Source organism: Phodopus roborovskii, unplaced genomic scaffold (assembly GCF_943737965.1).
Source record: "Phodopus roborovskii unplaced genomic scaffold, PHOROB, whole genome shotgun sequence".
Classification (NCBI taxonomy): domain Eukaryota; kingdom Metazoa; phylum Chordata; class Mammalia; order Rodentia; family Cricetidae; genus Phodopus; species Phodopus roborovskii.
The window spans coordinates 219691-349389 of NW_026127061.1; the positions used below are offsets into that span (position 1 = coordinate 219691).

A 129699-nucleotide genomic window follows, 5' to 3' on the forward strand; every position below is an offset into this window, starting at 1 on the left:
GTGAACTCTGCATATCTACCCCAGGGTACATTGTGGAACATTGATATACCATATTTGTTAAGCATATCATGTTACCTACAATTCTTCTTCATGGAAACTACCACTTCAAAGGAGAAATGTTGTTTAATTCCTGCTACTGAAATGTGCAGTGAATGGTAAGCACTGATATCCTTTGATTCATATACATATGTGGTTTTGATCATATTATCCCAGAAGCTCCATGTCAGACTAATAAGTCCTAGTCATCATTCAAACTAGCAACAACTTTATCCATAGTTCCAAGGCTGAAATATCCACTCTCAAATGCAATCCAGCCCTTTTCCCAACAAACCTTGTAGGTAAAAGTGTTCCTCCTTCTCATTCTGCCTTTGTCTTTTATTTATAACATTGTTTAATCTTCAAAATCAATTATACTAACTTTACAGAAGTAGGTTCTTACTCAAGATGTAGGCAAGTGGTGTATGTGGCCCAGGAGATCTGCTCTGTTTTAAGGTCTACATTTGAACTCTGATCTTTTCCATGTCTGCTTAGAGGTAGGCTCATAATCATTTTGGTCAATGCTCTAACATGATGAAGGAAGTACCTCTCCTATGTAGAATATGGAGTCTTTGAGAGGACATAGGTAAATCACAAACATTTCATTCTTCAAGTGCATTAGCTATGATCAGGATAATCCCAAACAGTCTGAATGAGAACAGGACCAAGGTTAGTTTCAGATACAGGAATATTATTTAGTAAGCTTGTTAAGTCTCTGTGCTCATACCTGTGATCACTACAGATTTGAAAGCACACATAAGGCTCAGGAAATATTGTGGCGTATGTGTCATGAAGATCTGACTGTTTGAGTCAGGGACATTAGACACAGAGAATGGAAGGCAAAAGTCATTTATAAAAACAGAGGTCAAAGACACATTTAAGTTGTATGACATCTCTGTACATTAGCCTTTGGATTTTACTTCAAGGCATAAATTGAAAAGGGAGAAGAGACTTGATAAGAATGCCAAATCTTTGAAAATGCAGTATGTTTGCTCAACTCTGAATAACCACAGTGATAGAACTTGTATGGTGACACTTTGGGCCATATTTCATTTGCAAACTAGTCACTATGTCTATAGATGCGAGTGCATGTGTATGAAGGCCATACTTTTTTTTTATTATTTTATTTAATTTTATATAACAAAGTCCAATTAAATGAAAACAAACATTTATACACAATATTTGGGAATTTGGGTGTCATTCTTTCCAAGCTACTTCCTGCTGGTAAGGGGGTGCTGTCTTGGGGGGATTCAAAGAAGATTCAGATATCCTGGCTGTAGTCTGTAGGGCTGTTTTGTCCAGCTGTTTTGAATGTAGGATTAGCTTATACTCTGTTTCAGGCGGTCTGGCGTGATCAAACCTCATTAGTCTGGAAGGAATCCACATCTTTTCATTTTCTGTGGAAATAAAAATAGAAATCCTTTTCCCCAGTAACTTGTCCTTCAACTTAAATTTTGGAGTCAAAGCATTTTTTTTAATTTAATTTATTGTTTTACATGTCAATCCCAGTTCCCTCTCCCTCCCTCCCTCCTTCCCTCCCTTTTACCCTCTCTGCCCTCTCACTTGCACTCTAAACACCCTCCCCTCCCATCCCCCCACCCCAATTCCATGTGTAGGGGAATGCCATCCAGTTGGGGTCATGTAGATCTGACAGGTCCTGTGAAGTAGGGACTAGGGCTTCTCTCCTGTGTCTAGGTTAAGGCAGTTATCCCTCCATGGGGGATATGTTCCCAAAGTCCTTTTGTGAACCAGGGATACATACTGGCTCCACTGTCTGAGGTCCCTTAGACTGGAAAGCCATACTTTTTAAAGACAGGTTATCTTACTGAGGACTGTGTGCATCCTTTAGGCAAGACCTGCTGGCCAGGGAGATCCAGGGATTTCTGACCTCATTTCATCAACACTGAACGTGTGTCACCATTCTTGATTTTTCTTTTTTCTTATGGGTACTGTGGGTTGAACTCAGATCCTCATGCATGTATGACAAGATCTTAACAAATTGAGCTCTCTCATAAGTCCCAAACTGCTGTTAGCAGATTTTTTTTCCCAGTCAGAAGGAATCTCTTTTTGGGGTGTTGTCTCCCTAAAAGTGGATGTCCTAAGAACAAGGGTTTATTTTTGGAGCAAAGTGCCCTTGCAAATAAGAGAAGGCCTGTCCACATGCCACCTAGACTACCCCCTTGGTAGCTGACTTTGTCCTACTCCTAACAGGGACAATGGAGAAAGACTTCATGGGGGCCCTCTGGCTTGGCGACCTTAGCCATTGGAAAGAGAAAATGTCAGGAAGTTTCTTATCATGCTGGGGCGCTATTATGAGCACGTGGCAAAGACAGACCCATCCCTACAGGGACCCAGGGCATGGCCACGCCCCCTCGCCACCGGCCCCGCCCTCCACCCTGCTGGCATCCGGCTTCAGATGAGTCCAGAGTTGAGGTTTCCTCAGAGGCAGCACATCCACTTCCTGGCCGCGTCAGTTGGAGTCAGGGTTCTGAAGCTGTTAAGTGGACCACATGTGCAGTATGGGAGACCAGCGACTGGCAGCGAGCAGGCCTACCCGCCTCAGCTTTTCCTGGTCTCTGCCAACTCTTCCTGCATTGGCTTCCACAGAGGTGCTTGATGGTTTCGCCCCCTTCTTCCTTGTCATTGATGCTTTTCTCATCAGTGCCCAGAACCCAAACCGGGGTAGCCCAGGTGGTGCGGTGTCAGAGGCAGAGGCAGCTAGGCTGGCTTCCAGGGCTGCTGCGGTTCTGCTGCGAGGACTGTGCAGACTGGCAGGATGCCTTTGTGTGGGCAGGCAGCCTGAGCCTTGTCGCCACCCAGGAATTCACCATGCACATCTTCTCCTTTCTGCTGCTGCCTAATGGGCTGTGGGCCTCAGCCCTGCTGAGAGTGCCTTTTCTACCCCGCTGTGGACTCAGCTCAGCATCTGCCTCTGTGTTTTGCCCATGGTGGCTGGAGATCCTCATGAGCAAGTAGGGTTGGTTCCTGCAGGAGCTGCATGTGGAGTTCACCTTGGAGAATGACCTGAGCAGAGGCAGCATCTTGGGCGATGGCTGTGGTGGAGGAGGCGCTGACAATGCCACTGGAGGTGAGGAAGGTGAGGTGATGTATCTCTTTTCTCGCTGGCTGGAAGTGCTGTGCATCTACTTGGAGCTGATCTTATGCTTGCTGCTCATCATCCGGAACAACAGATAGGCTTGCCTGGAGACCACGAGGGTGTCTCATTTCCCCTGCCTGGGGAAAATTCCATGGGATAAACCAGTAGGTCTCAAAGTGGTTTCTGTAGATGCAACTATAGGTTCTGACATGGCTATTTCCTGAGACAAGTGATGATTGGGGGACTTGACCTGACATTTATCAGACACCATTCCAGGCTCCTCCCAGGCAGGGTTCATTCATCCATTCTTGGCAGTGAGGTAGAGCAATGTCATAGCTAGGGACCAGCTGATTTATTCTGAAATCAACTAGACCTGCAAAGGTGCTGTAGGTGAAGAGCAAATGTGAGTCCAGTAAGAACCATTTCTCACAGTTCTTTTGGGTGGACATAAAACATGTATACAAAGTAGTAGTATACCACATTTTGTCTCCAATTCTCTTTTTCGCTGTCACTCTTACCACGTAATCTTCTGTGCTAACATACTTGTGAGGCCACATGTGTCTGCCCTTCTGGGTCTGCTAATCACTTCTCTGTTCACAACTGTCAGTCATCTGTGATTGTCAGGTTTTCCTTACAGAATAGTGTGTGTGTGTGGAAGCCCTGATTTAGTCCCCAACAACACTTAAATTGGCAATGGTAGCACACCTGTTCTTTAATACTTGGAAGAGGCAGAAGGATCCAAGTTTAAGGTCACCTTGGCTGTTTATTTAGTCAGACCCTCCAAGGGGAAGACAGCTGTGGAGTTTCTAGATGGTGTGTGTTGATGCCTGGAAAGAGTCAAGCCCATCACTCCTAGGGTTGTTTTTGAAAGAGCAGCTTTCTTCATGGGCTCAAACTGCATTATTTTAAGTCAATATAAAAGACAGGAAGGGTTTAAATCCCAACCCTGAAGCCCTGTCAGTTGTTTTGACCACTCCTCCTCCCCCACAGGACAAGCTGCAGACCTGTGTTTTTCCGTTGCAGGGAAATGTTTCTACAGACCCAGTGCAAATAGATAAATCATGAACTTGAAGTAAGGGTAAAGCACCCAACCCAGATCATTGATACTCTCTTTTAGTTCGATATTTTTTTTTTTTTTTAGTCTTTGGTAGGGATGGTGTCCTTCACCTAGATCCTAATTGAATACATAGAGACTTATTGTTCCTTATGAACACCTGGACTTAACTCAGCTTTTATCTAGTCAGCTTTTCTAAATTAAATTATCCCATTTCTCTTTAATTATGCTTAACCTCTGGGCCTTTTTCCTTTTTTTATTCTATTGCCTTTCTTTCCTTCTTACTCCTTGGCTGTCCACTGGTATCCTCCTCCTATTCCCTTGTCGTACCTTGGTCTTTTTTTGGTTTCTTCTCCTATTTATTCTCTCCACATGCCAGCTCTGCCTATCCTTTCTCCTGCCTAGCTATTGTCCTGTTCAGCTCTTTATTAAACCAATCAGGTGTTTTAGACGGGCAAAGTAACACAGTTTTACAGAGTTAATCAAATGCAACATAAAAGAGTGAAACACATATAAAATATTCCACATTGTTCTTTTCTAGACACTCTATCCTTATCCTCTAACTCTCCTGGCGTTAAGGTCTGTGGAATCTCCTCATAACTCCTGTTTGAAAAATAATGTTTCACCACACTTAGTCCCTCAGTAAGCACAATTATAAGTTGCCAGAAAACATTGTTGGAAGCTTTCTGCTTCAGATTTTATGGTAGCCACTTTCATATGAATAGAGTTGGCCACAGCCACCTGTGCATGTGTTTGTATCAGCCCTGTGGTGGATGCATGCTTAATTGCTTATCTTCTTTGTCTTGAAGTTTGTGGCAGCAGTGTCTGAAGATATGACAGCAAGCTTTGATCCCAGTGAGCCATCATTATATTCAATGAATGTGTGGTTGCCCTTGGACTTCTTACCATTTTCTCATTTCTTGGGAGAGTCTACTGATCAGTAAGTAAACACTCATAGTAAGTGAATGGTCATTCTAGAATTTTTGTTTTTGTTTTTTAAATGTATTTCCTTTTATTTGTATGCTGTTTTGCTTGTATGTATGTGTGTGTTTCACGTGTTCCTGGTACACAGATGTGACTACTGGGCCATTGTGGAATGCCCTGGTAGGGGAGTTACTGATGATGTGAGCTATAATGTGGATGATGTAATTTGAATCATGGTCCTCTGCAAGAATAACAGGTGCTCTTAACCACAGAGACACTTCTTTCAAACCATCACTAAGTGTTTATACTGAACGACTCATTGGAGAGACTTGTTGTTTAAGGGAAAGGAGTTAGGTTATAGTGTTCTGGGTTACTCATGGTAATATGTAGTTACTAGAAACTGAAGATGGATAGAAATATAGTGTGTAAGGAATTTTTAAAGGATTTCCTTATAGAGATACTATATTTTAGCACTAAAACCCCACCCATTTTATTTTCCCTTTTTCTTCTTTCTTTTATTTGTGGTGGATGTCTGTGTTTGTTTTTAACAGTATTAAAAAGCCAGCAGGCATATCTACCTCTCAACTCAAATAATATAACACTATAACACTACTTCCACTCTTCTACATACAAAATTGTTTAATTGCTTATTCCTATGCTGTTTTTTTTTGTTTGATTTGTTTTGTTTTGTTTTGTTTTGTTTGAGGGAATCATAACATGTCCTTTTCTTTCTGAGACTTCGTTTTTTGTTTTTGTTTTAGATGTTTCCCCTTGTACTTCTTACTGACATTTGTTCATGGTTTTCTAGTTCCTTCCAGAATACTTTCTACTGGTGTTGCCCTACCTTATCTTTAATTTATATACATCCCACTGTATCTTGTCTTTTTCATTTTTTCTTCCAATTTTCTGTCTCTGTTTTCTAGGTGGCATGAGTGTTCTTGTTTGCTTCCGTTGATTGCTTTACCCTATCCCCACTGCTCTCAAGGGTGGATTTACCCCTCCTTCATTGAGAGCTGAAGCTTAAAGAAGAAAAGGGCTCATGGGATTTTTTTTTAGAGTCAGTTGGGATCTAGAGCCCCGTGATATTTTGTTATGAACATTTTGTTCACCAGTCTGGTTCCAGAGTTAAATCTGCCCTAGATTACACACAGAGGCCATATTAGATATAAAGCTTTTGACCTATTATTAGTCTTTCTTATTGGATAGTTCTGTCTTAAATATTAACCCATTTCTATTAATCTAAGTGTTTCAACGTGGACTTATCTTACTGGAAAGAGGGTCCTGACCTTTTCTCTCAAGTCTTTATATCTTGAATACCTAACTACATCTCCCAGAATCCTCCTTTCCGATTTGCACCTATCTTGCTTTCCTATTTCCTATTGGTTAGTGAATTAGTTATTCACTAACCAATAAGAGATACATATTTACAGAATGACATCTCCCATCAATATTTCATAGACTTTCATTTTGTTTATTAACCATAGAAGAATTAATAATGGGGGCTCCTTAAAATACTTTGATTTAGGGCCAAATATATGTTGTCTCTAGAATGAGACTGTTTCAGAGACTTAAATATGATAACACACAGTGTAAATCTTGAATAGGAGATCTTACTATGTAGCATTATCCATAGTAATGTATATGTTTTTGGGTAATTCATTTACAATACAGCCATAAGAAATTTGGTATATAAAAGCTGGAAGTAAAAGTCAAATAGATTTACTTGATGGTATATTTCTGTTAATGTAATTTTGTTAAAAATTTCTTTCCGATTCAAAGCTGACTTTATTGGAACAGGTAGTATTTTTTTTATTTTATATCTTGTGGTTGTATATACTTTAAAAACTTATAACACTTGTGTCATAATAATAATAATCTTTCTTTTGATTTCTCAGTAAGAGAGAAAAGACTGGCTCTTGAACTTTCAAGGCAAATCAAAGAGAAATGGGATCTAATTGAGAAAGTAAGCCTTGCTCAAGAGCAGGTAAAATGTGTTTGAAAATACCATCCACCACTGTGTGGAACTTATGGGTTATTTTGTGCTGTAAGAGCTTTGTTTCAGAGAAGTGTTCTATTGCTCCTCACCTTCATCACTTACCCATTTTCTTTGCAGCCCCCCTGGTGATATGTAGTGCTTTTCTTCTCTGAGTAACAAGTTGGAGCACCTTGATTTGATTGTTGTTCATTTATATATTCTGAAATGGCCTTTTAAGTCTGTTTCACCCCAAAAGATGACTTTATTTTTATTGTGTGTGTATATTTATGTCTCTGTGTGTGCATGTACCAAGAAGGTGTGGTGATCATAAGATGTGGAGGAGTCGTTTTTGTCCTTTTACAAGGTGGGTCTCTGGCATTGAATTCAAGTTATCAGTCTAGTCAGAAAGCTCTTTAATTACTGACACAACTCACTGGCTCATTTCCATCATAATCTTTTTTTCTTTATGCCATTAGACGAGGGCTTTTGCTTTTTAATATTTTATATCTTATATGTAAAATTTTGTTAGAAATATGGATTGCAAATATCTTCTACTCTGTGGCTTACATTTCTGTTTTGTTTTGTATCTCAGAAGATAAAGGTTTCAAATTTTAATTTTAATGTATTGTGAAGTATCATGAAATATTTTTGCTTATCAAGATGTAAAGGTACTTTTACTTGTTATCATGTAGAGACTATTTACTGTTTTCATTTGGGCAGTGTATTAGATTGCTACTGCTGCTGTGCCAAAATAGTACATTAGCAGCAGTAGTGAATTTCTTTACAGTTCTGGGAATGAGTCCATGGAGAATTAGGCAGGCTTAGCTTCTTCTGTGGCCTGTCCCTTGACTTGTTGTTAGTGCTGACTGCTTGTTGTGTCTCACTCAGTCCCAATGCTTTTATTGTAGGGTATCAGTAATATTAGGTAAGGGGCATCTTAACTACCACATTTATGCTCGTTATTTCGAAGGGCTTTGTCTCCAAATAGCACAAATTCTGAGATTTAAGAAACAGGATTTCTCTGTTTAGCCCTGGGTGTCCTGGAGCTCACACTGTACACCAGGCTGGTCTCAACCTCACGTATTTTATCTTCTTTACTCATTTTATTTGTCACAGGATGTAAATATCTTATATCCAGTCACCACACATTACTCTCTTGAAAGACTGGAGAAGCCATTAAACTTTTCAGTGAATAATAGATGACTCACTTCTTTTGATATGATTTAGTCACTCTTGCTGCTAGAGTTTTCATTTCCAGCAGACTTGGGACAACATTGTTTGTTACAAGGGTAAAGTTGTACAAAATGTTGCTCAGGCTTGTGGTTGTGGCTTTTTTGTGGAACTGGCTTTGATCAGCATGGTGTTTAGATTGCAAAAGTAAGCTCAAAAAATCCAAGAGAAGTTTACATATGTGGAAATAGATTCTGTTTGTCTTTTTGGTATCTATTTAGATACAATTTGAGATAAAAATTTGTATTTTCACTCACATGTTGCCTTTTTAACTTGACAAGTTGTTAATAGAAGCACAGAGTTTGGAGGTTAAAATAAGTATAATTGAAAAGCTAAGGAGAAGATTGTTATTGAAAATAGGTTTTCTCAAAATTAATTATTTTAGAGAAATATGAAATGGTATATCTGGATCTTAAACCATACAGAAAAAATCAGAGCAAACAAAAACAGTTACAGTTCATGTTATTAACTTTTTTAGGGATGCAAAATAAGCTTATCAGAATCTATAGATTTATAGAAAGAAATCCTTCATTCTCCACACCTAAGAATGCACTGAAAAAACCATTCCTTTTTTGACATAGGTTGCTCCATGAAAGAGACATAGAACTCTCACAAATTTGAGCATAGTAGGACACAAGTAAGTTGTGACCATATTTTTTTTTTTTGTTACCATGGTAGTACGCATTAAATAAAACTAGACCTGAGGTTTACATTGTAAATAGTGGCATGGTGTTAAATGTTTAATCCCTTTCTATGGACCATTCCCTTTCTACACACTCCACTGTGGCTAGTTTTCAGGCAGTAACATGATCTCACTGAATGGAGAGTTTAGGAGAGATGGATAATTAACAATTCTCCTGTTTCAGAGGACAAAATGATTCGTGTTAGCAGATAGATTATGATGTGATGAAGTGCCTCGATACTGTTTCAGATGGAAGGTTTGTAAACATTAAGTCGTGAGCCTGTTTAGTAAGTAGAATCAGCCTGTTCTTACCAATGATAAAATAGAAAACAAATCATGCCCCTTTGATTTATGTTTCAGTACAATGTGGAAGTTCTGTCATCCTCTGTATTCAGTAGGAAGTCTGTGTCTTATGATTTAGTATGCCCTTGTAGAATCCAGAAGGAGTTTAGACTCCATATACATTCTTTAATTTTTCTCTATTTGGACATAAAAGTTTTATTGGAATGCAAATGTATTAATTCCTTCAGGGGTAGTCTTTGTCATGGTTGCTGATGGGAGACTGAAATATATTTTTTATAGAAGTTGCTGGCAACTGCCAGACCTGCTGTCATTTTAATATTAGAGAAATTAACAAATGTATAAAGTGTTTATGAATTTGTTTAATTATACTCAACTGACTTTGACCCAAACTAAAAACTCCTATGTCTGGCTTGTAAAAGTTAGCTTTCTATTTTAGGCAACCTATAAAATAGAGAAAGAGAAAAATCCAAACTCGAGGATGAAATATTCCTTATAGAGAAGAAACTAGAAGAAGGGAGAGCTCAGCATTATAAATGAGATGAATTCGTGAGTCTTGTGTATTCCCCGAGAATTATGGATCTTACATATTAATATGATATTGATTAAAATATTACATGTAAGCCAGCCATAGTGGAGCAAACCTGTGTTGACAGCACTTGGGTGGAGGATACAAGAGTTCCTAGCTGTTCTTGTCTGCACAGGGAGGGGACACACTATCTTCAAATTATAAATAAATGAAATTAATAAATAAAACTAAAAAACAACCAGACAAACAATAAATGTAATCAGAGAAAAATTACACCAAACAAGAAATTACTGTATGTAAAAATAGAATGTAGGCCAGACATTGCTTGCAAACACTTTCAATCCCAGCACTCAGGAGGCAGAGGCAGACAGATCTCTGTGAGTTTGAGGCCAGCCTTGTCTATGGAGCTAATTCTAGAACAGGTCCTAAAGCAATACATAAGCACCCTGTTTTGAACCCTCACCCACAAAAAATAAAAATGTAAAGTAGAAGGCCATGAGAACAAAAATTTCTACATCTGATATTATTACCTATGTTTGCTTGTATGTTGCTTTGCTTATTGTTTTCGAGACAAACAGCCCTTGAAAATCACTGTGTAGACCATGCTGGCCTGGAACTCAAAGAGGTCCACCATCCTCTGCCTGGTGTTTGCATGTTCCCCCACTTCTCCTAAAATTTTTACTTTTTAGATGTTATGAATATAAGTTGTGTTTGCATATTCGTGTTTTCTTATTATTTCCATTTGTTGAGACAGTCTAAGAATATAGCCCTGTCTCTATAACTGTATAACTGTATAATTGAGTCGCAAACTCCTGACCTTCCTGCCTGTGATTCCTAAGTGCTGGGATTACAAGTGTGTTCCCCAACGCTTTTACATGGAAAATTTCCATATTTACTGTACAAGTAGCCATATATACCATGACTTCAATTATCATAGTGAAGGATATATACTTATATATACACATATATAATACACACACATATATTATATACATATATTTACTTAGAATATTTATAAATGTTTTACTCTAAATTCTTGTATAAGAAAACTCTTGATGTGTGTAAGATTATTAAAATATGAATTAGTAGGTTCATGTTGAACCTGAAAAGTGCTATGATACATTGAATTTGTGTAGAAATACTATTATTACATAATTTGTAAAATCCTTGTACACATAAGGAAAGAAATCTGACAAGGCCTCTTTGCTGGCCTCTCACTTTTATTAATAATAAATTAACAATGTACTAACTAATGCATGTTTTCTTGGAGCAAAAGGGCCTCATTAAATACTTACTGACTGATACTGTCATTTCAGATGAGTGATATTTCAAAAGCAAAACAATCTCTAGAAAATGAATCAAAAGTCTATCAAATCACAACTAGCTGAAATAAGTTAAGTTGAATTTCTTAAATCGGTCTGTTACTTTTGAAGAACATTTAGGTTTTTATATTATTATTAGGTATATTAGTGAGAGTTTTCTAAAGGAATAGAACTTAGAGGATGGCAGCCAAATATATATATATATCCTATCTTTCTAAAGGGAATTTATTAGAGTGATTGTCAGGCTGCATTCTGGTTATTCCGGCAATGAAAGTCTAACAACAGAGATTCTAAGAATCCAGTATTTGCTCAGTGTATGAGGCTAGATGTCTCATCTGATACTCAGTATACACAGCAATTTCAAAGAAGTAGGCTATAATGCCAGTGGGAGTGAGGACAAGCAAGCTTCCTACTTCCATGTCCTTTAGATAATCTGCTGCCATAAGGTGTAGCCCCAAATATAGGCAGATCTCCCCACCTCAAAAGGTCCAGATTAAAAGTGAGTCTTCCCTTTTGAAAAGATTTAATTTAGAAAATTTTCAAACAGCTTCCTTGGGATTTAGTTAGACAACCAAGAATAGCCATCATATTAGGTGAAAAAAATATTACATTAAGATTTGAAATATAGCAGATATTAAATATACATTTAATTATAACTGAGTAACTTTGAATGAAATTCATTTTCACCTGAATATATTTAAACTAGGACTGTATCTGAGCTCTCTTTAAGTTGTGTTAACATGTAATGATAGTAAATATAGTTGCTTCCTGAAGTATGAAGTTTAGCGCAGGAGACAGAGTAAGTAGTGTGGGATCTTTCTGGAATATCTACTCCTGAACTAGTGAGCATGAAAGAGAGTTGTCACCAGTGTACTGTCTGCATGACACTTCCAGAAAGCCTCAATTCTGGTTCCGGTTTCTTTTCTAAAATCACAAAGTGGGCAGGGAAGCAAGCTAGAGTTTTCTGAAGTGTACATGGCAGTAGCAGGTTGCTAAGGGCAACAACCCATTGTTTCAGCTACTTCTCCAGGTTATTCCCTTCCTGGTAGCAAATGAAGCCATGCATAGAAAATAGGCAGTACAGGCAGTGTTTTAAGTAAGTCACTAAATAAACCAATATGTTGGTATTTAGTAATTGTTCTTTTCTATTTCAATAGTTAACAAAAATGTCTGCATACTACATGGAAGGTTCAATAATTTGCTCAAGTCATGTTGCAAATGAGTGTTGTATAAAATTAGTGTTGATACTTCCTCTGCTGTTAATAGTGGAATGTTTTGGCCTTAGATTAAATTTCATGTTCTTTATTGGAGACACAAACAGGAGGTTTTCTGTTAACTTGTTATAAACTGTGTATTTCTCTGACTTAAGCCAATATTTGAAATCAATGAAAAAACAACTTAAGGGAGTAATAAGAGATACCTTGAATGAAAATTCTCAAATTCTGGAAAACCTGCAGCAGTTTTGTAGTATACAGATGCTCTCTGTTTGATCTGAATATAGCCTCTCAAGATCTGGGCAACACATGACTTTCATTGTTGTCTTGTAATGTTCTGTGAAATAGTACAAATCACTAGGTGGGTTTGGGTGGTGTACATAATCCTTGCATTTTGGCAGGCTGAGGAAGTAAAAAGGCAAATTTAAGGCCAGTGTGGGCTATATAAGCAGAACTTGTCTCCAAAAAGCACATAGGCTGAGTCTATGGCTTACAGGTAAGAACACAGGCTGCTCTCCTAGAGAACTTGGGTTTGATTCACACAGCAACTGAGTGATGGCTCACAACCATTCTTAACTTCAATTTCAAGGGATCTGAAGCCCAATTCTATCTTTCCAGAGATAGCGTTTCGTAGTAGCAATGGAGCCAGTCCTAGAACTCACTCTATTGACCAGGATGGTCTGGAGCTGACAGAGGTCCACCTCTCACTGCCACTGGAGTTCTGGGTTAAAGGCCTGTGGCCCCACCTCCTGTTTTATGTTTATTTTACAAAGTGCCTGTTTTGATATGCCCTAACTGTACTTGTGTTTGAGTATGCAACAGGCAGAGTGTTACTACCATGCTTAAAGATTTCTATTGAGCTCTATGGAGTACTTAACATGGGGAATAATCAGCTCCTACACTGGTGTGGAAAACTTAGCTTATTCCCAGGTTTTCTGAAATGTCATGGACTACTTTCCTCACTGCCTGACACTCCCACGAATAGAACTGTGAATGATGCAGCTTTACTGACTGCTGATTGTCATTTTGTTTCAGACAGCAACTTTGCCCACCTCTGGTCATTCTGAATGCAAAGCAGCTGACTCTGGCATGACTCCTCCACTGGTTGCACAGGTTAGAGGCCCTAGAGTCCCTAAAGTACCTGCCTTTCCAGGGAATTCAAGAGGCCAGATCACACCACCTCCTCCAGGAAACATCTGTGGAGGTCCTGGATAGTATGTCCCACCATGGGATTTTGGAGGCCCATAGTTTCCTCCAATGCCAGGTAGGCATTGTTTAAAAAGTCCATGTGTGTGTCAATATTTATCTGTGCTTTCCTTCAAGTTTGTTTCCTGTTACTGAGATAAACACTGGCTAGTACCATATTGAGAGGGAAAGAGTTGTGGTGGCTAACAGATTACAGTCCAGCAACAAATGAAGTCAAGGCTTCACCTGGATACACCTTAGTGTATTTTGAAATTGTAATTTGCTGTGATAGGCCAGAAGATCAGTAAATTAACAAGCAGATTTTTTTTTTTTTAGTTGTTGTTGTTGTGGTGGTCTTGTTTTATTCTCCCCAAGGCAGGGTTTCCCTATAGCTTTAGATCCTAGTATAAGTGTTTGGAAAACAGAATTGGGGCTGGAACTAGTGGGTTAAGACGTGTATGGTACAGGGTTCAACTTCCACTGTCTTCTACCCATATCTTGGAACAGGGGGTAATGTGTACCATCCAATGGACTTTCCATCTGACCTTCCCCCCAGAACCCAGGTTTTCCTGACTCCCATACGCTAAAGAAGAAAAGAGCTCTCTCCAGATGTGATTCCCCCTTTCCAACAACCTACACCTGAACCTCTAGCCTGCACTGGGACCTCCTGAAACACAAGGAGATTTGGTACTTTCCGCGGCAGTCATTTCTTCTCGTTTTCATTTTTAGCAGCTGTGGTTCCTTATGTGATTCTGTTATTGTTGAAATAGAAGCTTAATGTGATTATATTTTCAGGATAGTAGTTTGTAAAGACAAATGATTTATATATGGATCTTATGAGTAAATTATTTCTATATATGTTATTATGGATAGTAGCTTTTACTTTTCTTATCAGCACATCCATAATCTTTGTAGTTTTATTCGTGTAATCTTATAATTGTGGATATCTTAAACTGCTGTGTCTTTAGGCTAGAAATGTGTGAAAAACATCTTGTGGTAGACAAGTGTAAAGTTGACTGTATGTGTAATCAAATACATTTTAATTGAATTAAAGACTTGTTTGCCATTGATTACAATTAAACATTCCAATGTCCTTTAAACTTGGTTCCATAAATTAGTCATTTTACTTTTTATAAAATAGGACCTGGAGTTAGTGGTTATCAAGTGTGCAGTACAGGATTATCTCTTCCCACTTTACTTCACCGTCTCTTTGAACAGGGAGAAATGTGTATGCACCAAGGGGCTTTCCATCTCATTTTCCTCCAAGAGCTGGGTTCTTTCCCTCACTCTTTAATCCTCAAGAAAATCTATGGGGATATTTTCGAACAAGAGAGTTCATTGGCCCACCAATGCCAAGTAGGCTATTTTAGAGGTACTTGTATGTGTCAATGTTTGCCTGTGCTTTCCATCAAGTTTGGTTCCTGTTACTGTGCTAAACTCTGGCCACAACTAACTTGAGGGGATGTTTGTATGGCTCAAGTTACAGTTCAGCAACAAAGGAAGTCAAGGATTCACCTTGTTTCTTCTTAAGGAATTTTGAATTTTTACTGCATTTAATAGGTCAGAAAATCAGTGAATTTACCAGAGCATGTTGTTTTTGGTTTTGCTTTTCCCACGTTAGGCTTTCTCTATGGATTTTGAGCCTGTCCTTGAACTCAATCTGTAGACGAGGTCAGTATGCTTACCTGTCAAGTTAGGACAAGCACAGGTGAATCTGATGGTGAAGTTCTCATTGATCCTACGTAGTTAAGAAGTGTACTTTTCAATGTCAAGATTTCTTTTGGAGTGGAAATACTGTAGTGTGAGTGTTTGGATATCAGAATAGGGTCTTGACCTAGAGGATGAAAAAGTGTACAGTATTTGGTTTCAGCATGCACTATCCTTTACCATGTCTTCAAACAGGGAGAAATGAATATGAACCTTACCTTCCTCCAAGAGCTGAGTTCTTCCTCCCACCCCCATATCCTCCAGAAAACCTCTACAGAGATCCAAGACATTGTTTTCCACCATGCAATTTAGCTAACCCACCATTTCAACCATTTCCAGGTAGGATATTTTAAAGTTCATGTATGTGTCAACATTTATCTGTGCTTTTCTTCAAGTTTGGTTACTGTTACTGTGAGAATCACTGGCCAGAACCAATGTGAGGAGGAAAGGGTTTATATGGCTCACAAATTACAATATAGCAACAAATGAAGTCAAACATTCATCTTGACCCAACTTAGGGAAATTTGAATTATAAATGTAGTGTGATAGGTCTGAAAATCAGTATATTTTCTACCAGATTTTTTATTTTTAATTTTTCCCCGATGCTGAGTTTTTCCATATCTTTGGAGCTTGTCCTAGAACTCACTCTGTAGACTAGGCTTGTCTGGAATGCATAGAGATCTGCATGGCTCTGTTCCAAGTGCTGGGATTAATGGCTTCTGCCACCAATGCCCAGCTTTGATCAGTTTTTAGGTTAAAATTTTGTGTATTTCATTTTGTAGAATTATATAGAGGTCATAATTTAAGGTGGTTACTTATATTTTTGTCTTAAAATTACTGACAAGTGTTTAAGTATGTCCCCTATATAGTAGTTCCCACATGAACATATTTAAAATCTAAGATCATATATAGTTATTTGTTGAATTCCTTGAAATTGCTTCCTATGCTTATATTTTAAAATAAAAGTAATTTATTGATTTTACAGCATACTCTCCCCTTTGCAATCATAAGTTTAACACAGTATATCATGTTTGCAATACTGGACAAGAAGCAGCTCGGTTGTCCTAGGTGGAATTACAGGAAATGTTTCTTATAGGATATCAGGTCGGGATCACTGATCTGAGCATTAACTTTGAGTATTTTACTACATGGAAGAGCTGTTTTACATTCAGTCTCCAGTGTATTGTTATCTGGGTAGCTGCCAAGATAGGACAAACAGACCTGAAAGTATTGGATTTATTCACATAACTTTGCCGCATTAAGTTTTTTTTTTCTGGGAATAAAAATGTATTTGAATCAATGCAGGCATAAAATCCTAGTAGTAATGTAATTATTATATGTAAATTCTATGATGACTTTTGAAAAGACTTTATTATTATTAGGGAAATTATACAGGTCCAGTGAAGAAAATAAGTATATGAAAGCAAACCAACCCAAAAAAACAAAACAAAACAACAAGCTAGCACCTCATTTTTTATAAGTAGAATCATTTCTTTTATTCACTATATTGAGGTGCCATTAAGTATCACTACATGTCTTGGTGACTATATAACCTGGAGAAACTGCAGAACCCAGAAAAAAAATGGACAAGAGTGTGGAAAGCAAGGGAGGGAAATAGCAAGGCAGAGCCACATAGAATTAAACCCTGGTCAGAGTAAAGCATAATACCTCACAGGTCATATGGGGCAAAATTGAAAGTTCGGTCAGGTGAATGGAGGGCAGTAAAGGAGAACAGTAACCATCCAACCATCAACCCCACTTTACAGCAGGTATTATGTAAATCTGTGGTTGGAATTGGTAGAGGCAAGATAGCTCAGAATAAAGTATTTCCTGTACCATCAGGAGGACCAGAGTTTGGACAATAATAAACAACACAAAAGGAAGGAAATAGACCCTATGCAATCACTCATCCCACAACATCCAACAGAAGCAGAGTACCTGGCAGAGGCACTTGCCACAGTGGATAAATGAAAACGGGTCTACACAGTTAAAAAGATAATAATGAAGACATTACCCTCATTGTAATGGACAGAACAGTATTCCTGTAGTGACTGTTAGTAATTCTAAGCACATGTGGCAGGAGCTTTAATTAGCAACAATCCAATTGAATCCAAGATTTCTATATATGGCACACATATAAGGGAGCAGAAATAATCACAACTTACAAGTTCCTTCTCAAGTGGTTGATGGAGGTCACTATGAGTTAGAAATTCACCTTGCTGAAGCTATGACACTCTGGGTATTCATGGGAACTAAATGGCATTTCCTCAAAGCTCTCTAGCTGACTTGGGTATACTCAATATTTGGTAGCCCTGTAAAAATAACCTAGAAAACCTGAGTTAGTGTAGTGATATGAGTTTGAGGACACTCATGATTTATCTTCAAAAGTCAAAAATCCCAAGCCAGGAAATGAAGGACAGTGGTTGTCAGTCATAATGTCAAGTTTCTGGACTTTGACAGCTAATACACAGGCAGTTGAGGAGGCTGGTTTGGGCAGGAAAGGCTACCCACTTCTCATTTGGAAATGCTGATTTTCAGTAGTCTCTAGGCTACTGCAGTAATGATAGCAGGGACAAATGTATTATCCTTCACTGAGCGTCATATTAAACTCCTTAGAAGCATTCTATCAGTTGTTGTTAGCCATAGTACACAAAGCCTGAACTAATACCTTCCATGTTCCTTCTCCCTGCAGTCCTTCTACATTTCTGGGTTCCTGTAAGGTCAGAGGAGAACTTTCTTTCCATATAAACACAGCTTAGTAAACCAACAAACCATGAGTGTGTGCACTATTGTGCATGTGAGTGTTTGACTGTAGAGAGTACAGTACAATGTAAGGTATCATCTTTAAGAATGTCTTCCATGCCTTTTGAGTCAGTGTCTCTTTGGCTTGAAGCTCATCAATTGGGCTAGGCTAACTGACCAGTGAACCCCAAACCTTTATTACAAGAGTACACAAGTATGCCTGGTATTTTTAGCATGGTTCCAGAGATCAAATCACATCCTCCTGCTTAAAAGCCAAGTAATTCTTAGGCAGAACAGTTCTCCCCAGCAAGGAAGACACTGATTTCTAAATATATTAATTTAGCGTGTGTATATTTGTATACATTATAGTGTATATGTGGTAGTGGGAGGGTAACTTGTGCAAATTTCTCATCTCATACTACAATGAAAATATCAGGGATCAAACTAAGGTTTTTAGGACTAAGCAGCAAAGACTTTAAATGCTAGAGCTATTTGATTGTCCCAGGAAACCATTTTTCTTCCTTCTCCTCTGCCTTCTTCCTTTTCTGCTTTGTAAGTTAATTACATTTAGGCATCACTAGCTTTTAAACATTTAAATCTCCCTGGGCCTTAAATTTCTCACCTGTAAAATAAAATTACTCCATTATTACAACAAAGTAACTGTATTTATAGTCTGTAAGCTTTCTCTCACTACTAAGGAAATATTTACTTGTGAAAAATAGGTTCCTTACCAATTTGAACCTATTTCTCTAAATGAAAAATCACACTGACACTGCAAGTGTGGATAAAAATATGTGGTCAGTTTTACAATGGAGTATTACTCAGCTATTAGAGAAAAAAATGACACCAGGAAATTTTCTTGCAATGGGATGAAAAAAAAATCCTAAATAAGGCAACCCAGACCCAGAAGACTAACATGTTATGTACCCACTCATATTGGATATTAGTTTTTAAATAAAGGATAACCATGTACAATCCACAGACCAAGTGCATTTAGATAAAGGGCAGGGATGGCACAAGGATATCCCTGGGAAGATGAACTAGAATAGGTTTTGTGGGTGGATTGGGAGCAGGTTGAGAAAGAGACAGAGGGAAACAGTACAAGGAGCAGAAGTGGAATAGGTGAGTGTTTGGGGATTAGGAGACAATGTGGAAACTTTCATGAGCATGAACCTTGTGCACACTCCTTGGAATGGATTATATGGAGCCTGTACTGGCTATGTTCTGTAGTCAGACTAGGCTCCCAGTAACAGGTCTGAGACACCAACCTAGTCAAAACAAAACAAAACACTAACAACAACAAGAACAACAACAAAAAAGAAAAACCCTGAATACCCACAACCTGTCTTGCCTGTAACATGCACTGGGGTAGTGGTGGGTGGTCCAGAGCTTGTAGGAGTACTGATGATTGTTCAAACTTCAGACCCGAGCCACTAGAGGGAGCACTTCTCCAATCCTGTCTGAATGGCCAGATCCAGATGCTGGAAGGTCAAGAAGGAAATATGGACTAAAGGAGGTGGTGGGAGGGAGGGAGGGAGGGTGGGAGGAATAAGTCAGTGAAATTACTCCTAGTGATATTCTGCTACACACATAGATTGAGGCCTAGTCTAATCATCATCAGACAGGCTTCCTCCAGCACCTGATGGGAGCAGCTAAATATGAGGCAGAGCTCAGGACCCCGGTCCCCTCAAGAAGAAGAGTTGGAGAAAGGATTGTAGGAGCCAGAGAGATGAAGGACACCAAAAGAACACAGCATACAGAATGAACTATTAGGAATCACGGGGGCTCAGAACAGAGACTAAAGTAACCACAGATCCTACAAGGGTCTGTGCTAGGCCCTAGCAATATATGCTGTATTTGTTTACCCTGGGGTTTTTGTTGAACTACTAAAATTTGGAGTAAGGTGTCTCTTACTCTTTTACCTGCTCGTGAAACCGACTTGTTGCTACAGGGTTACCTTGTTATTTCTTGATGTGAGTGTTTATGGGTAGTATAATTGCATCTTGTTATGCTGTGTTCAGTTGATATTGAAAGACCCCCCAGAGACCCCAAGAGTTTGGAGCCTTCAGGGGGAAGGCCCTTGCCCCCAAGAGATGAGACCAGACCACTGGATGCAAGTGCAAGAGGTTGTTTATTGTTTACACAGGTACCTGTGGACGCTTCAGTCTTTCCAGGGGACTGAGTGTTTTGAGGTTAAAACTCAGGCAGTTTATATAGGGTTGGGGTGGCAAGAAGCAGGCTTACAGAAGCAGAAGCATGGTTACAGGGATTTCATTGGGTCATCTAAATGTAGCAGTTGTAGTTAACCAAGGACAGTTGGTCATTCGGGTTGGGCACAAAGAATACAAAGAATTCAGTTATGACTATCTCAGCATACCGGACACTGTCCTGCTGACCTTGCTTTGGTCCAAGCTGCAGACCACAGATATCTGGTTGGTGTTGGATGAGAGCAGCACCTGGTTCTCTCCTGTACTTTTCTCATAACTTGACCTTGGCAAATTAGCAAGAGCAATTTAAACAGGCAATAAGCATAGTGGGGGTCTTTCAATATTACTGGGAGATCTGCTCTTTTCTGAGGGAAACAGAGGCAGTAGATCTATGGGAGAGATAAGCAAAAGGGGACTGGGGGAAGGGGAGAGGTAGAGTCTGTGGTTGGGATATAATGTATGACAGAAGAATAAAGAAAAAGAAAAATGTTTTGACACATAGAAAAGTCATTTAAGTTCTGGGTGGTTGTTCTGGCAGTGTTCTGGTTCTGTGTAAAACCACCTGAGCAGGAACTGTATCATGCAGTCATAGGGTGGGGGCACCTGAAGAGGCTTGTGAGAACCAGCTAGGGAGTCCTCTGAGATGAATTCCAAAATCTGTGTTCCTCACAACCACTCTGGAAAATTTACCTTCTTTGACTCAATCTCCTGACTCACAAAACAGGGGGAACTAAGTGATAGACATGACACACAATTGAGAGAAGCATTAAATGAGGAAGGAGAACAAAAGTGGCCAACAGAATGTGTGCCACAAGATATGGAACAAAGATGAGCATTTAAATATCAATCAACACAGTCTGAAGAGCAGCTGGCCTTCAGTCTAGCCATGGCTAAGTAGGTGGTCTCTTTGGCAGAGTGGCTAGAATTTTGGGTATATCAGTTAGATGACGACACACTTATAGTACACCCTCTCCAGTGTGTGAACATTCTGGTGCTTCATGGTAGCATGAGTAGGTATGCTCCTTCTACCTATATGGAGAGCAACAGAAGTGGCAAGACCCATATTTATTTCTCCTTGCTATTAAAAAGGAACATTAGAAGGTTTGGTAAATGGCTTAGTCTAAGAGCTATACATATAATACATATGAGAACCCGAGTTTAATTTTTAAGAATTTGATAAAAAATCTGATGAGACACTATACATCATGAGGCACAGACTGAACATTTCCTGAGGCTCAATATCTCCTTGTTCTAACTGAAATCAGTCACATCCAAGATCAATGTGAAATGTTCTTAAAAATAACATATAAAGTGGCTGAGGAAGATCTTTAAAGTGAACTTCAGCCCTCCCCTGACACATGTACATACTCCTGTACACACACATAAATATACCGCATTTTAGGGACAGCTTATGAGTTCCTGGGGCTAAAGAGAAGCCAGAGGCCAATATCAGTGATATGAGGTATCGACCCCATCATTGCATAGTGTCACTGTATGAGACACACCCTCCACATGCAGGAATAGCTATTTATCATTTCACCTGGTATTTGTATAACAGAATTTGGGAATACATCTGCCAGATGGACTCCTTGTAAAATTATGTACTAGTGGAATCTCTAGTCACCAGAATCTGGGATTGGGCTTAAAAATCTGCATCCTAATAGAAAGACTCTGTTCCTCAAACCTGGGTGACTCCAGAGGCTGTACAAGTATCAAAATGGTAGCTGCCCTTTCCAGAGTCCACGAGAGATGTGGAAGTTATTATGTCTACATGTAGCAAAGCAAGCCTCAGAAGAGCACGGTACCATATCTTCACTCTTTCTCTACACACGGGTGCTGTGTGGAAAGGGTATGGACAGTACATTCTAGACAGTTTACTGATATCCATTTGGTCCATTTGGTAATAACCTCCCACATCTGTAATTACAGAATACAATGAACTCTGCTGGTATAAATGATAAGTGGGTGCACAGCATCCATCTGATAGAATGACAATTAAAAGGAGGGGGAGAATATGGACACAATCAGATGGAAATGTCCGGAGGAGATTAACTTTCAATTTGGTCTGCAAAACAAGTAGGAAGCAGAATTTCTCAAATACCTAAAGGGAAAAAAAATAGAAGAGGTGTCCATATATATAAACAGACTGACAAGCATGTGCACACACTATGCACACCTGACTATATGTGCTTTGGTGAAATAAATATAGCCTGAAATCTTTCTAATATTTATGATTACTCTATGCACTCATGTGTACCACCATGTGCATATGAATGCTAAAGGTGAACTTGTGAAGTCAGTTTTCATTCCCTGTTTAGATGTGCCTATTCCTGTGAAGTCAGCTATAGCCCAGGTAGGTTCAAAGGTTGAAATTGAAGGAGGTTCATATGGAAAGAGCAGAAGGCTGCAAAGTATGTATAGCCTACTAAAGAGAATGGGGAAATACCTTAGAGTGGAAAAATAAAAGAGTTTTTAATACCAGATTGATCCAATCTCAGATGTGTTTTAGGAATGCATGCTATATGGAGGTTGGAGTAGGAGAAGGCAACTTCAGAGCAATAGAAGGATCATAAGGGTTTATTATCCGGGGGTAATATACCAAAAATTCAAGTTCCGGTGCTCATTCTAGATTCATTAGGTCTGGAGCAGGGTTCAAGATTCTGGAGTTTTCTGTCAGCATTTGCAGGTCATTCTAAACTCCACAGATTATAACTGAAGTAACATTAAAAACAAACTACATCCCAACATCAACACTTCTCCATGTCTCCTTGGCTAGTTTTCTCATGTAGCTCCCAATTAGCTCATTGCCAAGAAACATTTATAGACATCTCTGAGCAACAGTGATCACTGACAGCTGACAGTTTCCTGAGAGTACAAGGATAGAAGATCTTTCTCGATATAAGTAAAGACCTGACTATTTTGAGAGAGCCAAACATGGGAGTTGCTTCCACATCTCTTGTAACATTTGAAACTTAGAAATTCTGTTTCCATACCCACAGCCAAAGTTGTAGTGATGTACTTAAAAACCAACATCAGCTGCAGTGCTGAATTCTAGGACTCCCATCTCCCAACATCAGCATCTCTGAAAGAAACTTTGCAGAAACTGAAAGCTGGTCTGTATAGGTAGTAACACATCAAGGGAAACTTATTTAGTGTGTGATCATAACCTAACTAACATACTTGCCTTATTCCACTTAAAAAGCCACAGAAACCTACTTACAAATCACCTCTGTAAATATAAGTTACTGTGGAAGGACAGAAGCTCAGTGAGGCAGAGGAACATGATCCCAGCCAGATCTACCTACAGGAGAAGAACCCCATCCCATCTTTGCAGTACCTTCCTTTCATCATATCACATCTCAGAAGCAGCTTCAGTTTAGATCCGTGGAACTTAAGGAGACTGTCCACTGGATCATTCCCTGACTACTTGCACACTCTTCAGAATGTCACACTCTGAAATGAAACTCATCTTGGCATCAAGCGTTCTTATTTGTGAACTGGGCTGTTGTAGCGATTTAGTTTACTGAAATATTACTGCCTTAACAACTATTAGATTTTTCAGTGCACTGAGGGAAAAATTACATTAGATCCCACATCGTGTGAAATTAATAATGTTTGAAATTTCAGTAATTGATATAGTTTCAATATATACTTATATATGTATACTTAAAACTGAGCTGTAAACAGAGAGAGCAGTCTGGGAAGAGTTTAAAAGTTAAACAATACAGCAACACAAACAATGCTGTCTAAAAGGACATGTACTCAGCTCAGCTAGTAGAGTACTTATCTAACATGCAGGAAGCTCTAGGAATAATGCACACCCACCACCACGCCTACCAGATATAAATAGTGGTTCATTCCTACAATACCAGAATTGGCGAAGTAGAGGCAGGAAGGCCCAAAGTTCCAGGAAGTCTTGAGTTATATAATAAGTTTGTGGCCAGCCTAGGCTACAAGAGCCCCTGTCACACAAATACCCAAAGAAAGAAATCCACTGCTTACTGTGTACCTTACCTACCAATGGGTAATGGACTGTTGAACTAGATTCAGCATGCTTTCAACCAACACTCAGTTAGGTCTTTGGGATTCTGCTCTAAGGGAGGAATGACAGTTTCTGGACACCTAAGAGTATTTCAGAAGATGATGGCTCACCTGGAGTGGTATGGTGCTTCTAAGATATAGTTCTAGTTCTATTTCAGGCACATAGTCTTTGGTCAGTCTACATCAGAGCTTTCTTTAATCACAAGAGTGAAGAGACCTGACATGGCATGTGATCTATGGACAAGAGTGTAGCCAACAGAGAAAATGCTCTAGTTAAATTGCCTTCAGGAATGTGAACTTTATCTTGTACCCATGTTTAATTTTCTAAATTACAGTGCCAACGGAACAAACAGATTGTGTATCCGTATGCCTGTGATTATGTCTACTTCTGATATGTAACTCACTTTTAAAATTATACTTACCTCTTACTATGAATAAAGATAATTACCTTTACCTGAAGGGAGAGAAGTGGGGGTAGGGGTGGGTACTTTCTCAGGTTCTTGGAGAGCATCAGAAGGGCAGAGACTGCATCTTCTGAAGCAGGACTGTTTCAGGGGTTCTTTACTATTATCTGTATAAGTTGTTCACTGATGAAACACCTGTTTATCATTTATCTTGGGTCTAATGAAGTCATTGATACCCCACATTCACATGGAGGTAGAAAAAAATAAGTTATTCCAATGGTTTGAAATTAAAATCCTATTGAAGAATATAGTTATTGAATTAGTAGGAAAACTAACTCCTTATGACTGGACAGATCATTTCAAAAAGAAGCTGAGAACTGATCTCGGTTAGATTACAGCACACTGACTTAGCCCTGACAGGGAGGTGGGGGAAGTAAACACAGCAAAGTCACAGCACAGAACTACACAGGTGTGTTTGTCATTATGGATTTAATCACAAGAAAGCAACTTTTCTGTCCTGGGGTCATCTGCTGAATGTTATCCAACTTCTCCTTTTTAGTTGTCCCTCAACTCACTTCAAAGGACCACAAATTAAAGGGCAGCCGTGTATGTGAACACCAGACACTGAGTGGTTAAGGGAAAAAACCCTACGTGCCACTTGGTTAATTTCTGGTTGTTTTAAATTTGTTTTCTTTCACAATACATGGAAAGCAAATCTCTCATGTGGCAGTCTGAATTTCTTCATCTCACTGACAAAATGACCCTACTCAGTGGTCACTCACGAAAAGAGTATAACTTCATTCTACTCATGCAAGACATGCAACTAACATAAATGAAAAAACTTCAAATATTTTGATCCTGACATTGAGGCTTTTCTCCAAACTAGTTAGAATATGGTTATATTGACATCCACCCTCCATTACAGGCCCTTACTATTTATATTATGGTTGGTAAGAAATCCAGATATTGAGTATAGCTAAGTGTCTATGTAGGCAATTTACCATCCCAGAGAGTGCAAAAAGGAAAAGAATATCATCCCTAGATAGTACAGTAATAAAACATAGCTGTGAGTGCAGTTCATGTTAAAACACACATGGTTCTTGATCCTTTCTGTAGCATGCTCGTACACACACACACACACACACAGCAAAACAGACAAGGAAAATAGGAAAAATAATTCTATTGTTTCTTCATTTCACTTAAATTTGTTCATTTGACTGATCAAATAAAAATAATAAATCAAATTCTTATGATCTGATTCTTTAGGCCTTGAGATAGCCTTGTGGGTAAAGATGCTTGCTGTCAAAGCTAAAGACCTAAGTTAAGTCTTCTAGACTTACAGAATTCAAAATTAGGAGAGAACAATTCAAATCCTAATTTGGCCTCTGACCTTATGTTTACAATGGCAAGGGTTCACCTGCCCACACAGACACTGACAAATAAATAATTAAAAGTGTAGAAAGAGTTCACTTAATTCTTCAAGACAGTATCTGTCTAAACATTTGCTGTGCTCACAAGTTTTGTATATCAATGAAAGAATTGCAAAGGTGGAGTGTTCCTAGGACTCAGGAGACCATCTAAAAAGAAGAGGATATTCTTGTGTTTATGTGAACATTGAGGTCACATTTGAGAAGTGTTTGTTATATAAGAGACACTATTGTGAAGCAATTTGCAAATATCACGCCCCCCCTCTAAACAATAATCCTGAAGCACACACCAAGGAAATAACAGAATTATGAAGAGTTTTGAAGAATTATTGGAGCTGGATTTGAAAAGTCATATGTGCTTCAATGTGTAGCTCTTGATGTTTGTGGAAACTGATTCAAATAAGATGTTCAAGTGAACACTGAGAAGTGAAAACAATAAAGAAGTTAGTAGTGCAATTCTTGGGATGGAGTAACAGATTGGAGATGGGAATTCAAAGCAGAAAATATGGAGGTCAACAGAGCTTGTATTTTAACGTAAATGAATACTCCCTCGGGGTAATACCAAAAACTACTAATAAAGAATAACCTTTTGTGGTATATATCATCATGTCTCCATCTCCAAACTAAAGGATTATAACAGCTATTGAAAATCTATTAAGAATCAGTCAGGAGTGTTGCAGGCTTTTAATCCCAGCCTTTGAGGCTGAGGTATGCAGATCTCTGAGTCCAAGACCTGCCTGGTGTATAAGAGCAGGTTCCCAGGCAGCCTCATAAAAACGTGTTCCAAGAAACAAACAAAAAAAAATTCTACTAAGAAAACTATGAAAAGGAGTCATCAAGAATGCAACCAGATCCAAATTATAAAGGATCTCAGTCTCTTCTTCACTACCTTGCCAATATGCCATGTTGACATTTTCTGCTTAGTGTATTTGAACAGTGTCACTGCTGGCCTACAGCACACATGCACTGGAGTTTCAGGCTTATTCTGCATGTAAGAAAGCTTAGTTGGGGCCAAAACCCCACACCAGTCAGCTCTGCCCTAAAACCACATGGTCCAAAGTGATAAACTGAATTTGGGCAAGTACAGGTGGTACCTAGTTTTGCAACTTGGTGTGGTTCATTGGGTACAGCAAACACAGGTAGCTCCCAGAACTTCCTTGAGGGCAATTAATACTTATCAGTTGATTCTTCTGTTCAATCACCCTGAAGGTAACTTAGGGAAAAACAAACCAAATTTCTATTGCTTAAAAACTTTAGATGGTCAGTTTTGTTTGTTTGTTTGTTTTTGTTTTTCTTTTCCAACATACTTTGCCAAGTTCCTACATAGTTTTCTTGGAGTAAATTCAAAGCAGTCATTATATGGAAGCACATGGAGCAATGAAATGAGACCTGACCCTGAAAAATAAAAAGACATTTCAGAGCAGTGACTCTCAGGTCCTACATTTGAGATACACAAAAGCATCAGCTTATTTCATGAGGCCTACAAATAGGATGCTAAATAGGGGAGTGCTGAGCAGAATGTCTTCAAGAATTAGCACACACACACACACACTCAGGAATTAGCACACACACACACACACACACACACCACTGCTATTAATTCCGAGTCAAGAAGGGATATTTCTTAGGAGTCAAGTGGTATAACTGGGCTGATCACAGTGAGTTCGAAGTGTGAATGCGTCATCGTCTCTTACGTCAGAGGCCGTTTTCTGACACTGATTATGACAGAGGATGACGTCTCTGCGTAGGAGAGTTTCCGCCTAGCTACTACAGTGTGGCTTTTGGACTGTAGAGGATAGGACAGAGTGTGATAGTAGCTGTAACTTGGGGGCTGAGCTTTCACTCTGGGGCTGTGCCCCAGCCCTCGGAGTGTAGGGCTGTAGCCCCAAACTTGGTGTTTCAGCTTTTAGTGTTCCATAGAAAAGTGTTTTTTTGACTTGATAGGACAGAGTGCGATAGTAGCTGGGGATAGGGGGCTGAGCTTTTACTCCGGGGCTGTGCCCCAGGCCTCGGAGTGTAGGCCTGCAGCCCCACACTGGGTGCTTCAGCTTCTCTTGCTCCAGCTCTCCAGGACTCTGGTGCTGGAGGTCAGAGTGCCAGTGTTGACGCGTCAACTGAGATAAGGAGGTGGAGAGGGCAGTGGTGCCAGCCGGCCCCAGAACCCTTCCCTTTCCCAGTGCCCCCCTGACTGTGCTCTGCTCTGCTGCTGTCCATCTGTCCAGCTGCAAGGCCCCGCATCGTGGGCACAGGGATGGCGGTGCCTCGTACTGCCACCGTGGTGTGCCCATGGAGGATTTTTGAGCTGCTGCCAGTTCTAATTATCTTCATGTTCTGTGAATTTAAAGTAAGTAGTGCCGTGCTCATGAATAAAAATGCTCTATGGAGGTTCTAAATGAAATTAGGATTTTGGTCATTTTCATCATGTTGGCTGTTTGGGGAGAAAATACACAAAATTAATCCACAGTTGAAGTCTATTGCCTATAGAAGTACACATGCAAAACAAGGGAAGGGAGTGATTATTTTTCCTTGGGTTGCTGGGAAAGTCTTTAGACTGAGCAAATAAGTTTCAGTAGATGAGGTGTGAAAACAGCATTGACAGGAGCTCACAGCATAAGTGAGCCAAGGGCCTGATGTGAAATGATGCTTACTGTAGACCAGTGGGTCTCAAGGATTGGTGTGGGGTGTGAGATCCAGCACAGGCTCATCAGTGGTGAGACCCATAGAAAAAATGTATACATATTCCTGATAGTATGAGAATCAAATGTCATGGAAAAAAAACACAGGAAGGAGAATTGATAGGGGTAAGGATAGAGAAGTCGGTCCCAAATGGGGCAAGAAGAAATAAGAGCTAAAATGAGTGTGACTTTCTTGATTAGCTGTAGAGAGGGGTGGGATGTGTGGAGAATCTAGAATAATCCCAAATTCCTGGCTGTGTCAGTTAAGTTACTGAGATGGGGCTTATGGGAAGAGAAGCATATTGTAGATGAGAGATGATTTCAGATCACACACATCTCCCTCAGAATCCACAATTAGGGCCTAGGGAGATGGCTCAGTTCGGAAAGGAAAGTGCTTGCCATGCTCTGGAGTTGGAGCCCTTAAAGCAATGTAAATGCTGGGTGGAGGTGTGAATAGAGGAATCCCAGGTTCACTGGTAATCAGTCTATCTGAGAATGTGTGAGCTCTAGATTGAGTCAGAGAATCTGCCTTAGAAAAATTGAGGTAGAAAAGGAAGACATTACCACAGCAGCCTCTGGCTTTTCACATAAAATACACAGGCACCTAGCAGTTACCAACACTTATTTTTGATAAGGTTGTGGGTGAGGAACATGGAAGGATTTTGCAGACTTGGCTGGGTTTTCTGTGGTTCAGTGGGCTGTGTGGATGTGTGTTGCATTTTGTAAGGGAACAGTTCTATCCCCTTCAGGATGGTGTTAGCTGTGAGTTTTCTATTGGTGCTGTTTGTCAGATTGAGAAAAGTAGTCCTAGTTTGCAGTCTCCTGATGATTAGAAGGTTGATTTTCTTACATATTTTATTACTATCTGTTGAGATCTTCTTTTTCTTCATTTCTTTTACTGTGGATTATGACATTGGTTTTTTTAACTGAACATTACATTCCTCTCTGTGTATATATGGTGTGTGTGTGTGTGTGTGTGTGTGTGTGTGTGTGTGTGTGTGTAAATCCAAAGCCCCAAGAGTCGGTTTTATCCTTCTACCACATTGGTGATGGGGGTCAAACACAGGTCCTGAGGATTGTTGGCAAAGTTTTTACCTGCTGAGCTATCTTCCTGGCCCAATAATATTTAAAATTTTTATTTAGATTTATTTATTATATATAGTGTGTTCTTTCTCCTTATATCCCTGCAGGCCAGAAGAGGGCACCTCATTGCAGATGGTTGTGAGCTACCATGTGGATGCTAGGAACTGAACTCAGAACCTCTTGACAACTAGCTAATGTTTTTAACCATTGTGAGATCTCTCCAGCCCTTGCCCCCACATATTTTTTTACAAAGTCTTTTATGACTATAAATTTTCCTGTTACTCACTGAATTAGTTGTTTTGTGTTGCATTTGATTATTTGAAAAAAAAACCTTTTATGTTCATGGATGTTTTGCTCTTGCATGTATGTTCATGTGTCACATGTTTGCTGTGCTTAAAGAAACCTGGAAATGGAGTCATAGATAGTGGTGAGCCACCAAGTGGATCCTGGGAACCAAACATGGGTCATTTATCTACAAGAATGACAAATGCTCTTAACTGCTGAGCTCTCTCTGCAGCTCTTCCTGTTTTTTTTGATAACTAATTTTAACCCGTTGTAATCAGAGAAGATGCTTCTTGACATGGGAATTTTTTAATTGAATTTTTACTATTTTAAACTATTTGTATGTGTGTGTATGTGCTTGTAAGCTTCAGCTGCCCAAAGAAGCAGCAAGAGGGCATCAGATCTCACAGAGCTGGAGTCATGGGCAGGCACTTAGGGACTTCTTGACATGGATTCTGGGAACTGAAGTCTGCTCCTCTGCAAGAGCAGCAAATGTTTTCAGCTGCTGAGCCATTTCTCTGGGCTTGGCCCTGTGATTTGATTATTTAAAGAAACAAAACAAAAAACAAACAAAGAAACCATTGAGGTGTGTTTTAGCTTAGTGCCTGGATTTTTTCTGAAGAATCTTCCATGTACATTTGAGAGTGGAATGTATTTTCTGCTATTATTGCATAGTATTTTGCTAGTATGATAGTCTAACTTATTTGTAGTGTTTTTACCTTGTTCTCTTTTCATGCTGACTCACTGAAAGTGAGATCTAAAAATAACTACTGTTGATGAACGGTTTGTTTTATCCTTACTTCAACAGATTTTACTTCATTTTTGTGGTTCTCTTGCATAAAATCCTACAACTTAAAGACTGAGCTAGCCTTTTCCATCACATCTTTGTGTCTAGTAACAGTTTTAGTCTTAGACTTTTTTATCTGCTATCAGAGGAGTCAATCTACTTGTTTATGATCAGTTAGTATTGGGGCCTGGTGATAAAGACTAGAATAACCCACTGAGGGAAGATGGATTCAGGAAGAGGTAATATATGCAATTAATTACTCTGTGAGATGTGGAAGAATATTTTAGAGGGTATGTGGAGGGCTTGGTTATACATTCATAGTCTTTGGAGAGAGATAATCGAAATATTTGCCATGCCTGAATATCTGTTCTTGTGATCCTAGAGGAAAATCATTGTTATCATTGCCTTGCAACATGATATCACACTTTTGTGTATGTGGCTCAGGTGAGAAAGAGACAGGACCAGGATAAAATATTTTTAACCCTTTTCTGAGCCCTTGTAAGGTCAGTCCTGTACCTGAAGGATCTAAAACACAAGATTAAAGGAACTCTCCATGAAACCCAGAGCAGAGGCTGTGCACCTACACTTTGGATCCTTTCTGGAGTCACAGATGTAAAAAGGAAAATAAAGATACAGGGAATAAAAAAAGAGGATACTATTGCATTATATATATATATATATATATTTTTTTTTTTTTGGTAGAAGCTGTAGATATCGGCTTGTAAAAGGTCCTTGTCATGTACTAGCATAAAACAGGTTTTATAGATAGTAATTATCTAAGGATTTGTTGTTCATTTTGTCAGACCCCAAGGAGAAGACAGCTGTGGAGTTTCTAGATGGTGTATGTTGATGCCTGGAAAGAGTCAAGCCCATCATTTCTAGGGTTGTTTTTGAAAGAGCCATTTTCTTTTTGGGCTCCAACTGCATTAATTTAACTCAAGAGACAGGAAGGAAGGGTTTAAATCCCAACTCTGAAGCTCTGTCAGTTGTTTCTTGTCACTCTCCCTTCCTTAGAGGACAAGCTGCAGATAAGTGTTTTTCCTCTGCAGGAAATGTTATTTCAAACCCAGTGCATATGGATAAATCATGAACTTAAACTCAGGGAAAAGAACCCAATCCAGATCATTGATACTTTTTTTTTTTTTACTGGATGTTAAAAATCTTTGGTAGGGATGGTGTACCTCACCCATCTCCTAAATAAATACATGGAGATTTATTCTTACTTACGAATGGCTGGTCTTAGCTCAGCTTTTTTCTAGCCAGCTTTTCTAAATTAAATTATCCCATTTCTCTTTATGTGTTGCCTCTGAGCTCTTTTCCCTTTATTTATTCTATATGCCTTGCTTTCCTTCTTACTCTGTGACTGGTGCCCTTGGTGTCCTCCTCCTCTTGTCCCTGGATCTTCTCTAGGTCTCTCCTCCTATTTATTCTCTCTGCATGCCAGCCAGCCCTGCCTATTTTTTCCTGCCTAGCTATTGGTCTGTCCAGCTCTTCATTAGGCCAATCAGGTGTTTTAGACAGGCAAAGTAATGCAGCTTTACAGAGTTAAACAAATGCAACGTAAAAGAATGAAACACATATAAAATATTCCACAATGTTCTTTTCTTCATACTATATCCTTGTCCTTCAACTCTCCTGGAGTTATGCTCTGTGGAATCTCCCCATAACTTCTGTTTGAAAACTACTGTTTCACCACACTTAGCCCCTCAATAAGAACAATTGTAATTTACTAGAAAACATGTTTGGAGGCATTCTGCTTTGTATTTTATGGTAGCCCATTCAATATGAATAGAGTTGGCCACAGCCAACTGCGCCTGTCTTTGTACCAGTACTGTTGAAGAAGCATGCTTATAGGTTTATTTTCTTTGTCTCGAAGGTTGTGGCAGCAGTGCCTGAAGATATGACAACAAGCTTTGATCCTAGTGAGCCATCATTAGAATCGCTGATATGTGTGGTTGCCATTGTACTGCTTACCATTTTCTTATTTCTTTGGAGAGGATACCGATCAGTAAGTAGCCACTTATAATAAGTGAATGGTCATTCTAGGTTTTTTGTTTTTGTTTTTTAGTTTATTTCCTTTTATGTGTATGACTGTTTTGCTTGTATGTATGTGTGTGTGTTATGTGTTCCTGGTCTACAGAAGTGATTAGTGGGCCATTGTTGGATGCCCTGGAGCTGGAATTACTGATGACTGTGAGCTATAATGTCGATGATGGCATTGAATCTTGGTCCTCTGCAAGACTAACAAATGCTCTGAGCCATTTCTCTCTAACCTTCATTTTGTGTTTAGACTGAACAACTAATTGGAGAAACTTGTTATTTCAGGGAAATGAGTTAGGTCTTAGTGTTCTGCGTTATGCTAACAGGTGGTTTTTAAAAACTGAACAGGGATTAACAGAAATATTTTTATGTAAGTATATTTTAAAGGATTTTATTGTAGGGATACTACACACTAGTACTAAAGCCTCAACTTTCTTTCTTTCCCTTTTCTTCTTTAAATTTGGGGTGTCTGTGTTTGTTTTTAACAATATTAAAAAGTTTGCAGCTGTATCTACTTCCCAACTAAGAGTAAAAATCGCTACTTTCATGGCTCTCCTGGATCCTATATTGCTTTTTCCTATGCTAACTGTTTTTAAGGAGGGAGTCATAACATAGCCTTTTCTTTCTGAGACTTCTTTTTAGATGTTGGCCTTTGTGCTTCTGACTGACTTCATTTCTAATATCTTCATGGTTTTTTCTTCCTTACCTTCTGCTTACATATATCCCACTGTTTTTTTGTCAATTTTTTTTCTTCCAGTTTTCTGTCTCTGTTTTCTAGGTGGCATGAGTGTTCTTGTTTGCGTCCCTTGACCACTTTACCCTATCCCCACTGTTCTCAAGGGTGGATTTATCCCTTCCTCATCGAAAGCTGAAGTATGAAGAAGAAAAAGACTAATGAGTTTTTTAGTCAGTCAAGGTCTAGAGTCCAATGATATTTCATATATTTTTATTTTGATTATTAACCGTAGGAGATTTAATAATGGTGGCTCCTTAAAATACTTTGTGTTAGAGCCAATATATGCATGGGAAACATGGGGTTAAGTGTAATTATACAGTTTTCTTTAGAATGAGACTGTTTCAGAGCCTTTAATATAATAACACACATGATACCACACAATGGGAGACCTTACTATATAGCATTGTTTTCATTTGAAATAGAAGGCTTTTGGGTAATTTATTTACCATAAGGCCATAAGAAAGTTGGCGTCTTAAAGCTGGAAGTAGAAGTCAGATAGATTTGCTTGAAGATATATTTGTTTTAATGTAATTTTGTTAAATTTATATTTCAGATTCAAAGCCGACTTTATTTGAGTAAGTAGTCTTTTTTGATTTTAGATCTTGTGATTGTATCTAATTTAAAGTGTTTTCACACTTTAGTCATAATAATCTTTCCTTTGCTTGCTCAGTAAGAGAGAATAGACTGGCTGTGGAACTTGCAATGGAAATCAAAAAGAAATGTGATCTAATTGACAAAGTGTGCCTTGCTCAAGAGGAGGTAAGATGTGTTTGAAAATACCACCCATCACAGTGTGGAGCTTAATTGTTCTCCATGGGTTATTGTCTGCCATCAGAGCTTTGTTTCAGACCAGAGCTCTGTTGCTGCTCAACTTCATCACTTAGCCATTCTCTTTGCAGCCACCCTGGTGATGTGTAGTGTTTACCTTCCCTGACTAATTAGTCAGAGCACCTTGATTTGCTTATTGCTCATTTAGATATTGTAAAATTGCCTTTTATGTCTTATCCACCTTAAAAGATGACTTTGTTTTTATTGTGTGTGTCTATTTGTGTCTATGTGTGTAGGTGTGTACCAAGAAGGCATTTGTGTGGTGATCATAGGATCATAGGACATGGAGGAGTCACTTTCCTCTTTTTACTACTTGGGTCCCTGGGATTGAACTCAGGTTATCAGTCTTGGCAGCAAGCTCCTTAACTACTTACTGAGCCATCTCACTTGCCCATTTCCATCCTTTTAAATGCACTCGTAATCTCTCTCAGTTTATGCCATATAGATTAGGGCCTTTGCTTTTACTATTTTATGTCATATATAAGAGTTTTTTTTTTTCAGATATATGGATTGTAAATCTCTTCTACTCTGTGGCTTACATTTCTGTTTTGTTTGGTGTCTTAGAAGGTAGAGGATTTGAATTACAATTTAATGTAGTGTAATGTTTCATGAGATTTTTTTGCTTATCAAGGATGTAAAGGTACTTTTACTTGTTATCATGTAGAGACTTTTTTTACTGTTTTCATTTGGACATGCTAGGGCTAGGGCTACTGTGACAAAATACCTTTAGCAGCAGAAGTGAATTTTCTTACAGTTCTTGAAACGAGTCCATGGAGATATAGCCAGGCTTTGCTTCCTCTCTGACCTGTCCCTTGACTTTAGATAGTACTGTCTGCTTGTTGTGTCTTTCTCTGTCCTAGTGCTCTCCTCATAGGATATCAGTCATATTACGTTGCGGTCATCTTAAATCCCTCATTTTAACCTACCTGTATTCAAAGGCTTTGTCTCTAAATAACACAAATTCTGAGGTGCTGAGATATAGGAGACAGGGTTTCTCTGTGCATCACTGGCTGTCCTGAAACTCACTCTGTAGACCAGGGTGGTCTGCAACTCACAGATTTTATCTTCCTTACTTGCCTTATTTATCACATGATATAAATGTCTGATAGCCAGTTACCACATATTGTTCTACTGACAGACTGGAGAAGCCATTAATCCGTTCAGGGGATAGTAGATGACTCACTTCTTTAGATACACTTTAGTCACACTTGCTGTTAGGGTTTTCAGCCCCAGCAGATGTGGGGCAACTTTGCTAGTCACAATGGAAACGTTCTGCCATATGTTGCCTAGGCTGATGGTTGTGGCTTGTTTGTAGACCTGGCTTTCCTCAGCACAGTGTTTAGATTGCAAAACTAAGCTCAGAAAATCCAAGGGTACTTTACATGGTGGATATAAATTCTGTTTCCTTCTTTGGTGTCTATTTAGATACAAGTTGAGATAAAATTTATATTTTTTTCCTCACGTGTTCCCTTGTTTCATTCAGTATGAAGGCTTAGAGTCATCCTTAAAGGAGGACAACTTTGACAAGGCATCAACAGAAGTACAGAGTTTGAAGGTAAAAAAAAATATGATATAAAAGCTAGGGAAAAGATTCTTATTAGAAATATCTTGTCTCCTCAAAAATAATTATGTCAGAGAAATATGAAATTGTGTATCTGGATCTTACAATGTACAGAAAAAGTGAGTGGAAACAGAATATTTGTAGGTAGCATAAAATATTTTAAAATATAACAGTTTCAACTCTTGTCATTAACTTGTTTTGAGTGATATAAAATCAGTTTATCAGAAGCTATAGATTTATAGAAAGAAAAAAATTCTGCATTCTGTACTCCGGTGAAAGGATTGGAAAGACAATTCCTACTTTTGACATAGTTTGCTCCAGGAAAGAGACATAGAACTCTCACAAATTTAAGCATAGTAGCAGACAAGTAAGTTGTAACCATATTATTTTTTCTTACCATGGTAGTAGACATTTACTAAAATTAGACCAGAGGTTTACATTGTAAAGAGCATGGTGATAAATATTTAATCCCTTTCTGTGCATCAACCCTTGTCTACACACTCCATCACAGCCAGTTTTCAGTCCATAACCATGATTTCACAGAATGGAGAGTTTAGGAGAGATGGACAGTTAACTCTCCTGATTCAGAGGACACAATGACTCGTCCTAACAGACAGAGTATGATGTGATGAAGTGCCTCAATACTCTTTGCAAGTGGAACGGTTATTAAAACTGAGTTGTGAGCCTGTATAGTAAATAGAAATAGCCTGCTCCTCCCAATGATAAAACAGAAAAAAACTTTGTCCCTTTGATTATGTGTTCAGTCCAGAATGGCAGTTCTGTCATCCTCTGTCCTGAGTAGCAAGTCTGTGTCTTATGATGTAGAATGCCCTTGTAGAATCCACAGGGAGTTTAGACTCCAAATAAACTCATTAATTTTTCTTTATTTTTACATAAAAGTGTTTTTGGAATACAACTGTTTTAATTCCTTCAGGGGGTATTCATTGTTTGCCATGGTTAACTGGTGGGCACCTAAAATACTTACACTTTTTTTTTTTATAGAAGTTGCTGGCAACTGATAAATCTGCTGTTATTTTAATATTTGAGAAATGAAAAAATGTGTAAAGTGTTTATTAATTTGAGCATACTCATCTGATTTTTACCCTATACTCATCTGATTTTTACCCTAACAAAAAATTCTTATGTTTGGCTTGTTTAAAGTTAGCTTTCTATTTTAGGCAACTTATAAAAATCTAGAAAGAGATAAATCTAAACTTGAAGAAGAAATATTACTTATAGAGAAGAAACTAGAAGAAGAGAGAGCTAAACATTATGAGGAAGAGGAATTGGTGAGTCTTATATATTCCAAGAGAATTATGAATCTTACATATAAATTAAATATTGATTAAAATATTATATGTGAGCCAACCAAAGTGGTACAAACTTATAATACCAGCACTTGGTAGGAAAAAACAACAGTTCCAAGCTGTCCTGCCCTGAACAGAGAGAGGATATACTATCTTCAAAAATGTAAAGAAACTCATGTATGTAAAAAATGGAATGCAGGCTGGGCATTCTTGACAAATGCCTTTAATCTTAGCACTCTGGAGGCAGAGGCAGGCAGATCTCTGGGAGTTTGAGGCCAGCTTGCTCTACTGAACGAGTTCCAGGAAGGTTCCAAAGTGACACAGAAAAACCCTGTCTTGAAAAATCAAAAGAAAAAAAATGATGTAGAATAATATGAGAACAAAATTTTTCACATCTGATCTGATCTTTTCACCTCTTTTGTTTATTTGTTGTTATGTTTTGTTTTTTCAAGACAGGATTTCTCTGTACAATAGCTCTGGCTGTTGTGAAACTCACTATGCAGACCAGGCTGGCCTGGAACTCACAAAGATCCACCTCCCTCTACCTCCTGTTTTCTGGGATTAAAGGCATGTGCCAACACCTCCCATCAAACTTTTACTTTTTAGATGTTATGATGAGTGGCTTGTGCATATTCCTGTGTTCTTGTTTATATTTATTGACATAGTCTTAGAATATAGCCCTGTATGTATAAGTGAGGCTGGCCTCAAACTCATTACCTTCCTGCCTGTGCCTCTTAAGAGCTGGGATTACAAGTGTGCACCCCCACACTTGGCTCGCTTGTTATTTTAAATGGAAAATTTCAATATTTACGTTGCAAGTAACCATAAAGAATATAACTTGAATGTTCATAGTGAAAAATATATACATATATATATATACATATATATATATATATATACATATATATATATATATATATCTTTTATTTTACTTTAAATTCTGGATTAAGCAAAATCTTGATGTGTGTCCGATTATTTAAATTAGTGGGTTCACCTTAAACCTGAAAAGTTCCATGATGTATTGCATTTGTAAGGACATCATGTGATTACATAATTTGTAAAATCCTTGTGAGCACTTGGAATGCAAGCTGACAAGGCCTCCTCATCTGGCATCTCCCTTTTATTAACAGTAAACTAACAATGTACCTAACTAATGCATGTTGTCTTGGAGCAAAATGGACTTATTAAATACTTACTGACTGATACTGTCTTTTCAGATGAGTGACCTTTCAAAAATGATGCAGTCTCTAGCAGATGAATCACAGTCTGTCAAATCACAGCTAGCTGAAGTAAGTTAAGTTGAAATAAATTGGCCTGTCACTTCTGAAGACCATTTATGTTTCATATTATTATTGGGTATATTTGTCAGAGTTTTTTTTAGAGGAACAGAACATATCGGGTATTTATTAAAGCGATTTCCAGGCTGTGTTCCACTCAGTCCAGCAATGTCAGTCTACCAACAGAGAGTCCAAGAATCCAGCACTTTCTCAGTCCATGAGGCTGGATGTCTCACCTGATACTCAGTATACACTGGAATACCAAAGAAGTAGGCTGTAATGCCAGTGAGGGTGAGGACCAGCAAGCTTCCTCCTTCCATGTCCTTTAGATAGGCTGCTGCCAGAAGGTATAGCCCCGAATATAGGTGGATCTTCCCACCTCAAAAGATCCAGATTAAATTTGGGTCTTGCCACTTGAAATGATTTAATTTAGAAACAGTACTCACAGCTTCCTTGGGTTTTAGTTAATTCCAGTTATCGTTGATAACCAAACATAGCCATCACATTAGGTAATAATATATTGTTAGTATTAAGCCAAGCTTAAATATGCATTTGTTTTAATGTGTTACTTTGATTGAAATTCATTTTCCTCTGGATATATTTAACCTAGGAATGTATCTGAGCACTCTTGAAGTTGTGTAACATGTATCGATAATAAATAGATTTGCTTCCTGCCATATAAAGTTTAGGTCATGAGACAAAGAGTAAGGAGTGTGGGGTCTTTCTCTAATATCTGCTCCTGCACTAGTGAGCATGGAAGAGAGAGGTCACCAGTGGACTGTCCTCATGAGACCTCCAGAAAGCCTTCAATTCTGGTTAGAGTTTCTTTTTTTTAAAATCACAAAGTGGGCAGGCAAGCAAGCAAATTTTTCTAAAGTGTACATGGCAGTAGCAGGTTGCTAAGGGTGACAACCCATTCTTTCAGCTATTTCTACAGGTTATTCCCTTCCTGGTAGCAAGTGAAGCATGTTTGGCAAATAGGCAGTAAAGCAGTGTTTTAAGTAAGCCGCTAAATAAACCAGTAATTCTGTAACTAATAATTGTTCTTTTCTATTTCAGTAGTTAACAAAATTGTCTGAATTGTACATGGAAGATTCAATAATTTGTTCAAAGTCATGTGGCAAATGAGTGTATCAAAGTAGTGTTGATACTTCCTCTGCTGTAAATAGTGGAATGTTTTGGCCTTTGCTTACATTTTATGTTCTTCAGAAAAGACATAATCAGGGGGGCTTTCTGTTAAATTGTTTTAAACGGTGTATTTCTATTACTTAGGCCAAAACCATACTAAGAATATTTGAAATAAATAAAGAACGACTTAAAGGAGTAATAACAGATACCTTGAATGAAAATTATCAACTTCAGGAAAGCGTGCATCAGGTTTGTAGACTACAGATATTCTTTTAGATATGAATATAGCCTTTGATGTTCTGGGCACCTCACGAATGAACCATGTGTGGAGTTGTGTAGTGAACGAGTAAACTTCTTAGAGCAGGAAGTCTCCCCTGCAGACTCCCATAAAGGATTTAAAAGTGTGTTCTTCCATCTGTCTTCTCCCGTGAGAGAAGGCAGTCAGAATTTTTACTCTCACAGGAGACATCGGCTAACAGGATTCCTCACAATAAAGACTGCAGTAAGAGTTAACAGATTACCAATTGGGGTCCTAGAGGAGGGAGGAGTTCTTGGGTAATGTAAAGGGACAACTTACCTTTTATCCTCACCCTCCTCTCTGTCTGTCTTGACTATATATCCTGAGTTGCCCGACGTTTTATTTTTTTACTACTTGGCTTCCTGTAATGGATATTTGTAATCTATCTCAATGGAAATGTCAATCACTCAACTGCCTTGGCTAATTTGTTCATTTACAATTCTATTATTATTATTATTGTTATTTATTTTTTGAGAGTGTCTTGTATTGTAATTCAGGGTGACCTGGAACTTACTGAGGTACTCAGTCTCCTAATTGCTAGGTTCATAGGTATGTGTGTGCCTACTGCCAGATTTTTCCTCTTCTATTTTTTTATTTTAATTATGTGCATGTGTGTAACTTGATTGTAGATATGTGCACACAAGTGCAGGTACCTTTGGAGGCCACAAGCATCAGATCCCTAACATAGTCTGTAAGGGGAACCAAATTCAGGTCTCCTGAAATAACCATAGATATTCTTGGACTCCTCCTTCATTTTCTTCTGGGGGCCATTTTTCTTGGAATCTTAGATTCTCCTAGTCCAATAAGAATGTGTAATGAGTGGCATTGGTGGCACATACCTATTTATCCCAGCACTGTGAACAGAAGCAGGTAGATTTCTGTGACTTTGAGCCCAGCCAAGTCTACAGAATGAGATCCTGGATAGCCAGAGAAATCATGTCTCCAAGAAGGAAAGAAGGGAGGAAGGAAGAAAGGAAGGAAGGAAGGAAAGAGAGAGCAAAGAAAGAAAAAGAAAAATGTGTTCTATAGATCTACTGGGCATTTTTGTCCTGATACTACAGTTCACTCAGCAGCCAAGGATTTTTGTTTCCTTATCTTAAATGTTCTGTTTCCTGTTTCAAAAGAGAACATTTGTGATTCATTAACTTGTTTATCTTTCAGATAATAAGGTACAGTAGGTAATTTTAAAAGAAGATTGCATAGCTGTAAAGGTCTTATTTTCCATTTTTAAAAAAGATTTTATTTTGAAATTAATTATTATTTTTTAATTTTGTGCATGTGTTATTTGTGTGCATTTGTGTTCATGATTAAGGTGCTCTCAAAGATGTTGAATCTCCTGTACTTCGAGTTATAAGTGGCTGTGATGAGCCCGATATAGGTTCTGGGAACTGAACTCAGGACCCCTTGGAGAACAGTACATGGTATTAACCACTGAGAAATTGCTCTAACTCGTTGTTCTCTTTCATGTTTCAGATATTTAGATACTTATTTGCACTTCTTGGTGTTTTGATTCTGCTTTTGTTGTTGTTAGTGTGACAGGGTTTCTCTGTGTAATAGTCTTGGCTGTTCTGGAACTCACTATAATCTCATGCAGGCCTCAAACCAGGAGATCTATCTGCTGTGCTGCATTTTTTTAAAATAAAATTTTGATATTGCTGCATTGTCTTCCCTTTCCATGTTTGGTTTTGAAACTTGAATGATGTGTTGATTATGGGACCTTCTTTGCTTTCTGCCCTTTTTTTTTCTCCTCAAACATTATCTTTCTGTTGTCTTTAGCTCTCTGAGATTGTGTGATGATGTGTCACATAGGGTTTCTTTAATATGTTGGATTCTTACATTCTGGAAACTCTTGAAACTGTGGGTTACTAGAACTATTTATTGTGATAACTTAAATTTTGATTTTTTTCCTTTTTATTTAAATTTGAAACAAAGTTGTCAATCTCAGTTCCCTCATGTTCCCATTCATGCCTATAACTCCCACCAAAACCCACCCTATCCCCTTTCTGCTTCCCATGGAAGGTGAGGCCTTCCGTGACCAAATAGCAATCCAAGAAATACTGGAGAGACTAACTTTAAAGCCCTTCCATGATAATGATAGTGACGACTACCTGATTTGTTGAGTGTGTTTGTGGGTGTGAGTGTGTGTTCATTTGTGCACATGGATACATATGTGTAACTGTGTGTAGTGACTAGAGGCCTTAACAGTGTCAGGAATGGTCCACCTCATTTTTTTAGAAAGAATAATCTCTCTTAAGTAATTCTGTCTATCCTGGAGCTCCCTATGCAGATCAGAATGACTTTGATCTCACAGAATTCCACCTGACTCTGATTCCTGGGCACTGAGGTGAAAGGTGTGCATTGCTGTGCTGGACACCTCATTGAGCTGGTTGGCCTTAAATCCAAATAGAAAGTGGTTGCTTACTTTAATACACTTATGCTACTGTGGTACCATAAGCCACATCTTGCTGCTGGGTTGTTATTTCAGCTTGTGTGCTTCACAGGTAGGTGACATTGATGAATATGTTTTGTACTGCTGTATGCATAACACCTTACAGCACTATTGAAGCTTGCCAGTAGGGATGAAACACTCAGCTGTATGTATGCATAAAAGAAAAAATGTGATGAGTGGCAGAAAATGTGATGTGTATATGCATGTTTGAGAGAAGACAGGTACAGGGAGGTAATAGGAGAGATATCAGGAGCATGTGTGTGCTTCTGTGTGTTGGTATGTGTGTATATGTTCAGGCATTTATAGGGACTAGAGGAGGACATTAGATCATTTAGAATTACAGGCACCTGTGAGCTATTCCGTGCAGGTGCAGGGAATTGAGTGTGGGTCCTCTGCAAGAGCAGTATGTGCTTTTAACTACTCTACTGTCTCTCCAGTTCCCTAATTCTTCCCTTTTGGTTTCCATTCCTCCCTCTACTACTACTGCTTTCAATCATGAGCCTCTCTGGATTGTGTCAAGTCATCTTATTTTATGTTTTTCTAACTGGCTTATGTTTCTTCTATTGTCTGTGGATTGTTTGGTCTCACATGTGTTCGTTCTGTTTGTCCATTTTCTTTTGGGGTTGATGTCTTTTCCTTTCACATCTTTGTTCTATCATCTCAGATTTTAGAAAACATGGTGGTGAGGACTCCTGTGTTGATTGTCCTTACTATAATAAAAGCTGAGTCATCCTCACTTCAAAGTCCTACCATGTATACCAGGCTAAACTGGAACTCACAGTGAAGTTCAGGCTCAGATTATCTGCAGAATATATATATATATATCTATCTCTGGACATTGGTGGCACATACCTTTAATTCCAGCACCTGGGAGGCAGAGGCAGTTGTATCTCTGCTGTGAGTTCCAGGCCAGCCTGGTCTACAGAGTTGGTTCTAGGACAAGCTCCAAAGCAATACAGAGAAACTCTATTGGGAAAACAAAACAAACAAACAAACAAAAGTAATGAGATGTAGCAGAGTATATAGGGTACAAAGATAGAAATAATTGACTAGATTTTTCATACAAGTATGTGTCAAAATCATGTACTTGATGAAAATTTTCCTTGGAAATCAGTTGAAGAGTATTTCTTATTTTATAGTCTTCTGCTTTGAAAGTTCATTATAAAAAGGAACCACATCTGAGTCCCTATTTAAGTAGCAGCCCTATCTTTTTAAATATCATTTAATGACACATTTAGTATCTTTTAATGATATTGAAAACATTCATGTAAAAATTGTGCTGTCTTTAATATCCTTGTTATTGTTTTCCTATCAGTATTTAGAAGAAGCTAAAATCATGAAAGAACAAATGAATCAACTCAATAAACAGAAAATAGCAATCGAAGTATCCAACGTACAGGCAGAGCAACTCCTAAAAGTTAAGGAAAATCAGATCAAGGTAATGGCTTGTTTGGTTTAGTCATTAGTTGGTCACAATTTTATACTTAATTGTAAATTCAAATAATTTTAACAGCTTTTATTTGCTATTGTGTCTTTTTGTTACATTTCAAATGCTTCTAGAACATACATAGATTTGTAATATATATGTTAACACTCCATGTCTTTGTTCTCCAGTATTTTAGCCTGGAGTTCATGAATAAAGAAATAAAATAATGATTTTTACCTTTTTGTTGTTTTATATGACCAAGTCCATTTAAATGAAAACAAACATTAGACAATATTTGGGAATTTGGGCATCATTTTTCCAAACTACTTCCTGCTGGTAAGGGGCTCTGTCAAGGTAATTCCAAGAAGATGCAGAAATCCTGGCTGTAGTCTTTAAGGCTATTTGTCAAGCTGTTTTGAATGTAGGATCACCTGGTACTCGGTTTCAGGAAGGCTGGCTTGATCAAACCACATTAGTCTGGAAGGAATCCACATCTTTTCATTTTCTGTGGAAACAAAAATAGAAATCCTTTTCCCCAGTAACTTGTCCTTGAACTTAAATTTTGGAGTCAAAGCATTTTTTTTAATTTAATTTATTATTTTACATGTCCATCCCAGTTCCCTCTCCCTCTCTCCCTCCCTCCCTTCATTCCTTCCTCCCTCCTTCCCTCCTTCCCTCCCTTTTACACTCTATGCCCTCTCACACCTCTTACACTCTAACCACCCTCCCCTCCCATCCCCCCACGCAATTTCCATATGTAGGGGAATGCCATCCAGTTGGGGTCATGTAGATCTGACAGGTCATGTGAAGTAGGGACTAGGGCTTCTCTCCTGTCTCTAGGTTAAGGCAGTTATACCTCCATGGGGGATGTGTCAGCAAGGTCCTTTTGTGCACTAGGGATACATCCTGGCTCCACTGTCTGAGGTCTCTTAGACTGCTCAGTCCTTCTGGCTGAGATGCATAATCAGTGAGGCCTGAGTCAGTCCCATGCTGGCTTCCCAGCTATCAGTCTGGTGGCCCATTAGCTCCTTCTTGTTCAGGTAAGTTGTCTCTACGTGTTTCTGTAGCCTGGTCTTGTCCTCTCCATCTTCATCCAGGTTCTACTTTGACTCAGTGTTTATGTATGGATGTTTGCTCCTGTTTCCATCAGGCACAAGTTTAGGACTCCATGGATAAGTTAGTTGTTGATCTCACTCTCCGGGAAGGGCATTTATGGTAGCCTTTCCATGGAATCTCAGATTGTTAGTTGGCAGCAGTCTTGTAGGTCTCTAGACCTTTCTTTGCATTCAATTTTATCTTCAAACCATTATTGGCTCCATCTTTTATGTTCTCTCTCTCTCTCTCTCTCTCTCTCTCTCTCTCTCTCTCTCTCTCTCTCTCTCTCTCACATCTTCTATTCCTAACCGGGCTCAATCTTCCTGGTCCCACATATTTTCCTTTCCTCCCCCTCCTTTTCTCTCCATTCGCTGCCCCCCCCCACTTCCCCTGAGCACTGGGTGAACTGTCCCTTCCCATTTCTGTGAGAGACTTTATATGAATCTCTTAGAATACACCTTGTATCCTAGTTCGTCTGGTGATGTGAATTATTTGCTGGTGATCATTTGATCTAGGTCTAAAATCCATATATGAGTGAGTACATACTGTGTTCCTCTTTTTGGTGACTGGGTTACCTCATTCAGGATGGTTTCTTCAAGTGCCATCCACTTGCCTGCATGCTTCCCACAGAGGCCAGAAGAGACCACTGGATGTCCTGGAGCTAGAGTTACAAGTGGTTGTGAACCATCTGATGTGGGTGCTGGGAAAAGAGCTTAGATGCTTTAGCAGAGTAATGAGTCCTGAACTGCTCAGCTATCTCTCCAGTCCTACTGTAAATTAGTAAAAAAAATATAAAAAATGTCAAAAGAAAGTATTTTAGGAAGTGGGGAGATGGTTTAGTGGGTTAGTGCACTTGGTCTGCAAGCATAAGGACTTGAGTTTGAATTCTAAGCACCCACATAAAAGAGCATGGCTGCGCATGCCTGAGAGCCCCACACAGGGGACAGAGACAGTGGAGATTAGAGCCTGTTGAGCTGCCATGGTTTTGAGATAGTAGAGTTCTGATTCCATGAGAGGTCTTGTCTCGAGGCAGTAAGCTAGAGTATGATGGAAGAAGACACTTGCATCTTCTTACCTCATGCTCTTGCAGCTGTATGTGCACCTGCATACTCATGTGTGTATGATACACACAAAAGAAAATATTTTGTAGCTTTGTAGTTAACAAGAATGAACCGTTATAAAACACTGCATTTGATTTTGTTTTCTCTTCTTTCTTTTCCTTTTTCTCTTCATCCTTCCTTCCCTCACTACCTCCCCTTCCTCCATCCCTCCCTTCCATAATATTCATAATAACTTTTTTTGCATACAGAGTTTCAAGAGGTATTTTTTTATTACCAGAACTCACTTTATTACATCAGTCTGGCTCCCATCTCACATAGATCTGCCTGCCTATTCCTTCTGAGTGGTGGGGTAAAAGATGTACCATGTTCAGCAAGTTAGTTTTTCAGGATTAATAGTCCCTAAATGTGGAGTTAGAAAATAAAACCAACTATCTACATATCTCAATTGCAGACAGATACTTAGGGCACAAAAGGATTTATTTATGGGGATTGATTTAAAAAATTATAATAATTAAACACTTACTTGTGTATGTATGTGTCGGGTGTGTGCATTCCATGATGTGGGTATGGAGTTCAGTAGACAAATTTTGGGAGGCAATTTTCCTACCATGTGGGTTCTGGGGATTAAACTCAGATTATCAGTCTAAGTGGCAGATGCTTTTACCTGCCGAGCCATCTCATTGGCTCAGGATTGAATTTCAGATGAGTTAAGTTCTAAATTGTAAAGCTATTATCATGAGTCATTACCTTCTATTTTGTTTTCTCTTTTTACTCAATATCCAGTCTCTGATGGAGAGCCTGCTAAGGATGAAAGACTGGAATTCTGTGCTTGGGGAAGATGTAACTGATGATGGTAATCTGGATGTAGAAGTGAACAATGACTTAGAGAATAACGTGCACTGACTTGTGGCGACCGGCTCCTTGTTTCCTCTTCATTCCACATGTGTATCGAGCTCCTCATATACTTAGACTTGGCACATTTTGTCTATCTTCATGAAGTACCACGCACTCTTTCCACCTTATTTAGCTAGTCTTTTGTGTAAATCTTTCTTTTCTTCTTCAGAGTTATAGACTTCTTCTCTTTTGTTCTTCTCTATAGCCCATATTTCTTCATTATAACAACACAGCTCTTAAGTTCCATAACAAAAGGGGAACTATAGTAAGGTATAGTAAGGTATATTTGTATTTTTCATTTTTATTTTATAATAGAAGAAACATAAATTCTATTTATGTTTAATAGTACTTAACTTGGAGCCATGGTTCATTAATAATTTTAGTGTTGAAGCCACGATTGACTAATTAACCTGGATGCTGTATTGCCATAAGAATCTAAGCATAGTTAAGTCCATGGACACTGTTTATGTAAATATTCAGTTCTTGTTGGGTCTCTGTAGTGCACTGTCTATTTTCCTGAGTGTAGGTCACTCTACCTCATGTAAATTATTGTTTTTATTTTAATTACTCTTTTTACTGAGACAGCATCTTGCTGTAGCTCAAGCTGGCCTGGAATTCACCTTGGAGTCCAGGCTGGCCTTATACTCATGGGAATCCCCTTGTCTTAGCTGTGAAATGTTGGAATAGGAGTCAAGAGCAAGTAAGCTCAGCCTCAAATTGTTTAATTTTGGCCGGAAGAGGGGTTGCAAGACTAGATGAAGAACTAATGCATTAATTTGGACGTGTTCACTAAGTATGGTTTTATTTTTCACTGTAGGTAATCAGCCTAAGGGAGCTTTGAGGAAGCTAATATATGCTACTGAGGTTTGTATTAGTAAGTAAAAATCTAGATGAGAAGGAGCTGGACCTACAGCAGAGATGAAATCTGTGTGTCCTTATGTAACTAATTTAAAGATTGCTTTTATTTTTTGTATAAGGTTATGTGATAAATGATTAGAATTTTCTTTTTCTTTTGCTGTATTAATTTTCTGTGCATTGGTGGTTTGCCAGCATGCTTGTCTTTATGAGGGTTTGAGATTCCCTGGAACTGGAGCTATAGACAGTCGTGAGCTGCCATGTGGGTGTAGAGACTTAAATCCGGGTCCACTGGAAGAGCAGCCACTGCACTATCTCTCCAGCCCCTAGGATTTCCTTATCAATTTCTTTTTTTATATCAACTTTAGAAATTCTTATAATTAGAGTATTTAGAAATGTTCAAATTGTACACTCATTCCTTCCATTAAAGATATCTTCAGAAATATTATTATTTTGTTTCATCATTCACCTTGTTCATTCTTTTCTTCTGGTTCCAATGGTTCCACATACTCTTTTGAGAAATAAATAATAGCTGTGTTTTCTTCTGGTTTATTCCCTCTGTCTGTTCTTAGTTAATCTGTGTAAAAAGTCCTGATTGTATAGGGTGAAGGCTGCTTTAGCAGCTGCACTGATGTCTTTATGTTGTCCATGATAACATCATCACAGGGAAAATAACTGCAGAACAGTAGTATGGGGTATATTGGAGATGTGTTTTTTTTTTTTTTGTGTGTGTGTGTGTGTGTAATTGATAATTGCTTTTCTTTTTCTTTTCCTTCTTTAAAGTTAAGTGCTTCGTTAAAAACCCTAGAAGGAGACAGAAACCAAATTTATACTCAGTTATCTGAAATAGATGCAACAAATGATGATCTTACAGGTAAGGGTTCTTGACGAGCATGTCTCCTTAAATAGAATGAATTACTTCTGAGTTTTACTGTCAGTGGTAAACTTACTCCATTTTCTCTTATATTTATGCAAATTATTAAAAGCATGTAAGAATGTGGAGTATGGTGCATCTTTGTTAGGGTTTCTATTGCTATGTAGAGACACTTTGACCCTGGCAACTCTTATAAGGAAAGACATTCATTGGATCTGGCTTACAGTTCAGAGTTCTAGGGCCTGCAAATGATAAGTATTCCATAAAGTAGTATTCCATAGTAATTGCACTGCAGAAGATCACACAGGCAGACATGGTGCTGGGGAAAGAGCCAGGAGTTCTATATCTAGATCTGCAGGCAGCAGGAAGGAGGAGTGCCACTGGGTCAGTCTTGAGCTTCTGAAACCTCAAAGCTCACCCTCAGTGACAACTTCCTCCAACAAAGCAATACTTCCTAATAGTGTCACATCCTCTGAGCCTAGGGTGACATTTTTCACTCAAGCCACCACAAGGAGTACAATGTTGGATATATTTTTAGATGTTAAAAAGTTTTAAATTTAAATTTTTCCTTACATTTTTTAAAATTGAGAAAGTGATCTTCAGGACTTGCTCTTGTAATGTCTACTACTTTAATATATTCATATAATTTATTAGCATACACAGGAGTGGCTTTAGACCTATAAAATATATATTTTTTAGGGAAAGCATTAAAAAAGTTTGCTGATTTTGTTCACATTGAAAAATAGTTTTTTTCCGGTTGTGTTTGTGCTGTAAAAGATATATCACATCTCACTTTGTTAATGAAATAAATTCATATGTTTATATCAGAAGAGAATGGATGGACATATTCAAATGTCTGTGCTGGTTAACTCAGAATGGAACCACAGACATCTTTTTTTTTTTTTATTTCTCCTCATCTATATTTTCTTTTCAAAACAGGCTTTATTGATCCTGTTACACTTTAATAAATGATGCAACATAAGGCAAAAGCTACTGCTTGTGGAGCTTCATTTCCACCTGCCTGATGCTTTTCCTGCCTGTTTCTAACTCTACACCTATGATCACAGGCAAGGCCCCTTCACTGATTACACAGCTGAATATAAACATACCAGAAATCAACAACAACAAAATAATCCTCTCAATGAGTACAAGAAACGTCAATATGTAGTCAACCATTGCCATGGCTGCCCAGAACTTCACATTTCTTCCTTTTCATTCTTAACTTATTCTGTGTTCCAAACGATAGCCAGAACCATTTGAATCTGGACCTATGCTCTATACCAGACTTCATCATTGGGAGTCCAGCTTCAGTGTACTTTATCTTCTTTATAACATTCAAGACCAGGGTTGAGATCTGATGAGAAAAAGACCAAAAGGGTCTCAAAGGCCTTTAATTCTTTTAATGAGCAAAATGCTTAAAAAAGATTGAACCATTGGATTAAATTGCTCTACTCATTGATTATAGTAATTGTATTGTTATTAGACCTGAAAAAACACTAGTCTAATTAAAAAAAAATGCTGCTATCTGAGATGAATGGTATTAACAGTGTGGAAGATACAGAGAGGAATAGGCACTCTGTTCTCAAGGCAGCTTTATCGAGGCATACATTAACGTACATGTATCTTACGAAATACCAGTGTAGCAAGCAAGTTCACCAGTTATTCCATTGTTTACTCCTTCTCTTGGCCAGTCTTAATCCCCTCCCCCCCCAAGTAATACTGGAAACTCTTGTGTGTAGAGCGTTTCTCCAAATCCACCTTTTCTTTTTCCATGGTGTTTTTAAAAATTATTTAATATTTTTTATTTATTTACTTTATTGGGATTTTGCTCACATATATGTCTTTGTGAGAGTGTCAGATCCCCTGGAACTGGAGTTACAGACAGTTTTGAGCTGCCCTGTTGGTGATTGGAATTGAGCCAAGGTTCTCTGGAAGAGCATTCATTGCTCTTAACTGCTGAGCCATGTCTCCAGCCCCAACATTCTTTCCTTGATGCGTCATAAAATTTTTCAATAATTAATTTTTATCATATGGGAGCATTTTTCTCTAACCATCTCTCATCTTCCATAGTATCTGGCCTTTTTGGTAATAATTTATAGTGTTCTTCCTTTAAATGCATGTTTCTATGTAACCCCAGGCTTCTTGAAGTCTTCACATTTCTACCTCAGCTTCTCACATGTCTGCTTTATATAGGCTTAAAATTACTGCACCTGGCCTGTACAGTGCCCTATTATAGTGTGTGGGTTCAGTGCATAAAAGCCCCTTCTTCTGAGCCTGATGGTCTGAATTCAGTCTCCAGTGGAAGGAGAGAACAGACCCCTGCTAGTCGTCCTCTGACCTTTACCCACCTGGGCATGCAGGCTCAGGTGAACACACACACACACACACACACACACACACACACACACACACACACACACACACACACACACACACACTTTTTTTTAATTGAGCTATACTTTTTCCAAGTCCCCTTCCCTCTGAGCCCCTGCCTTCCATGTCTCCCAAACACTTAGTTTTAAAAGCTTTAAAATGAGATAAAGTAAGACACTAGAAAAAAGAGCTTGAGTGTATAATGGTAAAATAATTTGTGTTGTTTTGTAAGACTTCTTTGCATTAGTATGATTCAATTATATTACAGCTTATATTGATCATTGATTTCTTGATAAGTGACTTGTTAGATTTGGCAGACAGCATGGATGGGCATTTTTTTTTTCTGATATAGCTTTAAAATTTTTGCAGAAGTCACCTATGCATGATTTCCTGTACATGTTCCCTTTGCTATTACTGTATTGACACAAACTTTTCTTTTGGTCCATATGTTTATTTAGCTTGCATTTTAGAATAATAACATCCCATTGCATATAGTTACTAAACTTTTCCTTGTTATGATTTTGAAACTGCCCTTTTGAAGTATAGTGCATTTTTTTCTTGTATTCGATTGGTTCACATATGTTTTGGGAATGATACCTTAGAGCAGGTCAGAGTTGAGGATCTCATTTCAATATTAGAGCTGTGTAGAGTTGTAGTAATCATAATGAAAGAAAAGTGAGATATGTAAAAATAATGGTATGCTAGTTCATACAGAATTCACAATCACTTATAATTGATAATCCATTTTGTGTGTGTCTGTATTCATATGTATATAGAGGACAAAAGTAGATATTCAGGCTTTCCTTCAATAGCTTTCCCCCTTATTCATTGAGAAAGCTCTCATTAAACCTGGATTGTGCTGCTCAGTGAGCCCTAGGGATCTTGTTTTTTCCCTTTCCAGCACTCAGACAGGTCTTATATGGGTGCTCATGACCCAAACTTTGGTCCTCATGTTTGTTTAGCCAGTACCTAACTGACTGAGCTATCTCCCCAATTTTGTGGGTGATTCAGTAGTATAGCAGTTGAAATAATGGAAAAGTCATTATTCTTTCCAGTCTTCATTTTGTTTGAGACTTGGTCTCTCAGGAAAGTGGAAATGAGCACTTATTATCAGCTAATTTGAATGACAGCACATGAACAATTTTGACTGAAAAAAGGCTGATTTATTATGGTACTAGTAACTGAACTGTTGTTGTCTATAGTAATTGTCTATAGCTGTATGTCCCTGGGCATGTCCAATCTTGTCCATTATCTTTTTTTCTTTAAGATTTATTTATTTATTATGTATACAGTGTTCTGACTGGATGCACACCTGCAAGCCAGATGAGGGCACCAGACACCATTACAGATTGTGTGAGCCACCATGTAGTTGCTGAGATCTGAACTCGGGACCTTTGGAAAAACAAACACTCCCCTTAACCTCTCTAGCCACTAAAAATTTAAGACATATTTTAATTGTATATTGTCTGAGTGGTTCCATATACATTTAAAAATCCCTAGGCATGTGACTAAGGATTTTTGTTTTCAGGACGGTCTTCTCTGTGTATCTTTATAAAGTAGGTGGGTTTTGAAGTCACAGTGATCTGGCCAATTTTGTGTATCTTCAATATGTTTTTAATTTTATGAAATTCCTTTAATTTTGTTTCTTTATGATTTTGTACGCTTGTCTAGAGCATATGCAAAGTCTCAAGTCTGAACAAGTGTCTCTGCAGTCAGGTAATACACTACTTGAAATCGAGAAACAGAAGCTTCAAAGGAAAATCACAGTGATGAGGGAGCTGTACCAAGACAATGAAAGGATGCTTCACAGGTGAGAGGTGTTTGGTAACTCCAGTGAATGGCAAGTGAAATGTCTTTAAATGCATGTTATGTATTAGAGGCTTTACACATTGATTATTGGATGTTATCAATTACATAGAATCATTCATGTTGTTTCTTTTTTTTTTTTTTAATTTGGTGTTTGTGTTTTCAAGACAGGATTTGTCTGTGTAGCTTTGCAGCCTATCCTGGAACTCACTCTGTAGACCAGGCTGGCCTTGAACTAAGAGACATCCACCTGCCTTTGCTACCTGACTGCTAGTTTTAAAGGAGTGCCCTACATTACCTGGCTACATCATTCACATTTCAGAATGTTATTTTGTCTTGAACGTTTTTCTTCAAGAACAAAATGTAAATATGTTGGAATTCCCAAGCTACCTTTCTCAGTATCTAGTAACATTTATCAGATTATTGCCTTAAACTCATGCTGACACACAGGGTCCGGGAATCTAAGTAGTGTCTTTGGATGGAACTTCCTGGTGTATATAAAACTGACTGCTTTCTTCTGCGCATGTTAGTCTTGGTTAATATTCCTTGTTGTAGTTACTAAATGGCAGTATCATTGTCTTTGTGAACGGGCAGCTGCTAGTCATCCTTCAGTGCCCCTTTTGTGTCCCATATTTGTTTGTCTTATCATCAAATTCTGTCAAATTTCTTAACCTTTAATCTGATGGCTTTTTATCATCTACTAATACTCTGGTTAAAGCCATCATTAGCAGTAGTTGGTTCATTACAGTAGCCCTATGAATATCTTTATACCTCAACTTCCTACACTGTCTTTTCTCTGTAAACTCAGAATAACTCCTAAAACATAAATTGTGTGTACTGTCACGGTCTTTCCTGGACCCTCCCCCCAAATGCTTTTAAACAGACTTAAAACAAGATTCTCAGAGCCAAGTTTACCATACCCACCTTGTGAGAAGCTATAGACTATACTATGTCTCTTTTCTTTGTTGCTATCTATTACCATTGGCTTCCTTCATTTTTGGTGTGCCCAGCATATCTGTATGGTAAGGTCTTTCATCTTTCAAGCTTTTTCTTTTCTTCTTTTTATTTTTTTCACTATGTGGTGTTCTATGTGCTTGCATTTTCGAATCTTTGTTTCATTCAGATGTGGGTCCCACTGTCATCTTAAAGAAGACTTTCTTGGTACCCTAACTGAACCGCTATTTCTCATCACATCTTGTTTTGTTCTCTAAACATCATGTGTTCCACTTCTCAATAATTTAAACCCTGTAAGAAGTATGTTACTTTTATTTATATTCCCAGTGCCTAAACTGAAAGGAAAATAGTGGGTTTCCAATCCAATTCTTCAATGACCTTGAAAGGATAATAATCAACTTTATACAGAAAAAGAAAAAAAAACCAGGATAGCAAAAACAATCCTGTACAATAAGGAAACTCGAGGAGACATCACCATCCTCAACTTTAAGCTCTACAACAGACCTATAATCCTGAAAACAGTCTGGTATTGGCACAAATATAGACAAGGTCACCAATGAAATTAAATCAAATATTCTGACATTAACCTACACAGCTACGAACACCTGATTTAGGACAAAACAGCTAAAATTATACAATGGGGCAAGGACAGCATCTTCAACAACTGGTGCTGGGACAATTGGATAAGGGTATGTAGAAGACTGTAGATAGACCCATGTCTATCACCATTCACAAAACTCAAGTCCAAATGGATCAAAGACCTCAACATAAATCCATCCACACTGAAACTCATAGAACCTCATAGAAGAGAAAGTGGGAAGTACCTTTGAACAAACTGGTACAGAAGACTGCTTCCTGAACATAATTCTAGTAGCACAGACACTGAGATGTACAATTAATAAATGGGACCTCCCCAAACTGAGAAGCTTCTATAAGGCAAAGGACACAGTTGACAAGACCAAATGGCAGCCCACAGACTGGGAAAATATCTTCACCAATCCTACATCTGACAGAGGGCTGATCTCCAAAATATACAAAGAACACAAGAAACTAGTCAACAAAACACCAAATAACACTATTAAAAATGGGGTCCAGAACTTAATAGAGAATTCTCAATAGAGGAAATTCAAAAGGCTGAAGGGCACTAAAGAAAGTACTCACAATCCTTAGCTACCAGGAAAATGCAAATCAAAGGAACTACGAGATATCATCTTACTGCTGCCAGATTGGCTAAAGTTAGAAACACCAAGAACAACTTATGCTGGACAGGATGTGGAGAAAGGGGAGCACTCCTCCACTGTTGTTGAGAGTGCAAAGTTGTACAGTTATTTTGGAGATCATTAAGGCGGTTCCTCAGGAAAATGGGAATCAGTCTACCACAGGCCCCGGCAATCGCCATCTTAGGCATATACCCAAATGATCCACATCCATGCAACAAAGACTTCTGTTCTACTATGTTCATGGCAGCATGGTTTGTAATAGCAAGAAATTGGAAGCAACCAAGAAGCCCTTCAACTGAAGAATATGGATAAAGAAGATGTGGCACATTTACACAATGGAATACTACTCTGCCAGAAAAGAAAATAATAGAATCGTGAAATTTGCAGTCAAGTGAATGGACCTTGAAGAAACCATCCTGAATGAGGTAACCCAGTCACAAAAAGAATAAAATTGTATGTACTCAATCATATATGTATTTTAGACAGAGCAAAGGATCACCAGCCTATAATTAACGCTGCCAAAGAAATTAAGATGCAAGGAGGATTCTAAGAGATTCATATAAGTCCCCTAACAGAAGGAGAAAGGGACAAGATCTCCTCAGCATATGGGGAGTAGTGGGGCAGTGAGTGGAGAGGGAGCTAGGAGAAAGAGAAGGGGAGGAGAGGAAAGCATGTGGGCCTAGGAAGATTGAGTCAACGGGAGGAATAGATGAGAAGAGAGAGAGAGAGAGAGAGAGAGAGAGAGAGAGAGAGAGAGAGAGAGGGAACATAATAGAGGGAGCAATTATATGTTCGAAGAGAAAAATGAACCTAGAGAAATGTCCAGAGACCTCAAGACTCACTGCAAGTAACAATTTGAGTAACAGTGGAAGGGCTACCATAAATGCCCTTCCCTGATGATAAGATTGAGGACTGTATTATCCACCATCATAGAGCTCTCATCTAGCAGCAGATGGAAACAGAAGCAGACACCCACAAGTAACCACTGAGCAAAACAGGAATGCAGATGCAGAGAGAGAGGACAAGGCCGGCTACAAATACACATTGAGACAGCTGACCTGAAAAAGGAGGAGCTACTGGGCCCCCAGACTGAGAGCTGGGATTCCAGCATTGCACTGACTCAGACTCCCTAAACATGGGTCTCTGCCAGAAGGCCTGGAAAGTCTAAGGGACCTCTGACAGTGGAAACAGGATATGTACCTGTTGCACAAAAGGACTTTTGGTGCACATCCCCCATGGAGGGATACTCCCTTAACCTAGAGACAGGAGAGAAGACCTAGTCCCTACTCCCAATGATGTGACAGATTCAGATGACCCCTCCTGGAAGACATCACCCTACATGTGGAGTAGGGGGTGGGAGAGGAGTGTGGTGGGGGGGCATGAGAGTATGAAGGGAGGGAAACAGGGAAGGAGGGAAAACAGGGATTAATATGTAAAATGAAAAGAAATAAATAAAATTGTGCTCAGTGTATTTAAATATTGATGGCAATATGAGACATTGCCCTGACATGCCCAGAGGCAGAGAAAAGACCCTTGAGATACCAATCTTGCAATTGCTTATTTCCTAATAAGAATTACAGTTTAAAGTTTTCATTATAAAACCAAGCACACTTTGACTTTTATTGCCCTTTGGAAGTCCCTTGTATGTCCTATTCCTTCATACCTTAAGTATGCATGTATTTATGTATGTGTGTGTGTGTGTGATGTAAAGTCCATTGTTAAATTTGTTTGTAACCTTAAAGCCTGTGTTTTCCCCCAGAGATTTGCTGGCCTTTCATGGGTAAACTGAGAATGATGAAGATTCTGAGGCCCAGTGTGAGAACTCCTGGTTGAGGGCTAACACAGCAACTTCTTTCAGTTCTCATTCTGTAAACAATTGTCTTTTCTGACTACCTCATCTTTTTAGAATTGTTTATTTGGTGATGTTTATTTGGTGAGGTACCTGTTCACATAGAAACCAAGCATGTGCTTGAGTGCTGTCACGTGTTCTTGATGGTAAGAAGGCCATAATATACTTTGTGGAGAAAATGCTATGTATAAGATTAACTTTGTTTTGTCTTAACTTACAGTGCTGTTGGTTGGGAATTTACTTTAGGAAATCTACAACTTATGTTAACTATGATGAACTAAGATGTGTATTATTTTGTTCGAGACTCTTTCATATAGTCCATGCTGGCTTGACCCTGATTACAGTCAGCTGTGTCTCTTAACTCCTGATCTTTCTGCAGTCACTTCCCAAGTGCTTGGAACAGGTGTTTTCCACCATTGTAGATTTTATTTAGTTTTAAAAAATGATTTATTATGCTGGGCATGGATGGTGCACACATTTAATCCCAGCACTCAGGAGGCAGAGGCTGCTGAATCTCTGTGAGTTCGAGGCCAGCCTGGTCTACAAAGCTACATAGAAAAACCCCATCTTATCAAACAAAGCAAAACAAAGAAACAAAACAGTGATTTGCTCTTTTAAATTATGTATAATGTGTGTGCACCTGTAAGCATAAGTGTTGGTGCATGTAGAAGTCAGAAATGTTGGCTCTCCCTGGAATTGTAGATAACATGCTGTTATGAGTCACTGGATATAGGTCTTGGGAATTGAGCTCATGTCCTCTGCAAGAGCAGGATGTACTCTTCTTAATGGCTGAACTATTGTTCCTGCCCATGGAGTATTATTTTCATTTTATGTGTATGTGAGAGTTCCTGTATTTATATCTGTGCACAATGCCTGTGCCTGGTGCTCTCTAAGGCCCAAAGAAGGCGTTGGATCCCTTGAAACAGAGTTACAAATGCTTGTGAGCTGCCATGTGGGTACTGATTACTGAACTTGTGTCCTCTGCCAGAGCAGTTTGTGCACTCTTAGGTGTGAGCCATCTCTCCAGTCCCATGGTGAGTTTTAAAAAATACTTACACAGGATTCAAAGTTGTGTATTCTTTACATGATATGTTTCATGAAAAGAGATCAACAGAGAAGTATTCCTGTTTTACCCCAGGAACGAGTGACCCCATTATTTGCTAATTTGCCAGTTAATGGTTAATGAGTTAATGAAGTTAATGTGTAATGCTTAAAAATTCAAAGGTGCAACACATTTTCTGTCCATTTTCAAAGCAGTGGTGAAAATATGCATTGTGTTCTGTTTGTATGTGTTCACACTGTGATTTCATGTATTACTTTACTTTCTGTTGCTGTCCTGATCACACTGGTCATAATGAAAAGTCTAGGCACAACTGAAATTGAGGCCATAGAGGAGGACTGTTTACTGCCTTGCTTTCCATGCATTGATCAGCTTCCTTATATAACCCAGGGGTGGCACCACTTGCATTGGTTGGAGTCTCTCCTACATCAATTAGTCATGGAGAACGTGCCCATAGGCTTGCCTCAAGCATGTCCTGGGAAGTTATTTTCTCAGTTGAGATTCTCTTTTGCCAAGTTTCTGTAGTTTGTGAGAAGTTGACAAAAAAGCCCAGTGAATATGTCTGTTATTAATAGTATTATATTATATATTCTGCTCTGAATCAACTCACAGCTCAAGCTGAATTATGCCACAAGCTGTTCTTCAGGGTAGGACATAGAAATTTTGTAAAACTGTATAAATATCAGAATAAGTTCTTGCATCTATAGGCTATAATTTTGGTTAACTTATTTTCTAGATTGCCTTTTTTCATTCATGTTATTTTCTTGTTTTTTTTTTTTTCATGACTGATACATTATCTTCAGCTCTTTAAGTTTAATATTGGAAAGAAGTGAAATATTTGAATCTAGGAGTTTAGTATACTGCTTTATATATGTGATTTCTCTTTGAAGTTCTATAAGTAGAGTTTAAATTTCAACATTTAGGCTGTATTAATTACTTTTCTGTTGCTGTGATAAAATACAATGGCAGAAAGAAAACAAACAAACAAACAAAAACCCCTAAATACCAAACTATTCAGGTCAAGGCAACTAGTAGATGGGAGAACTTGTTTTGGTGCACAGTTCCAAAAGGGAGAGCCCATGATAGTGAGGGGAGGATGGGAGCATGTTCTTAGAGCAGGAAGAGGAGAGATCATAACCCCCTTAAAGTTGAAGAAGACAGATAAAACTAGAAGCAGGAAGAGGCCATATGCTCCCAAAGCCTGCTTCCAGTGACAATCATGTGTCATATAATAACATGTTGGTACAAAATGAACCACAAATAGGACAATGCCACCCATTGATTCTTTGCCATATTTGCTTGTTTAAGTATACTCTGATGTCCACACAGTGATGAAATGCCTTGTTGCTTCATTTCTCAGAGACTTATTTTTACATGGTATATGATTGCTTTCTCTGTACCTTGTTTTCATTTTTATGCAATGGAAATAATAGTTTTGTATGGCTGTTGACTAGTTTAATTCCCCACAGAAAAGTCTAGTAACAGTTCTGGCACACAGTAACTGTTCAATGAGTTACCTGTTACTCGTTAGTAAAAGAAAAAAGGAGTGCAGGATTAGTGCTGGTGCTGTGATTATTTATTCTCTTGTTACTTTTTTCCTTTTTAAAAGTTTAAATTAGAAACAATATTATTTTAGATATCAATCCCAGTTCCCTCTCCCTCCCATCTTCCCAAGACCCCATCATATCCTTCTTTTGCTACATAGAAAGGGTGAGGCCTTCAATGGTGGATCATCAAAGTCTGTCCCATCATTTGGGACAAGGCCTAGGTCCTCCCCTATGTGTCTAGGCTAAGAGATTATCCCTCTGTGGGGATTGGGCTCACTCTCTTATTATTTTTGACTACCAATTTAAAATATTGGGTCTACACACCTTTACTTCAAGCACTCAAGAAGCAAACACAGGTGGATCTATGTGAATTGGAGGCCAATCTGGTTTACAATGTGATTTTCAGGTCTACGTTATGAGACACTGTCATAAAAACCAAACAAAGCAACACAAGCCATAGTTATAGTTATTGGCCCTCTTACTAACAAACATAATGACTTACTATAATAAAACTTGATCCTAGTTCCCACTCCCTCCTTCCCTATTGGCCCGCTCACACCTTCACTTCCCATCCCCCCCAACTCTAAAGGGAGGGTGATGCCATCCAAGAGGGGACATCAAAATATGTCAAATCATTTGGAGTAGTATCTAGAACTTCCCTCCTGCTTCTAGGCTAAAGGAGTATTCCTCCACAGGGAATGTGCTCCCAAAGTCCTTTTATGCACCACGGACACATCCTGGTATAACTGTCAGATGTCCCTTAGACTGCCCAGGCCTTCTAACTGAGGTCCAAGTTCAGGGATATGATTCAGTACAATGCTGTTTTCCCAGCTATCAGTCAGGAGGCCATGAGCTCACCCTTGTTCGGGTTAGCTGTATCTGTTGGTTTCAGTAGCCTGGTCTTGACCAATTTTCTTATCACTCATCCCTCTTTGCAACTGGATTCCAAGAGTTCAGATCAGTGCTTAGCTGTGAGTTTCTGCTTCTATTTCCATCAGCTACTAGATGGGGACTTAATGATGGCATATAAATTAGTTATCTATCTCATTATCAGGGAAGGGAATTTAAGGTAGCCTTTCTACGATTGCTCAGATTGATAATTGGGGTTATCCTTGTAGGTCTCTGAACACTTCTCTAGAGTCCATTTTCTCTTCAAACTTGTAATGGCTCCCTCTATTATATTATCTTTCTTTTTCTCTCTCATGTATTAGTCTCCCAATTTAATCTTCCTGGTCCCACATGTGCTCTGCTCCTCCCCTTCTCTTTCTCCTGACACTCCACTCACTGACCCCACCCACTCCCAATATGCTCAGGAGATCCTGTCCTTTCCCCTTCTGTGAGGGACCTTGTATTATTCTTTGGTTCCTCCTTGTATACTAGTTTCTCTCACGGTGAGAATTATATGCTGGCGATCCTTTGCTCTATGTCTCAAATCCATATATAAGTGAGTATATACCATTTCCTCTTTTTATGAGTGGGTTACTCTTTTTTTAATTTATTTTATATAACAAAGTCCATTTAAATGAAAACAAACATTTATAGACAATATTTGGGAATTTGGGCGTTGTTCTTTCCAAACTACTTCCTGCTGGTAACGGGCGCTCTCATGGGGGATTCGAAGAAGATTCACAAATCCTGGCTGTAGTCTGTAAGGCTGCTTTGTCCAGCTGTTTTGAATGTAGGATCACCTCCTACTCTGTTTCAGGCGGTCTGGCTTGATCAAACCACATTAGTCTGGAGTTCTTCCATTGCTTTAAGGGATTTTTTTTCTCATAGCATCTTTGAGGGCCTGTGTTATTTTTAAGAATTTTTTTTTTTATGTCATTCTCTTCTTCATCTGTTTTGATATGTTTAGTTCTTTTTGGTGTGGAGTCCCTAGATTCTGGTTGTATCATAGTGTTCTTTCTATTGTTGGGTGTTTTCTTCTATTGCTGTCTTCCCATCGCTTATTCCAGTGTGTGAAGCTGGGGTTTCTGTCTCTCTTTACCCTGCTGTCCTGGTGAATGTAGGTGGGTCAGGAGTTCGATGTCTGCAACCCTGGATAATCCAAGTTCTCTTGGAGATTGCTCCCCCTGGTGGAGGGCAGTTGGTGGGGTTCAAAGATTAGGACAGTTTAGCATCAAGGTGTTCCTGAGTGGATAGGTGGTTCCAGTGGGTTCAGAGCAGAGCCAGGAAGTTCCACAGAAGTGGAGGGTTTGTTGGAACCACTCTTTGGCCCAGTGCCAAATTTCATATCGGAGACTCACAATTTTTTTTTCTTTTTTCTTTTTTTGCACATGGCCTTTGCTGTGGTGTATGACAATTGCTTTGTGTGATACACCATTTGTGATTGTAGTTGATTATATTGATTACATACATTAAAAGGAATAAAAAAACTCTTTTTTAAGGAAAATAACAGTGGAGGAAAAATGTAGATTGGAGAAAGAGGAAGAACTTTTCAAATTGAACAAGAGAACCAGCCATGTGAACAAGGAACTAGAGACCTATAGGTAAGACATCCTCTTTCTTATTTTGATGCTTGGCATTAGGAAGCAGTAAAATAAAATGGCTTTATTGTTTTGTTTGATCTCAGACAAGGTCTCTGTATCCCTGACCCATCCGGAACTCTTTCTGGAGGCAGACTTGCCTTGAACTCAAAGATCTGCCTGCCTCAGCCTACCAAGTGCTAGGACTAAAGGCTTGTGTGTCCTAATACCACTACTCAGTGAATTGGCATATTTTTGTTTCATTACTTTGTATTTGAGCTTCATGGAATTTTGTTGATATTCAGAAAATATAAAAAGGAAAATTTTCTTTTTGGGGATTTTGATATATAAGTATAAGCATATTTTATGGTAACATCAAGAAGTTTATAAATAGGTATGGATGTTGTGTGTGTTGGCACTGGGAGGTGGAAAAGAATGGTCACAAGATCAAGACCAATATTGGCTAAATAGTGAGTTTGAAACTAGCTTGGACTCCATGAGACCCTGTCTTCAAGAAGGACATGATGAGCAGTTAATTCAAGCTCATTCATGAAGATTTTTTCAGCTGGGGAAGAATATACACAGTACTAGCATCCAGCAAGTTTGCCATGAAATGAACAAGCCACTCTTAGAATTTTAGTAAATGCTTAGCTAGTCTTTGGTTCAGTCCTCAGTGGACCTGAGGAAACACTAGAATGTCTGTTAGAGGCTCACCACAGCAACTTGAGTCATAGGACACTTCTGTCAACCTTAGGAAGAGTAAGTTTGGGCTTTGTCTAAAAGGACAAATTACTTTTTTGTTTCATAAAGACAGTAAGTTAGTTATACTTTTACCTCTTATGAGTTCCTCTCCTGAGCTGGGCATTGGTATCAGAGGCAGGTGGATCTCTGTCAGCTCAAGTCCAGCCTGGTCTACAGAGCCAGTTCTAGGACTGTTAGGGCTACAGAGAATCCCTGTCATGAAGTAAAAAACAAACAAAACAAAACAAACAAAAAAGATTTCCTTTTCTGGGAATCTGTTAATTTTACAGGATCTGAGTTAATCTTTCATGATTTTGAATCCTGAAAATGAAATCCAGATGATGAGGCATGCTTGCATGTGCCTGAGACTTTTGCACTTAGGATGGGGGCGTGGTAAGATTGCAATTGAGCCCCTGAACAGGCTGCTTGAGACCTTCTGTACTGTGTAAATTTTTGTGACATTGTGTTAGGCACATCCAAGTAGTAGTATTCACATAGTTTAATTGACATTAGACCTAGGGGAGGAGAAGATGGTCTTTAATACCTGTCAGCATCTCTGAAAAGAGGAGTCTTTAGGTTATAATTAAATAAGGAAGAACACTCAGTAATATTGTTGTAGCCACGTGCTGTTATTCTTTATTATATGTCAGCACAGTGGAGTAACTATTTGTTCCATGTAGACGGCGTGCCAAGGATATCGAAGAAGAATTGGAGAGAACAATTTGCTCCTATCAAGGGCAGGTATGTGTGTCAAGTGACAGCTGTATATGCAGTTAGAACACTCTGACTGGATAGAACTGATGCAGGACTGTAGCTTTCATCACGACTGATGTGTTTTCAGAAACTGAAATATACCCAGAGAGCCAACGATACTGAAATAAAAAAAATTCTGCAACTTCCCTTTCTTTTGCAATGGGTATTATACAGTAAAGCAATGTCTGGCACCATCGCAGTCCCATGCTGGGCTTGTTATCTGTTCCTTGGAAACTCTAGTAGTTGATCATCTTCTGCAGTTTGTTGGCATTAAAAACACTTACGTTCAGGTTTGTTAAAAATTTCAGGAGAGAAAATCATCTGTATATGTGAAATTATGCTTTCAAAATGGTTATAGTGCTTCAGAGATGCCTAGGCAGTGGGTATTATGGTTTACGCCATGAATTTTAGTGGTGGCAATGAATGTTTTTTATTTACGAATAATTTTAATAACTGTTTTTTAGGTTATTGCTCATGAACAAAGGGCACATGACTATTGGGTAAGTTTTTAAGTCCCGTAACATATACTATTCATTTTATATTAGGTAAAGGTATAGACGGTATTTAAAAATAATCACTTTCTATGAATTTTATTAATGTTACCAGTATTGAAATCATATTACAGGCCAGACCATAGGAAGCACTGAGAACTAATCTTTTATTTTGTGCTTTACTTGTACATTTCCCTCTGAATATAATTAGTTTTAAAATCACAAAGTCTTGAGAAGGAGTTTTGGGGGTTAGAGAGAGAGCTCAGTATTTCAGCTCAGCACTTGCTGCTCTTCCAGAAGACCTGAGCTGTGTTTGGTTCTGAGCAAGTCAGATGGCTCACATTTGCCTGTCATTCTACTTCCAGGTGAACTTAGACCCTCTTCTGTCCTCTTAAAACACCTCCACTCACACTCGTGTGTGCATGGACACATACTTAACATGTGCACATCTTCATATTTATGTGTCATACAGTGAGCACCTTGTAAGTCCAGGTATATCAGAGTCAGGAGAAACACTTATGCACATAAAACTAAGTAAAATTTTAAAACAGTTAAGTGAATTGTAACATTTTACTAGCTCAGGGTATTGTACTGAATTCCTTTTTGTTTAAAATTGATTTTATGATTACAATTGGAAAATAATTACACAGAGAGAAACATCCTTTTTGGAGCAAGGGTTTGAGGCAAGGTTTCTTTGTGTATTGATGGCAATTCTGGTGGCCTTAGTGATGCACCTGCCTCTACCTCCTTTGTACTGGGATTAAAGTTGTGCACCACCATTGCCTAGCTAAAAAAAATTTGATAGTAGTAAAATATATTTAAGCTATATTTACGGTGGATGTTAAGTGCATTCATTGGCTAAAGTCAATTCTCATCTATATTGCAAAGTTATTGACAGTAGAGTCCCTTTAATTTGAAGAGTGTTAGTGTTTGCTACTTATAAATGGTAAGCTTACATTTTGAATTGATCTATCTAATGTATTCTATATTCTGTATCTGATCTGTAGAGTCAACAGATTGGCTAGGAAGCAGGTAGAATAACATATGTTTGGCTTTTGTTAATGATTATTTGAGAGTATTGCAGGTTCTTGGTATTTATTATAACTAAGCTGGGCATGGTGCTGCACACTACCAACAAATGCAGAGATACAAATAATAACTGCTGCAATTGTGTTTGTGAATTGTCTTATACTTAATAGTTGTGCGATATGTACAGATTGTATTTAGCTATTAAAAAATGACCAGTAATGGCATTCTGTGAAACTGTTTTAGACATTTGTAGTTTCCAGTATTATGGACCTAAGGACCATCCATTTCCATTGACTTTGCTCTAAGGTAGTCTGCTAGCCACTTATGATTGGATATTTTCATCATCAAATGATTTTAGGCACTGATATTGCATTTAAACAGCAACATTAATTGACAAGTACCAATGAAACTCCAGCTTTACATTTATGCATGTGGCTGGCATAAAACTCATTCCCTTTTTGAATCATTCCCAAAAGTGAAAATGATTTATATTGACTACAATAAGTGCCAATTCTCTTTTGTTTATTTATTATATTTATTTATTTTTCTTATTTTACATATGAATCCCAGTTCCTGCTCCATCCTTTCCTGCTCCCTTTCTTCTACCCTCCCATGCCCAACCACCACCCTCAAATAACATCTCCCCACTCCACATGTAGGGTGATGAGTTCCTGGATGGTTCATCTAAACCTGTCAAATCATTTGGAGTAGGAACTAGGCCCTCCCTCTTGCCTCTAGGTGCAAGGAGTATCCCTCCTTGGGGAACATGCTCCAAAAATCCTATTATGGACCAGGGATACATCCTGGTTCCACAGTCAGAGGTCTCTTAGACTGGCCAGGCCTTCTGAGACCCATGTTTAGGGAGTCTGAGTTGTTCAAATGCTGGATTCCTAGCTATCAGTCTGGGACCCATTAGCTCCTCCTTGTTTAGGTCAGTTGTCTCTATATGTTTCTATAGCCTGGTTTTGTCCTCTCCATCTGCATCTGGATTCCAGTTTGGCACAGTGTTTAGCTGTTTGTATCTTCTTCTATTTCTATCAGCTTCAAGATGAGGGCTAAATGATTGTACATAAGTTAGTCATCAATCTCCTTATCAGGAAAGGGCATTTATAGTAGCCTAGCAAATGTTGCTCAAATTGTAAAATGGGATGAGACTTGTACATCTCTGTACATTTCTCTATAATCATTTTTATAGAATCCTATAATGGCTCCCTCTTTTATGGTATTTCTCTCTCTCTCTCTGTCTTTTTCCCATCTATTCCTTCCATGACTCAATCTTTCTAGTCTCATGTGCTTTCCTCTCCTGACCTTCTCTTTCTCCTAGTCCCCTCTGCACTCACTGCCCCACCACTCTGAATATTCTCAGGAGATCTTGTCCCCCCCATGAGAGATCATGTATGAATCTCTTAGAAACGTCTTGTATCCTAGTCTCATCACTGGCACTGTAAATTATAAGCCAGTGATCCTTTGCTCTATGTCTAGAATCCATATAAGTGAATATGTAGCATGTCCCTCTTTTTGTTACTGGGTTACCTCATTCAGGATGGTTTCTCCAAGTTCCATCCACTTGCCTGCAAAGTTCAATATCCCATTGTTTCTTTCTGGCAGAGTAGTAATCCATTGTGTAAATGTGCTACATACTCTTTATCTATTCTTCTGTTGAGGGGCATCTAGGTTGCTTCTAGATTCTTGCAATTACAAATAATGCTGCTATGAATATAGTAAAGAGATATCTTTTTTGCATGGATGTGGATCATTTGGGTATATGCCTAAGTATGGGATTGCTGGGTCCTGTGATAGACTGATTCCCATTTTTCCTTAGAATCACCATAATGATCTATAAAATGGCTGTACTTGTTTGCACTCCCACCAGCAGTGTAGGAGTTATCCTGTTTCTCCATATCCTCTCCAGCATAAGTTGTCATGGTGTTCCTAATTTTAGTATTTCTGGAAAGATGTTATCTCAAAATTGTTTTCATTTGCATTTTCTTGGTAGCTAAGGATGTTGAGTACTTTCTTAAGAGTCTTGAATCCTTTTTGATTTCCATAATTGAGATTTCTCTCTTCAGTTCTGTGTGCCATTTTTAATAGGGTTATTTGATGTTTGGTGACTAGTTTCTTGAGTTCTTTGTATATTTGGAGATCGACCCTCTCTCAGATGTATGATTGGTGAAGATCTTTTCCCAGTCTGTGGGCTGTCTTTCCATTTTCTGGTATCTTCTTTAATTTCTTTCTTTAGAGCCACAAAGTTCTTATTATATAGGTCTTTTACTTGTTTGGTAAGCATTACACCAAGATACTTTATGTTGCTTGTGGCTGTTGTAAAGGGTGATGTTTCTCTGATTTCTTTCTCTACCTCTTTGTCGTCTGAATAAAGTAGGGCTACTGATTTTTTTGAGTTTATCTTGTAACCTGCTAGTTTGCTGAAGGTGTTTATCAGTGGTAGGAATTTCCTGGTATACTATCATATTATCTGCAAATAGTGACAGATTGACTTGTTTGTTTCCAATTTGTATCCTCTTGATCTCCTTTTGTTGTCTTATTGCTTTAACTAGAACTTCAAGTACATTATTGAAGAGATATTGACAGTAAGAGGGCAGCTTTGTCTTGTTCCTGATTTTAGAGGAATTGCCTTAATCTCCTCTCCACTCTGTTTGATGTTGGCTGTTGGTTTACTGTATATTGCTTTTATTCATTTAGGTATGTTCCTGTTATCCCTGATCTCTCCAAGACCTCTATCATGAAAGGTATTGGATTTTCTCAAAGGCTTTTTCAGTATCCAGTGAGATGATTACAATGTTTTTCTTTTTCAGTTTGTTTATATAGTAGAACACATTGATAGATTTTCATATGTTGACCTGTCCCTGTAACCCAGGGATGAAGCCTATTTAGTCATGTTGGATGATTTCTCTGATATGTTCTTGGATTCAATTTTCCAGTACTTTATTGAATCAATATTCATGAGGGATATTGGTCTGTAGTTCTCTTTTTTGTGTCTTCTCTTGGCTTAGTTACCAACGTAATTGTGGCCTTGCAAAAGGAGCTTGGTTATGAACATTCTATTTCTATTCTGTGAAAAATTTTGTCGAGTTATGTTATTAGCTTTAGCTGGAATTCATGGTAGAATTTAGCACTGAAGCCATCTGGCCCTGGACTTTTTTGGTTGGGAGGCTTCCAATGACTGCCTCTATTTCAGTAGGGATTATAGGTATTTTTAAGGTGCTCATCTGTTCTTGATTTAATTTTAGTTAGTGATAGTTATTGAGAAATTTGTCCATTTACTTTGAGTTTTTAAATTTTATGGAGCATAGGGCTTCAAAGTATGACCTGAAAATTGCCTGGATTTCCCCAGTGTCGGTTGTTATGTCTCCTTTCTTGTTTCTGATTTTGTTATTTTGTGTATTCTCTCTCTGCTTTTGTGTTAGTTTGGATAAAGATTTGTCTATCTTGTTCATTTCCTCAAAATGTGAACTCTTTATTGCATTGATTTTTGTATTGTTTTCCAGGATTCTACTTTATTGATTTCAGCCCTCAAATTATTTCCTTGCTTCTATACCTCTGGGGTGAGTTTGCTTCTTTTTGTTCTAGGGCTTTCAGCTTTGCTGTTAATTCTCTAATGTGACTATTCGCAGTTTTCTTCATATGGGCACTTAGCGCAATGAACTTCCCTCATAGCACACTTTCAAGGTGTCCGATAAGTTCGCATATGTTGTGTCCTCATTCTTGTTGAATTCTAGGAAGTTCTCCATTTCTTTCCTTATTTCTTTTGTGATCCAGGTGCAATTGTGCCTTATTCAGTTTCTGTGAATTTGTAGGATTTCTGCGAGGTGTGTTGTTGTTGAATTCCAGTTTGAAAGCATGGTGGTCTGATAAAATACAGTGGACTATTCCAATTTTTTGTATCTGTTGAGGTTTGTTATGCTGCCGAGTATGTGGTAGATTTTAGGTAAGGTTCCATGTGGAGCAGAGAGGAAGGTACATTCTTTTGCGTTTGGTTGGAATGTTCTATAGATGACTGCTAAACCCAATTGAGACATAACTTCTGTTAGTTCTTTTGTTTATTTGTTAAGTTTGTGTCTGGTGGAAATGTCTAGTGGTGAGATTGGGGTGTTGAATTCTCACACTGTATGTGAGGTTTTATGTAAACTTTGAGTTTTAGTAGTGCTTCTCTTACAAATGTGGGTGCCTTTGTATTTGGGACATATATGTCCAGAATTGAGATTTTGTGCTGATGGGTTTCTCTACGATGAATACGAAATTACTTTCTTCATCTGTTTTGATTGATTTTGGTTAAAAATTTAACTTATTAGATATTAGGAGAGACACACCTGCTTGCTTCTTGGTCCATTTGATTGGAAGTTCTTTTCACTACCCTTTGCTATGGGTTAATGTTTGCTTTTGAAGCTTATCTGTGTTTCTTGTATTCAGCAGAAGGATGGATTCTGTCCTGCTATAGATTCTTTTAGCCTGTGTCATTTTATATGTGATTTAAGACCATTAATGTTGAGGGAAAGTAAGGACCATTGATTGTTAATGCTTGTTTGCTTTAGATATTTTTTTGGCCATGGTATTCTGAATATATTTACCCTGTTTTTAAGTTGGGCTCTGATGAATTTGGATCATCTATTTCCTATGACTTCATAAGCCTAGATAACCTCCTTGAGTTGGAGTTTTCTTTACAGAAGTTTCTGTAGGCCTGGATATGTAGATATGTATTGTGAAAATCTGGCTGGTTCTTTTTTTCTGTCTATAGTGATTGGGAGTTTTGCTGGCATAGTATCCTGGGGTGGCATCCATGGACTTTTAGCACTTTTAGAACCACATATCCAGGATCTACGGTCCTTGAGAGTTTCCATGGAAAAGTCCAGTGTATTTTTGACTGGTCTGCCTTTATATGTTACCTGGTCTTTTTTCTTTGCTGCTCTTAAAATTCTTTCTTCATTCATATGTTTGATTATATGTGTCGAGGGGTTCGTTTTCCTTGGTCCAGTTTATTTGTTGTTCGATATGCTTCTTGTATTTTCATGGACATATCCTTTGCAACTTGGGTAAGTTTTCTTCAATGATTTTGTTGAACATGATTTTCTACCCCTTTGAGCTTGGCTTTTTCAAGTTCTTCTATACATATTATTGATAGGGTTGGCCTTTTCACAGTGTCCAAAATTTCTTGGGTGTTTTCTGTTAAGGAATTGTTGGAGTTAAGATTTTCTTTGGTCAATGAATCGTTTCCTCCTGTTTACCTTCAGTGCCCAAGATTCTCTCTTATATCTCTTGGTTTTTGTTGGTTATGCTTGCATATGCTTATCATTTGTGCAATTTTTCTGTTTCCAGCATTCCCTCAGATTGTGTTTTCTTGATTGTCTCTATTTCAGTTTTCAGGTTTTGAACTGTTGGAATTATTTCCTTCATCTGTTTGTTTTTTTCTTGACTTTTCTTACTTTCTTTAAGAAATTTGTTCATTTTGTCCATTTTTTTTGTATGTTTTTCCTTTCATTTCTCTAAGGGATTTTCTCATACAGTTTCTGAGTGCCTCTGTCATTTTTATGACGATATTTTCTAAGTCCTCCTCTTCTGCTTCATCTGCTTTCATGTCTTCAGGTCTAGTAGTTGGTGTAGATTCCCTAGATTCTGATGACTTCCTTCTTGTCTTTCTATTGTTAGGTGTTTTCTTGTATTGTCACCTTACCTTCACTTCTTCCAATGGGTACATGTGGGATTTCTCTCCTGTTTATGCTACTCCCCTAGGGGGCTTAAGTGTGTCAGGAGTTCGATGTCTGTATCTCTGGGTGGTCCAAACTCTCTAGGAGCTTACCTGTCAGACAGGGGGCCTGGCAATTGGGGTCAATGATCAGGTAGGCAGGGACTCAGTTGTCCAGCATGGATAGTCTGGTCTCCGGCAGAGGCCTGGCTATTAAGGTATCAGGCAGAGGCCAGGCGATGGGGTTCAAAGATTATGCAGGAGAGGACTTGATGTGGTTTAGTGTGCTCAGAATAGATCCAGGAAGTTCCCTGAAGGTGGCGGGATTGTTGGACCTGCTCTGTGGTCCAGTGCTCAATGAGAGGAGTGGTACAGTGGTCTAGTTAGGGCACAGGTTGGGGTGAGGGCAGATTCTGGGTGGGTGGTTTTGTGGATCAGAGTTCTAGGAGTGTTCTTGATGGCTACTGGATGTAGGTGGGAGCTACATTCAGGGCTACCCAGGAAGTTTCCAGGGAAGTGTATGGGAGGGATTGGACCTGAACTGGTCCCAAATTCACCTCCAGCAGAGTCCCGGTGATGGGGGGCCAAAGATCAGGTAGGCAGGGACTCAGGGTGGTCCTGCATGGATAGGCATTCTGGGAGAGGCCTGGCACTCTAGCAGAGGTCAGGAGATGGGGGTCACTGGAATAGGCATGGTGATGTGGGTGAAAAAAAGATAAGTGCAGATTCTTAACCTGTTTTTAGTTGTGAAGTTATATGCCATCATGCTCTAGACATTTGAGATTTTATAGATATAGTTTCAAAATCTATTATTTTCTTCAAGCTGGAAGCTCATGCTTTGGAAAGAAACATCAATGAATTAAAGAGAAAAAATGCTCTGATGAGACAAAAGTAAGTATTCATAAGAATACTTTATTTGAAATAGTTTCTTCATTGTGTAATGCTTTATAAATATAATTTTTTTTAAAAATGTAGTAAATTTCATAATGTTGTAAAATATCTGTTCAGTTTTAGTACTATGAAGTTTAATTTGTGTGAAATACTTTTCTTTGGTTACTTCAGGGACAATTCAAGATGTTTTTACAAGTCACACTATTAAAAGTGTCAGGTAAAAACATTACAGAATGATGAGTGTAGAAAAAAACAAGAGTGGGCAAAAAAAAGGATGCCTTTCTGACACTGTGATGCTTTCTTAGAGTACTTCATTCCTAAGTAAATAAAGCTGTTCTATTTCAAGTCTAAGAAACAGGAATTAAGTAGCACTTGTTTAAAAATGTAAAACTTAAAGATACAAACTTTAGAAATGCAATAGTCTCCTCATTTAGTGGAATTTTAAATTTTACAAGGGGAAGTGTGGGTAACTCAGAGCAGTTCTTTTCCTTTCAGAGTCAGTTAAAGCCCCTGCCTCAGTTTCCTTAGTCATAAAATGACACATTTCTACTAGTGTATCTAGTATGTTCTACTTCATGAATGTATGTATACTCTGTAAGATAGCACTCAACAAAGTACAATTTATAGAAACATCCAGTTGTAAACACGAACACCTCTAAGAAGAAGCCAGACCTCCATAAGAAATGTGGAACTGTAGAAATGGATCTGGGAAGATCAGTGGTTGTTTTGTTTTTTTTTTTTTTTGTTTTTTTTTGGTTTTTTGTGTTTTGTTTTTGTTTTGTTTTTTGTTTTTTTTTTTCAGCAGATTTTGAGATTGGAACTGCTTTGGAATTGGCCTTTGCCTAAAGTGTGGTGTTTCTTTCTGATGAGTAACATAGATATATTTGTTCTTTGTTTGCAGACTAACTAAAGCAGGATATTCACCTGATTGTATAAAGACAGCATTTGCCAGAGGTAGTGTTTTTTTTTAACCCATATTTTAAATACATATCATGTATCCATATATATTGTATATAATAGTTTAGTTTAGTTTAAATTAACATTTTCACCCAACAGTATTTAGGATTTTGTAGTGATGATTTTATTTGAAATTGTTTCATTAACTCTGGGTTTTGGCTTATTAGCATTAATGAAAATGACTGATATCTCACTTTCTCAGTGAAATGTCGTGGCAGGTCCTTTAAAGGCACAGTGCTATTAATAAGGTACCATTAGTTATTTTTGGGGAGAATGAATGAGAAGTATTTAAGTGGAATAGCATTGTGACTACATATTAACAATACTTTAAGAATTTTTGAATGGTTATTTTAATTATGTAGCAAATTTCAAAGTATTGATTTAAAAGTTAAGGAAAGGTCTAGAGTTTGATGACTGTAATAATCCCAGGGAGCTTAGCCCTTCAAAGATGTATTTAGTACCTCTGCTGGTGATTTATTAAGTTAGCATTTTAATGACTTCCAAAGAGCTAATCATTTGCATTGCGCTTTCCAGTTGAAGTGGAATTAAAGAGAAATCTTCATGGGTAGTATATACCTTCAACTACCTATGGACATCAGCAATCATTTTGAGAGTCATATTTCACTAAAATGTAAATATATCTTACACTGCAAATATTGAAGACTTCAAGTAGTAACAATGCTTGGAGTGGGACAAATATATAGATGATGTCACTATGATGGGTCAACCATGCTTTGATCGTCTCTGTAGACCATTTATTGGGATGGTACACACTCTATAACATTTACTGTACTTGAAACAGGAATTCCCTGGTGTTTAAGTTCCACTTGTTGCTGATTTTGGTGATTTTTTTTTTTTTTTACCTTTGGAAGCATAATCACAATTGGGAATGATTAATTTGTAAAATGATAGGGGTCTCAGTCATCCGGATTACATATTGAATGCATGGTAATATTTGAGTCTTTAACTTGAAGAATTCAAAAGTAATTTCTGATTCTTCACAGTATTTTATGAATTTGTTTACTTTTATAATCTGACTTTTAGTTGGGCAGTGTTGGTGTATGGCTTTAGTCCTAGCACGTGGGAGGCAAAGACATGCAGATCTCTGATTTTGTGTCTAGCCTGGTCTACAGAGTGATTTCCAGGATAGCCAGAGCTACACGGAGAGAGATGCTCTTTCAAAAAACTAAAAATCAAAACAAAATAAAACCTCCCAAACTGTGTGACTAGAACATTTCATGGTTGGCCATGACCTATGTGGCTCTGACTTAAATCAAGCACTTTCACGTTGCAAACCTTCATGTATGTAGTAGTTCCCCCCACCCCCTGGTACCTGGGCCCACCACCACACTAGCCTCAAATAACACACAGAAACTCTATATTTGATATAATGCTGTTGGCCAGATACTAGTTTCTTATTGGCTAGCTCTGTCTTAAGTATTAACCCATTTCTGTTAATCTAAGTATTTCCAAGTGGTTTCATCTTACCGGGGAATGGGGCCGGCGTCTGGTCTCCCCAGTCTCTCCATGCTGACTCCTCCTTACTCCTTCCTGGAATCCTCCTTGTCTCCTAGTACTACCTGTCTTGCTTTCCTATTGACCAACAATACTTTATTCATTAACCAGTATGAGAAACATATTTACATATTTACATATTTACAGAGTGACATCTAACATCACCTTCAAAGTTGGATTATTGGGAAGTATATGGTCACAAATTTCCAAAAATATCTGTCTATGGTGTCAGGCACATTTGAATCGTACTCTGAGTCAAACAGGGCAATCATTTTCATTTTCAGGCAATTGGGTATGCATACCCACTTCCAGGCTAGCTAGGGGTACATAATGAAACCATTTCAGAAAACAAAATAAAATGCAACACAAAAAAATGACAAAGAAGCACAAAAAGCATCATCCTCTGTCAATCCTACTGACTCCTCAATAGCACCAGCATCCTTTGCTTAACTTGTGTGGCTATATACAGTAGATAATAGTTTGGCATTGTGTGTGGTTCTGTTGTTTTTTTGTTTGGGTTTTATGTAAAATACATCTTGAGAGTTGTGATATTTACCCAGGTAAAATTTCTCTAGAGCTTGTAGCCTGCCTTCCACATTGCACATATAAAAATAAGCACCATTCCACTCAAACTTATGACCTTCATATTTTAAAAATCAGAACTGTTTTTGGGATGAACAGGTGACTCAGCTTTTAAAAGCACATATTGCTGTTGCAGAGGACCTGAGTTCAGTTCCTAGCACACATATTGAATAGCTCAAGGTCCATGTAATCTTCATCTTTAGAGGATCCAATGCCTCTGGCCTCATTGGTCACTGTACCTTGCATGGACATGACCCCCATGTTGATAGAAAGGTAGAAAGAAAGAATAAGAGGAAGAAAGAAAGAAACACACACACACACACACACACACACACACACACACACACGCAAATTTAAAAAGAAAACCTTGAAAATATCAGAATTCTTTACATAGGTGTAAAGCTGGGGGAATTCAAGGTGTGAATATTTATATATGCACCTTATGCTGTTATTTTAATAAACATCTAATTTGTTGAAAAGCTTCAAAAACACCATGCTCTGTTGAAATCTGTGTAGTGTTCAGGGCACATATTAGACATAAGCTGACAGACAGTAGGATAACACGATGAGAGCTGCGGAATGTGATTCTGACTTATGATTCAGCTAATTTGATCTGCATTTAAGACTGCTGTTATTATCATTGTCACTATTATTTTCTTTTAGATGTCTATCCCAGTTCCCTCCCTCCTCCCTCCCTCCCCTCCCTCCCTACCTCTTACACTCTCTCCCTGTTCACATGTACACTGGCCACCCTCCCCTCCCATCCCCCTACCCCAATTCCACATGTAGGGCAATGCCATCCAGGTGGGGTCATGTAAATCTGTCAAGTCATTTGAAGTAGGGACTAGGATTTCTTTCCTGTCTCTAGGATAAGGGAGTGCCCTCCATGGGAATATGGGTCTCAGCTAGAAGGACTGCACAGTCTAAGGGACCTCAGGCAGTGGAACCAGGATATATTCCTGGTGCACAAAAGGACCTTGTACATACAACTGCTGTTTTAATTATTCCAGAGCACTCCCCATATGGTCCCTATATACTGTGCTGACCTTCACTGAAAGGAGCTATTCTCTCTCCTCCAACTGTGTTGGAGGGTCTCTTCAGAACCTCACCTTTCCTTCCAGGGGGAGGAGGAGGAAGCATAGTATTTAAACATTTTCATTACTCTAAATTCTCCCATATGTTATCTTTTCATCTCACTTTACCTTTAAAATATTCTGTGAGTAGACATTTGTGAAGTATAGGCACTGCTTTTACTTATATTTCTAGAGAAAATTTTTTGGGTAACATAACTGCTTGTAATGATAGACTTACTTATTTTTTAAGATATGGTAGCACATCCCTTTAATTCTAGCAGTTGGGGTGCAGAAGCAGGAGGATCTCTGTGAGTGTGAGTCCAGCCTCTTCTAGAGTGAGTTCCGGGCCATTCTGAGAATTGCTTAGTAAGACTCTACCTCAAAAACAACCAAACAGCAAAATCCTTTGTAGCTCCTTGTTCTGAACTGTATTCTTCTTCCACACAGTTTAAGGCAAGTGTCCACCTGAACTATGGAAATTCAGGAATCCAGATTGCTCTCAATGACACTTTGGGTATATGTAGCACTCAAAACTTGGTGAATTTTGAAGCATATCATAGAACAGATTTTAAATTTTTGATGTTCAACACTTAAGGTTTATAAACACATTCTCTCTCTCTCAATCTCTTCTCTCTCTATATCTATATATATATATATATATATATATATATATATATATATATATATATATATATGTTCCTCATCCTGTTTGACTCTGCCACCCTTTAGTCCTAAATGAATACACAGATGGTATATTAGGTATACAACCGTTGGCTGGTGGTTGGGCTTCTTATTGGCTATCTCTGTCTTAATTGTTAACCCATTTCTATAATCATGTATTTCCACCTGGTTTTGGCTTATGGGAGAATTCTCCATCCTGTTACTTCTTTGGTGCAATAAATCACTACCCCTCCGCCTGTGATTTGAAGCATTCTCATCTCGTAGTCCTGCCTATATTTTCTGGCTGGCCAATCAATCAGTCATTATTTTATTCATCAACCAAAGAAGACAAAATATATACAGAAGGACTTCCCAGATCATATAAAATTGCAAACACAGTGCCAGGCACTTCCAATAAGGAATACTCAACCTACACTGGATAATGAGGAGTTATACTACATAAAACCTTTAAAGAATATATAAGATAGAGCAGTGTAACCAGCATTATTGCTTGAAGAAGCAAGATCAGAATGTAGAAATATAATTTGTGTGGGGCATTTTTGTGAGTGCTTAAAGAAAGCAAGGAAAACCGAGAAAAAAAAATCAAAGAGTTGAAGGAACAGTTCAAGATATGAAGACTGAAATAGAGACAATAAAGAAAACACAAACTGAAGGAATGCTGGAAATAGAAAAACTGGGCAAATGATCAGGAACTACAGACTCAAGAAAAACCAACAGAATACAAGAGAATGAAGAGAGAATCTCAGGGGCTGAAGATAAACTAGAGAAAATAGATACATCGACCAAAGAAAATCATAAGTCCAATAAATCCTTAACACAAAGCATCCAGGAATGTGGGACACTGGGTAAAGCAAAAGCTAAGAATAATAGGTGTAGAAGAAGGTGAAGAAGCCTAGCTCAAAGGTTTGGAAAACATGTTCAACAAAATCGTTGAAGAAAAATTTCCCAATCTGAGTAAGGACTTGTACATAAAAGCACATGAAGCAAACCCAACACCAAATAGACTGGACCAAAGAATAAAGACCCCACAACACATAGCAATCGATGCACCTAACATACAGAAAAAAAGAAAGAATATTAAGACCAGCAGGAGAAAAATTTCAGATAACATATAAAGGTAGACTGATCAAAATTACACTTAAATTCTCCATGGAAATTCTCAAAATCAGAACGTCCTAGGTAGATGTTCTACAAGTATGAGAGTCCACAGATGCCTGCCAAGGCTACTATACCCAGCAAAACTCTCAATCATTATATATGGAGGTAACAACATATTTAATGACAGAGCTGGATTTTCACAATGAATATCTACAAATCCAGCCCTATAGAAATTTCTGGAAGGAAAACTCCAACCCAAGGAAGTTAACTATGCTCACAAAGACATAAGTAATAGATAATCCCAATTCACCAAAACCAAGGTTAAAGCATGGATAATATATTCACAATAACACCACCTACAAAAAATCTAAAACAAACAAGCATTAACAATCAGTGGTCCTTACTATCCCTCAACATTAATGGTCATAACTCACCTATGAAAATTCACAGGATAAAAGAATGGATACAAAGTCAGAATTGATGGTTTCGCTGCATACAAAAAATATATCTAAGTTTCAAAGACAGACATTCCCTCAGAATAAAGGGTTGGGAGAAGATCTTCCAATGAAGTGGACCCAAGAAGCCAGCAGGTATAGCTATCCTAATATCTAACATGTTAGACATCACACCAAAATCAATCAAATGAGATGAAAACAGTCATTTCATATACATCACAGGAGAAATCCATCAGGACAAATTCTCAATTCTGAACATCTATGCCCCAAATACAAAGGCACCCACATTAGTAAAAGAAACTCTACTAAATCTTGAAGCTCATGTAAAACCTCATCCACTCCTAGTGGGGCACTTCAGCACTCCACTCATACCACTAGACAGGACCACCATACAAAAACTTGACAAAGAAACAAGAACTAACAGAAGCTATGTCTACATTGGATTTAAGAGACATCTACAGAACATAACAACCAAACACAAATAATATACCTTCTTCACAAGTCCATATTGAACCATCTCTAAAATCAACCACATGCTAGGCCACATAAAAAAACCTCACCAGACTAAAAAAAGAAATTGGAATGTTCCTATGTATCTTATCAGACCACCATGCTTTAAAGCTAGAATTCAACCACAACACAAATCTCGAAGAAACCCTACAAACTCATGGAAACTGAACAATGTCCAATTGGAGCATTACTGGTCAAGAAGATATAAAGAAAGACATGGATGACTTCTTAGAATTCAATGACAATGAGGACACAACATACATGAACTTATGTTAAACATTGAAAAGATTTCTACGAAGGATGGAAGTTCATTTCATAAGAGGCCATATGAAGAAAACTGAGGATAGTCACATTAGAGAATTAATAGCACAGCTAACAGACTTAGAACAAAAAGAAGCAAACTCACCCCAGAGTAGATGCCAGGGAATAATCCATTCGAGAGCACAAATCAATAGAGACACGGAAAATGATACAAAACATCAATGCAACAAAGAATTGTTTTTTTTAAGAAACTCAACCAGATAGACAAACCTTTACCCAAACTAACCCGAAAAGCAGAGAGAGAACACACAAATTAACAAAATCAGAAACAAAAAGGTGGACATAATAACAGACACTGAGGAAGTCAAGACAATTTTCAGGTTGTACTTTAAAAACCTGTACTCCACAAAATTTGAAAATTCATTGGAAATGGAGAAATTTCTGGATAACTATCACTTACCAAAAGGAAATCAAGAACAGATAAGCAACTTAAACTGACCTATACCGTCAATGAAATTTAGGCAGTCAACAAAAGCCTCCCAACAAAATAAGGCCGAGGGCCTGTTGGCATTTGTGCAGAATTCTACCAGCAAATCAAAAAGGAACTAATACCAATACTTCTCAAATTGTTTCACACAATAAAGACAAAATGTTCATTACCAAACATTTTTTTCAAGGCCACAATTACCTTGGTACCATAGACACACAAAGACACAACTAAGAAAGAGAAGGATAGATCAATATTCCTCATGAAAATAGATGCAAAAATACTCAATAAAATACTGGCAAATCAAATCCAAGAAAACATCAGAGAAATTATCCAACATGACCAAGTAGGCTTCATCCTTGTGTTGCGGGGATTGGTGAATTTACAAAAGTCGATTGATGTAATCCACCATATAAACAAACTGAAAAAAAAAAAAAAACAGGGTTTACTGAAAAAGCCTTTTTCACATTCCAATACCCTTACATGATAAAGGGCTTGGAGAAATCAAGGATAACAGGAACATACCTAAACATGATAAAAGCATATATATTAAATCAACAGCCAACATCAAACTGAATGGATAGAACCTTAATGCAATTCCTCTAAAACCAGGAACAACACCAGGCTACCCTCTCTCTCCATATTGCTTCAATATTGTACTTGAAGTTCTAGCTAAAGGAATAAGACAAAAAATGAGATCAAGGGGATACAAATTGGAAAGGAATAAGCCAAACTTTACTATTTGAAAATATATGACAGTATACATAAGCGACCCAAAAATTTCTATCAGGGAATTCCTACAGCTAATAAACACCTTCAGCAAACTACCACTATACAAGATCAACTCAAAAAAAAAATCTGTTGCCCTACTATATACAGAGGACAATGGGACTGACATAGAAAACAGAGAAACATCACCCTTTACCATAACCATAAACAACATAAAGTATCTTGGGGTAATGCTTAACAAACAAGTGAATGACCTATATATCAAGAACTGTTTATTTAAACCAAGAAATTTAAGAAGATACCACAAAATGGAAAGATCTCCCATGCTCTTGGATAGGTAGGATAAGCATAGTAAAAATGTAAATCTTACTAAAAGCAATCTACAGATTGAATGCATTCCCCATCAATATCCACACAATTCTTCACCGACCATGAAAGGATAATAATCAAATTTATATAGAAAAACAAAAGACCCAGATAGCCAAACAACCCTGTACAACAAAGGAACTTTAGGAGGCATCACCATCCCTGACTTTAATCCCTGACTAGAGCTATATTCGTGAAAACAGCCTAGTATTGGCAGAAAAATATACAAGTAGATCAAAGTAATCAAATCAAAAATCCTGATATTAACCCACACACCTATGAACACATGATTTTTGACAAAACAGCTAAAAGTATACAATGGGAGCAGGAAAGCATCTTCAACAAATGGTGCTGGAACAACTGGATGATAGTGTGTAGAAGACTGCAGGTAGACCCGTATCTATAGCCTTACACAAAACTCAAATCCAAATGGATCAAGGACATCAACATAAATCCAGCCACACTGAATATCTTCAAAGAGAAAGTGGTAGGTACCCTTGAAGAAACTGGTACAGTAGATTCATTCCTGAACATAAATCTAGTAGCACAGACTCGGAGATCAACAATTAATAAATGGGACTTCCTCAAGCTGAGGCGCTTCTGTAAGGCAAAGGACACAGTTGACAAGACCAAAAGGCAGCCCACACTGTGGGGAAAGATGTTCACCAACCTTACATCTGACATAGGGCTCATCTCCAAAATATACAAATAACTCAAGAAACTAGTCACCCTAACACCAAATAACTATTAAAAATGGAGTATAGAACTGAAGAGAGAAATCTCAATAGAGGAAATCAAAAAGCGTGCAAGACACTTAAGCAAGTGCTCAACATCCTTAGCTATTAGTGAAATGCAAATCAAAACAACTCTGAGATACCATCTTTCTCCTGCAAGAATGGCTAAAATCAGGAACACTAATGCGAACTTATGCTGGAGAGGATGTGGAGAAAGGGGAATACTCCTACATTGATGTTGGGATTGCAAACTTGTACAGCCATTTTGGAGATCTTCATCGCAGTTCCTCAGTAAAATGGGAATTGGTCTACCACAGGACCTGGCAATCTTACTCTTATGCATATACCCAAATGATCCACATCCATGCAACAAAAATAATGTGTTTAACTATGTTCATAGCGGCATTATTTGTAATAGCAAGAACTTGGAAGCATCCTAGATGTCCCTCCAATGAAGAATGGATGAAGAAGATGTGGGACATTTACACAATGGAATACTACTCTGTGGAAAAAAATAACAATGGAATCTTGAAAATCACAGGCAAATGGATGGAACTTTAAGGAAACCACCTGAATGAGGTAACCCAGTCAACAAAATAAGAACATGGTATGTATTCACTCATATATATATATTTCGACATAGAGCAAAGGATCACCAGCCTATATTTCATAATGCCAGAGAAACTAGAATACAAGGAGGATTTTAAGAGATTCATACAAGTTCCCTCATAGAAAGGGAAAAGAACTAGATCTTCTTAGCATATTGGGAGCTTGGGGGTTTGTGAGTGGAGAGGAGGCCAGAATAAAGAGTAGGGGAAGAGAGAAAATCACGTGGGACTAGGAAGATTTAGCCTGGGGAGGGTAAGACAAGAGAAAAGAAAGATAGAGTGTGAGAAAGCATGAGAGAGAGAGAGAGAGAGAGAGAGAGAGAGAGATGAGAGTTAGAGAGAGAGAGCATAAATGAAACATTTATTTGAAGTGGCTCACTTATAGTTTCAGAGATTCAGTCCATTTTCATCATGGCATATAAAATGCTGGCGTAAAGGTAGTTGTGGGTCTGGAGAAAGAGCTGAGAATCCTACATTCTGTAGGCAATAGGAAGTCTATTGAAATTCTGGGTGGTATTATGAGCTTAGGAAACCTCTAAGACTGCCCACACAGTGTCACCCTCGCTCCAAATGACCATGCCCACCCCAAATCCAAGAAAGACAACCCTCCTATCAGTGGCACTCCCTGTGAAAGTATGTGGGCCAGCTCCATTTAAACTGTCACTCACTAGCACTAGAAGTTTATAATAATATCATTGCAAAATGCATTATTTTTTCAACAATAGAAGCCCCCAAAGTCTATCACAGTGTCTCAACAATGTTAGAAAGTTCAATGTTGCTTCTGAGAATCCTGCAATCTCTTAATTGTAATCACCCATGAAAATCAAAATCAAAAAGCAGATCATATACTTCTAACATATAATGGCACAGGGTATATATCAACATTCCAAATAAAGAGAAGAGTGAGGAAATACTGGGCCAAGGAAGACCAAGAAACGAATGGGCAAACTCCAAACTTTCCATCTCCATGTGATGTCAAAATCCTCTTAGATCTCCAACTCTATTCAGCTTTGTTGGCTGCAAGCCACTTCTTTCTATTGGGCTGGATGCACTCCCTATTAGCAACTCTCCTTGGCAGATATTCCATGACTCTGTCATCTCTACCATCACATTTCTGTGTATCACATGCATGACTGATGCCGGAAAAGGTCAGAACAAGGCATCAGATCCCCTAGAAGTGCAGTTACAGATGGCTGTGAGCTGCTGTGTAGTTGCTGGGAATTAAGCACAGGTCCTATGGAAGAGCCAACTGGACCCTTAGCATTGAAACCATCTCTCTAGCCCTTTCTTGTGAAAAAATTTTAAGCATGCCAACTAATATATGTATTGAAGGTTAGCTTTGGTGCCTTAGTAATGGTTTCCTATATCTGACCATAAGAAAAACTTTACTCTCTTCCACAGCTATCATCTCATTGTTCTTAATCCATTTACATATAACCTGTTTCGCTGTAATGGCTATTATGCAGGCAAATGTCAATGGATTTGTTAAAGCCTACCAGTAAAATAATTTGGGTACTTCTTAATTACTTATGCTATTTAATCATTTCATATTTAGTAGATTGTATTTGTCAGGACCTCTTCAATTATCACTCACTACACACAGAAGCTGGGAAAGATGTGTATCTACTGTAGGTATTAAATGAAATAACATTAAGAAAGAATAAAATTCAGAAATTTAAATATTCATGTGTATTTCTTGAGTTATCTATAAGTGTACTTTTCTCAAAAAGTATATGATGTGAACTTAGGGAAAGTTTGGTACATGTAGAAAACAGGTAGTGGATGCTGCATCCTGAGTTGCCTGAAAGGGCAAGTTTGCCTAAAAGCCAGCTGGAAAGGTCAGCAGCAAACTGCAAAAAGATATCAGTTCTGGTGAAATTTCCATAGGTGTCAGGCTATTTGGGGGATCCTAAGGTGGAGTACTATTGTATTCCTATCGAGATCTTCCCTGTCCCTGCCAGTAGAATGGAAAATGTGAATGGCATTTGCATCTGGAAATGATTTGGAAATTAGTGAAAACTGGAAATTAGTGAGAACTAATGAAGTTTTCCTTTTTTTTTTAATTTTTCTGTCTAGATGGGCCAGTATCCTCCAAGTTGGAATCCAGGAAGAGTGCCACCAAACAAGACTCTGTGGTGAGAATGGGAAAGTGAATTCTACCCATGGATCCATAACTAATTTCTTGGTTTTATTAGATTAATGCTAGAGCAACTTGGTGATATCCAAATATTAATACAATATAGTTTTAATTTGTGTTAACGTTTTCATCCTTGTGTTGTAATGTTCTGGAAATAGTATATATCACTAGCCAAGTTTTGATTTTTTTTTTTAACTGCAATCCCAGCATTTGGGCATGGTGAGGCAGGAGGAAGATGATTTCAAGGCCACTGTGCTCTATCTAAGAAGAACTTGTCTCAATAAACCACATAAGCAAAGGAAATGGCTTATAAGTTAAGAGTACTGGCTGCTCTCCTAGAGAACCTCACTTTCATTCCCTAGTACCTAGTGATGGATCTCAACTTTCTTCACTCCAGTTTCAAGTGATCTGTATCCCAATTCTATTCTTCCAGAACACTGAGTGTTTGTAGTATGCATACAGACATATGTGCATGCAAAACACCCATTCCTTGGAGGGGGGGAACTAAAATAAACAGACCATATATGTCTTTTTCAAATAAGTACAACTTTTAAATGGACATCAAAGTTTCAGTACATTCTTTGCACTATTTCATATTTTCTAACTTGTAATATTATTTGAACCTTAAAAAGTATTTTAGACTTTTTTTTTTTACTTTTTTTATTTCATTTTATTTTATATACACAAAGTCCATTTAAATGAAAACAAATATTTATACACAATATTTGGGAATGTGGGCGTCGTTGTTTCCAAAACTACTTCCTGCTGGTATGGGGCGCTGTCATGGGGGATTCGAAGAAGATTCAGAAATCCTGGCTGTAGTCTGTAGGGCTGATTTGTCCAGCTGTTTTGAATGCAGGATCACCTTGTACTCTGTTTCAGGCGGTCTGGCATGATCAAACCACATTAGTCTGGAAGAAATCCACATCATTTCATTTTCTGTGGAAACAAAAATAGAAATCCTTCTCCCCAGTAACTTGTCCTTCAACTTAAATTTTGGAGACAAAGCATTTTTTTTTTATTTAATTTATTATTTTACATGTCGATCCCAGTTCCTTCTTCCTCCCTCCTTCCATCCCTCCCCTCCCTCCTTCCCTCCCTTTTACCCTCTCTGCCCTCTCACATGCACTCGAACCACCCTCCCCCTCCCATCCCCCACCCCAATTCCATATGTAGGGGAATGCCATCCAATTGGAGTCATGTGGATCTGACAGGTCATGTGAAGTAGGGACTAGGGCTTCTCTCCTGTCTCTAGATTAAGGCAGTTATCCCTCCATGGGGGATATGTTCGCAATGTCCTTTTGTGCACCAGGGATACATCCTGGCTCCACTGTCTGAGGTCTCTTAGACTGCTCAGTCCTTCTGGCTGAGACCCATATTCAGGGGGGGCCTGAGTCAGTCCCATGCTGGCTTCCCAGCTATCAGTGTAGTGGCCGTTATCTCCACCTTGTTCAGGTAAGCTTTCTCTATGTGTTTCTGCCTCATGGTCTTGTCCTCTCCATCTGCATCTGGGTTCTAGTTCGACTCAGTGTTTATGTATGGGTGTTTGATCCTGTTTTCAACAGGCATTAGTTGAGGGCTCCATGGAGAAGGTAGTTGTTGATCTCACTCTCCGGGAAGGGCATGTATGATAGCCTTTCCAAGGAAGCTCAAATTGTTAGTTGGTGGCAGTCTTGTAGTTCTCTAGACCTTTCTTTGTGTTCAATTTTATCTTCAAACCAATATTGGCTCCTTCTTTTATGATCTCTCTCTCTCTCTGTCTCTCTGTCTCTCTCTTTCCTATCTTCTATTCCTAAACAGGCTCAATCTTCCTGGTCGCACGTGTTTTCCTTTCTTCCCCCTCATTTTCTCCCACTTCTCTTTCCATTCGCTGCCCCCCTCCACTTCACCTGAGCTCTGGGAGAATTGTCCCTTCCCAGTTCTGTGAGGGACTTTATATGAATCTCTTAGAATACACCTTGTATCCTAGTTCCTCTGGTGATGTGAATTGTAGGCTGGTGATCCTTTGATCTAGGTCTAAAGTCCATATATGAGTGAGTACATACTGTGTCCCTCTTTTTTGTGACTGGGTTACCTCATTCAGGATGGTTTCTTCAAGTGATATCCACTTGCCTGAGAATTTCAAGATACCATTATTTTTTTCTGCAGAGTAGTATTCCATTGTGTAGATGTGCCACATCTTCATTAATCATTCTTCAATTGAGGGGCATCTAGGTTGCTTCCAGGTTCTTGCTATTACAAATAGTGCCGCTATGATCACAGTTGAGCAGATGACCTTGTTACATGGATGTGAATCCTTTGGGTATATGCCTAAGAGGGGGATTGCCGGGTCCTGTGGTAAACCAATATCCCTTTTCCTGAGGAACCGCCATACTGACCTCCAAAATGGCTGTATTAATTTGCACTCCCAATAGCAGTGGAGGAGTGTTCCACTTTCTCCACATCCTCTCCAACATAAGTCATCACTGGTGTTTCTAATTTTAGCCATTCTGGCAGGGGTAAGTTGGTATCTCAAAGTTGTTTTGATTTGCATTTCCCTGATAGCTAAGGATGTGGAGCATTTTCTTAAGTGTCTTTTAGCCTTTTTGATTTCCTCTGTTGAGGAATTCTTTCTTCAGTTCTGTATCCCATTTTTTAATAGGGTTATTTGGTGTTTTGTTGACTAGTTTCTTGAGTTCTTTGTATATTTTGGAGATCTGCCCTTTTTCGGATATAGGATTGGTGAAAACCTTTACCCAGTCTGTGGGCTGCCGTTTGGTCTTGTCGACTGTGTCCTTTGCCTTACAGAACCTTCTAAGTTTGAAGAGTTCCCATTTATTAATTGTTTGTCTCAGTGTCTGTGCCCCTAGAGTTATGTTCAGGAAGCGGTACCCTATACCAATTTGTTCAAGGGTACCTCTACTTTCGCTTCTAAGAGGTTCAATGTGGCTGGATTAATGTTGAGGTCTTTGCTCCATTTGGACTTGAGTTTTGTGTATGGCGACAGACATTGGTCTATCTGCAGTCTTCTACATACCCTCATCCAATTGTGCCAGCACCATTTGTTGAAGATGCTGTCCTCACCCCGTTGTACAATTTTTGCTGTTTTGTCGAAAATCAGGTGTTGAAAGTATGTGGGTTAATATGAGGATTTTCAATTCGATTCCATTGGTCTACCTTTCTATTTTTATGCCAATACCAGGCTTTTTTCAGAACTATAGCTCTGTAGTAGAGTTTAAAGTCAGGAATGGTGATGCCTCCTTAAGTTCTTTAATTGTATAGGGTTGTTTTGGCTATCCTGGGTCTTTTGTTTTTCCATATAAATTTGATTATCATCCTTTCAAGGTCGGTGAAGAATTGTGGTGGGATTTTAATGGGGATTGCATTGAATCTGTAGATTGCTTTTGGTAAGATTGCCATTTTTACTGTGTTTATCCTACCTATCCATGAGCATGGAAGATCTTTCCATTTTCTGGTATCTTCTTTTATTTCTTTCTTTAGTCACGAAGTTCTTATTATATAGGTCTTTTACTTGTTTGGTAAGCATTACACCAAGATACTTTATGTTGCTTGTGGCTATTGTAAAAGGTGATGTTTCTCTGATTTCTTTTCTCTGTCTCTTTGTCATCTGAAAAAAGCAGGGCTACTGATTTTTTTGAGTTTGTCTTGTATCCTACTAGTTTGCTGAAGGTGTTTATCAGCTGCAGGAGATCACTGGTAGAAGTTTTTGGGTCACTTACGTAGACTATCCTACCATCTGAAAAGAGATAAAGTTTGACTTCTTACTTTCCAATTTGGATCCCCTTGAACTCCTTTTGTTGTCTTATGGCATTAGCTAGAAATTCTAGTACGATATTGAGCAGATATGGAGACGGGAGGCAGTTTTGCCTTGTTCCTGATTTTAGAGGAATTGGCTTAAGTTTTTCTCCATTCAGTTTGATGTTGGCAGTTGGTTTGCTGTATATTGCTCTTATTATGTTATGTATGTTCCTGTTATCCCTGACCTCTCCAAGACCTTTATCATGAAAGGGTGCTGAATTTTGTCGAAGGCTTTTTCTGCATCCAGGGAGATAATCATATGGTTTTTTTTTTCTGTTTGTTTATAAGGTGTATCACATTGATAAATTTCATATGTTAAACCATCCCTGCATTCCAGGTATGAAGCCTACTTGATCATGGTGGATGATTTCTCTGATGTATTCTTGAATTCGGTTTGCCAGTATTTTGTTGAGTATTTTTGCATCGATGTTCATCAGGGATATTGGTCTGTAGTTTTCTTTCTTAGTTGTGTCTTTGTGAGGTTTGGGTACCAAAGTTATTGTGGCCTCATAAAAGACTTTGGCAACGAACCTTCTGTTTCTATCTTGTGGAACAGTTAGGAGTGTGGTATTAGTTCTTCCTTGAATGTCTGGTAGAATTCTGCGCTGAATCCATCTGGCCCTGGGCTTTTTTCGGTTGGAAGGATTTCGATGACTGCTTCTATTTCATTGTGGGTTATAGGTCTATTTAAGCTGTTTGTCTGTTCTTGGTTTAATTTTGGTAAGTGATAGTTATCCAGAAACTTGTCCATTTCCTTTGAATTTTCAATTTTTGTGGAATACAGATTTTCATAGTATGACCTGAAAATTGTCTGGATTTCCTCTGTGTCTATTGTTATGTTCCCCATTTCGTCGTTTTGTTAATTTGCATGTTCTGTCTCTGCTTTTTTGTTAATTTGGATAAAGGTTTGTCTATCTTGTTGATTTTCTCAAAAAACCAACTCTTTGTTGCATTGATTTTTTTTGTATTGTTTTCCTGGTTTCTATTTTGTTGATTTCAGCCCTCGAGTTGATTATTTCCTGGCATCTACTCCTGCTGGGTGAATTTGCTTCTCTCTGTTCTAAGGTTTTCAGTTGGGCTGTTAATTCTCTTATGTGACTATTGTCTGTTTTCTTCATATGGGCACTTAGTGCAATGAACTTCCCTCGTAGCACTGCTTTCAAGGTGTCCCATAAGTTCGGGTATGTTGTATCCTCATTCTCTTGAATATTAGAAAGACTTTAATTTCTTTCTTTATTTCTTCGTTGACCCAGGAGTGGTGCAATTGCACATTGTTCAGTTTCCCTGAGTTTGCAGGTTTTCTGCTATTTGTGTTGTTGTTGAATTCCAATTTTAAAGCACGGTGGTCCCATAAGATACAGGGGACTATTCCTATTCTCTTGTATCTGTTGAGGTTTCTTATGTCACCTAGTATGTGGTCAATTTTAGAGAAGGTTCCATGTGGAGCAGAGAAGAAGGCACATTCTTTTGTCTTTGGATGGAATGTTCTTTAGATATCTGTAAACCCCAGTTGAGACATAACTTCTGTTAATTCTTTTGTTTCTTTGTTGAGTTTCTGATTTGTGGCCCTGTCTAGTGTTCAGAGTGGTGTATTAAAGTCCCCCACTATAAGTGTGTGAGGTTTTATATGAGCTTTGAGTTTTAGTAGTGTTTCTTTTACGAATGTGGGTGACTTTGTATTAGGGGCATAGATGTTCAGAACTGAGACTTTGTGTTGATGGATTTCTCCTGCGATGAATATGAAATGACCATCTTCATCTCTTTTGACTAATTTTGGTTTGAAGTCTAACTTGTTAGATATTAGGATAGCTATGCCTGCTTGCTTCTTATTTCCATTTGATTGGAAAATCTTTTCCCAACACTTTACCATGAGGTAATGTCTATCTTTGAGGTTAGATGTGTTTCTTGTATGCAGCAGAAGGATGGATTCTATCTTCGTATCCATTCTGTTAACCTGTGTCTTTTTATAGGTGAGTTAAGACCATTATTGTTGATGGTAAGGACCATTGATTGTTGATGCTTGTTTGATCTAGGTTTGTTGTTGGCAGTGGTATTGTGAATATATTAGTTCTGCTTCACCCTTGGTTTCTGGTGTAGTTGGATTATCTGTTGCCTACATTTTTGTGGGCATAGTTACCTTCCTTGGGTTGGAGTTTTCCTTCCAATACTTTCTGTAGGGCTGGATTTGTAGATATGTATTGGGAAAATCTGATTTTGTCATTAAATATCTTGTTTTTTCCATCTATAGTGATTGAGAAGTTTTGTTGGTATTGTAGCCTTTTGTTTTCTTTTTACTTTTTGTAAAACTAACCGGGGTCGTCTGGGCTTGAGGGTTTCCATGGAGAAGTCAGGTGTAATTTTGATAGGTCTGCCTTTATATGTTACTTGGCCTTTTTCCTAGAGATCATGGACGCCCTGCCATTCCAAGAAGAATCCAAGAGGCCAGAATCCACCACCACCTCCTCCAGATGCTCGACAGTATGTCCCATCAAAGGGATTTGCGGCCCAAGGTTTCCTCCAAAGTCAGGTAGGCTTTTAAAATGCCCTTATATGAATAAATATGTATCTGTGTGTTCCTTCAAGTTTGGTTCCTGTTACAATGAGAAAAACTGGCCAGAATCCCAACTTGAGGGAGAAAGGGTTGTCATGGCTCACAGGTAACAGTCCAGCAGCAAAGAAGTCAAGGATTCACCTTGGACTACCTTAGGAATTTTGAATTTTAAATGTACTGTGATAGTTCAGAAGATCAGCAAATTTACAAGCACTCTTTTTTTCTCCTCAAGGCATGGTTTTTCTATAGCTGAGCCTGTCCTGGAAATCACATCTGTAGACGAGGCTAAGCTTAAACTACAGAGATCCACCTGACTCTGCTTTCCAGTTTTGGGATTAAATGCCTGTGCCACCAATACCTAGCTACAAGCAGGTTTCAGGCCAAAATTATGCATATACCATTTTATATAAATGTGTACTGAGGGTTAACATTTACATTAATTATTTATATTTTGTCTTAAGATTACTGGCTAAAGTGTTTAAAAGTATTTCTTCTAGGTAGTTCTTCCCACATTATCATATTTAAAATCTAACATCATATTAATTATTTGCTGAATTCATTGAAATTTCTTCTTACACTTACATTTTAAAATAAAAGTTATTTATTGCTTTTACAGCATACTTTCCCCTTTGGAATCAGAAGTTTCTACTAAAACTAAAATCATGTTTTAAAGTAATAGAGAAGAACCAGCTTAGTTATCCCCTGCCTGTTCTCTTCCCTCATATCTATTCCTTAACCTTCCAAGAGTATGACATGTATTTTCTTTCAGAAGTTTTGTAGTTGTTCTTGTCATCACAGAAAATTTATTTAGGATATCATGCCAGGATCACTGATTTCAATGTTACTCTTGAAAGTTTTACTACATTGAAATCTGTTCTACAATATGTCTTGAGTGTATTGCGATCAAGAATAGCTGCTCAAGACGGCACAAAGACACCTGAAATTGTTGGTGTTGTTCTTATGAATCCCATGTGAGTAGAAGTCCACTTTAAATATCAAGATTATTTGTAAGATCAAATATTGTGGTGTGAGTTTTGTTTACCAGTATGGTTTACCATGTGTGCCATACAGGATTTCAACCTCCACTGTCCTTTACTCATCTCTTGCAACAGGGTAGAATATGTACAAACTTTGGGGCTTTCCACTTTCCCTTCTCCCAACTTCTGAGTTCTTCTCCCCACCCTCTCTTTTGAGAAGTGGAAATGAACTCTCTCCAGTCTTGATTCTGCCTTCCAAACAATCTGCCCCAGAATCTCCACAAACAGAGGAGACCTGACCATTTCTATGGCGGTCATTTCTTCTCATTTTCAGTTCAGGATCGCTTTTGTTACTTATGTGATTATATTGTTGCTCAAATTGCAGCTTAATGGAAACATATTGTCAGGATAGTAGTTTGTAGAAAAGATGATTTAAATATGAATCTTATGAGTGAATTGTTTCCACTTCATTTTATTATGCATAATGTATTTTACTTTGATTATGTCATCCATAATTGTGGAAGTTTTATACAGGGCAATCTCATAATTGATGTACCTTAAACTCAAAAAGCTGTTTCTTTATTCCAGAATGTGTTCACCATGATTTTAGGCAAAAGTAAAGGTAACTGTATGTTTAATCAAATGAATTTTAATTGATTTAAAGCATTGTTTGTCTTTGGTATTACTGAAACCAGCCAGTTTCCCATAAGCGTTTTCCACTAAATTAGTCTTTTCACCTGTGCAAAAATTAGTCCTTCAAAAGAGAAGTTTGTGGGGGCTGGACCTGATGGTGACTCATTAGTTAAGACTGGAATCTAGTGCAGATAAGAGGATATGGTCTTGGTTCCTAACACATCCACATGGCAGTTTCCAACCCCTAGGAAATCCAATGGCCCCTTTTGCCTACAATTTCACAATGTATGTATGTGGTGCTTACCCATAATGTAGTGCACAGATATGCTATGAAATGCACCAGGCATGCCTGTAGTGTACCAGGAATTCATTGTTGCAAAAGGCATACACGTGAGTACACTAAGCATGCATGTAGAGCACAGGCATGCATGCAATGCCTGTACAAGGTATGCTTGCCCATATTATACAGCATGCATGATAATGTACCAGCATGTATGTAATGTTCTATACATGTATGTAGTTCATGGTTGGGAGTATATATAGTCCAGAGGCATGCAAGTACACAAAATACTTTGCATACATAAATTACTGAAAAAAAAACTAAAAATTACAAAACAAACATAAAATAACATAAAATATTTTTCTTTTTCTTTTTCTTTTTTTTTTTTTTACGTAATTTAACCCATTTATTATAAGTAGTGGGTTCTTAAGCAATAGCATTTCTACTGGTCTTTCAGTTCCTTCCAGCAGATGGCAGACTTCACTGTCACTGCAGGAAATAGGGTTGTAATGGTCCAGGCCCCACCTGCAACTGTATTCATGCGGAACCCAGTGCCAGATGCCAACTGCTCATCTCTTCATCATGGTCTTGCTACAGAGGAGCAAGTGTACTTAGCGTGCTGGCTGATTTCAATTTTTCTTCACCATTTTCCGCAGGGAGGGCACCATAGCGGGTCCTGTATTTCCACGATGATCCCGACCATCTTGGCGCTGCTTAGCCATGGTAGCTGGAACCTACGCCCAGCCCAGAGAGCACATTTTTCTTTTTTTCTTTTCCTTTCATTCTGTTTAGTTTATTTAATTATTTATTTTGAGACATGGGACAGGGTTTTTCTTTGGCTTGGAGGCTGTCCTGGAACTAGCTCTTGTTCATAAAGCTGGGTCTCAGGCTCGTTGAATCTGCCTGCCTCTGCCTCCCAAGGCAGTGGATTACAGGCATGCACCACCACTGCCTAGCCAACATTTGTGGATTGTCTGAATTTAGTATCTTACAAAGTATGCACCCCCTACTACTTTTAGTTAGATATACATGACCCAAAATAAAGCAATACATTTTAAAACCTTAAATATGTTTTTTTCTTGAAGAAAGACAGGATATTGTCTAATGATGAATTTCAGGATTTTTCTTTTTTCCATTCTGACTAATTTTAAGGTTCAAAACCAAGTGTGTGTGTGTGTGTGTGTGTGTGTGTGTGTGTGTTTGAGAGACAGGTATACAGAAGAGAGAGCATGCACAAGCAGACACAGGCACATACTTAATTTTGTGCTGAATGTATGATGATTAGTTAACAGCTTGGATAATTTTTCTGGTAGGTTGTTTAGAAACTCAGGGTCTAAGGCTGACACAGTGAGTAATTCCCCTATATCCTGGAAGTTCTACTGACTGGTTTCTTAAATAATTTCTGGTTCTCTCATTTTGACTATCTAGTTATTGATTTGTTTGTTTCTTAGAGACAGGGTTTTTGTGTGTGCTTTGCTTGTCCAGGAACTTGCTGTGTGACCAGGTTTGCCTTAAATTTGGAGCCACTCCTGTTTCTGCCCATGGGTCATAGAATTGGGGCATGAATCTCTACATCTTTCGTTTTATTCTTAATGTTTGAAATGTTGCTTGTTTTCTGTGGATTGGGTTGAGTGTGCTGACACCATGTAGCTGTCCTGAGGCACCTCTTTCTGAGGTAGGGAGTTGAAGTGTCTTCAGACTGGTGTTCATGTTCTTGGTCTTGCATACTGATAGGAATGGAGGGTGAGACCTAACTAATGAATTTCCCATCCAGTGGGTTGAATCAGTGATTTTTCTCTATTCAGTTGGATTTTGCTTAGGTGTCAAGGGACAGCATAAGAACTCATTCTCTTGCACAGAGCTGTAATAGTGACTAGAATGGTTCCCTAGTGTCATTGGGGAAAGCCAGTGGTCGGGAGGTGTTTCTGCTCCAGACAGAAAGCCAAAGCTTCCCCCTGTTCTGTTTTCTCACATTTTTACAACATGTATTTCTACCTCATCATTCCCATTTTATTCTTGATTGAGCAGATTTTTAAAGAACTTGACTGGTATTTATTTACATTAAAGTTTTATATTGAAACTTTGTAATCTTGACATCATTAAATCTCTGTTTCAACCCATTTTGCTGCTTTCTCTTCCTGGACCACTATTTTACCGTCTGTTAGCTATTTCTATTCCCAAAATGCTATTAAATTTACCGTGCATAAAAGCATGCATAATTGTTCTATATCTGACCTAAAATTTACAATTTATGAAATCGAACTCATGATTTAAGGTCTAATTCTGGTCTGAAGTAATCACATACTAAATTTCAGTCCCTTTCTCTGTGAATCCTAAGAACCAAGTTTTATGCTATACCATCATTGCTCTTAGCATCAATACAAGAGCCTGAAAACATTTAGTTTCCCTTACACTTTGGGTAAATGAAGTAATAATGGGAAGGGTGAAAGCTCAGAAATTGAACTGTGCATTTTGACCAAAACAAATGTATAATAATAGGATACATGAGTAACATTCTGCTTCATCTTCCTTTAAAAACAAAACATAAAAGCAATATATAATCCTTAGAAAGTTAGACAATGGTAGATACAATGGAAAACATCTGTTCAGAAATGATGTTAACAACTCTTCCAGAGGATGCTGCCATATGGCTTTTGTCCTTCAACTTCTTGCTTTTTTATATAGATTCTTATATTGACAGCATATTATTTATTTATATGATCCATGAACATATTTTAAAAATATTTTTTTCATTTCACATAGAAACAGCATATTCTTCTCACTCTCCCATCTGCACAATGAAGCACTTCCACCAATAAGGCCATTCCTCCTAATGAGTGCCACTCCCTTTGGAGCCATTTTTTCCCAAACCACCACAGTTGGCCTCTCACACAGATTGTGAGACATTTCCTCCACCTCTTTTGTAGGCAGGACTACTTGTAAGGTTAAGGTTTTGTTACTTTGAGTTGGTCTCTCAGTCCCTCCATTTGAAGCCCACCTGATTATGAAAATGGCCAGTACGGGATCTAGATCCTTTAACTGTAGTCAGCCTTGTAGTTTTTCCTGGGAGTTTCTATTGCACCAGATTTCTTGTTCATCCCTGACATTTCCCCCACAATCTAAATTGCTTAGGGTCCAGCTGGAAAGGTCAGCAGCACATGACAAAAGAATATCTGTTCTGTCTCCATCTGCTTTGAGAATCCTAATGAGGAACGCTGTTGTATTTGTGTCAATTTATTCTCTGCCCTGGCAAGGGAGTGGGAACATGTCAGTGTCATTTGGATGAAAATGGTCTAGGAATAAAATAAAACTCATCAGTTTCTAGTTTCCATTTTCTGTCTAGATAGGCCAGTATCCTCTACTTTGGAATCCGGGAAGAATTCAACAAACATAACCTGGGGTAAGTATTGGACATTGAAATCTACCCGTGGGATCCACAAGGAGTTTCTTGGTTTGATTAGAACAAGACAGAGCTCTTCTACTGTATGATATCTCCATATTTATGAAATATACCTGAATGTAGCATTAACCCTTTCATTGTTGGCTTATAACCTGGGAAATTGTACAGATCACATGCCAGGTATTGATGGTCCATGTAATCCTAGCATTTTGGCGGGAGGATGGTAATTTGAAAGCCAGTTTGTGTTGTATAAGCAGATCTTGTCCTCAAAACTACACCACCCTGGAGAAATGGCTTACAGGTTAAGAGCCCTGCCAATTCTCCTAGAGGACCTGGGTTGTTTCCAAGCACCTGAGTGAGTAGCTCCCAAAACTTATATGCTGTTTTAAGAGATCTGAAACCTAGACACCTTCAGAACACTGGAGTGTGTAGTATGCAGACATACATGATGGCAATATACCAATTCATGTGAAATTTAAAGAAAAATAAATAAGGTACCTAATACTTTAAAAGTTCAACGTTTAGATGAATTTCAAAATTTCTTTACATGCTGTACACTATTTCAGATATTTCTTCCTTGATATCTTATTTGAATCTTAAAGTTTATTTTAGTTTTCAAATACAACAGTAATTTTAGCCATTTGAAAAATCAACATCTTTATTTTCCTTTTATTGGTGTGTTTTGTAAAAGTTTCTTTTACACCATGTCCCCCCCCTAGAGACAGGGTTTTCCAAGCTATAGAAGCATGTCTCAGACTCAGAACTCACACTTTTCACCAGACTGGCCTCGGAACTGACAGATATCCACTACCTTTGCTTTCTGAGTTCTGTTATTTAAAACATGCTAGCCCCCCAAGATACATTTTCTATTTTTAGAGTGTCTTTTTGAAGTGTACTTGCATTTTAGGATGAGCTAAATATAGTGTTACTACCTATCATGCTTAAAGATTTCTCTTGAGTTATTTAAAATACTTAGGATAACAAATAAGGGGTTCCTACACTTCTGTGAAAAACTGCCTGTTCTCATGCTCTCAAGTTCCATGTACTGCTTTCTTTATTCCTTTCACTTGCTATAAAGGAGCTTGAATCAAACAATTTCACTGATTGTTGATTGCCACTCTGTTACCAGAAATCAACTTTGCCCATTTCTGCCTATGCTGAATACAAAGCTTCTTGACAAGACTTGAATGTTCCACTGGTTCCTGAGGTCAGATGCCCCAGAGGTACAGTGCCTTGCCAGGGATCCAGGTTGCCATGCTCTGCTTCCAGGAAACATCTATGGAGATGCTCCACAGTATGATACACCAAGGGACTTCCCAGGCCCACCATTCCCTCCTATGCCAGGTAGGCTTTTGTAAAGGACCATGTATGTGCATCCCAGTATTTATCATTGCTTCCTTTCATGTTTTGCTTCCTGTTAGTTTAAGAAACACAGGCCAGAGCAGACCTGAGGAGGAAAGGGTTTATATAGCTCTGAGTCACTATTCAGCAGAAAAGAAGTCAAGACTTCACCTTAATCCACCCTAGGTAATTAGAATTTAATATGTCCAGTGTTAGATCAGATAATCAATAAATTCACAAGCACATTTCCTTGTTTTATTCCTCCAGGCAGGGTTCTCTATAGCTTTGGAGACTTTTAAAAATCAGTGTACAGACTAGACTAGCCTTGAAATCACAAATATCCATCTGTCTCTGCTTCCCAAACGCTGGGTTTACAGTCTTGAGGCACAAGTGTTCTGCTACAAGCAGTTTCACCTTAAAATATTTGTGTGTTATTTGACAGAAATGTTTTGAGGCCATTATAGTAATTAATTATAGTTGTTTTTCTTAAGATATCTGACTAAAATATTTTAAATCATTTCTCCTGAGTAGTAGTTCCTACAGGATCATATTTAAAAATCTAAGATCATAGTTTTTAGTTGAATTCATTGAAATATTTTCCTACCATTACATTTTAAAAGAAATGTAATGTACTGCTTTACATTATACTTTCTCCTTTGGAATCATGAGTTTCTACACAGTTAATTATGTTTTTAAGTAATATTTAAGAACCAGCTTAGTTGTCCTAGGTATCTCTCTCTCTCTCTGTCTCTCTCTGTCTCTCTCTCTCTCTCTCTCCTCTCTCTCTCTGTCATACCTCTGCTCTTAAACTGTGGAATGGCATGATTTTGTTTGGGAATTTTAAGTTAGTCCTTGGCATTACGAAATGTTTCTATTAGGATATCAGGTCAGGATCACTGATATGCATGTTAAGTTGAAAGTTTTACTCCTTGGAAAAGCTGTTTTACAGAGTAAGTGTGGATTAAATTGAGATCTTTTTATCTGCCAAGTTGGGACAAACAAACCCGAAAGTGTTGTTGATGTTCTTATTATTCTAAGTAGATAAGAAGTCCAATTTTGAATGTCAATTTTATATGTGAGAACGAATATTGTGATGTAGGAGTGTTTGGATAACAGAGTAGGGGCTAGAGTTAGTGTTTTAATAAATTGTGCAGTACAGAGTTTCTTCTACACACTATCTTTACCCATCTCTTTGAGCAGGGAGAAATGTGTATAGACAAGTTGCTTTCCATATCTTCACCCAAGAGTTGGGTTCTTTCCCCCCACTCCCATATCCTCCAGAAATCATCTATGGTGATCCAACGTGGCTATTTTCCTACCAGAGTCTTCCCTGGTCCACCATTTTCCCCAATGCCAGGTAAGCTTTTCTAATGGTTCTCGTGTATGTCAATGTTTATCTGTGTTTTCCTTCAAGTTTGCTTCCAGTTACTGTGTTAAAACTATCCTTAACCAGCGTGAGGTTGTAAGGGTTTATATGGTTCACAGGTTATAACCCAGCCACAAGGGAGGTCAATGCTTCACCTTGATTCCACCTTAGGGAATTTTGAATTTTGATTGTTTTTTGATAGGTCAGAAAAATCCCAATTTTACCAGAGGGGTTGGTTTTTTTGTTTGTTTGTTTGTTTGTTTTGTTTTCCTCAATTCAAGGATTTCTATCACTTTGGAGCCTGTGTTGGAACTCTATCTGCATACTAGTTTAGTCTGCTTACCTTCCAAATTAGTAGAAACACACCGACTGATGGTGAAGTTACTATTTTTCCTACCTAGGTAGAAGTATTTATTTGAGAGTTGAAATATGTTGGTGTTAGTGTGTGGATATCAGGATATGGGCTTGACTTAGTGGTTGAACAAGTGTGGTATGTGGTTTCGACTTGCATTGTCCTTTACCCATCTCTTTCAACAGGAGAAATGCATATGAACCATGGGGATTTATACCTGCAACTACAAAACTAGGTTCTTCCCCCACCACTGTATCCTCCAGAAATTCTCTGGAGATCCAAGACATTGCATGCCACCATGGGATTTTGCAAACCCACCTTTTCATCCCATTTCCAGGTAGGCTTATGAAAGTCCACAATGACTCAATATTTATCAGCTTTTGTTCAAGTTTGGTTACTATTACTGTAAGAAACACAAACCAGAACAATCTTGGGAGAATAGTGTTTATATAGCTCACATTTTACAGTCCAGCAAAAAAGAGTTCAGAAGCTTCTTGATTACCTTAGGGAATTTTGAATTTTACTCTAGTATGACAGATCTGTATATTAATTTCTCCACAGATTTAACTTTTTAGAATTTTTTTTTCCAATGCCAGAGTTTCTCTATAACTTTGGTGCCTTTCCTTGAACTCTCTCCTTGTGTGAAGCTAATATTAAACTCATAGTGATCCACATGTTTCTGCATACAATTACAGGGATTGGAAAGTCCTGTGCTAGCAGTGCCCAGCTTCAAGCAGTATTTAGGTTCAAATTATGAGTATTTCCTTTTATAAATGTATAAGTGTAAGGAGTAAAGTTTTCTTCCTGCTGCTGATCTGTGCTTACTGAGTATGAAACAATTAACTTTACAGAGACTCTGTATTTGATATAATGTAATTGGCCTGGTTCTAGTTTATTATCAATGGCTCCATCCTTAAGTAGTAACCCATTTATGCTGATCTATGTATTTTCACGTGGTATAACCGAGAGCGGAGGAAAGGAGGGTTATGTTCTCTCTACACTCTCCATCTTGACTCCCCCTTTCTATTTCATCTTTCCTTCTTGTCTCCTAGTCCTACTATCTTCCTTTTCCTATTGGCCAACAGTGCTTTATTCATTAGCTAAGTATGAGAAACATATTTACAGAATCGCATCTCCCATCATATAAAGGCCATTGCTTAAAGTAATTACTTATATTTTGTCTTAAGATTACTGACAAAGGTGTTTAAAGTATTTTACTAAGTACTAGTTCCAACATAATCACATTTAATATTTAAGATCCTATTGTTGCATTTGAATTCACCAAGTTCCTTCCTACACTTACATTTTAAATTAAAAACGGTTTGTTTATTTTACAGTATAATATCCCTTAAAAACATCACACATTTCTAAACAGTAAATCATGTTTTCAAGTAGCAAACAAGATGCAGCTCAGTTGACCTAGATGTCTACCCTCTACACTGTCTTCTTTTTTAGCTTCTAGGAGAATGGAAATGAGTTTTGTTTGGGAAGTTTTAAGTCTTTGCTAGGAAAAGTGGATCAGTGGTTAAGACTGGCTCCTACATCAGAACACAGTACTTGAGCTTTGTCCCCAGCATCCACAAAGAGCTTCACTGCAAAGACACTTCTCCTTCCAGGGCTGATTTCATTCCTTTTAGCAGCTCTTCTTGGCAGATAACCATTGACTCTGGCATTTCTGAAATCTTATTTATTTCTGTGTATCTCTCATGCATGCCTGATACCTGATAAGGTCAGAGCAGGGCACTTGAGCCTTTGGTAACAGAGAGTTCAAGACTTTGTGAAGGGCAGTGTGCTTGCTGGGATATAAGCACAGTCCTATGGAAGAGAGCAACCGTGAGCCATATTCCTGAAGCCATCTTTCCCACCCTTTATTGTTATGTCATATTTCAGGCATGTAATCTAATGTATGTTTTTGAAGTTAGTTTTGACCCTTATTAAGGGTTGCCTGTGTCTGTACATAATAGAAAATTTTATTGTGTTTCATACCAATCATCTCATTGTTTTTAGTCCATTTACATTTATCATATTAACCAGTAAGTAAATTAGGCAGGTAAATGTCAATGGATATGTAAGAATACCAGAAATATAATTTGGGGAAATTGTTCTTAATGCATGATCTCATTTAATCATTTTAGTATTTAGTAGATTGAATCTGTAAGGACCTATTCAACTATCTCACTACCCAATGAAGGTGAAAGGTGTGTATCTATTGTAGGTACTAAACTAGCTAACATTAAGAAAGAATAAAATTCAGAAATTTAAATGTTCATTGTGTATTTGTTGAGTTATTTATTAGGGAAATTTTTTACATTGTTATGAAGTATATTCTATGCTTAGGGCAGGTTAGCACAGGTAGAAGGATGGAACTGGGTGGTGCATCCTGAGTTGTTTCCTTAGGCTGGCAGGGCTGAATAGGTCAACATCACCCTGCAAAAGGATATCTGTGCTGTTTAAATTTCTCCTAGTCTGAGGCTGCTTTTGGCACCTAATGAAGAATATTATTGTATTTAGGTCACGTTGTTCTCTGTCCCAGCAAGGGAGTGGAATATATCAGGGTCATTTGCATCTGTTAATGGTCTGGGAATAAAATTAGTACTCATGTAGTTTTGTTTTGGGGAGCTGTAATTTTTGTCTAGATGGGCCAGTACCTTCCACTTTGGAATCCGAAGCGTGCCACCAAACATAATACTAGGGTAAGTATTTAGGAATGAATTCTACCTGTGGATCTACAACTAAGTTTCTTGGTTTTATTAGAACAAGGATTAGGCTCTTCTACTTTGTTATATTAATAAAATGCACTTGCACTTAACATTAACACATTCATTATTGGTTTGTAACTGCTGTGAGAAATGATACGGAGACACAAGGCAGGTTTTTGATGGCCCATCCTATCATTTTGGCAGGCTGAGGCCAAGCATGGTAATTTGAAAGCCAATGTGGACAATATGACTATATGAACTAGCATTTGTCTCAAAAAAAATATAAGCTTTAGAAATGACATACACTTTAAGAACACTGGTGGCTCTCCTACATTACCTGGATTTGATTCCTAGCACCTGAGTGTGGGCTCACCACCCTTCTTAACTCCATTTTAAGAGATATGAAATCATACTCTATCCTTCCAGAATATTGAATTGAGTATGCAGATATGCACATGCAGAAAAAAACACATTCCAGTGAGATGAAAAAGTATTAAAATAAACAATCTCCCACTTTACAAGTACAACTTTTAGATGAACTTCCAAGCCTTTTATGTACTATACACTATTTCAGATTTCCTTCCTTAAAATCTTAATAATTATGTATTTTCTTTACAAATATAGCATTGATTTTGATCATTTTGATAATATTGATTTCAACCTTTTCTTATGTTTTGTGTTTGATAAAGGAGTCTATTTTTTTCCTGGAGTTAGGGTTTCCCATTAGATATGTTGCAAGTCTGGGAACTCACTGTATTTAAAAGGACAGAGATACAATCCCCCACTACTGAATTTCTTGGATTAAAGGCATGTGCCCTCTCTTCCTGATGTATTTATATCTTAAAAAGTGTAGTTTTTTCATGTAGCTGAACTGTTTTTTGTTTTAGGGTGAGCTAGGTAGATTGTTACTAATATGTGAAGATTTCATTTGAGTAAAAGTAAAACTAAGTAGGATATCAAATAAGCTGATCCTACACACATGTGGGAAACTCAGACTGTTCCCAGACTTGCTGGAATGTCATGGACTTCCTTTTCTTTGCCTGGCACTCCCAGTAAAGGAGCTGTGTCAAGCCACTTCACTGACTGTTGATGTGGATTATCATTCTGTTACAGAAGGAAACGTTGCCCACCACTAGACCTCCTGCAAACAATGCAGCTGGTCATCAGGTTGACTCCTCTACCTGTTCCAGGCTTAGAGTCCCTAGAGGCTCTAGAGGTCCCAGAGGCCCTGCCTCTCAATATGATCGAAAGAGCTGGATACCACCACCTCCTCCTCCAGGAAACATCTGTAGGGTCCTGGACAGTATGTCCCACAAAAGAAATTTGCAGGCCCACCGTTTCCTCCAATGTCAGGTAGGCTTATCTAAAAGTCTCTGTATATGTCCATTTTTATCTATTCTTTCCTTCAAGTTTGATTCACATTACTGTGAGAAACACAGGCCAGAACCAACTTAAGGAGAAAAATTACGTAAGGATCACAGGTTACATTTCAGCAGCAAAGATTTAGAGCTTCAACAATCCATCTTATAGAATGTTGAATTTCAACTGTTTATGATAACCAGAAGATCAGTAAGAGTACAAGCTGTTTTTTGTTTATTTGCTTGTTTTTGTTGTTTTTTCCTCCAATTTTTGGGGTTTCTCTAGCTTTGGAGCCTGTCCTGGGACATTCTCTGTAGATGAGGCTTCCCTTGGTGTGGAGATCCACCTGTCTCTGCTTCCCCTGTACTGGGATTAAATTCAAGTTTCAAACATACCCAGAAGCAAATAGTATTAGGATTAAAACTATGTGTGTTTCATTTGTTAGTAGCGAATTGAGGCAATTATTTCAAATAATTATTAAATATGGACTTACAATTATGGACTAAAGTGTTTCACAGTATTACCTCTAAGCAATAGTTTTCACATGATCGTGTTTAAAATCCAAGTCAGTGTTTATTTGGTGAATTCATGAAATTCCTTCATACACTTACATTTTTAAATACATGTAATTAGTTGCTTTTACAGCATAATTAACCCTTTGACATCATGTGTTTGTACACAATAAATCATGTTTTCAAGTACTAGAAAAGAACAAGCTTCACTTGTGCTTGGTGACTTTCCCTGCCAGCAACCTCTAGTCTTAAGCTCCTTGGAGAACGATATGTGTTTTTGGAGTGAATTTATTCCACTGGCATTATAGGAAATTTCTCTTGTCGAATGTCAGGACGATATTATCATGGGACTGTTAAGTGTGAACGTTTTACTGTGGTAAATCTATTTTAAAATAGGCCTTCAGCATATTGAGATCTGGCATAGCTGCAAGATGGGACAAATACAACTGAAATCATTGAGTGATGTTCTTACTTATTAATCATATGTAGCAAATAAGTCCATTTTTCAATGTAAAGATTTGTTTGTAAGATCAAGTATTATATGAGTGTTGACATATTACCACAGGGGCTGGAGCTATTGGTTTAATAAGTGTAAGGTATAAGGGTTTACTTTCCAATGACCTAGACACATCTCTTGAAATTAGAAAAGTGCATGAACCTATGGGCTTTCAAAGTTTCCTCAACAAAGTGCTGCATCTTCCCAAACCCCCACATCCTGAGTGTAGAAATGATCTCCCTCCAGAATCGATTCCACTTTCCCAACATGCATGAAACTCCATCCTACACCAGGAACCTCCAGAAACACAAGGAGACCTGGCAATTTCCATGGCAATAATTTATTGTCATTTGCACTCTGACAACTGATGTTCCCTTCTGTGACTCTGTTGTGGTTCAGAAAGGAAGCTTAATACAATTAAATTTCAAATGGTATTTTGGAAAGAAGGATAATTTAAATACTATCTTATGAGTCAGTTATTTCCATTTATTTCACTATGGATAGTAAAATTTACATTGATTACTACCTCTTATGTGATGAAGGGAGTTAGGCATACAGTCTTAGTAATGAGGATACCTTAAACTCTACCCTCTGTGTCCTTACACCAGAAATGCATAGAACATCTGGTTGTAGACAATTGTAAACGTAAGTGTACTACAATCAATCAAATTTTAATTGAAGTAAATTCTTATTTTACAGTGTTAATATTAAAAACCAGCTTGTGTCCCCATAAACATAGTTTCCATAAATGAGTACTTTTTACTCTGTAGTTCCAGAGGAAGAGATTGAGCTGGATAAATGGTGGATCAGTGGTTAATACTGGCTCCTCCAGCAGAACTGAGGACTTGGGCTTTGTTCCCAGGATCCACATATAGCTACAGTGCAAGGCAATTCTCTCTGTTGGGCTGGTAGTACTCCCTGTTGAGTAGCATATCTTGGCAGATATACCATGATTGTGGCATGCCCACTATCTTCTTTCTATGTATCACATTCATGTGTAATGTATGAGAAGGCCAGAAGTGGGCATCAGAGCCCTGGAAGTGCTGTTACAGATTGTTGTGAGCTGTTGTGTTGTTGCTGGGAATTAAACACAGGTCCTAAGGAAATGCAGCCTGTATCCTTAAACACTGAACCCATTTATCCACAACTTTCATGTTGATAGAGTGCCATCTAATGTGTGTGTGAAAGGGTAATTGTGGTGACATAGTAATGGTTTTCTATATTTGTACATAGTACAAACTGTCCTTTGCTCCCTAGGTATCATCTCATTGGTCTCTATTTGCAGATGATATGATGGATTTACATAAACGACACAATAAACTCTACCATGGAAGTCCTACAGCTGATAAACACTTTCATCAAACTAGCAGGATACAAGATAAACTCCAAAAAAAGTCAGTATCCCTACAATTTTCAGGCGACAGATGAGAAAAAAAAGATATCGAAGAGAAAAATCACCCTTTACATTAGCCACAAGCAACTTCAAATATCTTGGGGTAACATTTACCAAACAAGTGAAAGACCTATATAATGTCTTGGTCGCTCAAAACAAAGAAATTAAAGATAACAGAAAATGGAAAGATCTCCAATGCTCTTAGATAGGTAGGATAAACATAGTAAATATCCCGGCACCTACAGATTCAATGCGAATCCCAATGAAAATCCCACCACAATTCTTCACTGACCTTGAAAGGAAAATAATCAACTTTATATGGAATACAAAATACCCAGGATAGCCAAAACAACCCTACTAAAATAAAAGAACTTCAGGAAGCATCAACATTCCTAACTTTAAGCCTCTACTACAGAATTATAGTTCTGAAAAAAGCCTGGTATTGGCATAAAATAGACAGGTAGACTATGGAATCTAATTGAAAATCCTCATATTAAACCACATACTATGAACACCTGATTTTTGACAAAACAGCAAAAATTATACAATGGGAAAAGGACAGCATCTTCAATAAATGATGCTGACACAATTGGATGAGGGTGTGTAGAAAGATGCGGATAGACCCATGTCTGTTGCCATGCACAAAACTAAAGTGCAGATGGATCAATGTCCTCAACATCAATCCAGCCACAATGAACCTCTTAGAAACGAAAGTAGGAGGTACCCTTGAACAAATTGGTATAGGAGACAGCTTCATGAACATAACTCCAGGGGCACAGACACTGAGACAAACAACTAATACATGGGACCTCTTCAAACTTTTTCTCTACCTTAAAGCAAAGGACACAGTGGACAAGACCAAATGGAAGCCACAGAATGGGAAAGATGTTCACCAATCCTATATCCAACTAAGGGCTGATCTCCAAAATATACAAACAACTCAAGAAAATAGTCAACAAAACACCAAATAAGCCTATTAAAAAATGGGTTAGATAAATGAAGAAAGAATTCTCAATAGAGTGGAAATCAAAGGCTGAGCGACACTTAGAAAATGCTCCCCATCCTTAGCCATCAGGGAAATGCAAATCAAAACAACTTTGGAGATACCATCTTACTCTTGCCAGAATGGCTAAAATTAGAAACACAAGTGATGACTCATGTTGGAGAGGTTGTGGAGAAATGGGAACACTCCTCCACTGCTGGTGCAAAACACAAAATCATACAGCCATTTTGGAGATCAGTATGGCAGTTCCTCAGGAAAATGGGAATTAGTTTACCACAGGACCACGGCAATCCACCTCTTAGACATATACCCAAATGATCCACGTCCATGCACAAAAGACATCTGTTCAACAATGTTCTTGGCAGCACTATTTGTAATAGCAAAAACCTGGAATCAACCTAGATATCCCTCAATTGGAAGAATGAATAATGAAGATGTGGCACATCTACACAATGGAATACTACTCTGCAGAAAAAAATTAATGGTATCTTGAAATTCGCAGGCAAGTGGATGGCACTTGAAAAAAACCATCCTGAATAGAGGTAACCCTGTCACAAAAAGAGGAACGAAGTATGTACTCACTCATATATGGACGTAGACCCTAGATCAGTGGATCACCAGCCTATAATTCATACCACCAAGAGGAACTAGTATACAAGGTATATTCTAAGAGATTCATGTAAAGTCCCTCAAAGAACCAGAAGGGATGAATCCCCCTGTGCTCCTGGGAAAACTAATGGAGAAAGTAAGAGAAAATGTGGGAGAGGAAAGAAAACACGTGCGACCCAGGAAGATTGAGCCCAGTTAGGAATAGAAGACAAAGAGAGAGAGAAAGAGAGAGAGACATAGACGAGAGAAAGAGGGGAGAACACAAAAGAGGGAGCCAATATTGGTTTGAAGATAAAATTGAACATAAAGAAATGTCTAGAGAACTACAAGACTGCCACCAACTAACATATTGAGCTTCCGTGGAAAGGCTACCTAAATGCCCATCCCAGAGATTGAGGTCAACAACTAACTTTTCTATGGAAACCTCATCTAATGTCTGTTGGAAACAGGAGCAAATACTCATACATACACTGAGTAGAACTAGAACCCAGATGGAGATGGAAAGGACAAGGCCAGGCTGCAGAAACACACAGAGACAGCTTACCTGAGCAAGGGAGGTGCTAACAGGGCCCTCAGATTGATAGCTGGTAGCCATCATGCAGACTTCCAACAAGGTCTCACTGAATATGAGTCTCTGCAGAAAGACTGAACAGTCTAAGGGACCTCAGACCCCAGTGGAGCCAGGATGTATCTCTGGTGCACAAAGGACCTTGTGAACACATCCCCCTTGGAGGGATAACTGCCTTAACCTAGAGACAGGAGAGAAGCCCTAGTTCCTACTTCATATGACCTGTCAGATCTACATGACCCTAACTGGATGGCATCACACTACATATGGTATTGGTGTGTGGGGATGGGAGGGAGGGTGGTTTGGTGCGGTGAGAGGCAGAGAAGTAAAGTGAGGGAGGAAGGGAGGATTGAGAGGAGGGAGAAGAAGTGAGGGAAGGAGGAAGAGTAGAGGAAAGGAAGGAGGGAGAGGAAGAAGGGGTACTGGGATGGACATGAAAAATAATAAATTAAATAAAAAATATTTGGCTCCTGAAGTGTAAGTCAAAAGGACAAGTTACTGGGGCAAGGATTTCTATTTTGTTTCCACAGAATGAAAAATTGTGGATTCCTGTCAGACTAATGTGGTTTGATCAAGGCACACCACCCTTAAACAGAGTAGCAGGTGATCTGCCCATTCAAAAACAGCTGGACCAAAGCAAGCCTTACAGACTACAGCAAGGTTTTCTGTATCTTCTTAGAATCCCCCATGACAGAGCCCCTTACCAGCAGAGAGGTGGATTTGAAAGAATGATGCCCAAATTCCCAAATATTGTCTAATGATTGTTTTCATTTAAATAGACTTGGTTATAAAAAATAAATAAAGAAATATATAAAAAGAAATTGAAATTTTCATGGGGCGTGTGTTGAGTTATGTGTAAAGATATTATGTAAATAAAAAAGTACATGTGCTATTATAAGCTAATGGTTACCATATTAAGAACAATGGAAATGGATGATGCATCTGCAGATGTATTTCAGGCCTGACATGTCATGATTGTCTTAGAGCCAGCTATAAATGTCAATAGCACAAATGAAAAACAAATCTTTTCTGTTGCATTTATACAAGTTTAAGGAGATTTTCCCATCATGAGAAACTATTATATACTTGTCGACCTATTTGCAGTCCAGACAAGTAGATAGGAACATGTCAGTATATTTGAATCTGCAAATGGTCAGGACATAAAGGGAAAACTCATAAATATTACTGGTATAATTCTTGAGTATCATGTCATAGATTTCAGGCCATTTAACCACTCCATTCATGCTGTGAACGATTTTATACGGATGTCAGCTAGCCATCTGTGTGTATAAGGTTAGTTTTGACACCAAGTATGAGGCTACTTTTTTCATAGGGATAAGGGGTGGTATTGTATTCCTGTAGCCTATTTTCTATCCAGACAAAGGGAGTGGGACATATAAGTGGTATTTGGATTGAGGGAAACCTGAAAATAAAAGGAGAAATCACTAATTTCCTGGTTTAACTTCTAGGTGAGCCATGGTACTCAATATAGGAGTCCAGGAAGAGTGCAACCAAACACGACCCCGGATAAGTTTTGGGCATTGGCATCTACCCGTGGATCCACAAGGAGTTTCTTGGTTTCATCAGACCAAGACTTGAGCTCTTGTGCGTTGTGATATTTATTAAGTATACTGCACCTGGCATTAATACTCATTGTTGACTTGCAGCCTTCTGTGAAGTCGTACCGAACACGTGCCAGGGATTGATGGCCCACATGTTCCTACCATTTCGCAGGTTCAGGCAAGACATGGTATTTTCAAAGCCTGCCTGGGCTATATGGACAGAATGTGCCTTCAAAACCTGGTAGAACTGAAAAGGCATACACTATTAAAAGCACTCACTGCTCTTCTGAAGCCTGGATATGATTCCCAGAAACTCTGTGGTGGCTCACCACCCATCTTAACTCTAGTTCCAAGAGATCTGATGTCCTATTCTGCCCTTCAAGAACGGTGACTGAAAACAGCCTGCAGACATACATGCAGTGAAAAATGCCCCTTTATATGAAATGGAAAAAAAATGCCTAACAAAAACAACAGAAAATAAAGAAAAAAAGCAGTATCTCCCACATCAACTTTTACACCTTTTAGATGACATTCCAAACTTGTTTACTTGGAATGCTCTAACTCAGACTTCCATCCTGCAAATCATTGTGAGATCTTCATTTTTGTATCTATATTACTTTTCACATACAGCCTTGATTTTGTTCATTGTGAACATGTCCTCATCTCAAAAGTTTTCCCATTTGTGTGTGTCTGATAAAAGTGTCTTTATTTTTCCACTCCAGAAAGGTTTTCCATTAGAGATGATTCCAGTCTTGATCCCACTGTATTGACAATGTCTGGCCACATACCGACAGGACTAGTGCCACTATCTGAACTCTAGTCCATGTATTCAAGGCCATTGGCTCTACCTACCTCCTGGTGCATATCTATTTCATAAAGAAGTGTCTATCTATCTAGATCAGCATGAACTGAGTTTTTGTTTGAGAGTGAGCTAGGGAGAGTGTAACTGCCCCCATGTTTATTAATTTGTGCTGAACTAGTAAACCCTAGTTAGGAGAGCTAATGGCGGCACCTACACACAAGTGGAAACCTGGGGCTGTTCCATAGATTTCTGGAATGTCATGTGGAATGCTTTCTTCTGTGCCTGACACTCCAGGAAAGTAGTAGTGAAGCTGACTACCTCACTGACGTATATTGTCACTCTGTTACAGGAGACACATTTGCCCACCTCTGGCTATGGTGCATGACTGCAGCTGGCCGCCTTGACAGCTCCTCCACTTGTTCCTGAGCTTAGAGGACCCGAGGACCCTGCCTTTGCAGTGGATCCAGAGGCCAAAGATCCACCACCCACTCCTCCAGGAAACATCTGGCTGGAGGTCCTGGATTGTATGTCCCACCAGTGGACTTTGTGGGCCCACCATTTCCGCCAATGCCAGGTAGGTTTTGTTTTAAAGTCTTGAGTATGTTTCAATGTTGATCTCTGCTTTCCTTAAAATTTGGTTCCAGATTCTGTGAGAAACAGTGGCCAGAAACAACTTGATAGGAGAAAATTCGTGAGGATCTCAGTTTACGGTCCAACAGTCTTTGATGTCAAGGCTTCACCTTGATACACATTGTGGAATTTGAAAATGAATTGTGTTCTGCCAGGCCAGTAAAACTGTAAATTTCCAAGTTGTGTCTGTTTTATTGCCTGTTTTTCTTTTCCTACTCCACCTCACATGGTGAGCCTGTCCCAAGAATTTTCTGTTCATCCAGGCCTACCTAATATCATAGATAGCCACATATATTTTATTCCCAGGTGCGGAGAGTAAATTCCTGGGTCCACATGCCCATCTGCAAACCGTTTTCAGATGAAATTTCTGTCTTCATTGATGAGAATGTAACAAAGGCCAATATAGCATGTAATGACTCGATGTTTTGGCTAGAAATTCCAGAGTCAATTACGTCCCAAAGTTTTCCCCCAAAGTCTGTTCCCACCCAATCATGTTTAAAATCTAAAATACATTTACTATTTTGTTGCTGTGAATCATGTATCCATGTGTCTATAACATGAAGAAGAAAGAAGATCAATCAGTGCTCCTAGAGTGTCTCCTCTCTGCCATGGCCTCTAGTTTTATGCACCTAGGTGAATGATATGCCTTTTGGGGTGCAGTGCTTTCTCTGACACATTACAGAAAATTTCAATTTTAGGATGTCAGGTTGGTCTCATGACAGGAATGAAAATTCTAAAAATTTACTCCATTGAAAACTCTTTTACCTTAAGTCTTCAGTGCCCTGAGATCTCATATAGCTCTTTAGATAGGACAAGTGCACCTAAAAGTGTTAGGGATGTTATTTCTTATAAATGCTATGTACTTAACAAATTACATATTTTCACTCAAGATTTATTCGTTTGATCATATATTGTGGTTTATTGAACATCAAAAACATGGTCTGAGAACACTAGTACCATAAGTGAACTGTACAAGGGTTCACCTTCACTGTCTATTACTAAAAATATTGGATCCTGAAACGTGGAGGTGCCCGTGTCACATTCCATCTTCACTTTCCCCAAAGAGAGGCACAGTGTCCTCACCCTCACCCATCATGAAAGTATATATGAGCCCCCACCAGACTCGATGCCCCCTTGCCAGCAATAAGCTCCCGAAAGTGCAAACTGCACATGCAGGCACATCCTGAAACACAAGGAGACCTGGCACTTTCCATGGCAGTCATTCTTCTCATTGGCCTGTAGGTGACTGCTGTTCCTTCTGCACTGCTGCTTTCTCATTACCTAATGCAATTAAATTTCAGATTAGTTTTTGAAGGAAGTGTGATATGATTACTAATCTTATGAGTAGAGATTCCCTTTGCTTTCAATGGATAGTATCTTTTAATTGGATTATTATGCCCCCCCCCCCTACAGTCTGAGTATTTAGGGGATATCTTCACCACTACTATCTATTTCTTTAGACCAGGAATGTGTAGAAACATCTGGTTCCAGACAAACGTATAGGTACCTGCAGCTATATTCACTCAAGTTTTAATTGAAGTAAAGTCTTATTTGGCAGTGTTAATATTAAACCCAGGCAGTGTCCCATCAACATGGTTCCATAGTAGGTATATTTTACTCTTGCTTCCAGATAGAAGGTCTGGCTGGAAAAAAATGTTAGGTGACTGGTTAGTACTGGCTCCTCAGCAGAACTGAAGACATGGGCTTTGTTTCCAGCATCTACATAGAGCTTCTGTGCAATGCACTATTCTTTCTTGGCCTGGAAGTATGCCCTGGTAGCAGCCCTCTCCTTGGCAGATATCCAGCATGTATGTTGGAAATGCTTCCATCTTCTTTCTGTGTATCACATTCATGTGTGAGGCATGTGAAGGACAGAAGAAGCCAGCAGAGACCCTGGAGATTGCAGTTACAGATGGCTGTCGGCTGCAGTGTAGTTTCTGTGAACCAAGCACGGGCCCTAAGGAAGAGTCGACTTTTCCCCTTTTGACCCATTTGACCACACAGCTCATGTGCTGTGACGATATGTATGGTAGCCAGCTAATGTGTGTGTATGTGTATGTGTCAGATTATTTTTGATGCCATAGTAATGCCTTCCATTATAGAGCCCTTGACCCAAACTCTCCTGAGGTTCCATGGGTTTCTATCATCTCATCCCCCCCCAGATGTCCAGGCCATTTTTATATCCATCCCGTTTCCCTACAACGATATGAAGCCCCTGCCGAAGTCAGTGGATATTTAGCGACTACCTGTAAAATCATTTGTTTTCTTGTTCTTAATTACTTATCTTACTCCATCATTTCATATTTAGTAGATTTAATCTGTGGGGATGCCTGCTTCTATCACTCATTATACACTGAATCAGGAAAGGTGTTTATATGTTGTAGTTATAAATGCAATAGTTTAAAGAAAATAAAATAATATTAAGTGGGAACTTCATTGTATATTTGTTGTGTTATGTGTAAGAGTACTCGAACATAACAATTTTATATCCAGTCCTGAAAGGAAAGGTTGGCATACCATGCAGACAGGACATGAATGCTGAATCTCTAGTTGTTCTTTAAGGCCAGTAGGCATGGTGCCTAGGCCAGCTGTACATCATCATAACACACTTCAAACCCATATGTGTTCTATCAGTAAATTCTCCCATGTCTGAGGCTGATTTGTCACTGTGATAGACATTGCTATCGTATTCCTGTCGCCCCTGTATTCTATCCCGACAAGGGGAGTTGAACATGTCTGGTGGTATTTGGATTAGGATACCTCCTGAAAATAAAGGGAGAACTCATGAATTTTCCTGGTTTAACTTCTAGGTGAGCCAGTGTACTCAACATTGGGTCGGGAAGAGTGCCACCAAACCACGACCCCATGGTAAGTTTTGGGCACTGGCCATCTACCCGTGGATCCACAAGGAGTTTCTTAGTTTCATCAAAACAAGACTTGAGCTCTTGTGCGTTGTGATATTTATTAAGTATACTTGCACCTAGCATTACTACTCATTGTTGACTAGTAGCCTTCTGTGAAATCGTACAAATCCTGGACCCAGGGATTGATGGCTCACATGTTCCTAGCATTTCGCAGGTTCAGGCAGGAGCATGGTATTTTCAAAGCCTGCCTGGGCTATAGGGACAGAATGCGCCTTAAAAACCTGGTAGAACTGAAAAGGCATACACTATTAAAAGCACTCACTGCTCTTCTAAAGACCTGGATTTGATTCCCAGAAACTCTGTGGTGGCTCACTACCCATCTACTAACTCAGTTCAAGGGATCTGATATCCTATTCTGCCCTTCAAGAACAGTGAGTGGAAAACAGCATGCAGACATACATGCAGTCAAAAATACCCTTTATATGAAATGGGAAAAAATGCTAACAAATACAACAGGAGAAATAAAAAGAAAAAAAAATTTTATCTCCCACATCAACTTTTAGAACTTTTAGATGACATTCCAAACTTGTTTACTTACCCAATGCTCTAATTTCAGACTCTCCTTCTGCAAGTGTCTGAATCTTAATTTGTATCTATATTACTTTTCACATACAATCATAATTTTTTTGTTCATTTGTGAACATGTCCTCATCTCAAAAAAGTTTTCCCATTGTGTGTGTCTATAAAAAAAAATATCTTTTTTCCCCACTCCAGAAAGGTTTTTCCATTAGAGATGATTCCAGTCTTCGATACCACTGTATTGAGCCCCCAATGTGGCCATACTGACAGGATATACCACTATCTGAACTACCCTAGTCCATGTATTGAGGCCATTGTACTTTACCTACCTCCTGGTGCATATCTATTTCATAAAGTGTCTGTCTATCTAGATCAACATGAACTGTTTTTTGTTTGAGAGGGAGCTAGAGTGTAACTGCCATGTTTATTGATTTGTGCTGAACTAGTAAACCTAGTTAGGAGAGCGATTACGCGGCAACCTACACCCACAGTTGGAAACCTGGGGCTGTACATGGGTTGCTGGAATGTCATGAATGCTTTCTTCTGTGCCTGACACTCCCAGGAAAAGAGTAGTGAAGCAAGACTTCACCTCCAATGACAGCATATTGTCACTCTTTTTACAGGAGACACATTTGCCCACCTCTGGCTATGGTGCACATGATGCAGCTGGCCATGACTTGGACTCCTCCACTTGGTCCTGAGCTTAGAGGACCCCAGGGCCCTGCCTTTGCAGTGGATCCCAGAGGCCAGATCCACCACCCCCTCCTCCAGGAAACATCTTTGGAGGTCCCTGGATGGTATGTCCCACCAGGGGGCTTTTTTGTGGGCCCACCGTTTCCTCCAATGCCAGGTAGGTTTTGTTTTAAAAGTCTTGAAGGTATGTTTTTCAATGTTGATCTGTGCTTTCCTTAATATTTGGTTCTAGATTCTGTGAGAAACGGTGGCCAGAAACAACTTGATGAGGAAAGGGTCGTGAGGGATCTCAGTTTACGGTCCAACAGTCTTTGATGTCAAGGCTTCACCTTGATACACATTGTGGAATTTTGAAAATGGTGTGTTCTGCCAGGCCAGTAGAACTGTAAATTTCCAAGTTGTGTCTGTTTGTGCCTCTTTTCTTTTTTTTCTCTCCACCTCATGGTGTGCCTGTCCCAGTAAAGTTTCTGTTCCTCAGTGCCTCCCTAATATCATAGATAGCCACATATATTTTATTCCCAGGTGCGGAGAGTAAATTCCGGAGGCCACACATGCCCAGCTGCAAACCATTTTCAGATGAAATTTCTGTGTCTTCATTGATGAGAATGTAACGAGACCCAATATAGCATGTAATGACTCGATGTTTTGGCTAAAAATTCTGGGTCAATTCCCTTCAAAGTTTTCCCCAAAGAAATTGTTCCCACCCAATCATGTTTAAAATCTAAAATACACTTACTATTTTATTGCTGTGAATCATGTATCCATGTGTCTATAACATGAAGAAGAATAAGAAGAACCAATCAGTTTTTCCGGGGTGCTCCTCTCTGCCATGGCCTCTAGTCTTATGCTCCTAGGTGAATGATATGCCTTTTTTTGGGGTGCAAGTGCTTTCTCTTACATTACAGGAATTTCACTTTTAGGATGTCAGGTTGGTCTTATGATAGGAATGTGAATTTGAAAATTTACTCCGATGAAAAGCTCTTTTACCTTAAGTCTTCAGTGCACTGAGATCTCATATAGCTCTTTAGATAGGACAAATGCACCTGAAAGTGTTAGTGATGTTATTTCTTATTAATGCTATGTACTTAACAAGTAAATATTTCCCTCAAGATTTATTCGTTTGATCATGTATTGGTGTTGAGTTGGGCCCATCAAAAACATGATCTGGAGTTTTGGTTGCATAAATGAACCGTACACAGGCTCAACTTCCCCAACTGTCTTCTAGTCCCAACAAATCTTGGATCCTGAGAAACGTGGAGGTGCCAAGTCGCCCCATTCCATCTTACTTTCCCCAAAAAAGAGGCACAGTAGAAAACATCTGGTTCAGACAAACGTATATGTCCTTCAGCTATAGTCACCCAAATTTTAATTGAAGTAAAGTCTTATTTGGCTGTGTTAATATTAGACCCAGGCCAGTGTCCCATCAGTGTGGTTCATAATGACTATGTTTTACTCTGTGTTTCTAGGGGAGAAGCGTCTGTGGTTGATAAAGGGTAGGTTACTGTTTAATGCTGGCTTCCTCCGGCAGAAACTTAGGACTTAAGGCTTTGCTCCCAGAAACATCTACATAGAGCTTGATTGCAAGGCACTTGTCTCTTTGGGCTGGTATATGCCTGTTATCAGCCCTCATGGCAGATATCCCATGATTGTTCCAATGTTTCAATCTTCTTTCTGTGTATCTCATGTATTCATGTGTGAGAAGTGAGAAGGACAGAAGGAGCCATCAGAGACCCTGGTATTGGGCCCAGTTTACAGATGACTGTCAGCTGCTGTGTGGTTTTCTGTGAACCAAGCACGGGTCCAAAGAAAGAATGTTATGATTTTCATCTTGAGCACTGGAGCCATTTGAGCACACCATTCATGCTGCCTGTCAGATAGGCCCGGCATGTATCTAATGTGTGTATGTGTGTAGGTTAGTTTTGATGCCATAGTAATGATTTCTATACCCTTCACCACTTAAGCTATTTATCCAGACCTTTATTTGTCTAATATTTTTGGCTTGTAATCCAATGTATGTGTGTTGAAGATTGGCTTTGATGGGAGAGGAAGGGTTTCCTGTATTTGGTCGTAATACAAACTTACTCTTCCATAGCTTCCATCATTCTTCTTAAGGCATTTACATAGATCCTGTTTACCACACAAGGACATTAGGCAGGCAAATATCAATGGATATGTAAAACACTAGCAGTAAAATAATTTGTGTTCTTGTTCTTAATTATCTAATTTAATATTTTTATATACAGTCGGTGTTGATTCCTTCAGGATGTCTTCAGCTATCACTAACTATTCACTAATGTAGGGAATGCTGTTTATCTACTATAGATATTATAGTAACTAATATTAAGAAATAATAAATTCAGAAATTTCAATTTTCCTTGTGTAATTGTTGCATTATCTATAAGGGTTCCTATAAACTGAAAGTATATGATAGTAGGAAAGGTTGGCACACCTTGAAGAAACGGGAAGTACATGCTGTATCCAAATTTGTTCCTTTAGGTTGACATGTCAAGTTTGCCAAGTGTCATTTTTTATGCATCAGCCACATACTACAAAAGTATGTCCGTAATTTTGAATTTTGTCTAAATCTGAGACACTTCATGTCCACCTGTTCTTGTCCCAGCAAGTATCGACAAGTCCTGTCATTTGGATCTGGAAATGGTCTGGGAATAATCGTGAACTCATGAGTTTCACTGGTTTCATTTTTTGATCTGGTGTTTTTCAGTAACTTCCACATTGGAATCTGGTAGGTGCCACTAAGCGATGACCCTGTGGTAAGTATTAGAAATTGTATTCTACCTATAGATCAACAACTGGTTTTCTTATTTTATTAGAACAAGCCTAGAAGTTGTTTCACATGTGATATTAATTAAATATACTTTCAATTAGATGCAACACTTTCATTGTTGGCTTGTAACTTTCTGTGAAATTTTACAGAGACTACAAGCCAGTTTCAAATGGTCCATGCGTTCCTTGCAATTTGCTGGCTGACCCAGGAGGAGAATTTCAAGCCAGTCACAGGTTATTTAAGATGATTTGCCTCAAAAAATTCACTAAGAGAGTGATAGCTTACACTTTTAGACCACTTTAGCTGCTCTCCTACAGGACATGGTTTAACTCCCCACTCCTGTGTGGTTGATGACCATCCTTCTTAATTCCCTGTTCATGGATATGATGCTCCCTATCGTATATTTCAGAATATTGAATGAATACAATATGTTGAAATACATGAGCAAATTCCATGTCTCTAAAAATAAAAAATATCCTAAAATACAAACAAGAGAAATAAACCAGATATCTCTCACTTCCAAGTAGTACACTTTTAGATGAATTCCAAGCTTGTTTACTTTCAGTACCCTCTTTCAGATTTTCTGCCAGAAATCTGCGATCTAATGTATGTATTTTACCTATTATATATGTATTTATCCTGCACATTGTATTCTGGGAAGAATGCCATCAAACATCATTGAACGATAAATTCTACTGAACACATTGAATTCTACCCGTGGATACACACCTTTACTTTAGAGCAAGGCTTGAGTTAAATACTTGCACTTAGCATTAACTTTCTTTGTTGGTCATGCATAACCTTATGTAAATTGGTAGCTCCTGCTTTGTTTGATGGTACATGATCCCAGCAGTTTCAGAGTGAGGCAGTAGGATGGGAATATATAAGCCAGTGTGAGCTATATATGCAGAATGTGCCTCATTAAACCACAGACTTAGGAAATGGCATTCAAGTTAAATGCATTGGCTCCTTTTCTACAGGACCTAGGTTTAATTTAATAGGAGTGGTGGCTCACAATCCATCTTACCTCCAAGGGATTTGCATATTCTATCCTTAAAGAACACTGAATGACTATAGTATGCAGACACATACAGGAAAATATACCATATCTGTGAAATTAAAAAAAAATACTAAAATAATCCAACAAGAGAAAAAGCAGATATCTCCACATTCCAAGAAGTTCAACTTTTACATGAACTTCCAAGCATTCTGTACTTTACAAAATTTCTCTTTTCTTCCGCCTTGGAATCTTATTTGAATATTAATATGTATGTGTTTTACTTTTCAAATGACTTTGTCATTTTATAAATGTCCACATATCAATCATTTTCCTCTGTGTGTATGTGTGTGTGTGTGTGTGTGTGTGTGTGTGTGTTGATTAAAAAGTGTCTATGTTTTCTTTTCTATTTTTTTTTACTAGAGATAGTGTTCCCATTTCCCATTAAAATATAGTGCAGTCATGGACCTCACTGAATTTGTTGAATTCCTCAACTTCTTTCCAGCCTTTACAATTGAAAATATGATTATTCCTAACCAGGATCAATCTTCAATCTTGTGTATAAAAGTTTGTTTCCATTTAATAGGACTTTGTTATATAAAATTAAATAAAATAAAAAAAAATCCATCCAACACAAGCGAGGTGCCTGAACAGCTATGAGAAGATCGCCATAGACAGAGAAGGTGTTGTATAATGGGGCAGGTATGCAGGATGCGATCAAGATGATACTTTATTACAAAGACCCTCAGGATGCAAAGCCACAGTCGCCTCACTAGCAAAGAAACTCCAAAGCCCATCTCTTGCTGCAAATTGAACTGTCCTCAATCCCAACAGTAGCCAGTTTCCCATCTGAAGGTTTAATAGCCCTTCAGGTATATCGTGGCCAAGGATCATCATCTGTCTGTCTACCAACCCTATCCACTTATCTATCTATCCATCTATCCATCTATCCATCTACCTATCATCTATCTATACATCCATCTCTCCTTTTCCTCTTGCCTCCTTTTTCCTTGATTCTCCTCTCTTCTTCTCTGCCTTTGAGACAGGGTGTTTTGTAGCCAGGCTAACCTCAAACTTACTATTTAGCTGAGGACTAGCCTGAACCCTAATCTTCCTGCCAGTGTCTCCCTAGAACAGGGACTACATACTGTACAGTACACATGGTTTATGCTGAGGGATCAAGCCTGGGGCTTATTGAATGTTGGACAAATACGTTATCATCTGGGCTATAAGGCTACATCTTCCACACTTTTTTTTTTTTTTAGAAATGCTCATTTATTTTACAAAAAGACTTATTTCATGCATTTAAAAACATTTTACCTTTAATATATTTATTTGTGGTTAATCACATTGGGATTTAATTCTCCTGTCATTTTAATAAGATTATACTTGCTATAAATTTAGTGTAATAGAAAAGCCATATGTTGTAAAAATGCTTGTAGACCTTTGGAAGAGGTAATTTTTGCAATTATACTTGCTAAAAATCAGTCTGGGTAATATGCATGCATTTTATAAATAAACCTTTACAAATAAAAAAGAAAATAACAGTTATTTGTTGTTTATACTATACAACATAATTTTCTCTTTTGCTTCACATGTTCCTATACAGTAAATCAAGTGTTCAAGTACTAGACTAGAACCAGCTAAGTTGTCCTAAGTGTCTGTGCCCGCATGGCAACTACTCTTAACAACCTAGGAGAATGATAGCAAAGAGAATTTTGGAGAGATTTATTTCATTGGCAACACAGGAAATGTATCCTGTAGGATATCAGGTCAGGATCATAATGGGAATGTTAAGTCTGTAGATTTACTCTAGTGAAAATCTATTTTACAGTAAGTCTCCAATGTATTGAGATCTTGCACTAGCTTCCAAGATAGGGAAAATATACCTGAAATTGCTGGAGACTTTCTTTCTTATTAGTCCTATGTAGCTAAGAAGTTTTTTTTCAATGTCAAGATTTATTTCTTAGATCAAGTAATGTCTGAGTGATGGGATATCAGTACAAGTGCTGAAGATTTCGGTTTTTGTATTTGGGCTTTGAACTTAAACTGTCCTTTACCCATCTCTCTTGGAACATGGGAAATGTGATTGAACCCAGGGGTATTTCCATCTTACCTCACCTGCACTTAAGATCCGAGTTTTTCCAACTCCCACATCATGAGGCAGGTATGGTACATTCAAAGCCAGTGTAGCCAATATACATAGATTGTGAATCAAAAACTACTGAGCTAAGAAGAAATGGCTAACAGGTTAATAGCACTGGCTGCTCTCCCATAGAACTGGGTTTTGAATCCCAGCACATGATTTCAGGCAGACAATCCTTACCTCAATTCAAGGGATCTGAAGCCCTATCCTATCATTCTTTCACAATGAGTTTATAGGGCTGGAGATGAAGCTCAGCCATTGAGCAAGGCTCACAACCAAAAATTTAACAATGAATTTGTCGAGTATGCAGATATACATGCAAGCAAGACACCCATTTCTTTGGTAAAAATATACAAAAAAAAAGCAAGAAAGAAACTTGATATCTCCTACTTAAAGTACAACTTTTAGAAGAACTTCAAAGCTTGTATATGTGCTGTCTACTATTTCAGATTTTCTTCCTTGAATCGTATTTGAATCTAAACATGTATTTCATTTTTCAAATATAAAATTAATTTGGATCATTTTGATATCACCAACATATTCAAACATTTCCTTTTGCATTTATGTTTGATAAAAGTTCTATGTTTTGGGGGTTTTGTTGTTGTTGTTTGTTGTTTTCCTAGAGGTAGGATTTCCCAGTAGATCTTGAGTCAGTCCTGGAACTCACTCTATGACCAGGCACCTCATTCTGACAGATATTCACCTTTCTCTAATAGACAAGTTCTGAGATTTATGACCTGTGGCACCATATCCTGGTGTATATCTGTTTTTTAAAGTGTCTGTTTTGATCTGCTTTTACTGTACTTGTGTTTGAGGTGGAGCTAGGTAGATATTAGTTGCATCCATAAAGCTTTCTGTTGAGATAGTAAAACTACTTCTGACTGTGAATAAATGGCTCTACATGTGGAAAACTCAGGCTGTTTCCAGGCTTTCTGGAATTCCTACACTCACAGGAAAAGAGCTATGAATCAAGAAGCTTCACTGACTGTTTATTGTGACTCTGTTACAGAAGGCACCTTTGCCCAGCTCTAGCCCTCCTGAATGCAATGCGGTTGGTCATGGCGTGATTCCTCCACTGGATCCTTTGGTCAGAAGCCTAGAGGCCCTGCCTTTCCAGGGAATCAGGAGGTCCAATCCTGCCTCCACCTCTCCTGGAAACATCTGTGGAGATTCCGGACAGATGTCACACCCAGGGACTTTGCAGGCCCACCTTTCTCTGCAGTGCCAGGTAGGCATTTTAAAGGTCCCTGCATGTATCAATGTTTGTCTGTTCTTTTACTCAAGTTTGGTTTCTGTTACTGGGAGAAATACTGTCCAGACCAACTTGTGAGGGAAGCCTCATGGTTCAAAAAGATACATTCCATCAACAAAGTAAGACAAGGTTTCACCTTGATCCACCTCAGGGAACATGAAGATTTGAACTGGATGTGATAGGCCAGAAGATCAGCAAATGTACAGGCTGTTTGTGGGAATTATTTTGTTTGATTGTTTTATTCTCCCCAAGGCAAAGTTTTGTATATGTTGAAGCCTGCCCTGGAACTCACTCAGTAGAACAGACTAGCTGTGAACTCACAGAAATCTACATCTCTCTGCTTCCCAAGTGTTGGGATTAAATGCCTGTATCAACAATGCCCCACTTGCAAGTAGTTTTAGATTTTAATTGCTATTATTGTTTCATTTCATAGGAATGCATTAGACCATTATTTGAATAATTAGTTATATGTTTTCTAAAAGTTATTTAAAAATGTGGTTTCAAATGTGCTCCTGAATAGCAGTTCCCACATGATTGTATTTTATTTTTTTAAGAGAGGAGATATACAGAATTTTTTATTTGTTTGTTTCTTTATTTATTTTACGTATCAATCCCAGTTACACTCTCCCTCACTTACTCTTTCCCTCTCTCCCATTCTCCCATGCCCTCAGACCACCCTCCACTCCCACCACCCCACTCCACACGTAGGGTGATGCATTCCAGGAAGGGTCACTAAATCTGTCAAGTCATTTCGAGTAGGGAATAGGCTTCCTTCTGCCTCCAGGTTAAAGGGAATGTGCTCCCAAAGTCCATTTGTGCACCGGGTATACATCCTGGTTCCTCTTTCCAGGTCCTTTGGACTGCCCAGGCCTTCTAACAGGGTCATGTTCAGGCGGTCTGATTCAGTCCCATGATGGATTCCCAGCTATCAGTCTAGGGCCCAGTAGCTCCTCCTTGTTCAGGTCAGCTGTCTCTGTGTGTTTCTGAAGTCTCGATCTTGTCCTCCCTCTCTGCATTAGATTCCAGTTCAGCTTAGTGTTTAATTGTGGGTGTCTGCTTCTGTTTCCATCAGCTACTAGATGAGGGCTCCATGATGCAGGATAAGTTAGTTAGGTTGAGGGTTAGGGTTAGGGTTAGGGTTAGGGTTAGGGTTAAGTCTTTGATTTCCTTATCATGAAATGGCATTTATGGTAACCATTCCATTGTTGCTCAAATTGTTAGTTGAGGTCAGTCTTGTAGGTCACTGGATATTTCTCTAGAGTCAGTTTTCTCTTCAAACCTTTAATGGCTCCCTCTTTTATCGTTCTCTCTCTCTTTTCTGTCTCTCTCTCTCCTCGTCTATTGCTCCTCTGACTCAATCTTTCAAGTCCCATGTGCTTTCCTCTACTCCCCCTTCTCTTTCTCCTAGCTCCCTCTACACTCACTGTTGTCCCCCCCCCAATACCAAAATGCTCAGAGACGTTGTCCCTTTCCCCTTCTCTGACTGACCTTAAGTGAATCTCTTAGAATCCTCCTTGTATCCTAGTTTCTCTGGAGGTGTGTATTATGAGCTGGTGATCCTTTGCTGTATGTCTAAATTCCATATATGAGTGAGTTCATATCATGTTCCCCTTTTGTGACTGGGTTACCTCATTCAGAATTGGTTTCTTCAAGATCCATTCACTTGCCTGTGAATTTCTCAAGATTCCATTGTTTTTTGTTTTTTTTTTTTTTTTTTTTTTTTTCTGTAAAGTAGTATTCCGTTGTGTAAATGTGCCACATCTTCTCTATCCATTCTTCAGTTCCAGGTTCTTGCTATTACAAGTAATGCTGCTATGAACATAGTTGAGCATATGTCTTTGTTGCATGGATGTAAATCATTTGGGTATATACCTAAGAAGAGTGGCATTGCCAGACCTGTAGTAGACTGACTCCCTGTTTTCCTGAGGAACCGCCATACTGATCTCCAAAATGGCTGTACAAGTGTGCACTCCCACCAGCAGTGGATGATCATTCCTCTTCCTCCACAGCCTCTCCAACATAAGTATTTTGAAGTCCTTGAAATTTTTTTATACACTTACATTTTAAATAAAAATAATTTTGGTTTTACATCCTAATGTCCCCTTTGGTTACTCAGTTTCTACACAGTAATTCATGATTTCAAGTAATAGACAAGTACCATTTCAGTTGTCATAGGTTTATATTCTTTTCCCTGACACCATCCACATTGCAGTTCACTATAAGTCACTTCTCTCCTTTGGCCTAGTTGCATTCCCCGTTAGCATTCCCCCCCATTAATCTGTCATCTCTACCATCTGATTTCTGTGTATGATATATGTGTATGATTCCACAGAATGCTATAACAGGACATCAGTGCCCCAGGAAGTAGGTTACAGATGGTTGTGTGCTGCTGTGTAGTGGCTTGCTATTAAGCATAAGTCACAAAGGAGGAGCAGCCCATACCATTACCCTGTAAACCCATTTCTCTAGCCCCCTTTCTTGTTGTGTCATATTTCATGTATGTCATCTAATGTATGTGTTAAGGTTAGTTTTGTTGCCATTTGAAGGGGTTTCCTTCAAGGTTTGTAATACTCTTTTCAATAGCAAACCTGTTAACTTTTTTTAACTTCTCAACTTTTTAAACCATTTATTTATATCCAGTGTAGTAGTGAAAAATTTTAGCCAAATGTAAGTTGATATGTGTAAGACAACCAGTAAAATTTTTGGTTTCATGTTCTTTATTAGTTACCTTATTTAATCATTTTTTCATCCTAGTTGAGTGACTCTCCCAGGACCTCTTCAGTTATCCTCACTACCTCTGAAGGTGGGAAAGATGTGTATCTATTGTAGGTATGACACAAAATCACATTAAGTATAAAATGAAAGCATTTAAATTTTCATTGTGTATTTGTTATCTATAAGGCACTTTTACCAAAAATATATGTTATATACTGAGGGAAGGGATGGCACACATAGACAGAGGAAGCAGATGCTTCATCCTGGAGTTCTTCCCATAGGATACCTCGGTAAGATTACCTAAGAGCCTGTTGGAAAGGTCACCAGCACACTGCAAAAGAATGTGTTTTTTCCTATTGAAATTTCCAAGGTTCTCATGGTGCTTTGGGGACCTAATGAGGGAATACTATTGTATTTGTGTCCAGTTGAATTCTCTGTACTGGCCAGGGGGAGTGGAACATGTCAGGGGTCACTTGGATCTGGAAACAGTCGTGGGATAAAGTGAGAACTCATGAAGTTCTCTGGTTTTTAATTTTCCTGTCTAGATGGGCCAGCATCCTCCACGTTGGAATACAAGAAGAATGCCACAGCAGACCCTGGGTAAGAAGTATTGGAAACTGAATTCTGCAAGAATTCACAACTAGTTTCTCTGTTTTATTAGAACAAGGTGAGAGCTCTTCTACTTTGCAGTATTATGATCTAATATAATATACCTGTACTTAGAGTTAACATTCTCATTGTTGGCTTGTAACCTTCTGTGAAATAGTACAGATCACAAGACAGGTTTGATAGTCCATGTAATTCATGCATTTTGGCAGGCTACATCAGAAAGATGGTAAATTAAAAGCCAGTGTGAGACTTATAAGCAGATCTTGTCTCAAAAATCCCTTAGGCTTGCTAAATGGCTTACAGGTTAAGAGCGCTGGCTGCTCTCTAAAGAACTTAGGTTTAATTCCCAGCACCTTCTTACACTCCTGTTTCAAGGGATCTGAAGGCTTATTGTATCCTTCCAGAAAACTGAATGTATATAGTATGAAGACGTACATGCAGGAAAACATCCATTCCCTGTTAATGAAAAAAATATATATATTAAGATAAAAAACAGAGAAAAGCCCAATATATTGCCCTAAAAGAAGTACAACGTTTACATGAAATTCAAAGCTTGTTTAGGTGCTGTACACAATTTCAGATTTTCTCCCTTGAACTCTTATTTGAATCTTCTTTTAGTTATATTTATTATTTTTTTCTTGTTTAGATACTGATCCCTATTCACTCTCTCTCCCCTTCCCATACTATTCCCGTAACCCTCCACTGGGAGGAGTGATGCCTTCCAGGTGGGATCATCTAAATCTGTCAAATTATTTGAAGTAGGGACTAGGCCCTCCCCTCCTGAGCGCTCGCTAAGTGAATATCCTTTACATGGAAAATGTGCACCCAAAGTCCTTTGCTGCACCAGGGATACATCCTGGTTACACTCTCAGGAGCCCCTTAGACTTACCAGGCCTTCTACCTGAGACCCAAGTTCTGGAGGTCTAAATCGGTACAGTATAGATTACCCAGTTATCAGTTTTGGGTACATGAGTTTCACCCCTTGGTGTTCAGGTAGGCTGCCTCTGTGAGTTTCTATAGCCTGACCTTCACCCTTTTTCAACATCTCTCCCTCCCTGAAACTGCATTCTAGGAGTTTGGCTCCGTGTTTAGCTGTGGGTGCTGCTTCTGTTTCCATCAGCTACTAGATGAGGGTTCTATGATGACATATAAGTTAGTTATCAATCTCATTATCAAGGTAAGCCATTATGGCAGCCTTTCCACCTGTACTCACATTGTGAGTTGGAGTCATTCTTATAGACTCTCTTGGCATTTCCCTAGTGGTAGATTTCTCTTAAAACCTGTTATGGCTCCCTCTATTATAATGTCTCCTTTCTTGCTCTCCCCTAATCTTTCCCTAACTCAATCTTCCTGTTCCATCATGCCTACCTCTCTCATCATTTTCTCCTAACTCCCACCATCCACAATTCTCCCAATTTACTAGGGGAGATCTTGCCCATTCTCCTTTTCAGCAACATGTATGTCTCTCTGAGGGTCCGCCTTATGTTCTAACTTCTCTAGCATTGTGGATTGTCGGCTGGTCATCCTTTGCTCTGTCTAAAAGCCATATATGAGGTAGTACATACCATGTTTGTCATTTTTGTGACCGGGTTACTTCATTCAGGATGGTTTCATCTAGTTCCTTCCATTTGCCAGCAAATTTCCAGATTACTGTTTTTCTCTGAATAGTATTTCATTCTTTAAATGTACCACATTTTCTCCATCCATTCTTCAGTTGAGCAAATAATCACCAATGAACATAGTTGAACAGATGTCCCAACATTGTATGAGTGTGCATATTTTGGGTATATGCCTAAGAGTGGAATTACTGAAACTCGAGGTACACTGATTCCCATTTTTCTGAGGAACCACCATACTGATTTCCAAAGTGTCTGTATGAGTTTGCACTCCCACCAGCAGTGGAAGAATGGACTACAGTCCCCATATCCTCTCCAGCATAAACTGTCATTGGTGTTTTTGATTTTAGCTATTCTGACAGGAGTAAAATGATATCTCAGAGTTTTTGATTTGCATTTCCATGGTGGCTGAGGATTTTGAACACATTCTTAGGTGTCTCTGTTTAGTTCTGTACCATACTTTTCAATTGGAATATTTGGTGTTTTGGTACCTAGCTTCTTGAGTTCTTTGTCATTGTGGAAATCAGCGCTCTGTCAGATGTGGGGTTGTTGTAGCTCTTTTCCCATTCTATGGGCTGCCATTTTGTCTTGTTGACTGTGTCCTTTGTCTTAAAGAAGCTTTTCAATTTCAAGAGATTTCATTTATTAATTGTTTGATCTCAGAGTCTGTGGTACTGGAGTTATGTTCAGGAAGCTATCCTGTTACCAATGTGTTAATGGATACCTCCCCACTTTCTCTTCTGGGAGGTTCAGTGTAGCTGGATTTATGGTGAGGTCTTTCTTTGATATATTTAGACTTAAGTATTATTTATGGTGATCTGGAGTCTTCTACAGGTGTACCTCAGTTATGCCAGCACAATTTGTTGAAAATGCTTTTTATATTCCATTGTATAATTTTAGCTGCTTTGTCAAAAATCAGGTATTGGTAGATGTATAAGTTAATATCAGTGTTTTAATTTCATTCCATTGGTCTTCCTGTCTATTTTGGTGAAAGATCCAAGCTGTTTTCAGGACTATACCTCTACAGTAGAGCTTTAAGAAAGGGATAATGATACCTCCAGAAAAGAAGTTCCTTTATTATACAACATTGTCATAGCCTACCTGGGTCTACTGTTTTTCCATATGAAGCTGACTATTGTTCTTTCAAGGTTGTGAGGAATTGTGCTGGGGTTTATGATAGGGTTGCTTGAATCTGTGGTGCTTTTGGAAAGACTACTATTTTTACTATGTTGATCCTACCTATCCAAAAGCATGAGAAGTCTTCCCATTTTCTGGTATCTTCTTTAATTTTTTTTTCTTTAAAGACTCAAAATTCTTATTAAATAAGTTATTCACTTGTTTGGTTAACATTACCCCAAGCTATTTTATGTTGTCTTGGATAATGCAAAAAAGGAGATGTTTCTCTGATTCCTTTCTCAGCCTTTATCATATGTATATGGTAGGGTTAGTATTTTTTTATATTTTTAGTTAATTTTGTATCCTGCCACTTTGGTAAAGGTGTCTATCAGTGGTAGGTATTCCCTGATGTAACCTGTCATATCATCTGCAAATAGTGAAAGTTTGACTTGTTACTTTCAATTTGTATTCAGTGGATCTCCTTTTGCTGTCTCTTAGTGCCCTAGCTAGAACTTCAACTACAATATGGAAGAGGTGTAGAAAGTGAAGTCATTAAAACTACTTAGAATAACAAATAAGCAGCTCCTGCACTTTATGGGATACTGAGCCTATCCCCAGCCTAACTAGAATGTAATGGACACACTTTCTTCTATGCCTCACACCCAGGAAAGGAGCTGTTAATCAAATGTCTTTACTTACTGCTGATTGTTTCTCTGTTACAGAAGGCAGGTGTGCCCAACTATATCCATGCTGAATGCCAACCAGCTGGCCATGGCTTGATTCTCCACTTGTTCCCAGGTTAGAGGCCCTGGAGGCCCTGCCTTACCAGGTGATCTAGGGGACAGATCCACCAACTCCTCCACCAGAAACACCTGTGCAGATCCTCAACAGTATGCCCCAATAAGGGATTTTGAAGGCCTGCAGTTTCCTCCAATGCCATGTAGGCTTTTTTAAAGGTCCGGTGTTTGTATCAGTGCTTATCTGTGCTTTCCATCCAGTTTGGTTCCTTTTTACTGGAGAAAGACTAGCCAGAACTAACTTGAGAGGAAAGGGGTTTATATAGTTCACAGGTTACTGTCCAGCATCAAAGGAAGTAAAAGCTTCACCTTGATCAATATTAGGCAAATTTGAATTTGAATTTTAACTGTAATATGATAGGTTAAAAGATCATTGAATGTATAAGCAGGTTTTTGTTTTGCTTTGTTTTTCTCCCAAGGCTGGGTTTCCCTATAGCTTTGGAGCCTTAACTGGAAAGCTAGTGGTTGTGCTTCCCAAATACTGGGATTAAAGGCCTGTGCCACCAATGTTCAGTTACAAGCATTTTTAATGTTAAGTATATGTGTACTTCATGTAATATAAGAGTATATTTAAAATATTTAAAATAAAAAATATTTAAAATAATTACTTAGATGTTTGTCTTATGATTACTGGCTAAATTGTTTTAAAGTATTAAGTATGTCTCCTAAGTAGTGGTTCCCACATGATCCTAATCAAAATCTAAGATCATATTTAGTCATTTATTGAATTTTTGAAATTCTTTCCAACCCTTACATTTTAAAATAAAAGTAATTTATTGATTTTACAGTATAATTTCCCCTTTGGAATCACATGTTTCCACACAGAAAATCATATTTCCAATACTAGACAAGAACTAGCTTAGTTGTCCTAGTTGTCTGCTCTGTGCCCTCACCTTTAGTCTTAAGTTTCTATGAGCATGCCATGAGGCTTTTTTTGGTGGTGGAGGGATTTAAGGTTGTCCTTGGCATGACAGGAAATGCTTCAAATAGGATATCATTCAATGACCTGAATGTTAAGTTTCAAAGTTTTAATGTATTGAAAAGCTTATTTCCAGTAAGTCTGCACTGTATTGAGATCTTGCATTGCTGCCAGTGACAAACACCCTTGAAATTTTTTGTGATGTTATTATTAGTCCTTTGTAGCTAAAATGTCCATTATGTAATGTCAAGATTTATTTGGCAGATCAAATATTGTGGTATGAATGTTTGGATACCAGAATAAGGGCTGGAACTAGTGGTTTAACAAGGTGCAGCACAGGGTTTCAACTCCCACTGTCTTTTTCCCTGTCTCTTGGAACAGGAGAAATGTGCGCAAATGAAGGGGCTTTCCATCTTATCTTCCCCCAAGATTCAAGTTCTTCCACCACTCTACATCTCAAAGTAGAAATGAGTTCTCT

General features: G+C 38.4%; 1 protein-coding gene and 2 non-coding genes across 3 annotated transcripts; 2 read left to right on the forward strand and 1 right to left on the reverse strand.

Annotated features, from left to right (window-relative positions):
- Positions 1-28344: 28344 nt before the first annotated feature.
- Positions 28345-121425, forward strand: LOC127214781 (melanoma inhibitory activity protein 2-like; the record flags this gene model as incomplete). The annotated part of the gene is made up of 20 exons (XM_051175047.1): positions 28345-28420; positions 32780-32911; positions 34233-34258; positions 34354-34438; positions 35991-36062; positions 37247-37357; positions 38593-38664; positions 39925-40029; positions 43843-43965; positions 46893-47010; positions 47818-47867; positions 48642-48732; positions 52777-52915; positions 61929-62030; positions 63428-63488; positions 63965-64000; positions 71542-71601; positions 90002-90127; positions 109895-110077; positions 121207-121425. Coding segments are annotated over exons 1-20 (1929 nt in total), but the record flags the coding sequence as incomplete, so codon positions are not given.
- LOC127214785 (small nucleolar RNA SNORA26) lies at positions 31394-31515 on the forward strand. Its single transcript, XR_007833901.1, has one exon. It is a non-coding gene; the product is annotated as a small nucleolar RNA SNORA26 (small nucleolar RNA).
- LOC127214784 (small nucleolar RNA SNORA61) lies at positions 49983-50111 on the reverse strand. Its single transcript, XR_007833900.1, has one exon. It is a non-coding gene; the product is annotated as a small nucleolar RNA SNORA61 (small nucleolar RNA).
- Positions 121426-129699: the final 8274 nt, after the last annotated feature.